We start from the raw sequence: 121,896 nt of genomic DNA, 5'->3' as shown, positions 1-121,896 counted from the left end.
AATGAATCAACGTGGGAAAGGATAAAAAATAAAAATATGAACGATTTCTCAACAAAAAAAAGTATCAGTGAACGCTTGAATAAATGAACGACGAAGTCGCTGGAAGCGAAGCAATAATAGCGAGGAGAGCTCGCAAACATGCTTCAAAAGACACTTGGAAACGAGTGCCGCCGCGTGCCGTCCACTGTTTTTCCCTCTTTCGGCCGCTGAGAGGCATCACTAGGCTACCACTTACCCGTCATCCAACCACGACGGGCCCACTGTAATCACATCATGTTAACATGGGAAGGTCTGAAGTTGCCTCTGAATGTCACATACCAACAATGTGATGGGGACACATATAGCCATATAAATGTAGACGCTGACACACGAGCATTGTGACTAGAAGGTTAAACAGAAGGTTGTCTTCGGGATCTTATAACGCGCAATATGGAGAGGAGGAAAGCCACGGGAGTATACCACGGCATCCCTGTGTCCAAAATGTAGACTACATATTATGGGACGGGCGGCACGTTTATTTCGCTAATTGGGAAAGTTACAAAATATACAATGATTATAAATGGGTCTTATCTGAACAGGTCGTCGCTGGACCCGTACGAGGAAGTGTTGAACCGCCCTCCGTGGGTTACTACAACTTTGGGGTGCTTCCTGATATTCACTATCGTGGTTGATATTTTGGGCAACCTTTTGGTGATATTCTCTGTCTACCGGAATAAGAAACTAAGGAATGCAGGTGAGTAATGTATACTATTGTGCACGAGGTCGGAGTAGCCAAAGTATTGTATTGTGTTTATAAACAAGTTTCAAATTGTTGTATTTGACACCACATTGTTTTGATACATTTGAGTCCGAAATATGACAACAATAAAGGACAGGCGTTTGGGTAAAGCTATATACGCTGTTCGCGCGCACATGTAGAAATTAACAAAACAAGTAGGTTTATTTGTGCAGAATTTGTGATAGACCTACTACCTACATCGATGAAAAGCAATAAAATGCACGGGTCTATCCCAATTAATTTAGTTTGAGCTTAAAGCTACGGTGAAAGTAATGATCCGGTGGCATTTGGAGGTAGCTACCCGCGCGTTATAGAGGATGCCGTGCCAATGTTGGTAGCCTGATCGTATACCCCAGGCAATAACAATAGCCAGAGAGGGTCAATGAAAAATAGACTCGCCGAGATAGATTGACACGCGCCGCCCGCAACTACTCAAGAGAAACTATAGGATGGACCGCAGTGTATTTCAGCAGACATGTGCGCCACAGGCTCCACATGCTTAGTTTGAGTTTGCATTTCACATCTTATCAATCATGTAACTAAACTGGGATGTCTGAATGAGAACTATCCGTTTTATTTTTCAATGGAAAAATTGGATTAAGTGACAGAAGATGCGTCACGTGCGCACTTGGGTTTTATCAATTGGGATCGGAGTGGGGCTGCTGTGTCCTGCCTATTATCACCAGATGGCAGATTGGATATAGAATGTGTTTGATATTATAATGTGGGATAATGTCGTATGTAGGATAATGTTGTATGTTGTACAGTATGTATATTTTAAATGCATTATAGTATTGTACTGTGGAGTGGTTGTTTAACTTATGTTTGGATATTTCATGTCTTAATGATTCTATTCCAAAGTACAGTACTGCTGTAACCCTGTGATAAGACGACATTCTTGAGTGAGAACGCAATAATACACATATCATAAAAATAAAAAAATCTCTTCAGCAATAACATTGTGATTTGATAGGCTACATATAACATGTGCGCCTGATAGAAGTTAAGCTGTTGAGAAAATACATATTTAGTCCTACATTATTACTGACTGGTGAGTTCTCCAAATACCAAATGGACATGCTTTGGGATCCGGTGCCGCTCTGGACATTCAATGACAGATTGGAATTTTAGACGAATCCACATTGTACACAGCTTTGAGAGTTTGTAGTTTACTGGAATGTGAATCTAGATAAATTACTTTTTTTTTTACCCTCCAAATTACTTTTTTTTTCTTTGACGTTTCATGATATTAGTTGCGTTTGATTGACACAGCCTAGACCTAATGTCAAACGCAGAGCATCTTTTAAGTGATTTAAGAAAAATATATTTGTGCCAGTCATATTAAGACCCTCCCCCTAATGTGAAGAATATTATTATTATTATTAAGGCTTCCTGTAATTCCTTGTCCCACCCCCCTCACCATCCTGATTTATCATTATAATCACTTCCGTTTGATATAAACATACACAGAATTGCACAATTGCTTTGTCCTGGATGTGAGTCTTTGAATAGTTTATACAGCAAATAGAATTGAACATAAAAAATCACATCTTTTTAATTTGGTATGACATGTTTGATCATATTTTATGGTGCCCAGTCTGTGGCCAAAAAAACGATACTTATTTAGGGAGCACATCTTTGAGGACGGGAGGGATGATACATTTAAGTGCACAGAGTTCAATTGATTTAACAAGTGCAGTCTCTCTGGGTGCATCTCAATAGTCTGACGTGGCTCCCTCTCCTCCTTCTGCGTCAATAATGGCTGCATCTCAACAGTCTAAAGTGGCGCCCACTCCTTGTCCCATGTGCTTCATTTGCACTGATCTGAAAGTCCTAATGGTAGTCCCGAATTATTAAACTGCTTCACCTGTCCAGTCCAGCCCTTTCACATCAGTGCAGATGAAGGAAAGGAGACAAGTCGAGGAAGCTACTTTAGACTGTTGAGAGGAAGCCGTTGTTGTCAACTTCACAGTAGCTGGTGTCCTATTTTTCCTTGTACTTACTCACCCTAAAGTTATTCTTTGGTTTGTCAGTTATCTCCTTGCATTGTCATTATAGTTGCAAATCCTTGCTACGCCACTGCTGAAAACGAACTATAAATTAAGTATCTAAGATGTGCCAAATCAATTGTTTCCAGCTCAGGGCTCCAGCTAGGTATTTTGGCTCCCGAGTGGTGCAGCGGTCTAAGGCACTGCATCGCAGTGCAAGAGACCACTACAGACCCTGGTTCAAATCCAGGCTGAGTCACATCCGGCTGTGATTGGGACTCCCCTAGGGAGTGGCGAACAATTGTCCCAGGTTTGGCCGGGGTAGGCTGTCATTGAAAATAAGAGTTTGTTCTTAATAGTTAAATAAAATAAAAAAGTGGTTTGTGAGCTAAGTGGCTAACTTGCTAGATCAAGCTTATTGGTTACAGCAGAGACAATTAATCCCCTGCTGGATCAAGATCCCTGCTGCATAAATGCCTTTTCATTTCTTTTCTTTTATTTTTATGTTTGGAAAGAAATAGCGGCCCTGCTGGCAATACCGTATACCCCGGTATGGTACAGGAACGGTATGAAGGTATGAAATACCGCCCAACCCTAGTTAGAATATCTGATTTGAATAAAACCATTTACACTGACATGAATATCCATTCAGTCTTTTGTCAGCTTTCTACACAACAATAATTCATGTCATTAATAATGGACCTATGTGACAGGCTTCAATTGAGCCACGTGAAAAAATGTGGTATCTCTCTAACACTGTTTCCACAACAGCGTTTGGCGAATACTAACATCCCTTAAGCAGGCCAGCCAACCAGTTTCCCTGTATCCTTAGTTTTATGCCTTTCAGGAGCGTTTGCAATTTCCCTGCCCTGTTCCCAAAGATGGTGCATGTCCAACTCAAAGCCCTCACAATTTTCTTTCTATTCAAGCCTCCCAAAAAAGGAAAAAACCCTACATTGGCAAATCGTATGCCTCATGGCAGCTATATTGATTGACACTTTTCCTTAGTATTTTCTAGGTCTATAGGCATGGAGTTGTCTCACCAGGCTACATAATGTTTGACATGGTTGTTATTTATGGGATGGAATGGAATGCATGTGCCGGTTCGTTTTGTCAATGTAAACACGGATTATGACTTGACTCCTCGAGCAGTCTGCGAGCTATGGATAAACCGCAGACAACCAAAGTCTGTTTGTTGATGCTGACCAAAATGGGGTTTTGTGGTATGGGAAAACTCAGGCATGGGAATAAACTGAAATAACAGAATGGCTTTGAATTCCATGCAAGTTTCCATTAACTTGCATCCCAAATGGCACCCTCTCTATGCAGTGCACTACTTTTGACCAGGGCCCATAAGGAGAATAGCGAGCCATTTGGGACACTGATCATGCCTATTTTCTCCTCAGCGGATATTTAAGTATTTTGTAAAGTTCAGACAAAGTGCTAAGTCCCATAGCGTTGCTAAAACAGATTGGTCCAATCGTGGAGTAAGGTTCATTTTGGGCATCCGGGGAACGTGGAAGCCACCACCACCTCTGCCCATGTGGCCTGCCCCTTTGCCAGCGAACAGAATGGCTGTGCCGCAGAAGAGTGTGCGTGTGTGATTGACTGCACATTGAACTTTAATCTGAAGCACTCTCTCTCAACCCAGCGATGTTGCATTGCTTTCCATCCTTTCAGAAGCAGAATGTTGTTTGTGTGCCAAAGTTTTGAATACACGCTACATGCACGCTTGTGTGTGTGTGTGTTTGAGGTACACCAGGCACAACAGCAGTGTTTACTTGTCGTGTTGTGTATGATTTAGGGCAGGTCATTCAATTTCAATTGATCATTCAACTTGTGCCAGACAATAAATCTTGGCAACAGAGAACTTGAAGACATGACATACCTGTACAGCGCATTGGGAGAGTATTTAGACCCCTTAACTTTATCCACATTTTCTTACATTACAGCCTTATTCTAAAATGGCCGAAAAAAAAATTCCTCGTCAATCTACACACAATTTATTTTTATTTTTTTTCTACTGTGTTATTGACTTGTTTATTGTTTACTCCATGTGTTGTCTGTTCACACTGCTATGCTTTATTTTGGCCAGGTCGCAGTTGTAAATGAGAACGTGTTCTCAACTAGCCTACCTGGTTAAATAAAGGTGAAATATATTTTTTTTACAAATAAATAATAATGAATATGTGGAAATTGGTTTTTAGAATTTTTGGCAAATGTGTTAATTAATAAATAACAGAAATACCTTATTTGCATAAGTATACTATTTACTATTAAACACAGGTGCATCCTGTTTCAATTGATCATTCTTGAGATTAAAAAAAACAAAACATTATTTAACAAAGCAAGTCAGTTAAGAACAAATTCTTATTTACAATACCTGCCTAGGAACAGTGGGTTAACTGCCTTGTTCAGGGGCAGAACGACAGCTTGTCATGGATGCGAACTAGCAACCTTTCAGTTACGGGCCCAACACTCTAACAACTAGGCTACCTGCCGCCCCATGTGTCTACCTATAGTAAATTCAACTGATTGGACATGATTTAGAAAGGCAGACACCTGTCTATATAAGGTCCCAGAGTTGGCAGTGCATGTCAGAGCAAAATCCAAGCCGTGAGTTTGAAGGAATTGTCCCGAGAGCTCAGAGACAGGATTGTCTTGAGGCACACATCTGGGGAAGGGTACCAAAACATTTCTGCAGAATTTCAGGTCCCAAAGAATACAGTGACCTCCATCATTCTTTAATGGAAGGTTTGGAACCACGAACACTCTTCCTATAGCTTGGCCAAATTGAGCAATTGGGGGAGAAGGGCCTTGGTCAGGGAAGTGACCAAGAACACTTGGTCACTCTGACAGAGCTCCAGACTTCCTCTGTGGAGATGGGGGAACCTTTCAGAAGGACAACCATCTCTGCAGCACTCCACCAATCAGGCTTTTATGGTAGAGTGGCCAAACGGAAGCCACTCCTCAGTAAAAGGTACATGACAGCCCGCTACGAATTTGCCAAAAAGCACTTGAAGACTCTCAGACCGTGAGAAACAACATGTTTTTCAGTGACAGGGACTCACAGACTAGTCAGGATCAAGGGAAAGACGAACGGAGCAAAGTACAGAGAGATCCTTGATGAAAGCCTGCTCCAGAGCGCTCAAGACCTCAGACTGGGGTGAATGTTCACTTTCCAACAGGACAATGACCCTAAGCACATAGCCAAGACAATGCAGGAGTGGCTTCAGAACCTGTCTCTGAAAGTCCTTGAGTGGCCCAGCCAGAGCCCGGACTTGAACCAAATCGAACATCTCTGGAGAGACCTGAAAATAGGTGTGGAGCGATGCTCCCCATCCAACCTGACAGAGCGTAAGAGGATCTGCAGAGAAGAATTAGAGAAACTTCCCAAATACAGATGTGCCAAACTTGTAGCGTCATACCCAAGAAGACTTATGGATGTAATCTCTGCCAGAGGTGCTTCAACAAAGCAATGAGTAAAGGGTCTGAATACTAATGTAAATGTGATATTTCCGTTTTTTTTTAAAGAATTTCGGTAACATTTCCAAAAACTGTTTTGCTTTTGTCATTGTGGGGTATTAAAGTACCAGTAAAAAGTTTGGACACACCTACTCATTCCTTGGTTTTTCTTAATTTTGACTATTTTCTACATTGTAGAATAATTGTGAGGACATCAGAACTATGAAATAACACACATGGAATCATGTAGTAACCAAAAAAAGTGTTAAACAAATCAACATATATTTTATATTTGAGATTCTTCAAAGTAACCACCCTTTGCCTTGATGACAGCTTTGCACACTCTTGGCATTCTCTCAACCAGATTCAGGAGGTAGTCACCTGGAATGCATTTAAATTAACAGGTATTCCTTGTTAAAAGTTCATTTGTGGAATTTCATTTCTTCTTAATACATTTGAGCCAATCAGTTGTGTTGTGACAAGGTAGGGGTGGTGTACAGAAGACAGCCCTTTTTGGTAAAAAACCAAGTCCAAATAAGCAAATAGAAAAGACAGTCCATCGTTACTTTAAGACATGAAGGTCAGTCAACGAGGAAAATTTCAAGAACTTTGAAAGTTTCTTCAAGTGCAGTCACAAAAACCATCAAGCGCTATGATGAAATGGGCTCTCACGAGGACCGCCACAGGAAAGGAAGACCCAGAGTTAGAGTTAGAGTTACCAGCCTCAGAAATTGCAGCCCAAATAAATGCTTCAAAGAGTTCAAACACGAGCAATGGACATTAGACCGGTGGAAATCTGTCCTTTGGTCTGGTGAATCCAAATTTGAGATGTTTGGTTCCAACCGCCGTGTCTTTGTGAGATGCAGAGTAGTTGAAAGAATAATCTCTGCATGTGTGGTTCCCACCGTGAAGTATGGAAGAGGAGGTGTGATGGTGTGGGCATGCTTTGCTGGGGACAGTGTCTGTGATTTATTTAGAATTCAAGGCACACTTATCCAGCATGGCTACCACAGCATTCTGCGGAGATACGCCATCCCATCTAATTTGCACTCAGTTGGGCTATCATTCATTTTTCAACAGGACAATGACCGAACACACCTCCAGGGTGTGTAAGGGCTATTTGACCAAGAAGGAGAGTGATTGAGTTCTGGGTTAGATTACCTGTCCTCCACAATCATCCAACCTCAACCCAATTGAGATGGTTTTGGATGGGTTGTACCGCAGAGTGAAGGAAAAGCAGCCAACAAGTGCTCAGCATATGTGCGTACTCCTTCAAGACTGTTGGAAAAGTATTCCAGGTGAAGCTGGTTGATAGAATGCAAAGAGTGTGCAAAGATGTCATCAAGGCAACAAATACAAAATATATGTTGATATGTTTAACACTTTTTTGGTTACTCCAATTCCACATGTGTTATTTCATAGTTTTGATGTCTTCACTATTATTCTACAATGTAGAAAATAGTAAAAACAAAGAAAAACCCTTGAATGAGTAGGTGTGTCCAAACCTTCGACTGGTACTGTATGTGTAGATTGGTGAGGAAGAAAAAACGATGTCACCCATTTTATAATAAGGCTGTAACGTAACAAAATGTGGATGAAGCCAAAGGGTCTGAATACTTCCCGAATGCACTGTATGTCTACACTACAGAGTCTGATTATAGAGTCTGGTGTAAAATCTATATATGGTCTACAAGCAATTCGTATACTATCAAATTCATGTATTTTCATGTATACACATTACAAGTTTCAATGATGTTTAGGTAAAGTTCAGATTCAAACTTCAAGTTCCAAAGTTTGCTTTCGTTTCATTAAATGTTATTTTGGATCATCATAGAATCCAAACCCCACTGCCACTCCAGAGTCTGTTATTGTAGCTCCAAGCGTAATACATGATTTCTAAGCATATAATACGGCATTAAGTGCTTTGCGTATGTCTCCATTTATGACAAGCGTTTACGGCCCCTAAATATCCCACTGGCTTTGTTGCTAAACCTCTTTAACGGAAATTGGTACACAGCACAGTGACGTCAAATTAGAGGGCTCAGTGAAAAAACAAAAGACAAATCTTCTTTTTGGAGGGAAATTGATATTTTTAATTGCACTGATTTCCCCCAGCGTCCTGTTTGAATTTCATCTAGAGGGGAAGACATTTTAAATCCCAATTGAACTCTGGGTCAAACTAGATTGAGTTTTGTATTTTTGAGACCATTCTGTTGTACTAGACACACCGAACCAACAGCAACTCTAAAGTATAGAACAGTGTTTACAATATTTTGATTCGAATAGATAGTACTTTATTGTGTGTATTAGGTACAGAATTTGCACTGCGTTCAAAGAGATTCCACAGCAAAAGAGAGACATGATATAGTCATAACATCAGACACACAAATTCATGAATTTATTCATATTTGACACAGGTCTAGTATTCACTAATCATCTGTCAATGGACAGCCTAGAATGTTTGAGTGACAGGGAAATACATAGGGTGTTGTGAACAGAGCTGTTTGTTCACCTCTCTGACAATCTGCTGCCCAATATCTGTCATTGGAGTGTACCAGTGTCACGCCCTGGCCATAGAGAGGCTTTTATTCTCTATTTTAGTTAGGCCAGGGTGTGACTAGGGTGGGCATTCTAGTTTCTTTATTTCTCTGTTTTCTGTTTCTATGTTTTGGCCGGGTATGGTTCTCAATCAGGGACAGCTGTCTATCGTTGTCTCTGATTAGGAATCATACTTAGGCAGCCTGTTTTTCCACCTTAGTTGTGGGTAGTTGTCTTTGTTAGTGGCCTGTATAGCCCTAGGTAGCTGCACTTTAGTTTTTGGTGTTGTTTTGTCTTGTTTTGTTGATGACATTCTTAATAAAGGAAAATGTACGCTTACCACACTGCACCTTGGTCCGGTCATTTACCTGACGACTTTTGTGAGAGAACTACCCACCACAAACGGACCAAGCGGTGTGGCCGGGAGGAGCAGCGTTTTCTGGAGGAATGGACATGGGAGGAGATCTTGGAAGGCAAGGGACCCTGGGCAAAGGCTGGTGAGTATTGGTGTCCAAGGGAGGAGTTAGAGGCGGCGAAAGCAGAGCGGCGACAATACGAGGAGTTGGCACAGCGGAGCAGGCTCGAGAGGCAGCCTCACGAGGAGATTGGAGACCTGAGGTTGGAGACCTGAGCCAACTCCTCGTGCTTACAGTAGGGAGCGTGGTACTGGTCAGGCACCGTGTTATGCGCTGGCGCGCGTTCACAGCCCGGTGCGCTACATTCCAGCTCCCCGCATTGGACGGGCTAGAGTGGGCATCCAGCCAGGACGGATGGTGCCGGCTCAGCGCGCCTGGCCTCCAGTGCATCTCTTCGGCCCAGGATATCCTGTGCCGGCTCTGCGCACTGTGTCTCCGGTGCGTATGCACAGCCCAGTGCCCCGCATTTGCCAGGACGGGTTGTGCAGGCTCTACGCTCGAGACCTCCAGTGTGCCTCCACGGACCAGTGTATCCGGTGCCTGCTCCAAGAACCAAGCCTCCTGTATGTCTCCCCAGCCTGGTAAGCCATGTGGCAGCTCCACGCACTGCCTATACATCTCCTCACTCCAGTGATGATCCATGGCACGAAGCCTCCAGTGATGATCCATGGCACGAAGCCTCCAGTGATGATCCATGGCACGAAGCCTCCAGTGATGATCCATGACACGAAGCCTCCAGTGATGAACCATGGCATGAAGCCTCCAGTGATCATCCATGGCACATCATCCATGGCACAAAGCTTCCAGTGACTAGGGTGGGCATTTTAGTTTATTTATTTCTATGTTTTCTGTTTCTATCTTTTGGCCAGGTATGGTTCTTGATCAGGGACAGCTGTCTATCGTTGTCTCTGATTGGGAATCATATTTAGGCAGCCTGTTTTTCCACCTTAGTTGTGGGTAGTTGTCTTTGTTAGTGGCCTGTATAGCCCTTGGAAGCTGCACGTTCGTTTTTGGTGTTTCATTTTTTTTTTGGCGACGTAAAGGAAAATGTACGCTTACCACACTGCACCTTGGTCCGGTCATTTCCCTGACGACGTTCGTGACAACCAGACAGAAGAAGAGTCCCATTTTAGACCTGTCTTGTAAAGTTCAAGGTTCCTTTTGCTGGATGCACGTGGCAAACATAGTATCGCCAGAATGTAGTGTTTTGTATTTACATCACAAGGATTGGAATGAGTACATGTTGGCACCAGGTCAATTTGTTAGATCTAGTTGCAGCAGTCAACTTCTGTTGCATAGTCAAAACAATATCAAAGTGAGGCCTCCCGGGTGGCGCAGTGGTTAATGGCGCTGTACTACCAGAGACCCTGGGTTCGTACCCAGGCTCTGTCGTAACCGCCCGCGACCGGGAGGTCCGTGGGACGACTCACAATTGGCCTAGCATAATCCGGGTTAGGGAAGGTTTGGCCGGTAGGGATATCCTTGTCTCATTGCGCACCAGCGACCGGGCGACCGGGCCGGGCGTAGTGCATGCTAACCAAGGTTGCCAGGTGCACGGTGTTTCCTCTGACACATTGGTGCGGCTGGCTTCCGGGTTGTGTTGTGTTGTGTTAAGAAGCAGTGCGGCTTGGTTGGGTTGTGTATCGGGGGACGCATGACTTTCAACCTTCGTCTCTCCCAAGCCTGTACGGGAGTTGTAGCGATGAGACAAGATAGTAGCTACTAAAACAATTGGATACCATGAAATTGGGGAGAAAAAGGGGTAAAAAATAAATAAAATGAAAAACTATCAAAGTGAGCTGTCATGCTGTTCCATAAAGACGTCAACACCACCTGTTTTTGGGCAGTATAGGGTATACCGGGGTATTTTGAAATAACAACTGTATGATTTTCAATACCGTAAAAAAGAAAAAGGGGATGCGCCAAATAAATGATCTCCAGTTAATGGCTCCAGCTGCGCATTTGGTTTGCTAACTTGCTAGATCAGTGATTCTTGCAAGCTGATCAAGAGACTTGATCAGCTTTCAAGTTCAAGTCTATTGGTTACAGCAGAGACACGTGCAGCTTCCTAGGGCTATACAGGCCACTAACAAAGACAATCCCCTCCTGAATCAACATCCCTGCTGGCAAAATTAGCATTGTGCGCCCCCCCCCCCCCACCCCCCACAAAAAAAACATTTTACTCCGGTATGGTACAGGAATTGTATGGTATGAAAATCTGAATACTGCCAGACCATAGCACTCAATACCCATTATTTTTTTTATTTGACCTTTATTTAACTAGACAAGTCAGTTAAGAAGAAATTCTTATTTTCAATGACGGCCTAGGAACAGTGGGTTAACAGCCTTGTTCAGGGGCAGAACGACAGCTTTTTACCTTGTCAGCTCAGTGATTCGATCTAGCAACATTTTGGTTACTAGACCATCGCTCTAACCACTAGGCTACCTGGCGCCCCATTACAGGCCCATGCTACAGGCCCATGCTGTGTAGACTCCTTGCTTGGACAACAAATGGTTCAAACATGTTTTTGATATTGGCTGTTGCATCTAATGCAAATCCCAAAAGCTCTCAAACAAAGCAGCAACAGTACCACTCTTTGAAACAGTGTAAAGTTTGCATCTGGGAAGTGGGATGAGATGTCTGTGTCCTTCTTCCCCATCCAGGCTGCAACACATCCAGCCGTGATTGGGAGTCCCATAGGCTGGCGCAGAATTGGCCCAGTGTCGTCCAGGTTTGGCCGGTGTAGGCCGTCATTTTAAATAAGAATTTGTTCTTAACTGTCTTGCCTAGTTATATTTAGTTGCATAGCTTTCTAAGTTGGATATGTGTAACCTTGGTTGATATGCTCAAACTTTTCATGATGTCTCGTCAGTTGGAATTTCTACAAAACCATCCGCCGAGAACCAGTCTGTTACCACAGAGTTTGCCTCGCTACACTACACTGCACTGCACAGCTTGCCTAACAAGGGAATTGGTAACGTTCCCTCAGCATAAGAACATGTTTAAAACAGCACCGCAATGCTTCAAAACGATAACCAGAAAGTCACATTGCGATCGACATCTTTGCCAACTCTTACCAGTGAGCCTTGGCCAAAAAAGCTGCATGCTCCTGTTGATGTCTGTTGCCGCGGCGACTGCCAACACTAGGAGTCAAGCAGTGGTGGGGGGATAGGGCATGTTGTCAGGAGCAAGGAGGATGGTGGGTAAACTCAGGTGAGGGCCGCGGGAGTGTATGACCTGGGGGTGCCTTCGCTGCGTGTATGTGTGCTGGTGGCTTCCCTGTGTGTGTGTGTGTATGTGTTGGCAGCTTCCCATTGTATGCGTGTGTGTCTGTGTTGGTGGCTTCGCTAATGTGTGTGTGTCGGCGGCTTTGCTGTGTGTGCGTGTGTGTCCGAGCTGCATCAATTAATAATTTGTTAGGAAGACGTCGATTAGAGAGCGAGGCCTGCCAAAGCAACGTTCTCCTTAGTTCTCGTCATAACCCACTTAACATCGGCCGTAAATCAGTCTCAACATCACCTCCAGTCAACTAGGGCAATAAAAAAGGGAAAGTCGTCCACACCAAACATGACATAATACAGAACATTAATAGACAAGAACATCTGTCTGTGTGTGTGATGTGTGTCTATCAAGACACCCTGGAGCAGTGAGCAAACTTAATGAAAGGTTTGGATTGTGTTGTGTGGTTCAAATCGAATCAAATTTTATTCGTCACATGTGCCCAATACAACAGGTAGACCTTACAGTGAAATGCTTACTTACAGGCTCTAACCAATAGTGCGGAAAAAAACAAGTGTGTGTGTGTTTGTGTGTGTGTGTGTGTGTGTGTGTGTGTAGGTAAGTAAAGAAATAAAACAACAGTAAAAATACATTTGAAAATAACAGTAGCGAGGCTATATACAGACACCGGTTAGTCAGGCTGATTGAGGTATTATGAACATGTAGGTATGGTTAAAGTGACTATGCATATATGATGAACAGAGAGTAGCAGTAGCGTAAAAAGGGGTTGGCGGGTGGTGGGACACAATGCAGATAGCCCGGTTAGCCAATGTGTGGGAGCACTATTTGGTCGGCCCAATTGAGGTAGTATGTACATGAATGTATAGTTAAAGTGACTATGCATATAAGATAAACAGAGAGTAGCAGCAGCATAAAAGAGGGGTTGGGGGGGGCACACAATGCAAATAGTCTGAGTAACCATTGGTTACCTGTTCAGGAGTCTTATGGCTTGGGGGTAAAATCTGTTGAGAAGCCTTTTCATCCTAGACTTGGCACTCCAGTACCGCTTGCCATGTGGTAGTAGAGAGAACAGTCTATGACTGGGGTGGCTGGGGTCCTTAACAATTTTCAGGGCCTTCCTCTGACACCGCCTGGTGTAGAGGTCCTGGATGGCAGGCAGCTTTGCCCCAGTGATGTACTGGGCCATACGCACTACCCTCTGAAGTGCCTTGCGGTCGGAGGCCGAGCAATTGCCGTACCAGGCAGTGATGCAACCGGTCAGGATGCTCTCGGTTCAGTTATAATTCTTCTGTTATCATCACTCCTTTGGGGATGGACGGAGGGGGGAGAGAGAGAGGTAGAGAGAGACTAATAGAAAGGGAGGGATACAGAGACATTTCATCTGTGGAATTTGTTCCTTAAAGATGAAAATAGAGCACTTTTCTGGGCCCCTATTATTTTGCCTATTCTGTTCCCACTGGGCACAGACGTCAATTCAACGTCTATTCCTTGTTTGTTCAAACATCATTTCATTGAAATGGCGTGGAAGCAACGTTGATTCAACCAGTGTGTGCCCAGTGTGTTGCTATTTATAGGGCTCCCGAGTGGCGCAGCTGTCTAAGGCACTGCATCTCAGTGCTAGAGGCGTCACTACAGACCTGGTTTGATTCCAGGCTGTATCACAACCGGCCGTGATTGGGAGTTGTCACGAATCCCGCTGAAGATGGTGCCTCGCCCTGTTCGGGTGGCGCTCGGTGTTCGTCGTCGCCGGCCTACTAGCTGCCACCGATCCCCTTTTCTGTTTCATTTAGTTTTGTCTGATTAGTTGCACCTGTTTCTTGTTTGGGTTTGGTTTTGGGCTATTTAAACCCGGTAGGCCCGCCGGCTTTTGTGCGGGCTTGTTTTTCTGTTTATGGTGTGTGAATATTTTGTGGATTCCATTTTTCCGAACAGTTTCGTCCTGTTTGTTGGACTGGGTCTTCATGCGCCCTTATGTGTGTGGTGTGACCGTCTCTCTGTTTTTTTGGAAGTAAAAGATCCACATCTTTGAACTACCCTGCTCTCTGCGCCTGACTCCTCCACTCACTACTTCTAGAAGCCGTTACAGGAGTCCCTAGGTCGGTGCACAATTGGTCCTGTGTCAGGGCTTGGCCTGGGTAGGCCTTCATTGTAAATAAGAATTTGTTCTTAACTGACTTGCCTAGTTAAATAAATGAAATATATACAGTTGAAGTCGGAAGTTTGCATACACCTTAGCCAAATACATTTAAAGTTTTTTACAATTCCTGACTTTTAATCCTAGTAAAAATTCCCTGTCTTAGGTCAGTGAGGATCACCAGTTTATTTTAAGAATATAAATTGTCAGAATAAGAGTAGAGCGATTTATTTAAGCTTTTATTTATTTCATCACATTCCCAGTGGGTCAGAAGTTTACACACACTCAATTAGTATTTGGTAGCATTGCCTTTAAATTGTTTAACTTGGGTCAAACATTCTGGGTAGCCTTCCACACGCTTCCCACAAAATAAGTTGGGTGAATTTTGGCCCATTCCTCCTGACAGAGCTGGTGTAACTGAGTCAGTTTTGTAGTCCTCCTTGCTGTCACACGCTTTTTCAGTTCTGGCCACAAATGTTCTATTGGATTGAGGTCAGGGCTTTGTGATGGCCACTCCAATACCTTGACTTTGTTGTCCTTAAACCATTTTGCCACAACTTTGGAAGTATGCTTGGCATCATTGTCCATTTGGAAGACCCATTTGCGACCAAGCTTTAACTGGACTGATGTCTTGAGATGTTGCTTCAATATATCCACATAATTTTCCATCCTAATGATGCCATCTATTTTGTGAAGTGCACCAGTTCCTCTTGCAGCAATGCACCCTTGCAACAGGATGCTGCCACCCCCGTGCTTCACGGTTGGGATGGTGTTCTTCGGCTTGCAAGCCTCCCCCTTTTTCCCTCCAAACATAACAATGGTCATTATAGCCTAAAAGTTATATTTTTGTTTCTTCAGACAAGAGGACATTTCTCAAAAAAGTAAGATTTTTGTCCCCATGTGCAGTTGCAAACCGTAGTCTGGCTTTTTTATGGCGGTTTTGGAGCAGTGGCTTCTTCCTTGCTGAGCACCCTTTCAGGTTATGTCGATATAGGACTCGTTTCATTGTGGATATACAATGGGGAGAACAAGTATTTGATACACTGCCGATTTTGCAGGTTTTCCTACTTACAAAGCACGTAGAGGTGTGTAATTATTATCATATGTACACTTCAACTGTGAGAGACGGAATCTAAAACAAAAATCCAGAAAATCACATTGTATGATTTTTAAGTAATTAAATAGCATTTTATTGCATGACATAAGAATTTGATACATCAGAAAAACAGAACTTAATATTTGGTACAGAAACCTTTGTTTGCAATTACAGAGATCATACGTTTTCTGGATTTTTGTTGTAGATTCCGTCTCTCACAGTTGAAGTGTACCTATAATAAAAATTACAGACCTCTACATGCTTTGTAAGTAGGAAAACCTGCAAAATCGGCAGTGTATCAAATACTTGTTCTCCCCACTGTAGATACTTTTGTACCTGTTTCCTCCAGCATCTTCACAAGGTCCTTTGCTGTTGTTCTGGGATTGATTAGCGCTTTTTGCACCAAAGTACGTTCATCTCTAGGAGACAGAACGTGTCTCCTTCCTGAGCGGTATGACGGCTGCGTGGTCCCATGGTGCTTATACTTGCGTACTATTATTTGTACAGATGGACGCGGTACCTTCAGGCATTTGGAAATTGCTCCCAAGGATGAACAAGACTTGTGGAGATCTACATTTTGTTTTCTGAGGTCTTGGCTGATTTCTTTTGATTTCCCCACGATTTCAAGCAAAGAGGCACTGAGTGTGAATGTAGACCTTGAAATACATCCACAGGTACACCTCCAATTGACTCAAATTATGTAAACTAGCCTAACAGAAGCCATGACATCATTTTCTGGAATTTTCCAAACTGTTTAAAGGCACAGTCAACTTAGTGTATGTTAACTTCTGACCCACTGGAATTGTGATACAGTGAATTATAGGTGAAATAATCTGTCTGTAAACAATTGTTGGAAAAATGACTTGTGTCATGCACAAGTAGATGTCCTGACCAACTTTCCAAAACTATAGTTTGCTAACAAGAATTTTGTGGAGTGGTTGAAAAACAAGTTTTAATTACTCCAAACTAAGTGTATGTACACTTCAGACTTCAACTGTGTATATACAGTATATCACAAAAGTGAGTACACCCCTCACATTTTTGTAAATATTTGAGTAAATCTTTTCATGTGACAACACTGAAGAAATTACACTTTGCTACAATGTAAAGTAGTGTGTACAGCTTGTATAACAGTGTAAATTTGCTTTCCCCTCAAAATAACTCAACACACTGCCATTAAAGTCTAAACCGCTGGCAACAAAAGTGAGTACACCCCTAAGTAAAAATGTCCAAATTGGGCCCAATTAGCCGTTTTCCCTTCCCGGTGTCATGTGACTCGTTAGTGTTACAAGGTCTCAGGTGTGAATGGGGAGCAGGTGTGTTAAATTTGGTGTCATCGCTCTCACACGCCCTCATACTGACTGGTCACTGGAAGTTCAACATGGCACCTCATGGCAAAGAACTCTCTGAGGATCTGAAAATAAATATTGTTGCTCTACATAAAGATGGCCTGGGCTATAAGAAGATTGCCAAGACCCTGAAACTGAGCTGTAGCACGGTGGCCAAGACCATACAGCGGTTTAACTGGACAGGTTCCACTCAGAACAGGCCTCGCCATGGTCGACCAAAAAAGTTGAGTGCACGTGCTCAGCGTCATATCCAGAGGTTGTCTTTGGGAAATAGACGTATGAGTGCTGCCAGCATTGCTGCAGAGGTTGAAGGGGTGGGGGGGTCAGCCTGTCAGTGCTCAGAGTACGCCGTACACTGCATCAAATTGGTCTGCATGGCTGTCGTCCCAGAAGGAAGCCTCTTCTAAAGATGATGCACAAGAAAGCCCGCAAACAGTTTGCTGAAGACAAGCAGACTAAGGACATGGATTACTGGAACCATGTCCTGTGGTCTGATGAGACCAAGATAAACTTATTTGGTTCAGATGGTGTTGAGCGTGTGGCGGCAACCAGGTGAGGAGTACAAAGACAAGTGTGTCTTGCCTACAGTCAAGCATGGTGGTGGGAGTGTCATGGTCTGGGGCTGCATGAGTGCTGCTGGCACTGGGGAGCTCAGTTCATTGAGCGAACCATGAATGCCAACATGTACTGTGACATACTGAAGCCGAGCATGATCCCCCTCCCTTCGGAGACTGGGCCGCAGGGCAGTATTCCAACATGATAACGACCCCAAACACACCCCCAAGACGACCACTGCCTTGCTAAAAAAGCTGAGGGCAAAGGTGATGGACTGGCTAAGCATGTCTCCAGACCTAAACCCTATTGAGTATCTGTGGGGCATCCTCAAACGGAAGGCGGAGGAGTGCAAGGTCTCTAACATCCACCAGCTCCGTGATGTTGTCATGGAGGAGTGGAAGAGGACTCCAGTGGCAACCTGTGAAGCTCTGGTGAACTCCATGCCCAAGAGGGTTAAGGCAGTGCTGGAAAATGATGGTGGCCACACAAAATATTGACACTTTGGGCCCAATTTGGAAATTTTCACTTAGGGGTGTACTCACTTTTGTTGCCAGCGGTTTAGACATTAATGGCTGTGTGTTGAGTTATTTTGAGGGGACAGCAAATGTACACTGTTATACAAGCTCACTACTTTACATTGTAGCAAAGTGTCATTTCTTTAGTGTTGTCACATGAAAATATATACTCAAATATTTACAAAAATGTGAGGGGTGTACTCACTTTTGTGATATACTGTGTATATATATATATATATGTCTCTCTGTCTTCAATACTCTCACAAGTACCCTATAGCCCCTGAGCCGTCCTCTTCTTTATCCCTAACCTTTTCATTTTCTTTATCCCCCATATTTCTTTATTCCTCTTCATTATCCCTGACCTCTTCCTTCCTCTTCTTTATCCACAACCACTTCCTTCCTCTTCTTTATCCCTGACCTCTTCCTTCCTCTTCTTTATCCACAACCACTTCCTTCCTCTTCTTTATCCCTGACCTCTTCCTTCCTCTTCATTATCCCTGACCTCTTCCTTCCTCTTCTTTATCCGCAACCACTTCCTTCCTCTTCTTTATCCCTGACCTCTTCCTTCCTCTTCATTATCCCTGACCTCTTCCTTCCTCTTCTTTATCCCCCACCACTTCCTTCCTCTTCATTATCCATGACCTCTTCCTTCCTCTTCTTTATCCACAACCACTTCCTTCCTCTTCATTATCCCTGACCTCTTCCTTCCTCTTCATTATCCCTGACCTCTTCCTTCCTCTCTTCTTTATCCCCCACCACTTCCTTCCTCTTCATTATCCCTGACCTCTTCCTTCCTCTTCTTTATCACCAACCACTTTCTTCCTCTTCATTATCCCTGACCTCTTCCTTCCTCTTCTTTCTCCTGCTTTTCCTCCCTCTTTCAGGGGCTGTTTTTAATCATTTACAATATAATACAGTGTAAACCTCTTTCTGCTTGAAGTGCACTGGGGATGACGCAATTTGGCGGGCTCAGTATAACCTAATGCTCGTCCGAGGGGAACCGTGCACAACTTATGCATATGGTAGTGTATGCCGGGTTAGAGTATAAGAGATGTTTTGAACACACGCACCCACACTTGCGCCATTGTGCAAAATGGTATGCAGCTTAATCAGAAAATTCAATGTTCAGGTTCTGCTACCATTTATGTCAAGCCTTCTACACATACGATTTGATACAGACGTTTGTTAAATTCAACGTATGCACCACACTGAACGCACTACAACTGCCTCTGACACGCAATGTTGCAAGGCAAACGCAGCGTTCCGTTGGAAATGAATGTACTTCTGGTGTGTCTCCCCTCTGATGCGCCTGTCTGTTTTCCCAAAAGAGCTTGGGCATGATCCACTTATGTTTGATCCCACTCTCTCCCCCTTCCCATCAGACTAAGCCAAATATGAGTGGGCTACCTTACAGGCAAAAGGGGTTGCAATGATGTCATTCTAACATCTTTTGTGACATCATGGGCAGGTTTCATATGCTGATTCTGGAGACCAGAAGACCAGATTACAACCAGGTAAAGATTTATTTATCTGTCAACTCTTACGACCAGGTAACCGATTCACAACCAGAAAATGTCATACATCACGTGACACATTTTGAATTCTGGTTAAACTCAGGAATCTGAAAAAAAGGAGATATTACTACATTAACTTTGGAACTAGTGAACCGATGTATCATAGATGAATGTGAACAAGAGACTACCCCACACGATGTGATGAAACATTACTGTTGTCTTTGTGTGCAGGAGGAAAAGAGCAAGAGAGGAATACAAGACAGGCCAAAATATGAAACAAAAAAAACAAAAGAAAAATCGTGTCTAATGCGCCTCTTTATTTTGGGCAAAAGATTTGTTGAAAATGATCAAGTATCACGATGCTCAAAGTGTAATTACAGAGACAAAACTTTTATCAAATGGGTTTTTGTGCTCGGCAGATTAGAAAGAAAGCCAATTCCACCCCATGGCAAGATGCGTTCCATGTGATAAAACAATTAAACATTTGTTTTTTTCTTCTAGGGGTAGGATCAATTACTGTATCACCAAACATTATTTTGCTAGAGCCACGCTCCTATAACTTGAGCCATAGAGGACCAGCGAAACCACGTAGCTGTGAACTGCCAAGATAAGCCAATTAGCTTACCCGTCCTCGTCACACGATATGCCAATATCACCCTATACGTTTTCAATAGCCACTCCATTGAACTGACCAAGCGCTAATGGCTTGTATTGTTGTGGCACACCTTGCATCCCAAATGGCACCCTGTTCCCTACGTAGTGCACTACTTTTCACCAGGGCCCATAGTAGTTGCACTGTGTAGGGCATAGGGTGACATTTGGGATGCAGGGCATTGTGTCAACGACCACAATTGCACTTCACAGTACTGTATGTGCCACTGTGGTGACAGGGCCATCCATGCGTCAAAGGACATTAGTGTCAGCTTCTCCCGTAGGGCAGTATACATTCCCTTGTATGGATGGATCTTAGGGACAAGTAAGCACACCCTCTGACTTCTCCTCCATTGTCATTGTCACATAGTGAGGAACTTTAGAACAGCTAGTGGCTCCTAGTAACAGCCTATATTTACAGTAAATGCATTAATGAAGCCTTAATTAACGCATACATTTATTTATATTTGTTTTATTAAACCTTTATTTAACTAGGCAAGTCAGTTAAGAACAAATTCTTATTTTCAATGACGTCCTACCGTGGAACAGTGGGTTAACTGCCTTGTTCAAGGGCAAAACGACAGATTTTTACCTTGTCGGCTCGGGGATTCGATCCAGCAACCTTTCAGATACTGGCGCAATGCTCTAACCACTAGGCTACCTGCATAATGAATTGCGCTACATATAGAAAGTGTGTAATAGGAGCAGATTGCGTTGCCAAACTGACAGATTGTGTTACCTCCAGTATGTGTACTGTATGTCACAAACTGCACATCTCTTGTATAATTTTATATATATATATATATTTTTGAATTTACAATTGCCGTGCAAGTTCAGTCCATCAGAGGATGAATACTAACTTTCCATTTGCTAACGCTAACGTGTAAGGGGGTGCAAATTGCTTTCCTTCCAAGCAGTATGTTTTCTTTTAACAGGCCATAAACAAACTCTTTGAAATGCTTCTCAACATGAATTCATCAATTTCATAGACTTTCTAATCCGTTCGTTACAATCTCTCTCCTCATGCCTGGCAGCTCAGCCCTTGTCCAAGCCAGCTAGTCTGAGAACCTCCACCGTCAGGGCCATTTGGGCACAGTCCAAAAAAAAAGTGAAAATGATGCAGTAGGAAATAGGATGATCTCGCCCATAAACTACCCTCACATCCGAAACTCGGCCGAGCCGTATTTTCTCAGAGGCCTTGAGCCCGTCAGAAAGCACCTTTTGGATGTGTTATGAATCCAAAGGAGTGACTTCCGTGTTAATGCGGTGGTGAAGACAGCCTCAGATTTGTCCATGATTGATATCACCTGTGGTATTTTAGGGGAAAATATAACATTGATAAGCAGGACTGCTGAAAGGTTTTGACGCATTTTGTCAGTTGGAAGGTGGGTGCATGGCCTGCTGTGTGTGTGTTTGTCAGAGACTACTCTCTCCCCGGTGGAGCGGACGTGGTTCACAGATAATTTCCCTCCGTCAGAAACCACACCGTTGCTGTGGTTACCTAGTGGGTTACCCCACTTTTCATTCTGCTGCTCGTAACAGAAGGAAAGAGAGAGAGAGTGAAAGAGAGGAAGAGTTGGCTGGACCTCCCAATTTGTTTTCAGCACTTTTATTTCCAAAACTCGTTTTCTCATGGCTCTCTCGTCCCACTGCAGCAGACATATGGTGAGTACTATGTTTGATATATCGGATTGCAATAACATCACAGAATTGAATCGCAAAACATATAGGATCGTGAGAATCGCAATACGTATCAAATCAAATCAAATTTGATTTGCCACATGCTCCAAATAGAACAGGTGACCTTACAGTAAAATGCTTACTTGCAAGCCCTTAACCAACAATGCTGTTTTAAGGAAATACCCCGCAAAAAGTATGAGATTAAAAAATAACAAATAATTAAAGAGCAGCAGTAAAATAACAATAGCGGGGATGGTAGCAGCAACATTATGTACAAGATAACTTACAAACAATGCGAAAAAAGTAACAAAATAGCACAGTTGGTTAAAAGCCAATAAAACAGCAGCCATCCTCTCTGGCGCCATTGGGACTGAAGTATTGAGATAATATCATACCGTGAGGTTCCTGGCAATTCCCTGCCTTAGTTTACAATATATCTAAGCATTACATTGTCATATGCTGTCAACAGTTTCTAATTCCCTGTCCAAACATTCATAACAATATTAATGTATCCAGTATTGTGGGGGCAGAAGGTGTGGGAATAGAGTGAAATCATTTTGACTTGTAATAATGTGCTTTTTTTTGCATAGAATCCCAGTCATTTTACATTGTTGAGTTCTCAAAGTGAGTTTATAGTTCTACTCCTGGTTATTAAAAATCAAAATCAATACAAATCATATTTTATTTGTCACAAGCGCTGAATAAAAGAGGTGTAGACCTAACAGTGAAATTCTTACTTACAAGCCCTTAACCAACAATGCAGTTTAAAAAAAATGCCTAAAAAACTAAGAATAAGAAATAAAAGTAACAAATAATTAAAGAGCAGCAATAATAACAATAGCGAGGCTATATACAGGGGGTACCGGTGCAGAGTCAATGTGCGGTGGCACCGGTTAGTCGAGGTAATTGAGGTAATATGTTCATGTAGGTAGAGTTATTAAAGTGACTATGCATAGATAATAGCAGCAGCGTAAATTTGATAAGACGTTCAGGAGTCTTATGGCTTGGGGGGTAGAAGCTGTTTAGACTTGGCGCACTTTTATTGTGCCTTCTCCACGACTGTCTTGGTGTGCTTGGACCATGTTAGTTTATTGGTGATGTGGACACCAAGGAACTTGAATCCCTCAATCTGCTAGACTGCAGCCCCATCGAAAACTCACATGCCAGGGAAGGAGGGCATTAATCAGAGGCAACAAAGAGACCAAAGATAACTCTGAAGGAGCTGCAAAGCTCCACAGCGGAGTTTGGAGTTTATGTGTAACGGATCTCTTCGTCGTCTGACGACGAGTAAGAAATATCGGACCAATGCGCAGCGTGTTAAGTGTCCATGATAATTTATTAACTGAACACACAAAAACAAAATAACGAAGTGAATGGAAGAAACAAAACAGTTCTGCAAGGTGACAAAAGGCATGGGGGGGACTCTCCAAACATATAGAAGATTGTGCTCTGGTTAGATGAGACTAAAATTGAGCTTTTTGACTATCAAGGAAAACGCTATGTGTGGCGCAAACCCAACACCTCTTATCACCCCAAGAACACCATCCCCACAGTGAAGCATGGTGGTGGCAGCATCATGCTGTGGGTATGTTTTTCATCGGCAGGGACTGGGAAACTGGTAGAATTGAAGGAATGATGGCACTAAATACAGGGAAATTCTTGAGGGAAACCTGTTTCAGTCTTCAAGAGATTTGAGGTTCACCTTCCGGCAGGACATTGACCCTAAGCATACTGCTAAAGCAACACTCAAGTGGTTTAAGGGAAACATTTACATGTATTTGAATGGCCTAGTCAAAGCCCAGACCTCAATCCAATTGAGAATCTGTGGAATGACTTAAAGATTGCTGTACACGAGCGGAACCCATCAAATTTGAAGGGGCTGGAGCAGTTTGGCCTTGAAGAATGGGCAAAAATCCCAGTGACTAGATGTGCCAAGCTTATAGAGACTTGCAGCTGTAGTTGCTGCAAAAGGTGGCTCTGCTAAGTATTGACTTTGGGGGGTGAATAGTTATGCATGCTCAAGTTCTCTTTTTTTTGTCTTATTTCTTTGCTTGTTTCAGAAGAAAAAATATTTTGCATCTTCAAAGTGGTAGGCATGTTGTGTAGTCAAAATAGGAATAATGCCAAGGGAGGTGAATACTTTTCTAAGCCACTGTAAGTGTTCCTTTTGCCCAGGTGTGAAAGTGCAGTGTGGAGTGCAATAGAGATAGCATCATCTGTGGATATGTTGGTGCGGTATGCAAATTGGAGTGGGTCTAGGGTTTCTGGTTTAATGTTGTTGATGTGAACCATGACCAGCCTTTCAAAGCACTTCATGGCTACAGATGTGAGTGCTACAGGTCGTAGTCATTTAGGCAGGTTACCTTAGTGTTCTTGGGCACAGAGACTATGGTGGTCAACTTGAAACATGTTGGTATTACAGACTCAGACAATGAGAGATTGACACTTGCCAGTTGCTCAGCACATGCTCGGAGTACACGTCCTGATAATTCGTCTGGCCCTACGGTCTTGTGAAGGACCTGTTGACCTGTTTAAAGTTCTTACTCACATCGGCTGCGGAGAGCATGATCACACAGTCATCCGGAACAGCTGATGCTCTCATGCATGTTTCAGTGTTACTTGCCTCGAAGCGAGCATAGAAGTTATTTAGCTTGTCTGGTAGGCTCATGCCACTAATCTTTCCAGTCTTTTAGGTAATTTGAAGCAGCAGGTAGTCAGCAGGTTGTCACCGTCAAAAACACTGTCCTTGGAGAGCAATTCTGAGATATACATTTTGCGCAGACTGAGCTGGCGCTTATGAGGCGAAATAGTACTAGAACTGCCCGCTTCCTCCTTCCTTCATGACCTACACGAGGTAAAATAGAGCCAAGCATAGCAACGGACACTTTGGTTTATTACCTAAGTTCTAGCAACAGCCCTAGATCTCACCGAATCCCATTGTGAAGCAGGGGGTGGACACTTTTTGGCAAGGGGACACTATTTGGCATGACAAGCCCTGAGTCTAAACCCCTCCCTGTGCAACTGGGTGTTGGACATCCTCGCAGGCCGACCCCAAGTGGTGAAGGCAGGCAACAACGCCTCCGCCACATTGATCCTCAACACGGGGGCCCCACAGGGGTGCATGCTCAGTCCCCTCCTGTAGCCCCTGTTCACCCATGACTGTGTGGCCACGCAAATCGTCTCCAACTCAATCCTCAAGTTTGCTGACGACACAACGGTGGTAGGCCTGATTACGAACAACTATGAGACAGCCTACAGGTGAAAGCCCAACACATCAACGGGGGCACATGGAGTGTCCTCCAAGACATATATAGCCCCCGATGTCACAGGAAGGCCAAGAAGATCATCAAGGACCTCATCACCCCAGCCACGGCCTGTTCATCACACTACCATCTAGAAGGCAGAGACAGTACAGGTGCATCAAAACCGAGAGACTGATAAACAGCTTCTATCTCCAGGCCTTCAGACTGTTAAACAGTCACCAATAGCCTGCCTTTGCCCAGTACAGTGCCCTGAACCTTATTCACTGTTAATAGCCGGCTGCCACCTGATACCTCTATCCTGCACTTTAGAGACTGCAGCCCTATGTACTTGAATAATGTTTAATAATGTTTACATACTGTTTTACCCACTTTAGATGTATATATTGTATTCTAGTCATGGCTCATCCTATATAACGGCTGATGTACACATCTTTTGTATCTTTATACTGTCCATAATGTCTATAGACACCAGTTTAATAATATCATATATTGTATATTCTGGACGCTGACATTTCTTAATTTATTTCTTTTCACTTTTTGGATTATGTGAATATTAGTGTTGCTATGGTATTATTGCTGCACTGTTGGAGCAAGAAACACAAGCATTTCACTTCACCTGCGATAACAACTGCAAATCTGTGTACGCGACCAATAAACTTTGATTTGTTTTGATTTGACATATATTCCGTGTTCTGGGTCTCAGTGTTCTGAGATGTAAATTCCCATTGCACACTTGTGGCATGAGTTGGAGTGTTAATCTCAATGTCCTGTCTAAATTCCAAACCTGGCCCTCAGCTTCCAATGGGCTCTTTCAACCTCTCTACTCTCTTTCCTGTCGTATTTGTAAATGAGAATGTGCTCTTCATTAACCTAGTAGCTGACTGATTCTACTGAAACTCTTTACTTCAGTCCCGGGCACAGATTCACAAAACACTTCTTACACAAAAACGTAATAAGAAGCTTCTTAAGAAAAATAAGAAGTTCATAAATTAGTTCATAAGTGCAATTCCTCCACAATATCATAAGATTGAATGATTTTCTCAAGAACTTCTCAAATATCTTTTTACAAATCTTAAGATGTTTGTTGCTAGCTATCTAGCTAGCAATAGCAATCATATTAGCATATTTCCTACTGAGATTACAGTTCTAAAACATGTTATTGGGTTTAAATAATCAATACTGAAACTTTCAGATGAAGTTTGTGAATGAATTAAACATGTTCAATTGCTTTCATGAGCTTTTTCTCTCACTGGCCTGAGTTTAAGACAAGGGTTTAGCTATCTGGGAATTATTAATATTTCCAATAACTTAATTTTCAATAATCTAATTTCTTCTTAACTTTTTGCTTAAAGGAGAAACATAAGAAAAAGCACAAGACAATTTCCAAAAACCTTTTGAGGAATAGCAGCGTTGCTTATGTTTCTTCTTAAGTCTATAGTTAAGGAAAACATTGCAGTTAAGAAGACATTTCTTCTTCACCTCTCTGGCGCAGGTGTTCCGCTAGCGACCCACCTCGACAACATCCGGTGAAATTGCAGAGCGCCAAATTTAAAATACAGAAATACTCATAATAAACATTCATAAAGGACACAAGTGTTATACATCGGCTTACAGATGAACTTCTTGTTAATCCAGCCACTGTGTCAGATTTCAAAAAGGCTTTACGGCGAAAACATACCATGCGATTTTCTGAGAACAGCGCCCCACTTACAAAAACATACAAACATTTTACAACCAAGTAAAGGAATTACATAAATCAGAAATAGCGATAAAATTAATCACTTACCTTTGATGATCTTCATATGGTTGCAGTCACAAGGGTCCCTGTTACACAATAAATGTTTGTTTTGTTCGATAAAGTCCCTCTTTATTTCCCAATAACTCTGTTTTGTTGCCGTGTTTTGTTCAGTAATCCACTGGCTCAATAGCGGTCACAACATGCAGACGAATACATCCTAATAGTACCGGTAAAGTTTGTTGAAACATGTCTAACGATGTTTATAATTAATCCTCAGGTTGTCTATTGTCTAAATAATCGATAATATTTCAACCGGACAATAGCATTTTCAAGAGAAAGGAAAATAAACGAAGGGTGCGCAATCAGTCACGAGCGCAAACTAGCTCTGGTTCATTCTACAGTACACTTAGAAAATGGTCTCATTCTTCCTAATTTTTCAGAAAACAAGCCTGAAACAATGTCTAAAGACTGTTGACATCTATTGGAAGCCATAGGAACTGCAATCTGGGTCCTAACCCAACACATACTGTATATTCAATTGAAAACTACACACATCAAAAATATCCCACTTCCTGGATGGATTTTCCTCAGGTTTTTGCCTGCCATATCAGTTATGTTATATTCACAGACATTATTCTAACAGTTTTGGAAACTTTAGAGTGTTTTCTATCCAAATCCAATTATATGCATATCCTAGCTTCTGGGCCTGAGTAACAGGCAGTTGGGCACGCTTTTCATCCAGATGTCAAAATACTGCCCCCAAGCCATAACAAGAAGGTTTTGTGAATCTAGGCCCTGGAACTGTCTAGGCCCTGGACCTCTATACCAGAGTGTGTAGTTGATTACTTGCATCAGGTGTAATAGTACAGTCCTAAAACACGTGTGGTTTCCCCCAAGACCTTGATTGAAAAGCCCTGCTCATTACTCTAGAATCTGGAGGCACCTTTTGACTTCACACCATGTGAAGATTCAAAGGGGGTGGCGCTCCATTAGTACAGGATGTTTGTGTATTCAGCCCAGGCTCAGTTGAGCTGTATCTATAGACTGATAATGACTAATCATAATTTATCTGGTTTAGCTCTCTCTGCACACTCCCAAACTGCAACACCAGTCTCTCCTGGTGGTCCCTTACGAAAAAGCACTATAGGATTACTACAAAAGAGTATTATACAAATATCACTAAAAAACACAATATTCTTGTGGTAAATTTGGACATACTATAGAATAACTATAGTAATCTTATAGTAAAAATATAGCAATAACGATATCAATATTGTAATGATCCTATAAGATTACTATAGAAATATCACAGAAAAACGTTTTCTAAATTCTATAATATTTTATGGTAATTCCTACATACTAGAGAATAACTATAAAATACTCATTTTCCACCATAATTTTAAAATAAATTCATTTAAAAATCCTACAATTTGATTTTCTGGATTTTTTAAAATAATTTTGTCTGTCATAGTTGAAATGAAATATGATGAAAATTACAGGCCTCTCTCATCTTTTTAAGTGGAAGAACTTGCACAATTGGTGGCTGACTAAATACTTTTTTGCCCCACTGTATTTCATCATTCTACATGTTATTGTACAGTATTTATAGTAAAGAAATGACTAAGCAACTTACTGCAGCCACTTTGGTTGGGCACAGCTGTTTCTTTGCCTCCTGGTCCCAGAATGCATTAAAATGTTTTCCTGTCAACGAAGAGACAGCCGTCATCTCTCTGGGAAACAGAACTGTCATGAGCTCAGAAATGCACATTGATGGTTCTTTGCTCAGTCGAGGGATAATGTTTGCCTGGAGTTTAACACCCTCTGCCAGTTCCACCTGTAAGACTTCAATAAACAACAACTTTAATAAAAGACACAAAACATTAAGCCAGTTAAACATGATCTTGGGCCTTTAGAAGCTGTGGTCAAAATGTTATCTTCGTACAGTACTGTAATAGTTATCAACAATGTATTCAAACTGTCCTTTGTGATGGACTGAAACTTTGTTTTTTGCATGATATTAGAATATAAAAAAAAATGATGTCTGAAATCGATACAGTATTTTAATATTAGGATTTGCTCTGACTTCTAGTTTGTGTTCACCTGTTCTAAAAAAAACTTGCCTTGTTAGCGCAATCATCCCCAGTATGTCTTTAATAGGGGTGTGCAGAGTATTTGGACAAAATCATTATTGTTACTAATATGAGCACTTTCAATAGCATTGCATTGGAAGTCAATCTGAGCTCCAAATTTGTTTTCTCCTCAGGTTTTCGCCTGCTATATCAGTTCTGTTATACTCACAGACATTATTGTAACAGTTTTAGAAACGTCAGAGTGGTTTCTATCCAATCCTACCAATTATATGCATATCCTAGCTTCTGGGCCTGAGTAACAGGCAGTTTTCTTTGGGCACGTCAGACAGGCGGTAATTCAGGAAACTAGCCTTTTGCGGAGAGGTTAAAAGTACTTTTTCGATGAACCACCCCTTTAAGTAAGTAAATGTATTTGAATTATAAAGCCATTTCCTTTCTGCCATGACTCAAGTTGTTTGCTTGCTGTCATCAACCTAACAACAAACTATAACACACCATTAAAAACTGTTTTTCCACACAGTATGACAGTTAGAGAAAGTGAATACAGATTAATTAAACCACCTCCTTCCAACTTCTAATAATCTTTCGTACTCTCATTCTCTACTGCTCATATTTTGGTCGTCATGCTTAAACCAAACACACAGACACCCTTTGAAGTTGTGTGTCTCATTCTATCCCTTTTTTAGGTTTTTCACCTCCTGGAGAAAACCTGGCAACTCTGAAAATATTGAACATAATGTGCTATCATTGCACTTGCATGCAGTATTCATTCAACTAATAGATTGGTAGACACTTTACAACTGCACCTACTCACAGATACACCTACAAATGAACCTAATCACTGTATCTATGGGTATATACACAACTAAACCTGTACTTGCATGCAGGGTGAGAATATTCTGTGGGAGCATCCAGAAACAGGAAAGCTTACCTTCAATGAGAGAGATTGTCTGAGTGATGCACGCAGTGGTTATTTGCATTTGCATTCCCTGTTTTGACACTAAGGTGAGATCCTCCTCACTCTCTGTGTCACTTTGAGGTTTAGCTTGGAAGGACAAAGATTCTTTGTACAACTTACACATTTAGACATGAATAGGGGACATATTTTTTTTAAAGACAACATCCACCAATTGACAATATTTGTGATGTTTTTTAGTCTCAATGATTGGAGGTTTCAGACATAATTATTAACCACATAACTATTTTTTTATGTATTTGGTTGTGTTGAGGAGAAATCCGATTTTTATGCACAAAGTGTTCTGCTAATATTAGTGATTAGTACATTAAGTAGGTGAGACAGGGTTACATTCACCTTTAATGCATCAACTTAAATTGCACAACTAATGCTACAAAGTGAAACTTACTTGACGTGATACACTGGTCGTTAGTTCCGCCTGATGCTTTTTCAGACTCGGCCCTCTTCTTTTTCTGTGAAACACTCTGCTAGAGTAACATAGCTACAGTCAGGAAATTACAGGTTTTGCACAAAGATATAGCTCGTCAATTTCACAACTAAGCATACCTTTCGTGTAGTATTTTCCGCTTCTTCCACATAATGCCGGTTCTCTCTTTTCCACCCTCATTCCTCTCCCTTTCTTCTCTTGCACATTCTGACCTGGTCCTTTTTTGGACATTTCTGCGAGTCTCTTGCGATCTTCTAGAAAGTAAAAATGAACATTATTAGCTAGGCAATAGCTAGGAGCGACTCACATCACTCACCATGATGCATACCCCCCCTCAACCCATAATATCATAAGCTGTGTTTGCAACTTAGCTTACTAGCTAGCTATATATTTTATTTTACCTTTCTTTTACCAGGCAAGTCAGTTAAGAACACATTTTTATTTACAACAATGGACAGGCAATCAGCCCAGTTAGTATGTGTTAGCTAGCATTCGTGCTAACCAGAAGCTAGTTAGCTGTTGGATCGGCCTGCCGAACAGCTAACTAGCCAGTGGTTAGCATGCTTCCTACACATACTAGTGAACTTAAGTGATATAACTAGCTCCTTAGCTAGCTAACGTTAGCTACATCAGTTGTTAGTGTTATAGCCAATGTCTTGGCTGTATTACTTTTGTATAACTAAGTTTAACGATTGATGACATTAAACATATATTGTTAGCTAGCTACGTTATACTGTGTCATTAGCTGAATAGCTAGCTAGATAGCTTACCATCCAGAGCCATGACATAGGCGGCATATCTCTTCCCTGTGTGCTGCCAATTAACAATACATTTTTTCAAATTGTCGCATGTCTCACTGGAACAATTTCTGATGTCCCTTCTTCAAAAAGATCCACAAGTGCATACATGGTTGGTGATATTTTGCTTGTGCTGCAAAGTGCAAACTGAGAGTAAACCGTTATTTTCTTTGCTCGTGCCTAGTTTTCTAACCTTCGCCCATGCGCACGATTTAGTTACGTAGAGCTTGGCACCTTTTATGCTTTACCGCAAATGTTTTTTTATTGCTAACTACGCCATCAGTTTCATTAGCAGTTGACATGATGCAAACAGTTTTCATCAATTAGCTAATTTGCTTACCCTTGTAAGAAATGGCTCCAGTCCAAGTGAGGACCATATAAAAAATGGATGCGTGATGGAAACTTCCCTTTTCCTCGACAGACCAGATCAAGCAGAAATATTAAGGTATTGTTGTTGTTAAATTGCCTTATCTAGGTGTGAGCTCTAGAAAACTAGATTTATTTTTGTATGTAGCTACAACCATAATACTGCTTGGGGTGTTCAATTGCTTATGCTATGCTGTTACTGGCATGTATTCACTAGCTGTATATCTGCTAGCTAGATACAGTAGCTAGTTAACTTGCTACCTAGATGGTACATTGTCAGTGTTTGTATTCAGTATCTAGTTTCTAGCTAGCTACTTACAAACCTCAATCAACATCGCTCTGATTTAGAGCTTAATGAGGATTTAGTCGTGTGTCAGGTACACACAGACACCCATCCACACACACACACACACACACACACACACACACACACACACACACACACACACACACACACACACACACACACACACACACACACACACACACACGCACACACACACACACACACCCACCCAGACATTCAGGTTTTTAGCCTCACCCTTGTGAAGTCAGTCATGTATTCTAGCTAATATTTTCATTAGATATTGTTCTGTGTTGGTTTTCTCTGTTCATTTTTTAGGGCCCCCTGAAACACCCCAATCAACCTGGCTCTGATCATTTAGACTATGATGATGCCCCTGAGATGGTAAGTGTCAGGTGCACAAACACACACACATGCACACACACACATATTTGTTTTTCTATCCTTGTGGGGACTTGAGACCTAAACTTTACCCAAAAATGCATGTTCCCTAGCCCTAAACGTAACCTTAAGGTTAGGGTTAAGATGAGGGTTAAGGTTATTGACGTTAAGGTTAAGGCTAAAATTCACCTGGCCCTAATGCCTAACCCCAAACTTAACCCGCAATGCCTAAGCCTAATAGTAACCCCAATTCTAACACTATGCACAATTGTACGTTCCAAAAATTGCAATTCCCCTCATGGGGACTTGCCAAATGTCTCCACGATGTCCAGATGTGTCCGGTTTTTGTATACATGTGGGGACATCAGGTACTCACATGGACACATAAATGTGGTACACATTCAGTTTCTTAGCCTCACCCTTGTGAAGTCAGTGTTATGTATTCTAGCAAATATTTCAGTTAGATAATGTTCTGTGTTGGTTTTCTCCATGTATTCCTAATTTAGGGCTCCCTGACACACCCCAACCAACCTGGATCTGATCATTTAGACTATGATGATGCCCCTGAGATGGTTAGTGTCAGGTGCACAAACACACACAAATCTCAGGCCTTGGCAATCTGTTCTACCTTTACAGATTTATTATACGTTTCCTTCTGGCTTAAACAAATGTTTAAATATACCTTGCATCTAACTCTTTTCAGAACAAAGAAATTATTTACCCTGGGGCATCAGTAACAAAGGGGCAATGTCTTATGGCAAAAATCCTCTTTGTTCTGCATCATGACCTGACTGGAACTGCACTGATAGACCGACTTGCCTTGCTGAATTTGCTTGTCCCCAATTTGGTTCCAGCATCTAAATATCTCTTCAAAAGAATGTTGGGTAACCCAGCCCTGACAGCTGTCTCTCATTTATTTTGTGTTGAATGCCAAAATGACTTAGGAAAGCAATGTGGAACGTCCTTCATCAGAGAAACAAAATGTTTATTTGGGTCAATACCTTTGAGGGACCTTCTGCGAGATACACTGGAGAACCATGGAATAGATATTTTGAGGAAAACAGTGAAGGAAGAAGAATATGAAATTGAGGACGTCATGGATGGAAAGATGTACCAGACATTACTGAAAGAGAAGAGGCTATCTGCTGATGATTTAATGATGATTTAATATGATAATATTATACCCTGATGAAGACCGCTTGGCTGTCGAAACGTTGGTAATTACATTTTTGCATCTGAGCCGCACACCTAGAGTGTGCGGCTCTCTTTTATTTTCAAGTTTTCTACTCCGCTAGCCAGCACCTCGTCTTAATAGGTGTGCGTTTCTTTTTCTTCTAGATGATTTAATATGAACCTGGAACTGTGATGGAGTATCCGTTTTTAACTCCTCAAATTACTCAGTTTGGCCCCTTCCATTTACCATAAATGAACCGCCTTACATACATCGGGAAGAAAATATGATGATTGCAGGACGTTGGTTTGGCCCAGAAAACCCCAGAATGGATAACCTTTTAAAACCTTTTACTGATGAATGTTGCGATTTAGCCCAAAACCCATTACGTTGGAGAGAGAACAGTGGGATTCTGAAGAGAACAAAGGTCTTCTCCTTGATTTGTTCCTCGGATGCAATTGCCAGGCCAATCCTTCGTTACCGTAAGCAATTCAATCGCGGAATATGGTTGTGACTGGTGCTTGCACCCTGGTAAAGTTGTCCCCTGGTAAGATCCTGTCCTTACAGTCAACAACTGCAAATTGAAAGATCACACAATCAATTTAAGGGTAAGCAGCATTTCATGCTGCTCGCACTGACATTCTGTAAAATGGTGTAAAGGGGTTGTCAACACTGTTTTTGCTTCCATTGTTCAACATTGTGTTTGGTTTTGTGCCTAACTACATGCATTCTGTTCTCCTCGGCGTCACTCGACAGCTTCTGTCTCTTCGGTTGGACACGTGCAACTGTTTGAATCCATGGTACATAGGTCGACACATTACAGAATTAGACTCCCGACTGCTAAATCTCAAGCCACCAAAGGAAGTCACAAGAATAGCGCGACCACTGCATATAAGAACATTTTGGAACGCATCGGAGTGTCGTCATTTTCTTCTGTTTTATTCAACCACTGTTCTGCCGGGCATCCTCCATCCGGCTCCATTTCTACAACATTTATTTTCAACTTACATTCTGCATGCATATTTTGCTTCAAGGATCTAGTCCTCTTTCTCAAGAAAATGGAAGAATTATATGGACAAGAAAAGGTTTCTTTTAATTGTCATCAGCTAATCCACCTTACTGATAGTGTACTGATCTGGGGGTCTCTATGGGCAATGCCATCGTTTACATTTGAGGGTAACAATGGAAGTTTGACATCTCTTTTCCATGGGACGCAGTGTGTTCCACAACACATTTTCCAGCTTTTCCTTCTTTGGCGAAATGTTCTCAAACGTCTTAGTGTTTTAGGATTTCACCCAGAGTCAGAGTTCGGTATATTCCGTACATAGCTTGCAGACAGCAAACTGAAAGGAGAAAAAATATCAGGCTCTCTCAAAGCTCTTGGAAAATCTGTACCTCTTCATCTCACAGCTTCTGAAAAACTTGCTGTTGAATAACTAATTACCAGATCTGTCCCGTCACAGCCTGTGGAGTCATACGACCGATTCATTTATGAACAGATTGTTTATTACACAACTAACTACAAAATCTCAGAAAAAAAGGTGTTTTATGTGCACAACTGCTGTTATTTTTCTTTTCTTTAGACTGAATTGCATTTGTCAAACAAACTGCTTATGTCAACCTATTCCCATTGTTGTGGTTCAACAATATTGTCACGTTCTGACCATAGTTATTTTGTGTTTTCTTTGTTTTAGTGTTGGTCAGGACGTGAGCTGAGTGGGCATTCTATGTTGTGTCTAGTTTTCCCGTTTCTATGTTTGGCCTGATATGGTTCTCAATCAGAGGCAGGTGTTAGTCATTGTCTCTGATTGGGAACCATATTTAGGTAGCCTGTTTTGTGTTGGGTTTTTGTGGGTGGTTGTCTTCTGTCTTCGTGTGTCTGCACCAGACAGAACTGTTTCGGTTTTTCACATTTGTTGTTCTGTAGTCATTGAGTGTTCAGTTTATGTTTTTAAATAAACAACCATGGACACTTACCACGCTGCGCATTGGTCCTCCGATCCTTCTCGCTTCTCCCCCCTCAGACCAAGAGGAGGAGGAAAACCCTTACACATATGTCATTGAAGCTGACAGTTTGTTCATCAACCACATTCTAGGCATCTCATCAAAAAGAAATGTACGTGAAAGTTGAGAGGTCGAGACAAAAAAATAACGTTTTCTCTTTGGAAGACATCAAGTGTAAATGTATTTATGTGGATGGCTGGTTTGTCCCTCTGTCAAACACTTATGAGAGAGATTAGTTATGGGTGGTTTTTTTTAGAGAGAGCTGGTTGATGTTATTGTGCTGATTGATAATGAGAGCTGATTCTCATTTGCAATGGTGACCTGGCCAAGAAAAGCATCAACATACAGTACTTTAATTCAGGTCCGTCCAATGTGAAGACGTGTTAGGGACGTGCAGCTTCCAGTTAAAACGCATGCATTTAGTTTCACTGGGACTGAGCAATAGTTGGAGATCACAGAATGTGTGTTGTATGTCAATGAATCTGTGTGATTCTAATCGTATGTTTCATTGATAACTTATCAGCGACATACATCAGTGATGCAAGGGCCATCGCTTATATATAATTGTATTGTACATGTGGTTAACATGTTCAGTGGAATAGATGTTTTTTTAAATAAAAATAAATTATTACATTAATATTACTGGTCTGTTTTCACTAAGATGCAACATGTGTTTGATGGATTTAATTTATTGAAAGTATCCATCCCAAAAATTCACCCTACTTTAAAAGTAACCTGGCTATAATAACCATGTTGGCATATAAAATAAATATTGGTTGGCTTTCTTTTTTTGCTTGCAGAAAATGTTTTTTTTCATCACCTCAAATAGAATACTACTAAAAACCCGACTGGAATAGCCTATAGGAATGCTTTCAATAACTTCAGGGGAATGCTAACGAAAATAATACAGGAACGATGTTTGAATTCCTAAGAATATTATAGAGAGAGTGTATAATATTTGTACTATTCAAAACATATTGGATATTTTGAGGTTATTGTAGTTTAAAAAAAATACATACTATAGAGACTCCTATAATCATTCTATTTTCAGTATTTTCATAGCAAAATAATATATCATAGCATACTATAAGGGTATTATAAAAAAAACATACAGTTTCTTATAGGAATCTTATAGAAACGCTATAGTGCTTTTTCGTAAGGGGTGTGTTTGTGCGCGCTTGCGAGCGCGAGCTAGAACGCATGTGTGTGTGAGTAGTTAACTCTTCACATGGGATGATGTCACTGAAAACAAAAGAAAGGGAATATTGAATGCTCCCCAATGATCAATCACCTCTCCCAAAAACGTTTTCAACATACATCTGTAAAATGATAGTCAAGAAACAAAAGCTGTGGTTGTCTTCCTCTCAGGCTTCCATGTCTTCTACCTGGACCCCCTCAATGTCCACCTCTTGAACATCAGACTCTATAAGGCCTCATCTTCACTGTCACTTTCCAACCTTGTTGAGGATGGCTCGTTGTCAGGCTCAAAAATCCAGAAATTTGCCCGGATGGCCACCAATTTTTCAAGCCTTGTATTGGTCAGCCTGTTGTGTGCTTTGGTGTGTGTGTTCCCAAACAAGGACCAGTTGCGCTCTGAGGCGGCTGATGTTTTTGGGGGATTTGGAGGATGATGGAGGCAACAGGGGAAGGAGCCTCAGATCCACAAAGTCCCTTCCACCAGGTGGCTGATATACAGTCCTATTTTGTTGCATTACAACCTGTAATTTAACTTCTTAGGATAGGAGTCCCATCCCACTAAACATTTATGTACATATAAGTGTCTTATATTGGCTGAAAGCTTAATTTATTGTTAATTTAACTGCACTGTCCGATTTACAGTAGCTTTTATAGCGAAAACATGCCATGCGATTGTTTGAGGACGGCGCCCCACATCAAAATATTTTTCCACCGGCACAGGTTTCATACATTCACAAATAACAATTTAATATTCACTCACTTTTTGAAAATGTTCCTGTGATTTGTCATCCAAAGGGTCCCAGCTATAACATGTATTGTCATTTTGTTGGATAAAATCCTTCTTTATATCCCTAAAAGTCAGTTTAGTTGGCGCCATCGATTTGAATAATCCACTCGTTCAACATGTAGAGAAAGTAATTTGAAAATCTACCCCCTTAACTCTGTTTCAACAAGTAAAAATGCATTTCTATTTACTCCTCAGATACCCTAAAATGTAGACAAACTATATTATTTCTAACGGAAAGAAGTATGTTCAATAGGAAACCGATTTTAGCAGGTGCGTAATGTCTTCATGGCGCGCACAAACACAAATTTCCAAGACTGTGTCCTTCTGCTAAACCTGATATTTCTTATTCGATTTTGAAGTTACAAGCCTGAAACCTTGAACATAGACTGCTGACACCCTAGTGGAAGCCATAGGAGTTGCATCGCGGGAGCTAATTTTCAATTTGATCTTACTCTTGCATTTCTAAGAGGATGGTCTCTAAAAAAAGAAAATTCCGGTTCGTTTTTCTTTGGATTTTCTCCTACCATATCTATCGTGTTATATTCTCCTACATTATTTGATTATTTCTACAAACTTCAACGTGTTTTCTTTCCAATGGTACCAGTTATATGCATATCCTGGCTTCAGGGCCTGAGTTACAGGCAGTTTACTTTGGGCACGAGAAAAAAGGGGCCGGTATATGCATGTCTGTTCACCCCTTTTGCTATGAAGCCCCTAAACAAGATCTGATGCAACCAATTACCTTAAAAATGTGAGTCGTTATGCACGCTCAAGTTTTCTGTTTCTTTGTATTATTTCTTGCTTGTCTCACAAGAAAACAACATTTTTTACATCTTCAAAGTGGTAGGCATGTTGTGTAAATCAAATGCTACAAATCCTCTAAATAAGGCAACAAAATAGGAAAAATGCCAAGGGGGGTGAATACTTTCACATGCCACTGTATGTTGGCACGAGTGCCATATTGCATCTCCATCCCAAAGCCTTTGCTTGGAAGTCTACTTCGCCAGACTGCCAAGAACCGTGCCCTCTTCCAGGCCAAGGTGGCGAGACACGGTAGTGATGACACCATAGGCCTTGTTGATCTCTGCACCCGACAGGATGCTCTTGCCAGCATACTTGGGGTCCAACGTGTACGCTGCAGCGTATGGGCTTCAGGCAGAAGTCTTGAAGTTTCCGACCCTTTGCAACCCTATGTGTGAGAGAGAGCGTGTGTGTGTACGCTCATGCTCATATGTGTTTGTGTAGATGTGCATAGCCTGTAGTTGTTTATGTGGACTCAAGTCGGAGCAGCTAGGGTGGACCAGGTAGGGAAGGAAAATCAGAGGGCTGCAAAGCGAGCTGCTGTTTCTCTGGAACATTCTGCCCAATCCTGTTTGTTAAGTTTCTGCCTGCTGGTATGTATCTAATCATCACCCAAGAGTTGTCAGTGTTTTCAAACGTTGAACTCTCTAAGGCCTGAAGACTTGCGCTATAGGTACCTGAGGTAAGCCTGGCTAAAACAGTATTGTGGCGTGGAAGATATTCGTGTTCGAACCCAGTCAGTCGTTGACATATCGGAGATCAACGAATCGAAAAATGTTCATGGTGCAAAGACACTTTTTTTTGTCACCAGAATATGTAAAAAAAATAATAATATGTTTTTCAAAGTAAGAGTCTCTTCTCGATGAACCAGTATGAATGCCACAATAATTGTAGAATTGTGTTGCACATGACACACAAAGTAGTCCTTAATTGTATGTAGAAAACAAAGGTATTATCAAGGTACTGAGGTGATATGTTTACACTGACTCAGACATATACTGTACTGATGCATACATGTAGAAGGAGACTGTGAACCGTGTGGGTGCTCAAAACAACAACACCAGCTGCAGCAGATGGAAAATAAAGACGTATGCATTACCTTTACATGGGTCACTGAGTCTTTTTCTCCGGCACACTTTCTCTCTGTAGACTGTGTGTGTGTGTGTGGGGGGGGTGGTGAGTGTATGTGTGTGAGTCAGTGTGTGTATCTGTCTCCTGTGTGTGTGTGTGTGTGTGTATATCTCTCTCTCCAGTGTGTGTCCTAGCACTATTCAATGTTTCATATCTACACATCTGAGTGTGATCCCCCCCCCCCCCCCCCCCAAAACCCACAGTAGGCGAGATCACAATGCAATATAGAAATGGAAAGTGCCGTCAAATGGGCCGCCTTTTTGTGGTACATTGTGGGCCATGGGCTTCCAATTGCAGATGGCGTGCCGCCGAATCTGGCAAATGTGTTTAAAAAATAGATATGGAACTGATACCAGGAGCCTGGATCCCATAGAATAACCCCACGTTTAGGCTTGGAGCTAGTATTTCTCTGTCTCCTGAGAGGCAGCTCTGCAGGGTGGGAGGGGAGGGGGGTCTTATTAGGGGTGTCTTATTCTCGGAAGTATCGTGGCAAGGAAACAAAACATTTCTTGAGAAAAACAGTCCTATTATGTATCACCTAGAGGCACATTTGTTTATTTTGCAAGCTATAACACCCACCATTTGACATAAAGTCGTTTTTAATAGGATCATTCGTGTGTTTTTTTTTACCATGGAAAATCTGGTGCCTGTAGTAATGCAATACTGGTATCGTGACAACCCTAGCAATGTGTGTACGGGAGGTGGAAATTAATTCTGGTAATTAGAGCTTATCATTCCTGCATGAGGTGTGTGAGAGAGAGAGAGAGAGAGAGAGAGAGAGAGAGAGAGAGAGAGAGCGAGAGAGAGAGAGAGAGAGAGAGAGAGAGAGAGAGAGAGAGAGAGAGAGAGAGAGAGAGAGAGAGAGAGAGAGAGAGAGTTAGGGATGTAACAATTCACTGATACACATTGGTTCTGGTTCAAATGTTTAAGATAAGAGTGCATCATTCTGCCTGAACCGATCCAAATTAAGCATGCATTGGTAGGAAACCCGATTGAAACGTTAAGAATCGCCAGTTCACTAATGTTTTTTACTCCTATTGTTTTGTTCCAAAAATCTTCTCATCAGTTGTGTCTGAATTTATGAATCCTCTCCTTCAGGTCAGTAGACCATCGAACTTTGTCGTAGCAGAATCAGAATTAGTTAGGTAACATTGATAAACAAGATGTTTTATCTACTTTCATAAATAGGCTTATGTGGGTAAAGTCACTTGGGGCCCAGAGAGGGGAGAGGTCAGGACTGTCTTCATATGTGAGGGTATCTGTTAAACCATGTGAAGGGCTCCACAATGTCTGTACACCAGTCACTCCCTCCTTTTCCCATTGGGGGAGGAGTATGGCAGTGTCTGGAACCATTGTATGTCCCCTCTGATGTCGAAACTTGTCTTGATTTAGTATATGACCTCACTACTCTCTGTGAGCTTGTCCAGGAGGGTTGTATTTGAGATGGGAGTATCTAGATTTGACAATTGATATATGCCATTAGATGAGGTACTGTTTTGGTAATATCAAAAACGAGAAGTAGAACCTTGTCTTAGAGAGCAAACTGAACGATAATTTGTAGCTAATGCTGTCTGGCTATGGGATACTCCTCTCTCAAGTAAAAGTCTTCCTTTGTGCAGTTTTCCTAAGACCTGTGGTTCGTCATTGTGAGTTGAGAGAGGTGGATCTTTGCTATAAAAGATCTCAGTTGCCATTATGTTGACACTCTCAGAATTCATTTATAGACACTGAATTGATCCGAGAGTCAAAGGGCTATGATAAAGCTGTCACGACTTCTACCGAAGGTAACTCCTCTCCCTGTTCGGGCGGCGCTCGGCGTCGCCGGTCTACTAGCCACTACCGATCCCTTTTTCTTTTTCTGGTTGTTTTGTCTGTTCCTTTTCACACCTGGTTTTCAATTGCTTTGATTTCTGTCGGTATATAGGGCACCTGTTACCTGCCGTAATTCGTGCAGGATTATACTTGTGTGTATTGCGTTCGATGGTATTTGATATTTGTTGTTTTTTCGCTATTACGCATGTGTATGTAAAGTGTCGGAACTGTGTTTGTTCCTCCGTGTGTTTGCACGATTATTCGAGAGCGTAGTTTGGGGATTTTGTTCTGTGCCGTTTGCATTGGTGGACTATATTATTAAACACGCTTCTCAGACATCCCTGCTCTCCTGCGCCTGACTCCTACACCTCTCACCAAGACGCGTGTTATCACAGAAGCTCATATTATTAAAAGATGAAGTTTAAAGTATAACTCTGACTTGTGTGTGGTTTGTAAACTCTCCTTTCACTTAGTAATACAGGAAATTACCACAACAACTTTTATACATGTAACTGTGTATGCCTGTCAGATAACAACAGTGCAGCAGACACTGATGCTCACGCCAACGAGCGGTAGACCTATCCTAGCCCAAATGCCGACAGATGCCGATATTGAGTCGTGTCATTTTACTATCTAAATGCATTGTATGCAGCCGGCAATACATTGGTATCCCTAGTGGACCGGTTCGTACCTAAAACATTCTCCATCAGACTGCGTAGGCTTTGATTTCCTCCTTAACCTTATTTAATGGCGAGAAGGTGGGGGGGGAAAAAACTGGGGAAATATGTACTTTTATTATGAAACACCATTTTCCACCATCATGCTAGAAGTGTCTAAATGCTAATCCTGGATGTTGTGTAAGGAAAGTACGCATATTCCCCTGTTTTTTTCCCCTCCATATCTCCATCATATAAAGTTAAGGAGGAAATCGAAGCCTGTGCAGCCTGAATGGAGAATGTTTTAGGTATGAACCGATCCGCGAGGGATACCAATGTATTGTCGGCTGCATATAATGCATTTGGATGGTAAAATGACACAAATCAAAATCGCTGTCTGCCGGCCTTTTGGGCTTTTTGGTATCCAAAGCTGCATTATATTAATTCTCAAAATACCATGCTCATTTCTAAATAAAGATATTGACATAGTACTAGCTCAAAACATTTTTAATCTGCAAAAATGCGAAGTTAATCAGTGGGTGATGGTGATTTCAGAAAACAAGTGGTGGGAATAAATACCTACATTTCCCCCACCTCTAATTTGACAGTGGGGAGGTACATGCTCAATCTGTCCAATGGCTCAGCTCAGGCGCCCACACACCATTGACTTTGGAACGCACGCACGCATGCAAGTATGCACGCACGCACGCACACACACAAGCCCAACTCCTGAGCTCACATCAGCAGCAGATATTCATTTAAAATGGAATATTAATGTGTTCATGCAACAAAAAAAAATCATCGTATCATATCGAACCGAATCGCATTGATTCGTTATCCTAATCAAACTGAATCGCACCGAATCATTTCAAACTAAAACATTGTTCCTGTATCATATCGGATCCCATGCATCTAGGTCCGTATTGAATCATTCATGAGAGGAGAGATGCACAACCCTAGAGTGTGTAAGTGCAATTGTGTTACTATCTGTGTGTGTTGCTATGATTTAATCTGTTTTGGTGTGTGTTTATGTGTGGGTGTGAGAGAGAGAGAGAGAGAGAGAGAGAGAGAGAGAGAAAGAGAGAGAGAGTGATGCACATAAAGAGAAAGAGAGAGTTAGTGTGTGTGTGTTCTGTCAACCCCAATGTGTGGCTTATTTATTTTGTGTATTTTTGGGGTCACTTGCCGAGCTGTCAGAAAAGTAATTACAGGAGTGTCTGAGCTGTCTGGGATGGAGGGAGAGAGTGGTGGGAGGCAGGCGAACGGATGGGATCTACTCACTGTCGTGGAAAATAGGATTCATTTTAATGATGAATTGAAGATAGTGGGTTTTTTAATATAGGGATTAATAAATGTGACGAAATGCTCAGAATTCCGGATAAGGTATTGGCACAACTTTGATGGTGAACACGTTGCATAAACAGAAAATTGGTGGGCTGGGTGACAGCTTATGCATTGACAGGTCCCTTACTAACCAGGGTGGTGTTCAGTTGGGTACACCATACCAAAACGTTTTGAAATGGAAAACAAAACAAATCTGTTTTTCCGATTGGACAGGTTCAGGTAGTACATCCCCATTTCGAAACATTTCAAAATGTTGTTTTACCTACTGAACATGACCCAGAAGGCTTGGCTGCTTGTCATCCTATAGGGCCACATTATTCACGTTGGAGGGATAAACAACATGGTTTATCTTCTCATCAAGGGGGGTTGGTTTCATTAGAAAAGACACACGACAGCAAAGTCATAGAATGTCACTGGAAAATGGGAAGATATGAGATTGACATATTATGCAACGCATTCCCATTCAAAGTTTAAGGAGATTAAATTTGAGGTCTTTTAAGTCAGCCGGGGCTAGGTCATCTGCTTAATAAATGGGTGATAAGACTAACAACCGTCACGCCAGCCAATCGGAATTTAGAGGCTCAGCAGGCAGATGTTAAACCATTGGCTAGGCACCGGTTGTCCAACATATTTTCATCAAAACACTGAACTGTCACTTACGGTAGCAATGGATAAACCACACACTCCGGGGTGTAGTTTACCCTAGGTACAGATCTGGGATCAGCTTCCCCTCCCCCAATCCTAACCTTAACCAATAGTGAGGTTTAATGAGGCAAAAAAGATCAGCATCCAGGGGCAAATTCAACCTACACCGATAAACAACATATTTATTCCTTAAAGGAATATTAATTATGTATGTTTTACCAGATGTGTATTGGTACTGTGTAGGTGTGTAGTATTCAGCTACTGTAGGCCACAAACTAAACATGGTCATTTCAAACTCACAGTATGTCGAGGTGTTTCCATTTGGGAGGAATACAATTAAGAGGTAGGTGTGGGAATAATGTGAGATATTGCAGCCCGGTAAATATATTTTCTTATAGAAGGCTTCATGGTTTCCATACTAATGAGTTTGGCCAATGTACCAAGCTCATATTCATTTAGTTCAGATTTAAAGGGTACAACATTTAAACGTTTAACCCATCATTCTTTGGAAAATGACACACTATCTAGTCCATCTTAATATTCTATTGTAATTATGGGGATATTCAGTACCATACAAACAAGCGAACACTCACCCTACTGTAATGCACCCAGTCTTCCTTTCCAAAGATAATCATCCTTTACATTTTTTTTGCGTTAATCGTACTGTATATAACGTTGTAATTAATAACTTAATCAAGAAAAAAACACCCACACCCTTCCCCCAATCTCCCGCCATTTGTCAAACAGACAGCATAGTGCCATGCTACCAAAAAGTCTTTGTCTACCTATCGGTAGCATTTTTAATGGGTCGACCTGTTTATCATTTTAAAGACCGCGAGTAGCTCATCATTAAATGGTGTCTTTATGAGGACTTCAAAAGCTACAAGGCATAATGCATTCAATCCATAGAGATAAATAGAGATCGCTACTTGGAAATAACAAATGTTTGCATGGACATTGCCAATGAGGACTTTCACCATTTTAAAGTAGTCAACTGGGTGGGACTCCTCATGGTTTAAGGAAGGATCACATAATTCTATCGCGATCATCAGGAGGGATCAGCCAATTAATTAGACTCATGAAACAACATTCCATAACTTCAGGTGGCAGTAAATCGCCAACCTTGCCTTTATACCTGTTCAAACAACACACTCCAGGTGGCGGTATTCACCCTTTTAGTTTGTTTACCAACTAATAGAAGAGGTAGAAGAAGATTTACTACTTCAAAATGGAGATGGCCCATAGAGATAGATAGAGGACTCATTTTTGTATCTGAGCCATTATAGCGTCTGTGACAGCACGGCTGCGCCATGGAGGCTATCTCCATTTTAACATTGGACCAGAGCTAGCTAGCTAGCTAACAAGCTTGTGAAATGCAGAGTGGCACCTGAATTCAAATAAAAACACTTCTTACCCTTTTGTAGCTAATACATCCAAAGTGAAACTTGATAACTGTAGTAACCTTAACTAGCATTGAAAAAGTGAATCCATTCTTCTCAAATAAAAAAATGTCTCCTTCATTTCTGAATCATGCTTTTAACATCAGTAGGCTACAGTAGCCTGTGCTTTGGAGGGTCAGGAGTAGGTAGCCTACACACGCACGCAGACACACTGGAATAGATTTTCAGCTGGCAGGCAGACACTGGAATACATTTCTGAGTGACAAGAGTGTCCGTTTTTTGTGAGACTGGAAAAAAATGCCCAGAACATAAAATAACATTATTAACTGGCTCCCATGCTTTTAAAATAACTGAACTGTTCCGGAACATTATAGATCACTTTCGTTCCTGGTTCTGATTCTGTTCCTCGAAAAATTACATTTTCAGGTTTTCGGTTCTGTTTCCTGATCCGGTTACAACCCCTGCTGATAACTGCAAAATGGAGCCCAAACCCTTCATAATTGGTTTCCTATATGCAGGATACCCACTGGGCACAGACGTCAGTTCAACATCTAGTTTTGATTTACATTTGGTTGAGTTGTCAACTAATGTGAATTCAAAGTGAAATCAGCAAAACATTTCACCGTTGCATTGGATTTAGGTTAAAAGTTGGATGAAAAAAATAGAAAATTCTCTTACATTGATGACTTTTGAGAAAATCCAATCATTTTTCCACGTTGATTCAACTTCATCGGTTGAAATGACGTGAAAACAACGTTTATTCAACCAGTTTATATGAGAAGGTAGAAAAAAGGAGGGGGAAACCTCCTCTCTGTATATCATGACGCTATGAGTTTTCTCTCCAGTTTTCTTAATTAGCGTTCGCATTCCAACACCTAATGGAATTCGACTGCACTATATGGTTTGTTAGCCTGTTAGCCACTTAGTATTCCTTGAGGAAAATCATTGAGAATAGCCCTGGAATCACTTCCAACTAAGACCTCTCTCACGCTCGTATAGGACACAGAGAGCGTACATGCAGACACTTCGACCGTGTCCTGTAATCCTTGTGTCCTGGCAGAACTTTCAGTCTGTTTCCCCCCTATCTGGGTCACCTCATCAGTTCCCTACTGTGTGGTGCACAGGCTTGTCTCTCCAAAACAAAATCACCTGGGGGTCTAATTGGAGGTGGAGGGAAGATGATAATCCCCACACATGCCCTCCCCAAATTTGTGGAACTGTGTGTTTGCTATGGACAACACTTGGAATCCTGCTGCTAGGCCATCCCTGGCTTGTATCCTTATGCCCCAAAGCTCAAAATCAAAAGGCCCCTTTCGAAAATAATGGAGTTGGCACCTGGGGCTTGCCCAAAGCACCCCGGCAGGCTCCAACAACCCTTTGATACTCCTGAAGTGGTGGCCATCATTACAGTGGACCTCTGGTGGGACACTGAATTCACTTTGAACCTTAGATAATTACCGGCACAGAAAAAGGTTTGATGGGATTGGAACTTAGGACCAAATGGATTTATTTGCAAACCCGCTCAGTATGGATCCGGAAATGGACAGCCTGGCGCTTTGACATCCTTTTCTCTAGCGCACAGTCCAGAACAGTGCAACACAGTGCCAGTGTAGGGTCCTAGTTTTGCATTCAAAGTGCCCAGGAAGTGGATCAGGGACAGCAGCTGTCGTGCATTGGGGGCTTTTTGTCTGTCCAAGTGGTTCTGTGAATATATTTTTCTCTTTCTACAATATCTGATGGTGGATTCTGGTGAGCAGCTGAAGTAAGGTGCAGTGGTGCCCGGGGCTACAACAAGCCGTAACCCACATGGTTTACCCAACCCACACCCCCCTCAGGGCCTTAAGTACAGTAGTCCGTACACAACAGGCCAGGGCCCCATGTGAAGAAAGTAGTGCTGAGCGATTAAACAAAATTTGTTTATTTTATTTTTTTACCCACTTTCATGGTATCCAATTGTTAATAGTTACTCTCTTGTCTTGTCGCTACAACTCCCGTACGGGCTCGGGAGAGACAAAGGTCAGGAGTCATGCATCCTCCGAAACACAACCCAACCAAGCCGCACTGCTTCTTAACACAGCACGCATCCAACCCGGAAGCCAGCCGCACCAATGTGTCGGAGGAAACACCGTACACCTAGCGAACTGGTTAGCGTGCACTGAGCCTGGCCCGCCACAGGAGTCACTAGTGTGCGATAAGACAAGGATATTCCTTGAACCGACATCGGTTCAATGATTTGAATTCCATTTGTTTTCTTTTCTGTAAGCTTATTAATGTGCACAGTTTTTCTAGAGATAAATCAGACCAGCCTGAACTGTGTGATGTAGTAGGGAGTTGTAGTTTCCAACAGGCAAATATTCTACATCGTTTAGCACATAAAATGTGGTAATTAACTACAATGATCATAATCCATTGCACATCTACTTGTCCGGTCTGAGGGGATATAGAGAGCAGCTGTTGCTTCGCCAGGTACCAATACCTGAAAATAAATGATCCAGTCATAAAAGTATGTCTTATTTACTTTGAAGAACTGCAAAATAGTAATTTTGTCAGACAACATACTGTATGCAGTCGCTCTATAGAAATTTGTTGACTTGGAATGAAAAAAATAAGTCAAATGAAACACATGTATGATACACAACAACTGAAATATTTTTTTAAAGTAAAGTAATGTGAATTAAATGATGGTTAAGAAGTGATCAGCAGTCACGAACAGTCACTACCATCATGGGACTTTAATTCGTTATTTTATTCTGTGTTGTTACAGTATTCAACCCAAATAATCGAAACTGAAAACCGCGATTGTTTTTTTGAATAATCGAACAGAGACTTAACCCGACCTCGAAAAGCACTAATTGCTCAGAACTAGAAGCAAGAGGAGTGTTTGGGAAAATTACGCAGCTAATGTGTTATTGTGTAGCAGTGACTCTACATGCTAACAGCTAGCTAGCCTAAAACACAGCTTTTCAGATCCTCGTGTTGGACCGAATCGTAGTTTCTCGGTCATAATGACACATTGAAGATGTTATCTGTTTTGTTTTTTTTAAACCTGCAGGTTTGTGCCACATCTAGAACGGTGATGCAAACAGCTTTTGTCACTCAGTTGAGGCATGAACAAATACGATACGATACCTTAACTAGCGCCTCGTTCACAGGTTTGATGTTTTCCGTCAATGTTTTTTGGAGGAGAAGTTGCAACTAACATTGGAGACGGCGAAACTTCACAAATGAAGGATGGCGTAATCGGATTGACAACATGACAGCGAACAACTCCGCCTTGGGGGGGTTCTGTCTGGCTCCACGACCACCGTGGCTGGTCCTGTCATCTCTCTTCATGCCACCAGCTGTGTGGGCCGTGTTGACATCCCATTGTGACAACACCCATGGTGTTTTGTCATCGCGGCTTCCTCAGCTTCCCGAGGAGAGACTGTGAGTGCACCGGACAGGTACATGCACAGCGCAGGGTCCTCAAAGCTGCGACACGCAATGGTATAGCGGTCCGTAAAAATTGACTAGCAGCCCGGCAAATTGAGATTGAGACCGTAAACTAGGGAGGATGAGCAACTTTGGTGGATTTGTTTTGTGGCATGTTCCGTGAGTAGGTGGGATGTACGATTCATGTCTATCTGAGTACTGTTAAACCACAGCGCTATCACACCCTAGGATTCGTCTTATTGTGCCCAACACTAAGATAAATAAATAGGGAATTGGAAGAACTTGACAATTGTTTTCCGTTTCCATGAATATAACAGTGAAAGTCCTTTCCTGAGGTCACGCAAGAAGAGCCCACGCAAGTAATTTGTCGCAGTTAGAAAAATGTCAATGTGCACAGAACTAAAATCTCACCCTTGTCTGAAGAGTTCTGTCTGAATACAGACACAGAGAAGCACCCTGACCTGACAGTCTGTCTGCAAGGCCAAAACCTGCACTGAGAGAAAAAGAGACAGAGTCCCAGAAGATGGAACAAGTTAAAAGCACTTTCTGAAATGTCAAGAGTTAGGTAAGTGCCTTGAAATACCTGTGGTAATGTGAATCTCTTCGGTCTGCATTTGGGTTCTTTCTTCTCTTCTCTGGCACTGGTCCGCCTCGTATGATAGCTTTGACTCCTGTGATTTATTAACTAGTGACAATGACAGTTCACGAGGGGCAGCTTACTGCAGAATCAGCTTTCACTTATACTGCTTCCAACTGTAGGTTTTGTTTTGTCTAGTTAGTCTTTTGTGGTCGTCTTCTGTATTCCGTTGTTGCTTTGCATTATTATGTCTGCTGGTGTGAATTGGTCGAATGCCAGATGTTTACATATTACATTTAGGATAACATATTGCTTTTATATTAGAGGTCGACCGATTAATCGGTATGGCCGACTAGTTAGTGCCGATTTCATAACAATCGGTATCTGCATTTTTGGACACCGGTTATGGCCGATTACATTGCACTCCACGAGGAGACTGCGTGGCAGGCTGACTACCTGTTACGCGAGTGCAGCAAGGAGCCAAGGTAAGGTGCTAGCTAGCATTAAAATTATCTTATAAAAACAATCAATCTTAAAATAATTACTAGTTAACTACACATGGTAGCTTGTCCTATGTTGCATATAATCAATGCGGTGCCTGTTAATTTATCATCAAATCACAGCCTACTTCGCCAAACGAGTGATGATTTAACGAGCGCATTCGCGAAAAAAAAGTACTGTCATTGCACCAATGTGTACCTAACCATAAACATCAATTCCTTTCTTAAAATCAGTACACAATTATATATTTTTAAACCTGCATATTTAGTAAATATTGCCTGCTAACATGAATTTCTTTTAACTAGGGAAATTGTGTCACTTCTCTTGCGTTCCGTGCAAGCAGTCAGGGTATATGCAGCAGTTTGGGCTGCCTGGCTCGTTGCGAACTGTGTGTTCCATTTCTTCCTAACAAAGACCGTAATTATTTTGCCAGAATTGTACATAATTATGACATAACATTGAAGGTTGTGCAATGTAACAGCAATATTATGGAACGGTTCCGTATTTCACTGAAAGAATAAACGTTTTGACCTTATTAATGGCTCATATTTCTGTGTGTTCTTATATTATAATTAAGTCTATGATTTGATAGAGCAGTCTGACTGAGCCGTGGTAGGCAGCAGCAGGTTCGTAAGCATTCATTCAAACAGCACTTTCCTGCATTTGCCAGCAGCTCTTCGCTGTGCTTCAAGCATTCCGCTGTTTATGACTTCAAGCCTATCAACTCCCGAGATTAGGCTGGCAATACTAAAGTGCCTATAAGAACATCCAATCGTCAAAGGTATATGAAATACAAATGGCATAGAGAGAAATAGTCCTATAATTCCTACAATAACTACAACCTAAAACTTCTTACCTGGGAATATTGAAGACTCATGTTCAAAGGAACCACCAGCTTTCATATGTTCTCATGTTCTGATTAAGGAACTGAAACGTTAGCTGTTTTGCATGGCAAATATTGCACTTTTACTTTCTTCTCCAACACTTTGTTTTTGCATTATTTAAACCAGATTGAACATGTTTCATTATTTATTTAAGACTAAATTGATTTTAGTGATGTATTATATTAAGTTAAAATAAAAGTGTTCATTCAGTATTGTTGTAATAGTCATTATTTCAAATATATATATAAAAATCGTCCAATTAATCGGTACCGGCTTTTTTTTGGTCCTCCAATAATCGGTATTGGTATCGGCGCTAAACAATCATAATCGGTCGACCTCTAGTTCATATGTTACTAGATGGTAATACGTGCTCACGTTGCCTCTAGTGGATGGTATTGAAGGCATCTCCCTACTAGATGGTAATACGTGCTCACGTTGCCTCTAGTGGATGGTATTGAAGGCATCTCCCTACTAGATGGTAATGCGTGCTCACGTTGCCTCTAGTGGATGGTATTGAAGGCATCTCCCTACTAGATGGTAATACGTGCTCACGTTGCCTCTAGTGGATGGTATTGAAGGCATCTCCCTACTAGATGGTAATACGTGCTCACGTTGCCTCTAGTGGGTGGTATTGAAGGCATCTCCCTACTAGATGGTAATACGTGCTCACGTTGCCTCTAGTGGATGGTATTGAATGCAGCTCCTGACATCCTGGGGACCTGAATAGAATATTGAAGTAATATCTGGTGTGATCTCGCTGATACTCTACACTGCCTGCATTAACATATTGTTTCAGCATGCTTTCCAAATGCTGTCCATTTTCCTGTCTAAGCCATTTGTTTTATGGTCCGCTCTTGAAATAGCCTTAGTAGAGAGGAGAGAACAGATTAACTCTGGAGAGGCATGCCTCATCATCCACGCCTGTCACCAGCCCTCATTCACAAACACTATATCTGCAAATCCAATAATGTCACGAGGGACATCGCTCATGTTTCTCTCCTATCTCGCCCCCTCTCTCTTTCTCTCTCTCCCTCTCTCTTTCTCCCTGTCCATCTCTCTCTCTTTCTCTCTCTCTCTCTCTCTCTCCCTTTTGCTCTCTCTCTCTCTTTCTGTCTCTCTCCCTCTCTTATATGAAGGACCCAGATTACAGTGAGTGCCATAGAGAGACGACACACTCATTTTTTTTTGGCGTCCACATTTGTCTCAGTACAGTAGCTCCATCTCACCGTTATGTGTTTGACTCTGATCTGTCACATTGGTGCTGTGAGGGAGTTGGAGCCATCGTAATCCAATTTGATCATTGTTGTGCTGGTGGCAGCGGTGGGATATTTTGGGTGAATTCCAACTAGCCCTTGTTAAATGCCCGCCATGCCCAATCTGTGACACTTGCCAATTCTATAACACCATCATTGACTTAAATAAGCCAGTGTTTCCACATTGCCTTTGTGAAAGAAACACTTGAATTATTAACCATTCTATCGATGCCTAAGTACAGAAGGTGAACGTTACATGTGAAGTTACAATTCATGAACGTCAGATATGCATTCTCCAACGTCTTTTTCTATGGGCACAAGCACTGTTCATGACACAAACTGTTCACACCCCTCTTGTTTTGCATATTCAATGCTTATTTCCTGAATTTGTACATGCTCGCTGCAAACATATACATTTTGCCATAGGGTGGAGGATTTATGTGCTGTTTTAAAGCTAATTCCCTGCAATGTATGTCTTATGTGATTTCATCTGATATCTGAGTGACTCAAACTTTACAACAAAATCAAAACATTAGATGACATGGGCTAAATAAATAGATAGCTCTCTCTACAATGACTGACTGAACAAGAGAAAAACCTCTGATGCACTACCCAATTTTGAAATTGCACCTTTTACTATTACAACATTCAAGAGTACTGTAAGTTGAATGTTCCTTTTTCATTTGGTCATCTCCCCTAGTTTGGGAACCACTGGCATACATTATCATAGATTAGCTATCTAGCCTATGCATAATAATCTGCCAGGGGCAATAGAGTTAGGGCCCTTGGGACCTTCTCCCACTTGCTGACACTTCGACCTTGGTGCCTCGCTGACCCTCAAGTTGTGGAGTTTACACTTTGACCCTAGGCGTTGAAATTCACACCTCATTAGCGGAGCATAACCGTGAGGCTACAGTTGGCCGGCGCCGACGTGCTTGGACTCACTCTGACTCGCTCTACCTGCTGTCCTTCAAAAAGGGCACGCCGCTCGAGATATTCAAGTTATCTTTCCATGCTGCTCCATTGAAAACATTTATCTCCACTGCCTGCCACAGAAAAAGACCAGAGGTTATTCCCTCATGCCTAAATCCTTATCGAAGTCAGTGGCAAGTGAGTGAAAAATTAAAACTTGGAAGAGCTGGGCTGTATCTCCCCTTAAGCCAAATTAATACTTTGAGTGGTGTGTCAATCAGTGGGTCTAGCCTCCACGGTGACAAGAGCCGATAGAAGCCAGGCCTCAGGGCACTTGAATGCCAGCCGAGCTGGCTGTAGGGCTCTGTCTCACAACCTTGTCAAGGTCTAGGCTCTGTATGAACACTCCAAGCAGCTCAAATAGTCTAAACCCTTGCCCAGGCTTTGCTTTAGCGAGTCTCACGTTTAGGGGTAGTGCAATCTTGGTCTTAGAGGTCTTAAAGGTAAACTCCTCGACCCTTGCTGTTTCCACCCTTAAGCTCTCACGCCATAGCTTGAGAAACATCTCTTTGTTTTAGCCGCCAGACCTTCTGTTAAGTCTCCTCGTCCAGCTACAATAGCAGGTGCACAACGCAGGTGCACATAATCCTCTTACAGAGGGCTCCTGGATGACAGATCCAGGAGGACAAAGCTTCATTTATTGCAGGAAAGGTCTTCGGCCATGAAAGAATTTCTGGTATGCTACGAGGGAGAGGGGAGAAAGAAAGAGAGGGAAGGCACCGGGCAGACCTGGGTTTTGTTGTGCTTGCGTGTCTGTGCCACCGGCGTCCCGGAGAGAGTGACACATTTCCCAGAAGCGTCTGGCGACTGATCTGTGTGATAGATCGTGGCTGGAAGTCAAGGAGTGATGGGTGTGGAAAGACGATACTTCAGCGCTACTGCAATGTTGCTGAGTCGTTGTAGCGATGTTGTCGAAACGTAGTACTTGCTGCCTTTATGTTTAGCTCACATCTGACACAAGAGGAACTCCTCACTAACAGGACCAGGTTTATGACACACATACAGTACTGTAGGCACTGTAGGGGAAAGCTGTTAACTGCCTGATTGAGTAAATTCAATCTTTGCCTTTACGCATACAATTTCACTCTTCAGAAGATCTGTCGGGCAAACGCGGGGAAAAACACTGACTTTGCATAATTAAAGCAAACTTGGAACTAACTAGCGTGTGTTTGCGTGTGCGAGCCTGAGCGTGGTCCTGTCAGAATATAATGAGAGATTTGTTGTCATCCTCCTTCTCTGTGAAGTGGCATGTCATGCACTCACTTCACTTGCTGGTGAGTCAATGACCAAAAGCCCCCTCTTTTGCCTCACCTGTGGAATGTTTTTGGATAATGAATAAAGATTATAAAAAATAAACAAATGATGTTTCTATGTCAAACGGTTTTTGTTATATTTCAATCTTCTGTGATGTATATGAAGTGTAATGTTGGGATGCAAACTCAAAATTGAAAACATTTCAACTGTATATCTGCCATGGTATGGGTGCCTTCTTTTTTGTTGTTGTAGCCCATAACCATGTGTGTGAGGAGTATACTTGTGTTTCAAAGTAGATTTGTTTAAGACTACCAAGAAACAGTCTAAAAACCAACTTCTCATTTAGAAAACACCCTATGTGGCATCAATATGAATCAGAAACATTTATTCTACTGTGTCGTGACATGACTATCGATTAATGTGATGACGGTTATTTTATCAAATCAATTAACTATGTTTAATTATTATGTGAATAAATTAATCATCATAACACCAACTCATTAGCAATCTTGGGGCACCATGGAAAAAGTTTGTTTAATGAGTTACCGTTTCACGAATGAACTCAATAATATATTGTTATAAATCGTTATCATACCATCATCCATTAATAATTATTACCTCATATCAGTCTCATTCTGAACGTCGTTGACTTCAAATCTGCACGAACCCTAGTCTAAGTTATGATTATTCAGGGTACACCGATTTACACACCCGGCATGTTTTGGTCTAATGTAAATGTTGTTAGCGGTCCTTTTATGCACTTGCCTTGGAGGGCGGATACTTCACGTTGCCACAATGTCTGTGCTCACGTGGGCGTAGTTACTGACTTGGCAAATGTTTCTTAGGAAAAACAATTATCTCATTTAGAAGGCTAGGATCACATTTCATCTTCTCACAAATAGTCTCATATTTAATCATATAAAGTCCACAACATTTAGGTGTAAATCTGATAACTGGGACGTACGTATACATTGGTAAAGTTACTGTTATTTAGTTATACCGTCCTTAATGATATCACAAAACAACAACTGATTTGACATGATTATTGTTTGGAGTCCCACCAACCATTTCCAACACTATTTATGATGTAAATATTGTTTCAATGTCCAACCTTCTGTTGTTAAAGTACTGCAAAGTATCTCTCTGTTTTAATACCCAGACATTCCATTCTCCATACTGCAAAGGGCCAGAGAGAGAAAGTTTACGACTGGTCGTTAAAGTCATCAACCGGCCCAATTTCCACCCCTTCCTCTCTGGTGGAGGGGGGGGGGGGGGGGGGGGTGCACTCTTTGATCCTCACCCAGAAGGGAAAGTCATGACAACTGTCAAAACTGACTACCAAGTGTAAATAGGATAATTTTGGTCATATAGTCAGTCTTGTCCAAAATGTATTTTCGTGAGACTTGTGGTAGTCATGACTGCATCACAATGTAAATGAAGGTTGGGTTGGTTTCAAAATTTCAATCCTGTCCACAAGCCCAGAGCTGGCAGCACACAAGTAATTATGAATTCAGAGTGCAGATGCACGCCGGAGATGGAAGATGAAGCGAGACACCACACTTGCCGATTATTTTGTAAAATGTTATGGTTAAATGAAAGTTAATAAATGAAGTTGACCAGACCCAGCTGCTATTACACTGGTGTCTATGGGAGACTGGAACGTAACACATTTTTGTTCAATAGCTAATGGCCTGAGTGAACTATCTTCATTTATCCACCATCTTTGCTGCATGCGACCCAATCGTAATGTCTGTGGTAAATTTGGGTTGACTTTGGATATCCGTATGGGGCTAGTTAGGGACCATCATTAAATTACACAATGTACATGGGAGAATATGCTAAACTTTCAATAGCTCCAAATGTCAATGACTTTAAAACCTAAAAACAACTATAAATTGTAGAAATTCATACACAAATAAACTAAAAGGTGTGCAACATGAAAATATTGTCGAATTTACATTGTGTAATTGATTGATGGTCCTTAACTAAGAAACAAACAAAGAAACATACACACACACACTGACATTGACACACTGACATGCACACACTGACATACACACTTACACAAGCATATGCAGATTCAAAGGCATTGTTTTTCTCTCACCATAAGCACCTAGTTGTCAAAGTAGTAGCCTTGAAGCAGATTGCTGTGTTGTGAGGTATGCAAAATGGTATATGTAAATAAATTAGTCAAGCCTTTCTGTCTGAAAGAATGGAAACACAATTACCTGTCCGTCCATTCAGCCGCTTATTCAGTGACATTAACATAGTGTTTGTCTTGATGACTTTGATTGTGCTCATTGTGATAGGATAGAATAGTTTCTAATTTCCATGATCTTTGTTCTCTCTCTCTCTCTCTCTCTCTCGCTCTAGGAAACATCTTTGTGGTGAGCCTGGCCGTGGCCGACCTGGTGGTGGCCATCTACCCCTACCCTCTGGTCCTCACCTCCATCTTCCACAAAGGCTGGAACCTGGGCTATGTCCACTGCCAGATCAGCGGTTTTCTCATGGGCGTCAGCGTCATCGGCTCCATCTTCAACATCACCGGCATTGCCATCAACCGCTACTGTTATATATGTCACAGCCTTAAGTACGACAAGCTGTACAGCGACAAGAACTCAGTGTGTTATGTCCTACTCATCTGGGCGTTGACCATTGTGGCCATCGTGCCGAATCTCTTTGTGGGTTCGTTGCAGTATGACCCCAGGGTGTATTCGTGTACGTTCGAGCAGTCTGCGAGTTCGGCGTACACCATCGCCGTGGTCTTCTTCCACTTCATCCTACCGATCATGATCGTCACTTACTGCTACCTGAGGATCTGGATCCTGGTCATTCAGGTTAGGCGACGTGTCAAACCGGACAATAGACCGAAACTGACGCCACACGACGTGAGGAACTTCGTGACTATGTTCGTGGTGTTTGTGCTGTTCGCCGTGTGCTGGGCACCGCTCAACTTCATTGGGCTGGCAGTGGCCATCAACCCAGAGGTGGTGGTGCCTCTCATCCCCGAGTGGCTCTTCGTGGCGAGCTACTTCATGGCCTACTTCAACAGCTGCCTTAATGCCATCGTATACGGGGTGCTCAACCAGAACTTCCGGCGCGAGTACAAGCGCATTGTGGTGTCGGTCTGCACGGCGCGAATCTTCTTCCACGGCAGCTCCAACGACGCGGCCGAGCGGCTCAAGAGCAAGCCGTCGCCGCTCATCACCAACAACAACCAGGTCAAGTTGGAGTTGGTGTGAGAGGACCAGCTGGTCCCAGTGAGCTCCCTACCCCTCCCCCATGGTGCGAACCCATCGATGTCTATACATCTGTAAGGTGGAAGGAAGTAATATGGCGGAAGCTCAAGCTGCCCCATTTCGCTTCTTGTACCTATCCAGTACACTGCAGATCTACAAACATTGGAGGAGTTAAGGAGCCCAGGGGAAGGGGTAGGGAACGATTTGGGACCGGGTGATACTAACACACACGCATGAACAAAGGGGGAGGGAGGCTTAAGGGAACCAACGTGACATAAAATAGCAAGATTAGTTTAAGAAATCCAAGTGAACGGAGAACAATTACCAAATACAAAAACAAAACTTTCTGAACCGTCCGTGATTTGTGCTATCTTCACCTCTATACAGTCAAAGCGAAACGGGGAAAATGTATCTTTTGTCTTTTGCAAAAACCACTTTTGTTCGTTTTTTTGGTACTTAAAAAAGTGATAATGTACTTTTGTTTTCATGTTTACAGTGATGATAACAGTGACTCTATGTATGACATATTATATGTTTTTATTTTATATGAAGTATTTGTTCTATAGATGTACGAGAATATATATCAGGTTCATTTCACCAACATCAATAATCTGATGAAATAAAATGACTAGGGTTGCAAAATTCCTGTAACTTCTCAAAATGTACAGGTTTTTCAGAAATCCCAGTTGGAATATTCCCAGAATCAGGAGGGAATAAGCAGCATTCAAAATTAATAGAAAATCTGCATTTTGCAAACCTACAAATGACAAATATATCATACCGTGAAAGCCAGAAAAATTCTGCAATGTCTGATCACAAACATTACCAAAAGCATTTGTTAAAGATTTGACCGATGTTAATGATCCGTTTTGTTGGGGTGTGACACTGTTACACTCCTTCCTTTGGAGGAGGAAGCAACATGTTTGGATTGCTGCTGTTTCGCGATGCCCTGCAAAACTGTTCCCATCATTCGGTGGAATATGTTTGTAAGTATGGGATTTCTCTCTCTCTCCCTCTCTCTCTCTCTGAGCTCCTTGTATGCATGGATCTGAAGAATCTTTAATATGCAAAATAAAGGATCAGATGCAGATGTGTGCAACTATTTCAGTACAGCACAACAACACACAAGCACACACATATTGCAGTCCGGTTTGTTCAAATCCAATGTCATCTTTTTGTTGTTGTTGATATTTTCTTGGAAATTTCATGCATGTTATATCGATGCATAATGAAGTATACTTAGTAAAGACATTTGGGTAAAATGGATTACCTTGCTATTAGCCAGTAGATTTTCACAGCTCAGCAGGTTCCTTAGGACTTATTTGAAGAAAGCGTTTGTCCAACTGCACTCGCTAAGACAAATACACTTTCAAACCCACTGATTACACTTTAATTGCCTTTAGAAAACAAACCAATCTGTCTCAGGCTGGGGCCGTATCGATGCGCAACGTTAATTGATGTCCCCCAACTTGGCTGAGGTCCTGGCTCCACAACCCTATTCTTTGGCCCAGAAACCAGAGATCAACAATGACGGCGGTGCTACAAATCTGCCCAGGTAATATGTGATTCGACCTGGCCCATGCTAAGGTTCAATCACTAACAGTAGCTGTAAACCAACTAAATATCTATCCTAGCTGGAATTGTAAAAATTATTATGGTGAAATGGACTATATCAGTTTGGATTCCAGGCTACTAGAAACCAGTACTGAAAGAAGACTGTATTCGTTATCTCTCATGGCAAAAGTAAATTCGTTTAACACTGTCAATGATATAGTTTGCTAGCTTTCAGGTATTCTAGCTCTAACAAACCCGATTTTCCATCAAACATTTGAACATACTTCCTGGGAATGGGACTCTAGAACATTCTAGAACACAAATTCACAAATGCTATAAAGCTATAGAAACCTCTGATTATTCACAGTTAAGGGTACATACACATTTTTCACGACGTCTCCATTACTTTTAACCACATTTCCATAACTTATTATAGCCTTCATTAAAAAGTAAAGCATTATTGACACTGGAAAGCTGCTGTGTCTGATCCCATGCAGGTCTACCATCTCCTGCCATTGTTCCCTTGATCAAGGCACGTAAAACCCTCCACAAAGTAGAACTGCACTGTTAGTCACATGCTGTCAATATGTGGTCAACCCTCCTTCTGGAGAGCTCGCTTTTGGCTTTTGATCCAGTCCTGAAACACCGGAGGCTGCTTAGCAAGGTCATGTTGAGCAGCTGATGTTTAGGCTACAATTCGGTTAGACCAGTGCTGGAACAAAAGCCTGTACACCCAGTAGCTATCCTGGAGGATGGTTGCCACCCTTGATATAAAATATTGCAACATTGCAATCAACTACTTTTGTCTTTCTAAAATAATCCCCTCATTCAATGAATCAGAGATCAAATGGACAAGGCAGGTTACTTTAAAAGCGAGGTATCTAGCTAGACATGTTTAAATATCAGTCTCAAATATTCGTGTTTGAGGGGAGATCTATGCGCAGCAAGGTATTTGTCAATTAGGCTATTCTCAGAATATTTTTGGACGTTGTCGCAATTACATGGCTGCTGTTTAATAGAGTGGAATCCCAGCGTTCCAACGGACCCCGATTTTATTAAGGCTGTCTACAGTGCCGGTGGAAAAGAAACAACGACATGAATGTTTAGTTAGCGATTGTTAACTAGAGCGAGAGCTACTGCAAGTTATGTTTTGAATTGGCTATCTAGTTAGTCTGTTGTCTGTCATTATGTTTTACCTGCCGCTAAAATGTTGCGTTCTCTCTCCTGGGGCAACGGGCCATTCGCACTAGCACACACAGACACACACTGAAGGGTCATTATTTTATACCTGCCGCTAAAATGTTGCACTCTCTCTCCTGGGGCAACGGGCCATTCGCACTAGCACACACAGACACACACTGAAGGGTCATTATGTTAATGGTATGACGTGTCATTTTGTTGTGATTGATCATCTTTAAAAGTGTGCCTTCATGAATTACATTAACAAAAATGATTAAACAAATGTTCCATTACTTTTCATGACCTTACACACCCTCGTTGGCAACTTGGAACAGCGCACCATGTGCATTCAGGATGGTGCATTTTCAGTCTGTGCAATCTCGAACATCCTGCTGTCACGCACAGATTTATAGACGAGGAGCAAATAAACTTGAATAAAGCGGATTCGTGAAATCAATGCCCACTTTCAGTATTCAATGCAGATCCCATCCTCATTCCGCTTTGATCAATCTTTTCTGCATGTCAATCTGGGCCGGCTATGGGCTACTTTGTTTCATAGTGAGCAGTATTGCCTTTGTTTAAGGACCAATGTCATAGGCGGCTCGATTGTGTGCGACGCTGCTCACCCCCCTTGTCCTTGTTGTTGCCTGACGTGTGTGGGCAGCGGTGGTTCGTGGGCCACAGACAAAAGCAGCATAAACCGCCACAATTGCACTGGTTGCAAAAGGCTGAACTGAGCATTTGACATCCACTTGACGGACTCTGACCATCCAACACCATCCTCCACCCACTGAACCAACCAACTCCGAAAGAGCCAGGTCATCGTTCTCCCTACCTCTTCCCCACTTCCCTGTACAATCCCCCTGCTAATCCTGTGAGCTGTGTGTTGTAGGGAATTAATGAGCAGGACAGAGACTGGAGCAAATATACAAATCCCAGGGATATATGCCCTCCTCAAACAGATTTATACAGTGATCTGGTCCCCCTAGGGGACTTTTATAACCTCCCCTTGGCCCCAGGATCTACAACACACACACACACACACACACACACACACACACACACACACACAGAGGTCTGGGAGGTGATGAGGGGGAAAACACAGTGTTACATGTTTTCCTCCCTCTGTGTGTGTGTGTTTGTGTGTGTGTTGTAGATCCTAGTGCCAAAGGAGGTTATAAAAGTCTGCAGGAAGGGACCAGATTACTGTATAATTCTGTTTGAGCAGGGCGTAAATCCCTGGGATTTTTATATTTGCTCCAGTCTCTGTCCTGCCTATTTTTTTCCCTGAGCGTCTGTCCTCCTCGGGAGGCCAGGGAGAAGGGGGTGAAGTGAACCGTAGGTGACTGACCATGGTGACTTGATTGTGGGATGACTGCTGGGAGGCTTGGCCCTGGCTCTGGATCAAATATTCCCCTGGCTGGTGTTCATCAGGCACAGAATGGAAGAAAGCAGACTGAAATAGGAAGGGACTAGCTGGTCTAATAGGAAATGCGCATCTTCATTTTCCGTTGCAAAATGTGTTTACAATTTTCTGTTGCGTGCCCAAATGAACATGACCCTGGTCGGATCTGGGTGGGTGGAGTGTTCATCAGGGTGAAACGAGACAAAATAAATGTGTGATGATCTCACCACCAACCTGGGCTTCATTTCCCAGTGTTTCAAAGATAACCCTGAAGGAGCTGCAAAGTTCCACAGCAGAGATTGAAGTATCTGTCGACAGGACCACTTTAAGCTGTAAACTCCACAGAGTTGGGCTTTACGGAAGAGTGGCCAGAAAAAAAACATTGCTTAAAGAAAAAATGTTAGCAAACACATTTGGTGTACGCAAAAGGCATGTGGGACTCCCCAAACATATAGTAGGTACTCTGGTCAGATGAGACTAAAATTGAACTTTTTGGCCATCAAGAAAAACCTGGTGCAAACCCAACACCTCTCACCACCCCGAGAACACCATCCCCACAGTGAAGCATGGTGGTGGCAGCATCATGCTGTTGGCATGTTTTTCATCGGCAGAGACTGGGAAACTGGTCAGAATTGAAGGAATGATGGATGGCTCTAAATTCAGGGAAGGTCTTGAAGGAAACCTGTTTCAGTTTTCCAGAGATTTGAGACTGGGGCGAAGTTTCACCTTCCAGCAGGACAATGACCCTAAGCATATTGCTAAAATTACACTTGAGTGGTTTAAGGGGAAACACCTAAATGTCTTGGAATGGCCTAGTCAAAGCCCAGACCTCAATCCATTTGAGAATCTGTGGTACGACTTAAAAATTGCTGTACACCAGCGGAACCCATCCAACTTGAAGGAGCTGGAGCAGTTTTGCCTTGAAGAATGGGCAAAAATCCCAGTGGCTAGATGTGCCAAGCTTATAGAGATATTTTGCATCTTCAAAGTGGTCGGCATGTTGTGTAAATCAAATGATACAAACCCCCACAAAATCTATTTTAATTCCAGGTTGTAAGGCAACAAAAAAATGAGAAATATATTTTTGATACTAAAAAGTCTACATAGATACTTCCATACATTTTTTCAACTGGTCCTGGGGACCTTCAGACGAGTCTTGTGGGGCCACTAACATGTACGTGTTTGTGAGAATCTCACCTTTCCACAGAGGGGTCATATTTTTGTGTGGCCCAAACTTTTCGGATGCTGCAGACAGAAGTTGGCAAATCGGCTGTAACAACTTCAGACGAGTCTCCTTACATTTTTGGAGGGTGTAGAGCAAAACGGAGAACGCCATCGTGTTCATGAGAGTCTCATCGTTCCACAGAGGGGCTGAACCGCTGGGACGCTACAGATCATTTTGTGAGAAGACCGATTTTCGGGAGTTCTCATGGTCTGACAAACACCGCTCTAGCTGTGTCACCTTTCACCGCAAATGCGGAAGTACGACAGGCGGATGCGGTGGATTGAGACACATCCAATGCAAAAAATGCAGATATAGTCTACACATTAAATAATTGACATTCACATGTTGGATTCACATATCAATTTCCACAAAATATCAAAGTTTGGACTAAATCAAAGGACTAAATAGACATTATCCTGACCAACTTGCCCTCCAAATACGCCTCTGCTGTTTTCAATCAGGATCTCAGCGATCACTGTCTCATTGCCTGTATCTGCTATGGGTCCTCGGTCAAACGACCACCCCTCATCACTGTCAAATGCTCCCTAAAACACTTCTGCGAGCTAGCCTTTCTAATCGATCTGGCCCGGGTATCCTGGAAGGATATTGACCTCATCCCGTCAGTCGGGGATGCCTGGTCGTTCTTTAAAAGTAATATTCTCACCATCTTAGATAAGCATGTCCCATTAAAAAAATGCAGAACTAAGAACAGATATAGCCCTTGGTTCACTCCAGACCTGACTGCCATTGACCAGCACAAAACATCCTGTGGTGGACAGCAATAGCATCGAATAGTCCCCGCGATATGCAACTGATCAGGGAAGTCAGGAACCAATACACACAGTCAGTCAAGAAAGCAAAGGCTAGATTTTTCAATCAGAAATTTGCATCCTGTAGCTCTAACTTCAAGAAGTTTTGGGACACTGTAAAGTCCACGGAGAACAAGAGCACCTCCTCCCAACTGCCCACTGCACTGAGGCTAGGTAACACGGACACCACCGATAAATCCATGATAATCGAAAATTTCAATAAGCATTTCTCTATGGCTGGCCATGCCTCCTGGCTACTCCAACCCCGGCCAACAGCTACTCACCTGAGCCTCCCCAGATTATCCTTCACCCAAATCCAGAAAGCAGATGTTCTGAAAGAGCTGCAAAACCTGGTCCCGTGCAAATCAGCTGATCTAGACAATCTGGACCCTCTCTTTCTAAAACTATCCGCCGCCATTGTTGCAACCCCTATTACCAGCCTGTTCAACCTCTCTTTCGTATCGTTCAAGATCCCTAAAGATTGGAAAGCTGCCGCGGTCATCCCCCTCTTCAAATGGGGTGACACTCTAGACCCAAACTGCTATAGACCTATATCTATCCTGCCCTGCCTCTCTTCGAAAGCCAAGTTAATAAACAGATCCCTGACCATATCGAATCCCACCGTATCTTCTCCGCTGTGCAATCCGGTTTCCGAGCCGGTCACGGGTGCACCTCAGCCACGCTCAAAGTACTAAACGATATCATAACCGCCATCGATAAAAGACAGAACTGTGCAGCCGTCTTCATCGACCTGGCCAAGGCTTTCGACTCTGTCAATCACCGTATTCTTAACGGCAGACTCAATAGCCTTTGTTTCTCTAATGACTCGCCTGGTTCACCAACTAATTTGCAGACATAGTTCAGTGTGTCAAATCGAAGAGCCTGTTGTCCAGGACCTCTGGCAGTCTCTATGGGGGTACCACAGGGTTCAATTCTCGGGCCGACACTTTTCTCTGTATATATCAATGATGTCGCTCTTGCTGCGGGTGATCCCCTGATCCACCTCTACGCAGACAACATCATTCTGTATACTTCTGGCCCTTCCTTGGACACTGTGTAAACTAACCTCCAAACGAGCTTCAATGCCATACAACAGTCCTTCTGTGGCCTCCAACTGCTCTTTAACGCTAGTAAAACCAAATGCATGCTTTTCAACCGTTCGCTACCCGCACTCGCCAATCCAACTAGCATCACCACCCTGGACGGTTCTGACCTCGAATATGTGGACAACTATAAATACCTAGGTGTCTGGCTAGACTGTAAACTCTCCTTCCAGACTCATACTAAACATCTCCGATCCAAAATCAAATCTAGAATCGGCTTTCTATTTAGCAACAAAGCCTCCTTCACTCACGCCGCCAAACTTACCCTAGTAAAACTGACTTTCCTACCGATCCTCGACTTTGGCCATGTCATCCACAAAATAGCTTCCAATACTAGGCTCAGCAAATTGGATGCAGTCTATCATGGTGCCTTCCGTTTTGTTCCCAAATCACCTTATACCACCCACCACTGCGACCTGTATGCTCTAGTCGGCTGGCCCTCACTACATATTCGTCGCCAGACCCACTGGCTCCAGGTCATCTATAAGTCTATGCTAGGTAAAGCTCCGCCTTATCTCAGTTCACTGGTCTCGATAACAACACCCACCCGTAGCACACGTTCCAGCAGGTATATCTCTCTGATCATCCCCAAAGCCAACACCTCATTTGGCCACCTTTCCTTCCAGTTCTCTGCTGCCAGTGACTGGAATGAATTGCAAAAATCGCTGAAGCTGGAGACTTATATTTCCCTCACCAACTTTAAACATCAGCTATTTGAGCAGCAAACCGATCGCTGCAGCTGTACATAGTCCATCTGTAAATAGCCCACCCAATCTCCTCCCCATACTGTTTTTATTTACTTTTCTGCTCTTTTGCACACCAGTATCTCTACTTGCACATCAGCATCTGCTCATTTATCACTCCAGTGTTAATCTGCTAAATTGTAAATCTTCGCTACTACACCTTTTTATTGCCTACCTCCTCATGCCTTTTGCACACACTGTATATAGACTTTCTTTTTTTCTACTGTGTCATTGACTTGTTTATTGTGTTATTGGCTTGTTTATGATTTATTCCATGTTATTTCATGTGTAACTCTGTGTTGTTGTTTGTGTCACACTGCTTTGCTTTATCTTGGCCAGGTCGCAGTTGTAAATGAGAACTTGTTCTCAACTAGCTTACCAGGTTAAATAAAGGTGAAATAAAAAAAATGTATTTTTCAAAAAATCTATTCAAACATTAAATAGACTTTAAATAAGGTTTGATTTGATCTTGATATTTGGTTGAGATATTTTGTTGAGATGGAGACGTGAATCCAACACATCAATTATTAATTAGTAGACAAACTGGAATTCAATTCAATATCACTTTTGAAATACAATAAATAGCCTATTAATTTGTCGCCAAGTTAACAAATGATTCACATCTCTAATTTAACCAAAAAGAAAAGTTTAAGAATGAGATGAAGCCAGTGTCTCAGACCATCCAAGCATTAGATACATCTCCTTTAAATCTTGATATCTGGTTGCATTGCATTTTACTACTTTTTGTAAAACAAGAAATAGCTAACTTACAAAATAATCGAACATTCAACCTTAAAATGAGTAACACATCCATGGGAAAAAAAAGTTTTGGTGACTTCTAACGTAAACTAATGTAATCATATAAAGCGTGCATGTTCAAGAGAGCATGCATGGGTTGTCGCAGGTCTGTGGAGATCTTCCCAATTGCTGTGATAATCTACCTTTGGCTGTCTTTTTGAGTGGGTGAATATAGGTTGTGGCTGGGCTGAGTCGTAATCTCGTTGATCGACGTCTCAACCAAATATTACCCAATTATCCATGTTGAAATGATCATTTGGTTGTGTGTTTCTTTCTCTCTTTACACGATTCCTCCCATCCTATCTCACCTCTTTCCCTCACCCCTCTGACCTTCTTTAAGGGGTTTTATGAAGGATGTGTGGAGAGAGGATGCGAGAAATCATGAGAAAAGTTATTGAGAAAGACCCTCCCTGTCGACCCCATATCCCATGATGATACACGTCTATTCCCCGTCTTCTGAATGGACCATGTCAACTCGGGGTGTTGCCCAACCAATCAGGGCAATGAGGACAGATAGGGCCCCACATAGTGCATCCATGAAGAAGGGTAGAGACAGAATGAGACAAGAAGAGAGGGAGCGAGTGTTAAGGTTTTCTTCCTCCTCCTCTGAAGAGGAGGTGTAGCAGGGATCGGACCTTCTTTAATAAAGACGATACAATACAAATAAACGTGAAAAACCTAAACAGCCTTATCTGGTGCAAACAAACACAGAGACAGGAACAATCACCCACGGAACACTCAAAGAATATGGCTGCCTAAATATGGTTCCCAATCAGAGACAACGATAAACACCTGCCTCTGATTGAGAACCACTCCAGGCAACCATAGACTTACCTAGACAACTATACTACACCACAATCCCATAACCTACAAAACCCCCAAGACAAAACACACCACATAAATAACCCATGTCACACCCTGGCCTGACCAAAATAATAAAGAAAACACAAAATACTAAGACCAGGGCGTGACAGAGAGAGAGAGAGAGAGATGGGTTCAACATTGAATGACAAGGACACTCCTTTTTCAACAGTTGTCTCTGTTGAGAATGTTTTATTTTTTTTAAACAATAAAAAAAACATTCAGCCATTGACACGTTCTCATTAAACACACTCGGAATAGTCCGGCTTCCAAAATACACAATTAGAAATAATTGGTCAAACAAACTAGTAAATAAGCAAAAGCTACAGTACATGGATGAACAACTTATTTATTACACATGTTATTTATTATCAGTGAATGTTTTCCTCTTACTCCTTTCCTAACCCTCGGTTAGAATCACATGATTGAGTGTGTGTGTGTGTGTGTGTGTGTGTGTGACAACGTTCCTCTCCTCATAATGTTTCACCTAAGCCCTGCTGAGCTACTGGACAGAAGTGTGTCTGCCAGCATAATATTATGCTACTCGCTACATGCTACATCCAGCCAGCCAGTGAGCACTGACAGTTGAGATAATGTGGTCTCAATGCAGAGGATGTCCAGGACACACACACACGCACACAGCGTTGTACAACACACACACACACACACACACACACACACACATCCCAAGCATCCCATAACCACCCATCAGCGGGCCAGACCGAATAGCCAGACAACTCATTCTGAATTTAATTCCTTTGCTCTATCGATTGCTACATGTATTCAGTCTGACACTGCCATCCTAGAAGTTGTTTGTGTGAATTTGTACAAAACAAATTCATCAGCATTTGGATGGTCTCTAAAAAAAATGGAACCAATCAGAGTTTCAAGGTTTATACCGTCATCATGTATGCCAGCTCTGGCCCAACCTATTGGTTTCTGGGACCAATCAGAACAGTCAGAATGTGTTACATTTCTAGAAATTGTCTTGAGGGAGGCAAATCGTGGAGAAGAAATGTAATTTGGCCGGAGCGATGTTGATGGATAGCCAGGCAAGAAGCCCATGATTTGGGAAAGGTGTTCTGTCCATTTAGGAGGAGACCAACAACCATCAAATATTGTTCATTCACTCACGTCCGAAGATCAAGGTCCTATTCATTTGTGCATGGCCATATTCATGAACGCAACATAATTTTTTTTGCAACATTCAGGTCCCACTGGACACAAAATGGGTGAATAAACATTGAAAAGTGATTTGAAAGAGTCATAAAGGAACCTCAGCAATTGTTGTCTTCTTCTCCACCCAACCTCTGATCTAAATCCAATGACATGGTTACATTTGAACTTTATTTCATTTTGAATGAATGTTAGTTAATGAAATTTATATCATTGAGCTGACCTCTGTGCCCAGTGGGGTCTCTCATATTGGCCATTTTTCATTTGCGTAAGAAGGCATAAACAAGTATTTAATTTCGTTTTTTAAATTTGATTTATTAGGATCTCCATTAGCCGACGCCAGTGGAGACAGCTAGTCTTATTGGGGTCCGACACACAGTGAATTATTACATTTTATTTACATATAATTTACATACATTTAAAAACATTAACATGTAGAGTGTGTGTGTGCGAGTGTGCATCTATCAGTTACACATACATGTCAGTACATGTACACAACAAGTAGATCACATGGAGGAGATACATTGTGCCGTGAGGTGTTAGTATATTTGTTTTTTGAAACCAGGTTTGCTGTTCACTTGCGCTATATAAGATGGAAGGGAGTTCCGTGCCCTCATGTCTCTGTATAATACTCTATGTTTCCTTGATTTTGTTCTGGACCTGGGGACTGTGAAAAGACCTGGAGACTGTGAATTAGCCATCTGTTTACAATTAAGAGCAAGAGATATGGCTCTGTTCTGGGTCCGCTGCATCTTAACTAGGTCTTTCTTTGCAACACTTGACCATACGACTGAACAATAATCAAGATAAGATAAAACTAGAGCCTGCAGGACTTGCTTTGTGGAGTGTGGTGTCAAAAAAGCCGAGCATCTCTTTATTACGGGCAGACCTCTCCCCATCTTTACAACCATTGAATCTATCTGTTTTGACCATGACAGTTTACAATCTAAGGTAACACCAAGTAACTTAGTCTCCTCAACTTGTTCAACAGCCACACCATTCATTACCAGATTCAGCTGAGGTCTAGAATTTAGGGAACGATTTGTACCAAATACAATGCTCTTAGTTTTAGAGGTGTTCAGGTCCAGTTATTTATTGGCCACCCATTCCAAAACAGACTGCAACTCTTTGTTAAAGGTTTCAGTGACTTCATTAGCTCTGGTTGCTGATGCGTATATGGTTGAATCATCAGCAAGAGCTGGCAGCAAGGTGATAGATCTGCTGCTAGGCTAACTGCTACACTAAGCAGGCTCCTCAGACCCGGCCTTGGTCGTCAGGATCCCTGGACAGATAGTAGAGGTCCCAGAAGGTGATGCCAACCGCGACACGGGAGCCGAACTCAATAGACTTTCAAAACGTTCCAAAACAACAAACTTTCTAAAACAAAAAAAAAACGAGCTCTCCCTCGTTCTGCCTTCAACAGGAAGTGACGTGGACGCTCATCCAAAGTGATCGGGAAGCTCATCCAACACTCTGGAAAATCGAATCAGGGGGGGGCTGGGTGATGCTGGATGATGCTCTATCCTGCATATAGATTAGGATTAATCCTGGGCTCAGCTAAGTGCCACATTAATCATGGGGTGAGTCCCAAATGGCAGCAACCTATATCGTGTACTATCTTTGACCAGAGCCCTACAGATGTAGGTTCTTAATTTGAGGCCGTTTGCTGCAACAGGAAAATAATCCTGCAGCAACAGGAAATGTGAATTATTATGTGGATTATGATTAAAGGGACTTTTTTTGTAGGGATGATACATTTTTAGTTAGGGCAAATCAAGTCTGACATTTTAGCTTTAGAAGCCTTTTAAACCTTGGATATACCACAAGTTTGCATTTCCTGCTGTGCAGGACATTCTGAGCAGCAAAAGAGTGATCAAATAAAGATCCTACATCTATATGGGCCCTGGTTATAAGTATGTAGTGCACTACGTGTGCCATTCGGGACAAGTCCATAGAAGATGTGTGCAATGCCCTCTGCGATGTGTGTCTTGTGTTAAATGTATGTCTTTTCAGGAACAGAGAAGTAATCTTGGTTGTGTGATATACACAGAGTATACCACTCATTAGGAACACCTTCCTAATATTGAGTTGCACCCCCCCCCCCCCCCCCCCCTTTTGCCCTCAGAACAGCCTCAATTCATCGGGGCATGGACTCCACAAGGTGTCGAAAGAATTCCACAGGGATGCTGGCCCATGTCGACTCCAATGCTTCCCACAGTTGTGTCATGTTGCCTGGACCGTTCTTGATACATAGGAAACTGTTGAGCGATAAACACCCGGCAGCGTTGCAGTTCTTGACACAAACCGGTGTGCCTTGCACCTACTACCATACCCCGTTCAAAGGGGCTTAAATATTTTGTATACACACAACCCCCAAGCCTGTGTACTTCACACACGCACGCACACACGCACGCACACACACATACACGCGCACACACACACGTATGCGCATACACACACACATGCATGCACACACACACACACACACACACACACACACACACACACACACACACACACACACACACACTTCACAAAGTACAGGGAGGGGGTGGCCACAACGTCAGCTGAAAGCAGAGAGGGGATACAGGAGTGTGATGCTAAAGGATGTTACAAGAGCTATACCCCCCGGGGAAACAGAGTTCATCAACCTCCAAACATTCACCATGCTGTGGAAGGTGAACCACGCTAAAATACCCCCATCACCAAGAGAAATTACATATAAATATGTCACATGAAACAAGTCTGTCACACAAGTGTGTGTTCTGGCCACCTTTGATATTGACCTTAATGGCAGCAATGGTCTAGACCGATGTCCAGGGATAAGCTGGGGTTAAGTTTCCTCTAGGTACAGATCTAAGATCAGCTTTCCCTCTTCCAATCCTAACCATTAGCGGGGAAAATGCTAAACTAGCAAGATCAGTGTCTATGGGCCACTTCACCCTACTCCCCAGTGATAGCCCATTCATTTACAGATTAAACAAAACCTGGCGGTGCTAGTCTTACGATTTCTCTTGTGACAGTTTGGAGACTGGCCCTCGCCGCCGACAAAGCCGTGGATGTGATCCTCTGGATCAGAAAATGATTAAATATATTTTAATGTCTCATTGGGCGTCAGCACTTGGTATTGAAAGGTAGGTGTTATGTTCCAATACAATTGCCTATAATTTTGACTTGCTTCCCTGGACTGGTTGGAGCATCCTAGTCACTCCAACCAAGGCTCTCCTTTGTGTTATTGTACAACGAGGTAAGTTGGAACAGGTGATGGCCAAACAGTTGTTCAAGTGTCATGACAATATAATGTCATGACAATATAATAACATATCTAGAGAAAACATATCTAAATAGACACATTAACCTAAAGTCAATGTCCGCGCCCCCCACAGAAATCGATTTAGGACAATAAATAAAAAAAAACTCTGGTGCAACTCTGATATCTGGTGCATCTCAACCCACCAACGTCACACTTCCACATTTTAACAGACCCTCTTATCCAGAGCGACTTACAGTTTTGAGTGCATACATTTTCATACTGGTCCCCTTTGGGAATCAAACACACAACCCTGGCGTTGCAAGCACCATGCTCTACCATGCTCTACCAACTGAGCCACGCAGGACCATCTGTGGTGAAAGGTGACAGCGCTAGAGTGGCGTGTGTCAGACCATCAGACATCCCCGGAAATCGGTCTTCTCACAAAATCGTCTTTAGCCTATGAATGGTTTGGCCGCTCTATGGAATGAAAAGATACTTTGAACCATGACCCCCACAAGCGTTGTGGGACGTGTCTGAGGTCGGTACAGCTGATCTGCCCACTTCTGTCTGTAGGGTCTGAACAGCTTGGCCTACACACTAATAACCCCTCTGTGGAAAGGCGAGACTCTCACGAACACTTACATGTCGAATGGTTTGCTTTAGTACGGCCACAGGCCTCACAAGACTCGCCTGTAGGTCACCCGGTACCAGTTGAATGGAAGTGCAGTATATTATGGAGACTGTTTAGAGCCAAAAAAGTAAGTGGACAGACACTTTAGAGCAAACTTCCTTTCGATTTTTTGGGGACTACCTCTTGTTCCGTGTAGTGAGTCTGTTATTCAATGCGTTTGTATGGGCTAGTAGAAGTAGGGCCGAATATAATGCTTCATCAAACAATTTTGTATTATATTTTTGGGATACTTCAAGGCGTCTTAAAATTCTAAATCAAATAGAAAAATGATCCTTGGTATGACCTTATCAAAACAATTCCATACAGCTTAGTAGAACCCCCCCCCCCCCCCCTCAATTTAAACTGTAATGGGTTAACCATTCATATACATTTTCATCTCTATCACTGTTAGCCCAATACCTCTTTAGAATAATTGAATTTGAGAGATGTTCTTTTCTGTCTCTATTGTCCAGCCGTATATTTCCAGTGTCAGACGAGGACATTGGTCAGCTCGTGCAGAGCTGGGTGCTTGAATCCATTGTCTGTGTAAAGGCCTAAACCTGCAGTCTAAACCAGCCTCTCTGCATTATCCATTCTGGTAATATTTTTGGCTATTTTCGTCGGGCAGACTTGTGCGTCACAAGCCCCGGAACAGTAATGTAATTTTTGAGATCCAAATCAATATATGTGTTGGCATTCAAAAGTCTCTCACAGCCACCTCCTCTTCCTCCACTCTCTGCTCTCCCATCTCTACATCCCACCTTTCTTTTTTTCAAAATAGCATCTCAGTAGGGGGAAGGAATCAACTGACGCCATTTGTAATTCATACCAATATCAACGGTACCTGATACGTTTTTCGTAGACATCTTCCCCCCTCCTGATGATATCTGTGCCCCAGTTACAGAGTGGGATGAGTGCCTAAAAGAGCCACGCAAGTGGCTGTGAATGGGGTTTGAAAAGTGATCTGCCTGCCCCGTCCTTGCTTACAGTGCCTGGTTCATGTTCATTAGTGCACTCAACGAATAACATTTTACGACATTTCACAATGAAAGTGAATGTTTGCTATTGGTCAAGTACAGGTGGGCCCTCCATGTTTCAGACCTTTTTCTTTCGCCTAGTGCCCAATGAACACAGCCCAGGACTTGGCCATGTCAGACACACACCTGAACATCCCACAAGTAAAGACTACTGTGTCATGGTTGACTTAGATCTAAATCTTTGGAAAATGTATTTCTACCAACCACCGTTAAAGTTCTGGAACTTTCATTCCACATAGAGGCAGAATAATGAATCCTGACCGTGGATCAAAATGAGTTCAAAAACAATTACCACCCAATCTTCTATGACTAATACAGCCGGTTTGATAATTAACTAGTTAAACCAACTCAAGTGATTAAACATAGTGTTTAATTAAACATGTCTTCTTTTAAAAGTGCCGCTAGAAGTGGCACCGGACGGCAATGAGCTTTGATTTACATCAAATGAACGCTGAGTTATTTTCATCCCACCGCAAACCCCAATCTGGCGGCCATTTTGACCTTCAGCATAGCAGCAGATGAAGGGACATGAAGCACAAAAACACAGAAGCGTAATAAGGGGCTCCTGCTATTGCTATTCACCCACCAACATTACCTTTGAGAGCTTAGGATCATCCACTGGAGATTAGAAGTAATTAGTAGTATTACTGCCATCATTAAGCAGTGGCTCCTTATCTAAGCTGGCTTAGATGTATTCGCCTAGGCGTAAGTAGTGTGAGAGGAAATGGGAGGAAGGAATAAGGTGATTTGTATAGACCTGGGGAATTTCACAATGGAAGTGCTTCTCCCCACTCCGTCTGGGCCGAATGTGTCACTCCTTAGCCGCCATGAAAAAGAGGACAGGAGGAGATGTCCCTATAAACCACTCACACTTGTAACAGGAGAAACATAGACTTCAGGAATCAGTTGATATAAATCACGAGTGAGGATGGATCATCTGGAAACACTCCAGATTTTGGAAGAGAGTGTCTGCCGCTGATGACTCACCCAACAATCATCCTCTGGAGAGCCATAGACTTTGTAACACACACTACCATCAAAGCATAAAATGACAATGTAATAAAACACAAGTACTTAAAGAAATTAATTTATGAAATTATGAAAATAACAACGACTCAGCCGCGAAGTGGTAGGCCCCTCGAGCTCACAGAATGGGACCGCTGAGTGCTGAAGTGCGTAGCGCATAAAAATCGTCTGTCCTCGGTTGCCACACTCACTACTGAGTTCAAAATTGCCTCTGGAAGCAATGTCAGCACAAGGACAGTTCGTTGCGAGCTTGATGAATTTGTTTGCATGGCCGAGAAGCTGCACACAAGCCTAAGATCACCATGCGCAATAGCAAGTGTCAGCTGGAGTTGTGTAAAGCTCGCCGCCATTGGATTCTGGAGCAGTGGAAACTCGATCTCTGGAGTGATGAATCACGCTTCACCATCTGGCAGTCTGAAGGATGAATATGGGTTTGGCGGATGCCAGGAGTTCGCTACCTGTCCCAATGCTTAGTGCCAACTGCAAAGCTTGGTGGAAGAGGAATAATGGTCTGGGACTTGACTGGCCTGCACACAGCCTTGCCCTCAACCCCATTGAACACCTTTGGTATGAATTGGGACGCAGACTGATCCTGAATCAATAGCCAGGCCTAATCATGCCCAACCTCACTAATCCTCTTGTGACTGAATGGAAGCAAATCCCCACAGCAATGTTCAATCAACCAGTGGAAAGCCTTCCCAGAAGAGTGGAGGCTGTTATAGCAGAAAATGGGGGACCAACTCCATATTACTGCCTGTGATTTTGGAATGTAGTGTATGTAGTCAGCAAGGACCACGTTAAAATCAAATAACATTTTATTGGTCACACACACATATTTAACAGATGTTAATTCAGGTGTAGCGAAATGCTTGTGTTCCTAGCTCCAACAGTGCAGTAGTATCTAAAAAACAATTCACAACAATACACACAAATCTAAAATAAAAAATAATAAAATTAAGAAATACGTAAATATTAGTTTGAACATTGTCGGCATTGACTAAAATAATCAATACTAAAATTCAGTAGAATAGAATACAGAATATACACTACCGTTCAAAAGTTTGGGGTCATTTAGAAATGTCCTTGTTTTTGAAAGAAAATCACATTCAAAATTCTGGGGTCATTTAGAAATGTCCTTGTTTTTGAAAGAAAATCACATTCAAAATTCTGGGGTCATTTAGAAATGTCCTTGTTTTTGAAAGAAAATCACATTCAAAATTCTGGGGTCATTTAGAAATGTCCTTGTTTTTGAAAGAAAATCACATTCAAAATTCTGGGGTCATTTAGAAATGTCCTTGTTTTTTTAAATCACATTCAAAATTCTGGGGTCATTTAGAAATGTCCTTGTTTTTGAAAGAAAATCACATTCAAAATTCTGGGGTCATTTAGAAATGTCCTTGTTTTTTTAAATCACATTCAAAATTCTGGGGTCATTTAGAAATGTCCTTGTTTTTTTAAATCACATTCAAAATTCTGGGGTCATTTAGAAATGTCCTTGTTTTTGAAAGAAAATCAAATGTTTTGTCCATTAAAATAACATCAAATTGATTAGAAATATATTGTAGACATTGTTAATGTTGTAAATGACTATTGTTTGGAAATGACTGAATTTGAATGGATTATCTACATAGACGTACAGAGGCCCATTATCAGCAACCATCACTCCTGTGTTCCAATGGAACGTTGTGTTAGCTAATCCAAGTTTATCATTTTAAAAGTCTAATTGATCATTAGAAAACCCTTTTGCAATTATGTTAGCATAGCTGAAATCTGTTGTTCTGATTAAAGAAGGAATAAAACTGGCCTTCTTTAGACTAGTTGAGTATCTGGAGCATCAGCATTTGTGGGACCAATTACAGGCTCAAAATATCCAGAAACTTTCTTCTGAAACTCGCCAGTCTATTCTAGTTCTGAGAAATGAGGGCTATTCCATGCGAGAAACTGAAGATAGAGAAACTGGCCCTAACCAGAATAGGAAGAGGAGTGGGAGGCCCCGGTGCATAACTGAGCAAGAGGACAAGTACATTAGAGTGTCTAGTTTGAGAAACAGATGCCTCACAAGTCCTCAACTGGCAGCTTCATTAAATAGTACCAGCAAAACATCAGTCTCAACGTCAACAGTGAAGAGGCGACTCCGGGATGCTGGCCTTCTTATTACCTTTGTGGCCTTCCTGTGACCATTGCGACACACGTTTCGAAAAAGTACCCGAGTTCAATGAAGCTTACCACAGGGCACAGACATCAGTTTAACGTATAGTTTTGATTTAAATTTGTTTGAGTTGTCAACTTATGTGAGTTCAGTGTGACATCAACAAAAAAATCACCATGTCATTGGATTTAGATTAAAATTCCCTACCGTTGATGTAACATTTATTTAACTAGGCAAGTCAGTTAAGAACAAATTCTTTTTTACAATGACAGCCTACCCCGGCCAAACCCAGACGATCCTGGGCCAATTGTGCGCTTCCCTATCGGACACCCAATCCCAGCCAGATGTGATGCAGCCTGGATTCAAACCAGGTACTGCAGTGACGCCTCTTGTAATTGAGATGCAGTGTCTTAGACCAGAAGTCCTTCTGCAAATCCAATCAGTTGGACACGTTGATTCAACGTCATCACATGACATTTTTTGTTGTTGAAATGACGTCGAAACAACGTTGATTCCACGAGTTTTTGTCCGATCGGTTTGGAAGTCATTGATCACATGATAACTGAAATTTGATTCAAGCATCGATCATTTTGCATCAGACAGCGTTGACATTTTGACGCAATTGAAAGCACACGGCACACAGAACGCACCGCAGCCTACTGCGGCACCCCCAACGTAGAGTTGCGGACTGCTCCATTGACAATGAATGACTTCCGCTGGAAAGCAAAGCGTTTGAAGCATCTGGTGGACATGAGGTGTTGGCCAGGGCTGTGAATGTGCCGCCTACGATATTCCAGACGTCTACCTCTTTACCCAGCCCTTTATATTATTTAGACTGAAGTGCAGTCATATTTCATTGAGCATGTGTGGATATTTTTAGAACCTCTGGCAGGAGAAAAGAAAGAGTGTGCTTGCACATGAGTGGTTAATTAGGTCACGACCAATTGCAAGCCTGCATTGGAGCTGCACCGTGGGTGTGTGTGTGTTTGTGCATGCGTGTGTGTGTGTGTGTGTGTGGTCATGTGCGTGTCTGTGTGAGAGCATGCGTGCATATGCACGAGTGTGTGTATCAATGCATGAGAGTATGCGCGCATGTGCACGTGTGTGTGTGTGTGTGCATGTTTTGCATTCAACTGAATTTAGCCAACGCTGATTCACACACATTGCATTTTAATACCACATGTTCTACTGACAGATTTGGAGATGTGGTTTTAATGAACAAAAAGCCATAATCTGCCCAAAACGTGATTGACTGCTCAGTGAGCAAGCAGGGAAATGTGACAGATCAGTGAGAAATGTGAAGAAAAAAAGGCTACTTTTGCTTCTTGGTCATTTCCAATAACATACTAGACTGTTCAGCATTTTTATTTTTTATATATATTTTGTGTAGTTTTCATTTGCAATTCAGTTCAGCTCAGCTCACTAGTTTGAAAAGGGTACTAGTTAATTAACACAAATGTCACATAACTGTCGCTCCACCATCTCTTCAATGTAGACTCAATGTCTCCCTCCCAAAGCAGATCCAACAGAACTCCCAGAAACACATTTTTCCCTTCAAAAGTGTCATTGGGACGCAAATCTAGGCTGTCTGTGGCGGACCTTTCGCTAAATAGCTGTGCACTTTGCGTTGACATCTCAAAGCGTAAAAGACCAAAGATCCCACTGAAGGGGTTTTTAGTTCCAAATAGCAGCCTATTCCCTACATTGTCCACTACTTTTGACTAGAGCCCTATGGGCCCTGGTTCAAAAGTAGTGCACTAGGGAATAGGGCACCATTTAGGACACAGGCCAGGGTTTTCAAAATGGCTAAAGCACTCCATTAAGAGATGAGGCTGCCAGCTCCGGTTTATTTTTAGAGCTTTTCATTATAAAGTGGCATATTCAGACTGCCCAATCTATTCCGGCGACATCACGGATGATGTCGTCTGAACACGGAATTAGCGTGTGCCGTGGCGTCCTCTTTGTGAGCTTTCTACATTTAATGACTGCCATAAAAAGCACCAAAAGGCCAGGATGAAATGAAAGTGGGGAAGGGAGAAATGATGGGTGGAAACTCACAAGGAAAGATGGAGGGAGCCAGAGGGATGCCCCTAGCTGGAGCAAGGTCCAAGGTGGCCATTCATGCCTCGGTGGGGTTTTCGTATACGTGTGTGCGGGTTTTTTACCCTAACGAGGCAAGAGGAGCATGTGGCTCACTGGGTAGGGAGTAATAATGTTAGAGGACAGCGTGGTCTTACACACACACACACACACACACACACACACACACACACACACACACACACACACACACACACACACACACACACACACACACACACACACACACACACACACACACACACACACACGCTCGCTGCAACAAGCTCTCGCAGACCCACTGCAGACTCTGAAGCTTGTCCATAAAGGTCCAATTTCAAAGGTTAAGTTTAGGCATTTTTCTGAATGGTTAAGTCAAGGGTTGGGATATGGTTGAAAGTAAACATAGATCCGAGCCTAGCACTGGGATTGAGCACACAACCCTAGGTGCCAGAGCATTCACCATTGCCCCTAGTGGCAGGTTTTCAAGTCATCTCCCGACATCCAGGACAGACGTTGAATTTCTAAGTGGATCTTGAGCTCTACACACACTGTCCTTGTCCCTACAGTAGGTTGTGTTAGACATTTTACATGTACAGTCATTCTTACCCAGAGAGACTTACACGACCAATTACGTTAAGTTCCTTCCTCAATGCGCGTCAATGCCTAGTCCCTGAGTCGACTAGGTGAAACTAGGTGTTGATGCGACTAGGTGTTGACAGGGGACACCTAGTTTCACCTAGTTGACTCAGGGATTAAAACCAGCAACCTATCAGCTACTATCCCAAGCCCTTATCCTCTTAACCTACCACACTTGCCCAGGAGTGTGGCTAGATAGCCAGATGGAGAAACATGGAGGTTATTTCAGGAAGGAAGGGAAGTAAAACCCATATGCTGGGTACAGTAGAGTTCAATTCCCACATATGCTACCATCAGCGCGAATCGGTAATGTATGATCGGCTGGTGTGTGAAGCGTGCCTCTCATCCTAAAGGCATAGCGCTTCATGTTGGCACAACCCCAATGCTATGTCCTAATATCACATGGAAGGTCTGTGGATCGAAATGGTTTGTGGGAGGTCTGTTCAATACATTATGAAGAGATAGAAGGGTAGCGCTGTGCTGGAGTTTCTCCCTCTATGCAGCTAAGTTGGCTGTATAAGGCATGCAAAGAAACCTAATTTACAGGGATAGGATGTTCATCAAGAGATAAATATATTTGAAAAAAACAACAAACCCTTTAACCCTGTTGTTTTTGCTCCGTGTTAAATTAATTCTGTGTTCCCGGTCCAAAACGACCGCCCCGTTATAGCTGATTATAAATCCATAGTAATACATATATTATCACCTAATGTTGTACTGTTGTGTAAGATCTTTTTATCAACTTAAGTTATTGTGAACATTACACGTTTTGAACTTCTATTGGCTATTTATGGCCTGTAGGCCTCATTAACCCGAGTTACAACTCGTTTTTGAGTAAAAAAAAAAAGCATAATGCATGGATTATTTTGACTATAACAAATACTCAGATGAAACATATTGTGCTATTTATCACAGACTACTTTGTGTCAAAGTTTAAAGAGAACATTTGTTTTGAAACCATTTCACATTTTTAAATATTTGCAGGACTTTAAGTCATCAACCCCCGGATATGGCGTATCTCGTTGGCCCCGGGGTCATCCTGATAACATTTTCAGCCGACAGCCTACCTCTCCTCTCAGGTGGGGAGGAAGACCAGGACAAATTCCCATTCTTTGACCGGAATCTAACAGCAACCTCAGCAGGGCCCTCTTCCTCATCACTGGAATGTAACAGCAACCTCAGCAGGGCCCTCTTCCTCATCACTGGAATGTAACAGCAACCTCAGCAGGGCCCTCTTCCTCATCAATGGAATGTAACAACAACCTCAGCAGGGCCCTCTTCCTCATCAATGGAATGTAACAACAACCTCAGCAGGGCCCTCTTCCTCATCACTGGAATGTAACAGCAACCTCAGCAGGGCCCTCTTCCTCATCACTGGAATGTAACAGCAACCTCAGCAGGGCCCTCTTCCTCATCACTGGAATGTAACAGCAACCTCAGCAGGGCCCTCTTCCTCATCACTGGAATGTAACAACAACCTCAGCAGGGCCCTCTTCCTCATCAATGGAATGTAACAACAACCTCAGCAGGGCCCTCTTCCTCATCACTGGAATGTAACAGCAACCTCAGCAGGGCCCTCTTCCTCATCACTGGAATGTAACAGCAACCTCAGCAGGGCCCTCTTCCTCATCACTGGAATGTAACAGCAACCTCAGCAGGGCCCTCTTCCTCATCACTGGAATGTAACAACAACCTCAGCAGGGCCCTCTTCCTCATCAATGGAATGTAACAACAACCTCAGCAGGGCCCTCTTCCTCATCACTGGAATGTAACAGCAACCTCAGCAGGGCCCTCTTCCTCATCACTGGAATGTAACAGCAACCTCAGCAGGGCCCTCTTCCTCATCACTGGAATGTAACAGCAACCTCAGCAGGGCCCTCTTCCTCATCACTGGAATGTAACAACAACCTCAGCAGGGCCCTCTTCCTCATCAATGGAATGTAACAACAACCTCAGCAGGGCCCTCTTCCTCATCACTGGATTGTTCCACATCGTTTGTCTCTTGGTCTGGATCATATTCTGTGTTGTCTTCAACTCCTGACACTTCCTCCTCTAATGCATCTTCACTGTCAGGTTCCTGGCCTCTGACCTCCTCACCAGTGTCATGATCAAAGATATGATCAAGAGCCTCACATACAATATATTGTTTGGTCATTGTGCTGCTGCAGAATGAATTGTGAGCGAGAGGCCTCAAAAAAGCTTTATATACCAGAGCTGCGAGAAAAGCTCAATATATTATTGAAATAATGTTGCGATTGTTTGTGAGAATGAAAAAAGGTGTGGCTCCCGTGGGGAAAAGATTCTACTGGGGAAAGGTTTTTGTGGGGGTTGCCATGGAAGCCGAGAAGGGGAGTGAGGTGTGTGCATGTGGCTCAAACACACATGCATGTGGGGGTCTGGGAGAGAAAGTGGGTCCATCTGATGAATTGGCATTTGCTTGAACTCAATTTTATACACTAATTGTAGTCTCACCCATTCATTTCTAATGACCGGTCATTTTTGACTGGGAACACCACTGGTGGACAAAAGTTAAATAAAACACCCAAAATGTCATGAAAATCATCAAACATTTTTATTTATTTATTTATTTAAAAAAAATTTTTTTTACATTTTTTATTTTTTTATTTCACCTTTATTTAACCAGGTAGGCTAGTTGAGAACAAGTTCTAATTTGCAACTGCGACCTGGCCAAGATAAAGCAAAGCAGTGAGACACATACAACAACACATTGAATAAACAAAACATACAGTCAATAATATAGTAGAACAGAAGAAAACAAAAAGTCTATATACAGTGAGTGCAAATGAGGTAAGTTAAGGAAATAAATAGGCCATGTTGGCGAAGTAATTACAATATAGCAATTAAACACTGGAATGGTAGATTGGCAGAAGATGAATGTGCAAGTAGAGATATTGGTGTGCAAAGGAGCAAAATAAATAAATAAATACCAGTATGGGGATGAGGTAGGTAGATAGATGGGCTGTTTACAGATAGGCTATGTACAGGTGCAGTGATCTGTGAGCTGCTCTGACAACTGGTGCTTAAAGCTAGTGAGGGAGATGTGAGTCTCCAGCTTCAGAGATTTTTGCAATTCGTTCCAGTCATGGGCAGCAGAGAACTGGAAGGAAAGACGACCAAAGGAGGAATTGGCTTTGGTGGGTGACCAGTGAGATATACCTGCTGAAGCGCGTGCTATGAGTGGGTGCTGCTATGGTGACCAGTGAGCTGAGATAAGGCGGGGCTTTACCTAGCAGAGAATTGGAGATAATCTGTAGCCAGTGGGTTTGGCGACGAGAATGAAGCGAGGGCCAACCAACGAGAGCGTACAGGTCGCAATGGTGGGTAGTGTATGGGGCTTTGGTGACAAAACGGATGGCACTGTGATAGACTGCATCCAGCTTGTTGAGTAGAGTGTTGGAGGCTATTTTATAGATGACATCACCGAAGTCGAGGATCGGCAGAATGTATTTGGTGTGCTCAGATGCCCTGTGTGGACAAAGTCACGGAACCTTATGACAGTCAGATTAAATTAACTGCATTTTTCAGAGAGAAAACTTGTAAATCGGTCCAATTCAACCCGGAACACAGCAGGAGGGTTAATACGTCGATATTAATGAATAATTATTTCCCATAACGCCTCCTTGCGAAAAACAATACGAAGAACACCACTCAAGAAAATATAAGACACCTTTCCACAAAATCCCCCAATCCTTAAAAAAAAGCAATTAAATTGGATTGCTGAACGTAAACTCTCTTCTCTTTTGACAACAGTCCTCTGACAACTCCAGACTTTGACGATTTTAGGACTTACACCGTGTGCATATTTGCCCATTCCCTGATTCCGCTAAAAGTCTAATATATCCATTGGGATTAATGTCAGAATATGGGTAAGGGATTGGGAGGCTTAGGGAGGGATAGAGGAGGGCTAGAGGAGCTAATTTTCCCTTTGATTTGACAGATGGTGGTTGGAGCCATGGATTTAGGCGCCTCAGAACTCAAGGTGCTTCAAATGTCTATTTCTTATTAAAGACTGGGTCATTCGAGCCCTGAATGCTGATTGGCTGACAGCCGTGGTATACGGTCTGATATACCACAAAACATGTATTTTTACTGCTCTAATCACGTTGGTAACCAGTTTATAATAGCAATAAGGCACCTCAGGGGTTTGTGATATATAACCAATATACCACGGCTAAGGGTTGTGTCCAGGCACTCCACTCCACATTGCGTTGTGCCTAAGAACAGCCCTTAGCCGTCGTATATTAGCCATTTACCAAACCTCCTCGGGCCTTATTGCTTAATTAATCACTGGCCAATGCGACCTATTCAATGCTACATTTAAACAAGGTGACTTTGAGTTGTCAGTGTGTGTGCGTCTTTCTGTGGACATGAACATTCATACTGGATACTGCCAATAGGCTGACAGTCTCTTCTTAGTGTGTGTGTGTATGTGTGTGTGGGTGCATACCCACACATTTATTCCTGTAGTTGTTGACACACCCCCAACCTCTGCCCAGGCCCCATTTCATAGAAGACAAGCATCGATTATGTAAAGTTTTGTCCCCTTAACAGCAGTGGGCATATAGGGCCCTGGGGCTTTCATTACAGATACAGACAGACACAGAGGTCAGAAGGCAGTAACCGCTGCAGACGACCAGATCAGACCATACTGTAGCTGCAGTAGCCTGTGTGTGTGTGTGTGTGTGTGTGTGTGTGTGTGTGTGTGTGTGTGTGTGTGTGTGTGTGTGTGTGTGTGTGTGTGTGTGTGTGTGTGTGTGTGTGAGAGTAGGGTTGTTATGGTGACCGTATTACCGCCACGTCAGCTGTCATGAGTGATGACTGCATTCAAATTCCACGTGACCTTTTTGCCACGGTAACTTTGTCATGGTACTAATGACCATCAAAACAAACTCTGAACCAACTACATTAATTTGGGGACAGGTTGAAAAGCATTAAACATTTATGGCAATTTAGCTAGCTAGCTTCCTCTTGCTAGCTAATTTGTCCTGGGATATAAAATTGGGTTGTTGTTTTACCTGAAATGCACAAGGTCCTCTACTCCGAAAAGGTATCTACAGATAAAAGAGTAAAAGTTTTTTTCTAGTAATCTCTCCTCCTTCAGACTTCTTCTTCTTCTTTGGACTTTATATGGCGGTTGGCAACCAACTTTAAGGTGCATTACCACCACTAACTGGACTGGAGTGTGGGACCTCAGTTCGTCTTTCAATCACCCACGTGGGTATATGCTCCTAAAAACCAATGAGGAGATGGGAGAGGCGGGACGTCAAGCGTCACAAATAGAACCAAGTTCTATTTTTGTCAATGGTGTGCGTACTGGTAGCGGAGTCAGGAGAACATGCAGAAGAACATAGAGTTGTGAACAGGCGCACATTTTATTGAGGCAGAGGAAACCAACAGACGGACGCCACTGCGTCAAACTTCCAGCCAATTGGCAAAAGTGCAAAACGCGCAGTCACGATAATTATGTTCAAACAAATAAACATACCTCGTGACAAAAAAACACGGAATATACGAACACCAGTCTGGCGCGTCAAACATAACACGTAACACAAACAATATCACACAAAGACATGAGGGGGAACAGAGGAATAAACAGAGGAATAAACAGAGAAATGAACAGAGGGATAAATACATGCAGTCTGATTGGGAAATGTAAACCAGGTGTGCAAAACAAGACAAAACAAATGGATCAATGAAAAATGGAGCGGCGATGGCTAGAAATCCGGTACCGTCGACCGCTGCCCGATCAAGGAGAGGAGCCGACTTCGGCGAAAGTCATGACAATCTTAACGCCTGGCTACGCAGACGCTCGTTGACAGTGAGCAGTGTGGGTGCAATGATTGAATAACATGTATGTGTGGTCAGCATGTAACTGGCATACATAGGCGGCGCATGACTTTCATGTTTGGGGAAGATCATTATCACCATCAAAATACACCATAAAGCATTAAATACGTTATTTGCATTTGCGGCCGTATTTGTGGTCGCTTTTGAGAATCGCTAATTGATTACATTTTAGAACATTCACACTTATGGCCTACTGCCGTGTGCACATTGCTGCGCTTATAATGTGAAGAAAAAGCTTAGTTTATCAACATTTTAAGCTAATTCTTATCTGTTGCATCAGACTCATTGTTTTCAGATTTTTTTTTGGTGCTAATGGTTGTGTTCATTTGGAATCTATCACATCCCACAACTATCCAAGACTATATTTGGAATATTAATTTCTCGCACAAAATAGAATAGATCAAAATTTTACTATGGGGGATAGTAGATTGACGTAGGCTAGTGCTTTTGATGTTCGTTAGGCCTACTAATCTTGTTGGCTGTCAAAAAGTACATGTGGACAGTTCTTCTGACATACTCACCATGTGCCGTAGAATTCGATAAGGACGCGAGCCGTTGCATCCCTGATGTGTCTGTCTTCACTTGTAGCCTGTGAGAAGGACCCAAGATGCCTGTGAGAAGGACCCGATCATGTGAAGGGCATTGGCTAATAATAGTTGATATATCTTGGAGACATATAGCCCAACATTTATATCACAACTAAAGTTGCATAAATAACTATACATTAAGCATATACAGTGCCTTCAGAAAGTATTCAGACCCCTTTACTTTTTCAACATTTTGTTAGCCTTATTTTCACAATGGATTATAAAAAAAATAAGCAATCTACACACAATACCCAATAATGACAAAGTAAAAACAGATTTTTAGAAATGTTTGCAAATGTATTTAAAAAAAACAATATAAATACCTTATTTACAAAATTATTCAGACCCTTTTCTACGAGACTCGAAATTGAGCTCATGTGCAGCTTTTTTCCATTGATCATCATTGAGATGTTTCTTCAACTTGATTGGAGTCCACCTGTGGTAAATGCAATTGATTGGACATGATTTGGAAAGGCACATACCTGTCTATATAAGGTCCCACAGTTAACAGTGCATGAAAGAGCATAAATCGAGCAATGAGGTCGAAGGAATTGGCCGTAGAGCTCCGAGACAGGATTGTGTTGAGGCACAGATCTGGGGAAGGGTACCAAAACATTTCTACAGCATTGAAGGTCCCCAAGAACACAGTGGCCTCCATCGTTCTTAAATGGCAGAAGTTTGGAACCACCAAGACTGTTCCTAGAGCTGGCCGCCTGGCCAAACGGAGCAATCGGGGGAGAAGGGCCTTGTCCAGGTCACACACGTCACATAATGTTAGCTAACAAGCCAGCCTAGAAACATTAGCTAGTTAAACAACAATGAACATAGCGCCAAATCATGTCGTTACTAGGAGATGCTACATTTGTTAATGTTAATTAAAGGTAAATTACCATGAGACAGGCAGTTATCCGCTTGACAATCACTGGCTGACAAAGTGTAATGACCGCCACAGCCCTATGTGTGTGTGTGTGTGTGTGTGTGTGTGTGTGTGTGTGTGTGTGTGTGTGTGTGTGTGTGTGTGTGTGTGTGTGTTGTGTGTGTGTGTGACCCGACGAGACAGGCCACAACAACATAGCTACAAAAGCCTGAAGGATGGGACTGGCCCGCTCCACTGTCTGCACACTACTCGGGCCCTAGAGGGCTCGGCTAGGTCTTGCTTTAGCCCTTCACACCCAAATAACTGTCATTCACTTGGTAGCTCTTTACAGTCCTCTGTCCTCTACTGAAGGAGAGAGATGATGAAAGAGAGGGGAAGATAAAGTGAGGGAGAGAGAGAGAGAAATGAGGTTAGAGAGATAGGGAGAGAGAAAGAGCAAGGGAGAAAGAGACAGGGAGAGATTGCAGAGACATAAAAGAAGAGTGAGAGAGTATGAGTGTAGGGAGAGAGAGGGTATGAGATGAGGGAGACAGAGGGTATGAGGTGGAGAGAGAGAGTAAGAAATGTAGGGAGAGGGGGTATGAGATGGAGGGAGAGAGAGGATGTGAGGTGGAAGGAGAGAAAGGGTATGAGATGGAGGGAGAGAGAGACTATGAGATGGAGGGAGAGAGACTATGAGATGTAGGAAGAGAGAATGTATGAGATGGAGGGAGAGAGAGGTTATGAGATGGAGGGAGAGAGGGTATGAGATGGAGAGAGAGAGAAGGTATGAGTTGAATGGAGAGAGAGAAGGAGATGGAAGGAGAGAGAAGGTTTGACATTGAGGAAGAGAGAGGGTATGAGGTAGAGGGAGAGAGAGAGGGTATGATATGGTTGGAGAGAGAGAGAGAAGGAAATGGAGGGAGAGTGAGGGTAGGATATGGAGGGAGGGAGAGAGGGGATGAAATGGAGGGAGAGAGAGGGTATGAGATTGAGGGAGAGAGACTATGAGATGGAGGAAGAGAGAACGTATGAGATGGAGGGAGAGAGAGAGGGTAAGAGATGGAGGGAGAGAGGGTATGAGATGGAGTGAGAGAGGGTATGAGTGGAGGGAGAGAGAAAGGGTATGAGATGAGGGAGAGAGGATATGAGATGGAGAGAGAGAGAGGGTATGAGATGGAAGGAGGGAGAGGGTACGAGCTGGAGGGAGAGAAAGGGTATGAGATGGAGGGAGGGAGAGGGTAGGAGATGGAGGGAGGGAGAGAGGGTATGAAATGGAGGGAGAGAGAGGGCATGATATGGATGGAGAGAGAGAGGGTAGGAGATGGAGAGAGAGAGAATGAGAGAGGGTACGAGCTGGAGGGAGAGAGAGGGTATGAGATGGAGAGAGAGAGGATATGAGTGGAGGGAGAGAGAGAGGTTATGAGATGGATTGAGTGAGGGCATGAGATGAAGGTGGAGAGAGGTTATGAGATGGAGGGAGAGAGGTCAAGAGAAGGAAGAGAGAAAGGGTATGAAATGGAAGGATAGAGAGGGTACGAGCTGGAGGGATTGAAATAGGGTATGGGATGGAGGGAGAAAGAGAAGGTATGAGTTGATTGGAGAGAGAGGGTATGAGATGGAGAGAGAGAGGGTTTGAGTGGAGCGAGAAAGAGAGGGTATTAAACGGAGGGAGAGATTAAATGAGATGGAAGGAGTGACAGGGTTTGAGATGGAGGGTATGAGATGGAGGGAGAGAGAGGGTATGATATGGTTGGAAAGAAAGAGTGTATGAGATAGAGAGAGATAGAGGGAGTACGAGATGGAGGGAGAGAGAGGATATGAGGTGGAGGTAGAGAGAGAGAGTATAAGATGGAGGGAGAGAGAGGTATGAGATGGAGGGAGAGAAAGGTCATGAGATGGAGGGAGAGAGAGGGTATGAGATGGGATTGAGAGAGAGAAGGTATGAGTTGATTGGAGAGAGAGAAGGAGCTGGAAAGAGAGAGAGGGTACGACATGCAGGGAGAGAGAGGATATGAGATGGAGGGAGAGAGACAACGAGATGGAGGACAAGAGAGTGTAAGAGATAGAGGGTGAGAGGGTATGAGATGAGGGAGAGAGAGAGGGTATGAGTTGAGAGAGGGAATGAGATGGAGAGAGAGAGGGTTTGAGATGGAGCGAGAGAGGGTATGAGATGGAGGGAGAGAGAGAGGGAATGAGATGGAGGGAGAGATTGGTATGAGATTAAGGGAGAGAAAGGTCATGAGATAGAGGGAGAGAGAGGGTATGAGATGGGATTGAGAGAGAGAAGGTATGAGTTGATTGGAGAGAGAGAGAAGGAGATGGAAAGAGAGAGAGTACAACATGCTGGGAGAGAGAGGATATGAGATGGAGGGAGAGAGGGTATGAGATGAGAGAGAGAGGTATGAGATGGATGGAGAGAGAGAGGGTATGATATGGAGGGAGAGAGGGTATGATTTGAGAGAGGGAATGAGATGGAGAGAGAAGGTATGAGGGGATTGGAGAGAGAGAAGGTATGAGTTGATTGGAGAGAGAGAGAAAGGGAAAGAAAGAGATTGTACAACATGCAGGGAGAGAGAGGATATGAGATGGAGGGAAAGAGACAATGAGATGGAGGATGAGAGAGTGTATGAGATGGAGGGAGAGAGACAGAGATGGAGGATGAGAGATTGTATGAGATGGAGGGAGAGAGACAATGAGATGGAGGGTGAGAGAGTGTATAAGATGGAGGGAGAGAGAGGATGAGATGAAGGGAGAGAGAGGGTATGAGATGGAGGGAGAGAGACAATGAGATGGAGGATGAGAGAGTGTATGAGATGGAGGGAGAGAAAGGTCATGAGATAAAGAGAGGTCATGAGATAGAGGGAGAGAGAGGGTATGATGTAGAGGGAGAGAGAGAGGGTATGGTATGGTTGGAAAGAAAGAGTGTATGAGATGGAGAGAGATCAAGGGAGTACGAGATGGAGGGTGAGAGAGGATATGAGGTGGAGGTAGAGAGAGAGAGTATAAGATGGAGAGAGAGAGAGTATGACATGCAGGGAGAGAGAGAGATAGAGGGAGAGAGACAATGAGATGGAGGACAAGAGAGTGTATGAGATAGAGGGAGAGAGGTTATGAGATGGAGGGTGAGAGGGTATGAGATGGAGGGAGAAAGAGGTCATGAGTTAGAGAGTGGTCATGAGATGGAGGGAGAGAGAGGGTGTGAGATGGGATTGAGCGAGAGAGAAGGTATGAGTTGATTGGAGAGAGAGAGAAGGAGCTGGAAAGAGAGAGAGGGTACGACATGCAGGGAGAGAGAGGATATGAGATGGAGGGAGAAAGACAATGAGATGGAGGACAAGAGAGTGTAAGAGATAGAGGGAGAGAGGGTATGAGATGGAGGGAGAGAGAGAGGGTATGAGTTGAGAGAGGGAAGGAGATGGAGAGAGAGAGGGTTTGAGATGGAGGGAGAGAGGGTATGAGATGGAGGGTGAGAGGGTATGAGATGAGAGAGAGACACAATGAGATGGCGGGAGAGAGAGGATGAGATGGAGAGATAGAGAGAGGGTTTGAGATGGAGGGAGAGAGAGAGGGTATGAGATGGAGGGAGAGAGAGAGAGGGAATGAGATGGAGGGAGAGAGAGAGGGAATGAGATGGAGGGAGAGAGATGGTATGAGATGGAGAGAGAGGTTATGAGTGGAGCGAGAGAGAGAGGATGAGATGGAGGGAGAGAGAGGATTTGAGATGGGAGGGTATGAGACGGATTGAGAGAGAGGGTATGAGAATGATGGAGAGAGAGGGTATGAGATGGAGCGGGAGAGAGAGGGTATGAGATGGAGGGCGAGAAAGGGTATGGGATGGAGGGAGAGAGAGGGTATGAGATGGAGGGAGAGAGAAAATGAGGTGGCAGGAGAGAGAGAGGGAATGAGATGGAGGGAGAGAGATGGTATGAGATGGAGAGAGAGGGAGGGTATGCAATGGAGAGGGTATGAGACGGATTGAGAGAGAGGGTATGAGATGGAGCGGGAGAGAGAGGGTATGAGATGGAGGGCGAGAAAGGGTATGGGAGAGAGAGAGAGAGAGAGAGGGTTTGAGATGGAGGGAGAGAGAGAGGGTATGAGATGGAGGGGGAGAGAGAGGGAATGAGATGGAGGGAGAGAGAGAGGGAATGAGATGGAGGGAGAGAGATGGTATGAGATGGAGAGAGAGAGGGTATGAGTGGAGCGAGAAAGAGAGGGTATTAGACGGAGGGAGAGATTGAATGAGATGGAAGGAGAGACAGGGTTTGAGATAGAGGGAGAGAGAGGGTATGAGATGGAGGGAGAGAGACTATGAGATGGAGGAAGAGAGAGGGTATGAGAATGAGGGAGAGAGAGAGAGAGGATGTGAGATAGAGGGATGGTATGGGATGAAGAGAGAGAGAGGGTATGAGATGAAGAGAGAGAGAGAAGGTATGAGATGGAGGGAGAGAGAAGGTATGAGATGGAGGGCAATATAGGGTTTGAGATGGAGGGAGAGAGAAGGTATGAGATGGAGGGCAATATAGGGTTTGAGATGGAGGGAGAGAAAGGGTATGAGATGGAGGGAGAGAGTGAGGGAGAGAGAGAGGGTATGAGGTGGAGGGAGAGAGAGGGTATGATATGGAGAGAGAGAGAGAGATTTTGAGTGCAGGGAGATGGAGAGAGAGAGTGTGTGGGTATGAGATGGAGAGAGAGAGGGTATGAGTGGAACGAGAATGAGAGGGTATTAGACGGAGGGAGAGATTGAATGAGATGGAAGGAGAGACAGGGTTTGTGATAGAGGGAGAGAGAGGGTATGAGATGGATGGAGAGAGAAGGTATGAGATGGAGGGAAGGTAAGAGGGTATGAGCTGGAGGGATAAAGAGGATGAGATGGAGGAAGAGAAAGGGTACGAGATGGAGGGAGAGAGAGAGGGAGAGAGAGAGGGTATGAGGTGGAGGGAGAGAGAGGGTATGAGATGGAGAGAGAGAGAGAGATTTTGAGTGCAGGGAGGGAGAGAGAGTACAAGATGGAGGGAAGGAGAAAGGGTATGAGATTGAGGGAGAGAGAGGGTATGAGATGGAGATGGAGAAAGAGGGTATGAGTGGAGGAAGAGATAGAGGTTATGAAATGAAGGGAGAGGGAAGGTGTATGAAATGGAAGGAGAGAGGGAATGAGCTGGTGTGAGTGAGTGGGTATGAGATGGTGTGAGAGAGAATGTATCAGATAGAGGGAGAGAGAGGTTATGAGATGTGTGAGAGAGTGGGTTTGAGCTGGAGGGAGAAAGGGTATGACATGGAGGGAGCGAAAGGGTATGAGATGGAGTTTGAGAGAGGGTATGAGATGGAGTGAAGGAGAGAGAGCATTAGGTAGAGGGAGAGAGAGGATGAGATGGGGGGAGAGAGAGATGGTATGATATGGAGGGAGTGAGAGGGTATGCGATGGCTTGAGAGAGTGGGTATGAGATGGAGGGAGAGAGAGGGTATCAGATGGAGGGAGAGAGAGGGTATCAGATGGAGGGAGAGAGAATGTGACATGGTGTGAGAGAGTGGGTATGAGCTGGAGGGAGAGAGATGGTATGTGATGGAGTGAAGGAGAGATGGTATGAAATGGAGGGAGAGAGAGGATGAGATTGAGGGAGAGAGGTTTATGACATGGTGGGAGTGAGAAGGTATGAGATGGAGGCTGAGAGAGGGTATGATATGGCGTGAGAGAGTGGGTATGAGATGGAGGGAGAGAGAGGGTATCAGATGGAGGGAGAGAGATGATGAGCTGGAGGGAGAGAGAGAGGGTATGACATGGAGGGAGAGAGAGGGTATGAGATGGCATGAAAGAGTGGGTATGAGATGGAGGGAGAAAGATGGTATGAGATGGAGGGAGAAAGAGGGCATGAGATGGACGGAGAGAGAGAGGGTATGAGATGGAGGGAGTGAGAGGGTATGAGTGGGAGGGAGGGAGAAAGGGTGTGAGGTGGAGGGACAGAGAGGGTATGAGATGGAGGGAGAGGGAGGGTATGACAGCATAGGGATTGCCTGGAGAGAGTTGGTAATAGAGAGAAAGAATGTGAAGAAGAGTGATTGGGAGAGGAGAAAAGAGAGGAAGAGATACAGAAAATAGTGAGTGGGAGATATAGAAAGGAGTTGCCACACTCACACACCACCACCCTCTAAAGGCAACTGATTCTCACAAGGGTACGGTCTTGAAACATTGGCATCATTATTACAATCATTATCATCATGAAACTGCATTAAGATGCGCAATTATCTCTGTGAGTAGTGATACTGTAGCAATTGAGGAAAATGCTCTTCTATTAGTGAGGCTTCTGTAACGTTTTGGCACACAGCTTAAAGCTGTCAATCCAACACACACCTGTGCACAGTTGAAGTCAGAAGTTTACATGCACCTTAGCCAAATACATTTAAAATCAGTTTTTCACATTTCCTGACTTTTAATCCGAATAAAAATAAATGATATATTTCAGCTTGTATTTCCTTCATAACATTCTCAGTGGGTAAGAAGTTTACATTCACTCAATTAGTATTTAGTAGCATTGCCTTTAATTTATTTAAACTTGGGTCAAACATTTCGGGTAGCCTTCCACAAGCTTCCCACAATAAGTTGGGTGAATTTTGGCCCATTCCTCCTGACAGAGCTGGTGTAACTGAGTCAGTTTTGTATCCCTCGTTGCTCACACATACTTTTTCAGTTCTGCCCACAAATTTTCTATAGGATTGAGGTCAGGGCTTTGTGATGGCCACTCCAATACCTTGACTTTGTTGTTGTTAAAACCATTTTGCCACAACTTTGGAAGTATGCTTGGGGTCATTGTGCATTTGGAAGACCCATTTGTGACCATGCTTTAACTTCCTGACTGATGTCTTGAGATGTTGCTTCAATATATCCACATTATTTTCCTTCCTCATGACGCCATCTATTTTGTGAAGTGCACCAGTCCCTCCAGCTGCAAAGCAACCCCACAACATGATGCTGCCAACCCCGTGCTTCACGGTTGGGATGGTGTTCTTTGGCTTGCAAGCCTCCCCCTTTTTCCTCCAAACATAATGGGCATTATGGCCAAACAGTTCTATCAAACCAGAGGACATTTCTCCAAAAAGTACGATCTTTGTCCCCCATGTGCAGTTGCAAACCGTAGTCTGGCTTTTTTATGGCAGTTTTGGAGCAGTGGGTTCTTCCTTGCTGAGTGTCCATTCAGATTATGTCGAAATAGGACACATTTTACTGTGGATGTAGATACTTTTGTACCTGTTTCCTTTGCTGTTCTGGGATTGATTTGCACTTTTTGCACCAAAGTATGTTCATCTCTAGGAGACAGAACGTGTCTCCTTCTTGAGCGGTATGACGGCTGCATGGTCCCATGGTGTTTATACTCGCGTACTATTGTTTGTACAGATCAATGTGTTACCTTCAGGCGTTTGGAAATGCTCAATGGATGAACCAGACTTGTGGAGGTATACAATTTATTGGCTGATTTCTTTAGATTTTCCCATCATGTCAAGCAAAGAGGCACTGAGTTTGAAGGTAGGCCTTGAAATACATCCACAGTTACACCTTCAATTGACTCAAATGATGTCAATTAGCCTATCAGAAGCTTCTAAAGCCATGACATCATTTTCTGGAATTTTCCAAGCTGTTTAAAGGCACAGTCAACTTATGTCACGTTGTTTGTAATAATGATGGTCGGACCAAGGCGCAGCATGAGTATAGTTCCACATCTTTTAATAATGAATTAGTGAAACTGAACACAAAATAACAAAACTTACAAAGACCCGTGACTACGTAGTGCTCAAACACACTATACATAAACAATATCCCATAACCCACAGGTGAAAAAAATGCAACTTAAGTATGATCACCAATTAGACACAACAATTACCAGTTGCCTCTAATTGGGAATCATACACAAACACCAACATAGAAAAATAAACATTGAACCCCACTTAGAAATAATAAACTAGACTAAACACCCCTAGTCACACCCTGACCTACTCTACCATAGAAAATACAGGCTTTCTATGGTCAGGACGTGTCAGTACCCCCCCAAAGGTGCGGACCCCGACAGCAAAACCTGAAACAAAAAGGGAGGGTCTAGTGACGGTGTTGGCTCTGGTGCGAGGCGAAGTACCCGCTCATCCGCCAGCATCTGGGACGGCTCTGGTGCGGGACGAAATACCCCCTCATCCTGTGGATCCAGCCATGGACCCAGGCTGAACACTTTGTCTGGACTGGGCATCGGCGCAGGGGAAGGCTCCCGCCATGGAGCGGGACTGGATGCTGTGCCTGGACTGGGCACCAATGCAGAAGAAGACTCTGGCCTTGGAGCTGGACTGGACGCCGTGATTAGAATGGGCATCGGCGCACGGGAAGGCTCTGACCATGGAGCTGGAGGTTTCGAACCATTGACCGTCGCAGGAGGTTCCAGACTGTGGACTGTCATTGGAGGTTCCGGACTGTGAAACGTCGCCGGAAGCTCTGGACTGGGCACTGTCGTCGGAAGCTCTGGACTGGGCACTGTAGCCGGAAGCTCTGGGCTGGGGCTCGTCGCAGGAACCTCTGGACTGGGGCTCGTCGCAGGCAGCGTTCTGGACTGGGGAGGTGCACTGGAGGCCTGATGCCACGCACTTCAGGGCGAGTGCGGGGAGGAGGCACAGGACGTACTGGACTGGGGACACACACTCCAAGGAGAGTGCGAGGAGCAGGAACAGGACGCACCTGATTGGGGACACGTACTTGAGGGAGAGTGCGAGGAGCAGGAACAGGAAGCACCTGACTGGGTAGACGCACTTGAGGGAGAGTGCAAGGAGCAGGCACAGGACATACCGGGCTGTGGAGACGTACTGGAGACCTGGTGCGTATAGCCGGCATCAATGGTACCGGAACTTTAACACACTTTGCACGGCAAGTGTGAGGAGTTGGCATAGGACGTACTGGGCTGTGAAGTTGCATTGGAGACCTGGTGCGTATAGCCGGCATCAATTGTTCATCAACTTGTTCCGGAACCCCAACATTTTCTTGGGGTTTCTGTGGCCTTCCTCCCCAACTTCGCTGCTGTCCCTCCTTCACTGCTTCCTCCTGCTTCCATGCCAGGCTCTTCTCTCCCGCCATTATGTCGTCCCAAGTCCAGGATGTTCTCTCCCTAATCTCCTCCAAAGACCAGGATGCCATTACCTCCCGGGCACGCTGCTTGGTCCTTTGTAGATGGGATATTCTGTCACGCTCGTTAGAATAAGTGGACCAAAGCGCAGCGTGATCTGGGTTCCACATCTTCTTTATTACTAGGTGAAACTCACAGCAAAACAAAAACAATAAATCTCAAACTGAAAAGTGAAGCTAACAATAGACAAGATCCCACCAAGCACAAAGGGGAAATGGCTGCCTAAATATAATCCCCAATCAGAGACAACGACAAACAGCTGCTTCTTATTGGGAACCATACCTGGCCAACATAGAAACATAAATCACCTAACTGACCCACCCTAGTCACACCCCGACCTAACCAACATAGAGAATAAAAATCTTTCTATGGTCAGGGCGTGACAACTTAGTATATGGTAACTTCTGACCCACTGGAATTGTGATACAGTGAATTATAAGTGAAATAATCTGTCTGTAAAACATTGTTGGAAAAATGACTTATGTCATGCACAAAGTAGATGTTCTAAATGACTTGCCAAAACTATAGTTTGTTAACAGGAAGTTTGTGGAGTGGTTGAAAAAACGAGTTTTAATGATTCCAACCTAAGTGTATGTAAACTTCCGACTTCAACTGTACATACAGTGGGGCAAAAAAGTATTTAGTCAGCAAGCAATTGTGCAAGTTCTCCCACTTAAAAAGATGAGAGAGACCTGTAATTTTCATCATAGGTGCTCTTCAACTATGATAGACAAAATGAGAAAATGAATTTATTTGCAAATTATGGTGGAAAATAAGTATTTGGTCAATGACAAAAGTTTATCTCAATACTTTGTTATATACTCTTTGTTGGCAATGACAGAGGTCAAAAGTTTTCACACACTGTTGCTGGTATTTTGGCCCATTCCTCCATGCAGATCTCCTCTAGTTATGTATTGGGGCTGTTGCTGGGCAACACGGACTTTCAACTCCCCCCAAAGATTTTCTATGGGGTTGAGATCTGGAGACTGGCTAGGCCACTCCAGGACCTTGCCTGGGCGGTGTGTTTGGGATCATTGTCGTTCTGAAAGGCCCAGCCACGTTTCATCTTCAATACCCTTGCTGATGGTAGGCTTTCATTCACTAGGTCCCCCTGTGTGGTTCTGGGATTTTTGCTCACCGTTCATGTGATCATTTTGACCCCACGGGGTGAGATCTTGCGTGGAGCCCCAGATTGAGGGAGATTATCAGTGGTCTTGTATGTCTTCTATTTCCTAATAATTGCTCCCACAGTTGATTTCTTCAATCCAAGCTGCTTACCTATTGCAGATTCAGTCTTCCCAGCCTGGTGCAGGTCTACAATTTTGTTTCTGGTGTCCTTTGACAGCTCTTTGGTCCTGGCCATAGTGGAGTTTGGAGTGTGACTGTTTGAGGTTGTGGACAGGTATATTTTATACTGATAACAAGTTCAAACAGGTGCCATTAATACAGGTAACAAGTGGAGGACAGAGGAGCCTCTTAAAGAAGAAGTTACAGGTCTGTGAGAGCCAGAAATCTTGCTTGTTTGTAGGTGACCAAATACTCATTTTCCACCATAATTTGCAAATAAATTCATTAAAAATCCTACAATGTGATTTTCTGGATTTTTTCTTCTTTTTTTGTCTGTCATAGTTGAAGTGTACCGATGATGAAAATTACAGGCCCCTCTCATCTTTTTAAGTGGGAGAACTTGCACAATTGGTGGCTGATTAAATACTTTTTTGCCCCATTGTATGTGTGCTCGCACACACCAGAACAGACACACGTGTCACACACAGTAACAAACACAGTTTAACACACAGTCACACACACCAAGACTCACAATTTCACTCATACATACGTATAACACGACAGAGCATTTTTCTGATTAATCAATTTCCACATTGATTCCAACGTTTGCATTAACTTAATGAAGTGGTGGTGTGTGTGGTTGCCATGCTGGAACATGTTTACCCTAAACAAGGGTGAGAGGACAGCAGGCCGATAGGGAGGTTAGCGAAGTTAAGACGTAAACCAAAACAGACAAACTTGGCAATTCGACTAAACCAACTTTAACTCAAAATGGAACATTCAGTCGGCGCCATTATCCATGCTATGTTTTGTTTAGCGTTAGCGCTACTTAAATGTTCTGTCGGGTAAAATGAGAATGTTCAGAGTAAAATAACATCCTTGTTGTTGAGATTTCGGCTGTTAAAAAGAGGTGGGGGGGTTGGGGGTGGGGTAAATAGATCTTCTCGATTGTCTCCTGCCATCTGTATAAGCTTTCTCCCATGCTAGCAATGTTATGATAGCTAGCTCTAAGACCTAAGATGGCCGTGCTGTTTCAGTGGCATTACCCACGGATTAAAATCGAGGCACAGCAAAGCCATTGATCAGGCCTGTTTGTTTTCACAGGCGTTCACACGTCACCACACTAATCCCAGGAAGCAATGGAGCCGGTGACCCCAGAATGGCGCCATTTAGGGGTGTGACGAGTGGCAGTTTCTCCTTGACACATGCGATTTACCATTGATGGGTGACTTCTGCTCGTGTAGCTCAGCTGTATAGTACACAGTATGGCTTCACACATGGAAAATCTGTGGTACTGGTCCTGTGGATTCAATCTTGCAGTGTTATTAATAGAGAGACAGAGAACAAGAGATAGAAAGAGAGAGAGGAATGAGAGAGGGAGAGGGAGATAAAGCAACAAAGGGAAAGCGGGAGAGAATCAAAAATATATAAATGCATTGCACATTGCTGAGATCCGTGAGAAATAGAGATTTGACAACCACACATAGTAGGATTTGATTATCTGCCAGATTCCATTCCATTGCAATTCTCATCCCAGTGTCTTCTGTGGAGGTGACAGGCGTGTTAACCGAACATGTTTGTTCAATGCATGAGAGGAATCGCATGAATTCGTGTCAGGGCAATCAAGCAGAAAACCTACTGTAGGTTTTCCATGTTATTTATTTGGATGGAGGCAGAGAGAACATGGTTAGTACAGAAGGAGGTGTAGTGGTCGGATATAATTAGAAATAATAGAGATGAGAGAGAGCAATAGAGTGTGTGTGTGTGCGCGCGCGCGCGTGTACGTAGCGTGCGTGTGTGTCCGTGCGTGTGTGTATGCTTGCGTGTTTGTTACGGTGTGTGTCTCTGTCTGTGTCAGAGAGCGGGAGAACCAGAGGCTGGAGCTAAGAATAAAATGTCTGATGCCCTGTTGGTTTACTTGCTGCTTGCCTGGCATATTCTCTGCTGGATGAAATGACATTTCTGTGATGTCAGCACGTATTAAAACCTGTTTACGATATTGGTTCCCAATTGGGAATCAACCCTCCCACGTGCAGCTGAAACGGTGGCGCATGGAACGCAAAAATATTCTTAAAAATATTTAACCTCCACACATTAACAAGTCCAATAGCTCAAATGAAAGATAAACATCTTGTTCATTTAGCCAGCAAGTCAGATTTCTAAAATGTTTTACGGCGAAAACATAGCACATATATATGTAAAACCACCACGAGACACAGCTCATTTCAATAGCCAAAACATGCAATCAACAAACGCAGGATTAAAAAATAAATCGCTCACTAACCTTTTGAAAATCTTCATCAGATGACAGTAATATGACATATTACACAGTACATATTTTTTTTTTTCAATAATATGCCATTTATATCCATAAATGTCCATTTACAGTGAGTTCACCTTCAGAAATTACTCAAAAATGCCCGCAGGAAATCTATGTAGCGCGGCAAGATAACGTAAATAGACATCATAAACTTTGACTAAATATACATGTTCTACATATAGTTAGAAAGATACACTGCTTCTTTATGCAACCGCTGTGTTAGATTTATTTTTAACGTTACAGAAATCGCACACTATTCCATATTGTGAGACAGCGCTCAGTTCCAAGCTACATTTCCACGAAATGTTGGAGTCAACAGAAACACAGATTTAAGCATAAATATTCCCTTACCTTCGATGGTCTTCGTTCAGAATGTTCTGGAAGGCTTCATACTTACCCAATACATCGTTTGGTTTCAAGTCTTGCGTCTTTGTATTAGCTACTGCTAATAACATCAGCTGAAATGCACCCAAAACGTCCTCTGGTCCGGATAAGTTGCGCATCAAAACTTCAAAATTACACATTATATGTCGACTAAACAGGTCAAACTAAGTGCAGAAGCAAGCTTTATGATGTTTTAGACGTGCAAAACAAACTTCAATTCAATCGGCCATCGTCTGCCCTTCTCTTCAGTGCTGGAAACAAAGGAATGGCTGTGACCAATTCGCGCCCATACGCACAGCCTATTCTCTCGTGGCACGCACTAATTTCACTCCCATAGGGTCAATTCTCGCGCGATTTGAACGGTTTGAAGCTCTAATGAAAGAGGACATCTAGCGGAAGAGACAGAAAGTGTCCGCAGAATCATAGCTGGTTGGGAAGGGTGGGGGCCATGACGTCAAAGTTGCTCCAACTTTCATGGCCACAAAAACTAGTTTGGAAGAATGCCTGCCCTGTGAGTTCTGCTATACTTACAGACATAATTCCAACGGTTTTAGAATCTTTAGAGTGTTTTCTATCCAATAATAATTTTTATTTGCATATATTAACAATTTTTGACAGATTTTTTTTCCAGTTTACTAGGGGTACCCAATCTCTCCAAAGGGGGCGTATGTCTGCCATATCCTCAACAGGTTTTAACCTCCCCAAAACACAACACAACTAACTGGGCGACACTCACACTAGGTTGTGGGAAGGGAAGCTGATCCTAGATCTGTCCTACCCCACCAGACCTAAGTAGCATATCTAGCAGAGTACAGGGCCTGAGCCATGATAGAAAACATGCCACAAGTTCCAAAAGAAACGAAAACAGGAATCTTCATGGGGACTCCTTCTATCTTGGGGGCAAGTTTGGGGATCCAAACCACATACTATAAGAACCTTATCAAGAGGTTCAATACACTTGGCATAACAGCTAAGGTGCTGGATTGACAATCACAGGACTTGGGTTTGTATCTTAGTTGAGGCTACCCCTCAAATACACTGCAGTACATTACAATCAAGGTATTCACTTTATCCACAAGGAGTTCTAACATTTAAACAACAAAAAATGCTACTTCAGATGACAGATATTTTTGGACAGTTTTTTGATGTTATAGGAAAATACCACTCAAAAACTGTCCTTTGATATTTGTTTCATTAGTGCACTGTTGATACAGCAAATCAAGTTATCAAGATACAGAACATTCAAAATAGAGAACGTGTCACCGGAATAAAGCACAATGTTTTTGAGTGGTGTTTTCCTTTAAGCATACTGGGTTAAATTATATATTTCTCATTGGTCGAAAAATAACAACTGTAATTGGAAACTTTCTGCTGTACAGCCCTAGGCCTAATTCTTTATTTCACTGACATGTACCGCTAATAACATGAATAACATATGCATATATCAGTGCTTATTTGAATATGCATATTTGGAAAGCTAGGCTCATTGAATTGACTGACGTGTGCACTTGCACTATTTTGATTTATTGAGTTGAGTGAAGGGCTGTTCTAGTGAAGGGCTGTTCCAGTGAAGGGCTGTTCCAGTGAAGAGCTGTTCCAGTGAAGGGCTGTTCCAGTGAAGAGCTGTTCCAGTGAAGGGCTGTTCCAGTGAAGAGCTGTTCCAGTGAAGGGCTGTTCCAGTGAAGGGCTGTTCCAGTGAAGGGCTGTTCCAGTGAAGGGCTGTTCCAGTGAAGAGCTGTTCCAGTGAAGGGCTGTTCCAGTGAAGAGCTGTTCCATTGAAGGGCTGTTCCAGTGAAGGGCTGTTCCAGTGAAGAGCTGTTCCAGTGAAGGGCTGTTCCAGTGAAGAGCTGTTCCAGTGAAGAGCTGTTCCAGTGAAGGGCTGTTCCAGTGAGGAGGTATATATGCCGTATTAATTGTGTCTTTTTTGGGGGGTTAATTGAAAGAGGTGTAGGTGTGTGTGACTGTGTGTGTGTACATGTACACATGGATGAGTCTGTGTGCGTCTGAGTTGTCTCTGCATTTCCTCAATCAACACAGCCACTAAGTGTCCAACATCTTAGAGAACAGCTTGGAGAGGCCGTCCCAAATGGCACCCTATTCATTATTGCGCGTGCTACTTCTTTATGGCTCTGTTCAAAAGTTGTGTATTACATACGGAATAGGTTGCCATCTGAGATGCAACCTCTGTCTTCTTTACTACAGACAGTTCTGTGTTTCCCCACAATCCCCAGCGGTTCCCATGTGGGTCGGCATGCTAATTTGAAGGGGTCTCTGGACCCAGACTAAAGCCTCGCTAGGGACTTCTTCCAAAGCGTTTTAGCACTTAAAAGGGACATTTCTGTTCTATTTATACTTCATATTCATCATCTCTAGCACCACTCCAACATCAACATATGTGAAAGTGGTGCATTTCCATGTTTTGTAGTAAAACAAATATTTTCAACCAATCATCAATTGGTTGATGATGTCATTGGAAACACTTATCTTCCTCTATCTTGTTTACTACAAAAACCTAGAAACACAACATTTTCACATTATGTTGATGTTGGGTTGGTGCTGGAGATGATGAATATGAAGTTAAAAATGGTTTCAATTTCACTTTAATACCCCTCCTTGTTCTCCAGCCATCTGCAAAACGAGAGAGCTGTTTTTAGAAGACACAAACTGCGCCGGGAGACGCAGTTGTGTAATCAGGTAGCTTCGGTGGAGCCAAAAATAGACGAGGAGGGCGAGTGAGGCGAGGGGGCGAGGCGTCAGCGCTTGTCAATTGTTAATGCCCCCGATGGTGATTCGTTTTGAGAAGCCCACGCACAACAAGTTCAGCGACAGAGGGCGAGCAGTAAAAACATGGGGAGATACAGGCAGACTAAAATTAGATTTGGTCCTGGCCTCACCTTCCCAAGAGTCCCTTAAGTATGTGTGTGTTTGTGTGTGTGTGCATGTTGTGTGTGGGTGGGTGGGAGGGGAGAGATAAATACAATTTTTAAAAAAAGTGTATTTGTCACATGTGCCAAATACAACAGGTGTAGGCTTTACTGGGAAATGCTTGCTTTACAAGCCCTTTCCAATGATGTAGAATAAAAAATTAAAAAACATAAAATATAATAATAATTTGTAACACAAGATGAATAACAAACACAAAATGGAGCTATACACAGGGAGTACCAGTACCAGATCAATGTGCAGGGCTACAACGTATTTGAGTGGAAAACCCGATTGGATTTGAAAAAAGTAATCCATGTAAGGCCATTTCATCTCTTAACTCTTAAAGTCCAGTGACATGGGGAATTGTTTTGTGGATTTCACGTTGAATTCACGTTAGTTGACAACTCAACCGAACGTAAATAAAAACTAGACATTGAACTGACGTCTGTGCCCAGTGAGTAGGCATCGGGACAGATAATAATACGAGTAAAATAAAGAACAGAGGAGCAGCAGCATATGATGAGTGTAAAAGTGAGTGTGTACGTGAGTGTGTGTATGTGTGTGTGTGTGCATATATAGTGTATGTGAATATGTGTGGGTTTTGTGTAAGTGTGTCAGTGTAGTTTGTGTGAGTGGGGGTTTATATAGTGTGCATACAATGCATTCGGAAGGTATTCAGACCCCTTGACTTTTGTTACGTTACAGCCTTATTCTAAAATGGATTAAATGACTTTTTTTCCTCATCAATCTACACACAATGCCCCATAAAGACAAAGCGAAAACAGGTTGTTCGGAATTGTAGTATTTTTTGTGTGCCTAACCCCCCTGAAATACCACATTTACATAAGTATTCAGAACCTTCTCTCAGTAGTTTTTTGAAGCACCTTCAGCAGCGATTACAGCCTCGAGTCTTCTTGAGTATGATGCTACAAGCTTGGCACACCTATATTTGGTGAGTTTCTCCCATTCTTCTCTGCAGATCCTCTCAGACTCTGTTAGGTTGGATGGGATGGTAGGTGCACAGCTATTTTCAGGTATCTCCAAAGATGTTCGATCAGGTTCAATCCGGGCTTTGGCTAGGCCACTCAAGGATATTCAGAGAATTGTCCCGAAGCCACTCCTGGCTGCATGTTTAGGGTCGTTGTCCTGTTGGAAGGTGAACCGTCACCCTAGTCTGAGGTCCTAAGCGTTCTGGGGCAAGTTTTTATCAATGATCTCTCTGTTCTTTGCTCCATTCATCTTTCCCTCAATCCGGACTAGTCTCCCAGTCACTACAGTTTATAAACATCCCCACAGCATGATGCTGCCACCACCATGCTTCACCATACGGATGGTGCCAGGTTCCCTCCAGACGGTACGCTTGGCATTCAGTCCAAAGAGTTCAATCTTGGTTTCATCAGACCAGAGAATCTTGTTTCTCAGGTCATTTAGGAGCCTTTTGGCTAACTCCAAGCGGGCTGTCATGTGCCTTTTACTGAGGAGTGGCGTTCGTCTGGCCACTCTACCATAAAGGCCTGATTGTTAGAGTGCTGCAGAGATGGTTGTCCTTCTGGAAGGTTCTTCCATCTCCACAGAGGGACTCTGGAGCTCTTTCAGAGTGACTATCAGGTTCTTGGTCACCTCCCTGACCAAGGCCCTTCTCTCCCGATTGCTCAGTTTGGCCGGGCGGCCAGCTCGTCAAAGAGTCTTGGTGCTTCCAAACTTAAATAAAATAATGGTGGACGCCACTGTGTTCTTAGGGAACTTCAATGCTGCAGAATTGTTTTGGTGCCCTTCTCCATATCTGGGCCTCAACACAATCCTGTCTCGGAGCTCTACAGACAATTCCTTTGACTTCATTGCTTGGATTTTGCTCTGACATGCACTGTCAACTGTGGGACCTTATATAGACAGGTGTGTGCCTTTCCAAATCATGTCCGATCAATGAATATATCACATATGGACTCCGATCAAGTTGTAGAAACATTTCAAGGATGATCAATGGAAACAGGATGCACCTGAGCTAAATGTTGAGTCTCATAAGCAAAGGGTCTGAATACTTACTCTACCGGTCAAAGGTTTTAGAAAACATACACATTTTTATTATTTTCTACATTGTAGAATAATAGTGAAGACATCAAAACTACTAAGAGACTTGCTTGGGCGAAGAAACACAAGCAATGGACATTAGACCAGTGGAAATATGTCCTTTAGTCTGGAGTCCAAATTGGAGGTTTTTGGTGTCTTTGTGAGACCCATGTGTATTTCCCACCGTAAAGCATGGAGGAGGAGGTGTTATGGTGTGGTGGTGTTTTTCTGGTGACACTGTCTGTGATTTATTTAGAATTAGAGGCACACTTAACCAGCATGACTACCATAGCATTCTGCAGCGACACGTCACCCCATCTGGTTTGGGCTTAGTGGGACTATCATTTCATTTTCAACAGGACAATGACCCAACACACCTCCAGGCTGTGTAAGGTATATTTGACCAAGAAGGAGAGTGATGGAGTGCTGCATCAGATGACTTGGCCTCCACAATCCCCCGACCTCAAGCAAATTGAGATGGTTTGGGATGAGTCAGACTGCAGAATGAAGGAAAATCAGCCAAGAAGTTCTCAGCATATGGTGGAACTCCTTCAAGACTGTTGGAAATGAATTCCAGGTGAAGCTGGTTGAGAGAGTGCCAAGAATGTGCAAAGCTGGCATCAAGGCAAAGGCGGGCTATTTGAAGAATCTCAAATATATAATATATTTTGATTTGTTTAACACTTTTCTGGATACTACATAATACCATATGTGTTATTTCATAGTTTTGATGTCTTCACTATTAATCTACAATGTAGAAAATAGTCAAAATAAAGAAAAACCCTTGAATGAGTAGGTGTTCTACAACCTTTGACCGGTAGTGTATGTAAATAAGGTATTTCTGTTTATATTTTGAATAGATTTGCATACAGTTCTATAAACATGTTTTCTCTTTGTCATTATGGGGTATTGTGTGTAGATTGATGAGGAAAATGTTTTATTTCATCCATTTTAGAATAAGGATGTAACGTAACAAAATGTGAAAAAAGTTAAGGGATCTGAATAATTTCCGAATGCGCTGTATGTAATGTTGTGAGTGTGAATGTAGTCAGTGCAAGATAGGGTCAGTGCAGATAGTCCGGGTAACCATTTAATTAACTATTTGGCACTCTTTTGGCTATTTAGGAGACTTTTGGCTTGGGGATAGATGCTGTCTCTGAGCCTGTTGGTTCGAGAACCGGTGCTCCGGTACTGTTTGCCCGATAGTAGCAGAGTAAACAGTCTATGGTTTGGTGGCCGGAGTCTTTGGCAATATTTTCTGGCCTTCCTCTGACACAGCATGATGTGAAGGTCCTGGATGGCAGGGAGCTCGGCCCACGGGATGTACTGGGCTGTCCGCACAACCCTCTGTAGCGTTAATACACATGTATGATCAGGATAATACCATTTCACTAATACCAGAACACAATGCCGATGTCAATCCACTTCATACCAATAGTGATATAACCTACCATCCACCACAACCAAAAACACCTGGGTTCAAATACTATTCAAAATCATTTCAAATACTTAAGCTGCTCTTGATTGGACTTGCCAGTTTCAATGGGACCATTGAATGCACCGAGCTGTCTGTTTAAACAGCTAGCACACAGCTCAGACAACCATGCATACCCCACAAGACATGCCACGAGAGGTCTCTTCACAGTCCCCAAGTCCAGAACAGACTATCCCTAACCCTAACCATGCATACCCCACAAGACATGCCACCAGAGGTCTCTTCACAGTCCCCAAGTCCAGAACAGACTATCCCTAACCCTAACCATGCATACCCCACAAGACATGCCCCCAGAGGTCTCTTCACAGTCCCCAAGTCCAGAACAGACTATCCCTAACCCTAACCCTGCTGGACATCTGTTGTATTTTATCCCAGGTTTGTAGACAAATACGACTCTCAGAAACAATCAACTCACAGAAATCACTTGGAACATGGGCTAGAGTGGGGACCATTGCACCACAATTGACATCGATTCGTTTGGAGGCAGTAATCAGCATAGAAAAGCAAGAAGACCCTTGATTATCTAACAAAGGTGGAACCGTGTGCAAATAGATGACCCCAACTTTTGTCGCCATCGCTCCTTTGTTTGCACCATCGGTTAGTGCAAACATCGGCAGAATAGAGAGAAGAAGAAAGAAAGCAAGAGACAATGAGAGGAAAAGTGAAAGAGGGGACAGGATGAGAGATCGTGAAAGGGAAATAGATTGAGGGAGAGAATGAGAAAGAGAACGAGAAAGAACGAGAGAATAAATGAATGGGAAGTAAACAGCAATCTTGGAGCAGGAGCGGAGTTGTAGCGGGTGGAGGGATTTTTATAAAATAATGCGTCCTCACTTGATAAATAGCGGAGGGCCGGAGGACCTAATCTCATTAATAATGAATGAGGGAGATATTAAAAACATGCTCACTCATATCGGGCACCAGGGAGTTGGGGGGCTGTGCACTTTGCCGAGTTGTTGTTAGCTCCTACTGTTTCGGCAGGAACGCGAAGCGTCAGTAATTTCAACAGAACGTCTGGGCTGATAACAAGATGGAAAACAGGAAATGCCAAAGATGACAGAAGAGCTTCACTGCCCAAGTATCAGTCCTTTTTTAAAAACGTCCCCGCAAGCGTCGCCGCACTTAGCATCAGACGGCTTAGAGCAGAGACATTTCCCTCCCTTCTTCGCGGTTCGATACCGATGGTGTAGTTTGTCTTGTTTGTGTTTGTTTCTCTCGAGAGAAAGAGAGGAGGAGATAAAGAGGGGTATTTTCATGGAGCAGGCATGAAAGTCAGTTGGCTAATTAGAGAACGAGAGATGGAGAGATCAAGAGAGAACAAGTGAAAGAAAAGAGAGAGCGAGTGGAGGAGAGAGAGCACGTTGACATGAACAGAAATTCTTCCATTTCCCCTGCCTAGACCCCCTGACTCCCGTTTTGTTATTGCTCTTTAATGCCTCTGTGCTTCATTTTGCTACATCAAACTAGCTCCAGGGAGGTTGGGAGAGGCCCTCAGGAGCGATAAGGGCCCCGAAATAAAGCCTAATCAAAGAAAACACAGCTGTGTCGCTTTAACGCGGTTATTTAAAGTAGTGTATATCAGACCTGGCTTCAAAAACTATATAAAAAAAACAAAAACAAAAATTATCTGTACTTGATTGCGCTTGTCTGGCTTAATGAACCAATAGAACAGTCCTAAAACTGTAAAACTTGCCCATCTGGCACTCTAGATAGGGTATAACATACGTAAAGGTAGTTTAAAGATTTCAAATAGGATTTGAACCCAGGTCTGCTTTATCGTAGAGTATATATAGTCTGGTGTTGGTCTACGGCCACAGAATGTCCACCTACAGTATCTCTCTCTGAATGGGTTCTTCAACCCAGGAAGAACAAACAGGAGCAGGCAGGGAGGAGGCAGGGAGTGTTTGGTCAACCCCTGGTTGTCTAGGCCAACATGTCTTTGAAAGAATGAGAGATTTATTGGTTTAATATGGAATTGGCAAAAATGCTTGCGTTTTAACCAAGTTAACATTATTCTACAAATCACATACAAATGTAGCTGATTATTTATGCATCTGTAAATTGGAGGGTGCCCTCATTGATCGTGTTCCCGCTTATAAATATCTGGGCATCTGGATTGACGAAAAGCTATCTTTAAAAAAACATTTTGATGTGTTAGCTAATAAATGAATAATCATGAATTAATTCAGTAGCAGAAAACAAATCATTCAGTCAAAATGCATACCGGTTATAGACTATGGGGATATTGTCTGTATGAATGCAGCTGCCACTGTATTAAAACCATTGGACACAGTTTATCATAGCACACTAAGATTTATCACAGGAGATTGCATACTGTATCAGAAATTGATGCATTCTGTATCCGAAATTAAGCTGGCCCTCTTTGAAGTCTCCTGGATTGATGCATTGCACTATTTTTGTTTATAAAGCCCTCCTGCATAAACTTCCACTGTACCTTGCTTCCGTCTTAACTTATAGACGTACGGGATACCAGACCTGGTCTCAGGGATGGCTAACTCTGGAGATTCCTTCAATCTCAACTGAGTTGGGTAGATCTGCTTTTAGTTTTTTTCTTCAGATGGTTGTTATAGAGGACCTTTTTACTGAAGTATTTTAATGTGTGTATGGATGTGTAATTTAAGGTGTTTGTTGTATTTGGATGTGAATTGTGGTGTTACACGTCTGGAAAAGAAAGCTTGGTCTCAATAAACGTTGGTCTTTTTTAGACTTCCTGTCAACAACAACAAAAAAGAACACAAAAAAGAACACAACCAACCACGTTGGTTCATTAGGAACTCACAGCACAATTATAACTTGCATTCACAAATGAATTACCTTTCAGTCAAATGCAAAGTGCTTGACTCCTGCTCTTTGTATAAATCAGTGGTGGCTGGTGGACAAATATGTAGGAGGATTGGCTCATTGTGAAAACCAATGGTTTGATGTGTTTGGTACCTTTCCATTCATTCAATTCCTACCATTATAATGAACCCTCCCTCCAATATCGTCGCCTACCAGCCTACTCTGATGGAAATTGAAATTTTCAATTTCTGGCTGATTTGATTTGTAATTTTTGCAGTAGTTACAGTGGTCACAGCTATGCCATAGCATTTTGAAAATTGGCCTTTTAGTGTGTTCGTACAATGTAGGATATACCAAATTGCGAGGTAAATTCCTTTCGTGTTTCTCACCTCCCAAATCATCCCTGCTTGATGTGAAATGAAACCGGGCTGAGCGATGATGTCGTCTCGGTTAGAGTGTGAAAATTGGCCACAGCTGTCACTCATCTCATCGTTGCGGCAACCATCAAAGCACCCAGACACATTAAAGCCAGGGGCATAGCAGAGCGATTAGACAAATCGAGAAAGACAGAAAGAGATAGCGGAAAGAGAGAGAGTGAGGGCGAAACCAAAATACATACGGGAAAGAGAACAAGTGGGGAAAAAATGAGAAAGGGGGGGGATGAGAGAGAGCGGGGACGATAGAGAGATTGTGAAATAATTTGAGAATAGAGAGGGTAAGTGATTAAAGGAGAGAAATGGGATTAGAGAGTGATGAGAAAGTGAAGGAAGTTAGGGGGTAGAGAGAACGGGAGATAAAGAAATCAGATGACAGAGAGAATGAGAAAGAAGTTAGTGTATGGGGATGTGGGAGATAAAACAGAGTAATATAAAGACATCTAGGCAATGAGAGAAAGATGATGTGACAGATACAAGGGACCGAGAGAGACAGAGAGAGAGAGAGAGAGAGACAGAGAGAGAGAGAGAGAGAGACAGAGAGACAGAGACAGAGACAGAGAGAGAGAGAGAGAGAGAGACAGAGAGACAGAGAGACAGAGAGACAGAGAGAGAGAGAGGGAGGAAATTACAATATGCAGAACTTTGTGGGGTTTGGCGGAACTCGCACAATCAAGCATGGGGCTCATAATCTGATCCCCAAGTGGCACCCAAATCCAGTCATCGTTATTCATCTGCGCACTCTCCAAATACGGACCATCGAACACTCACAGGAATCTTTAGCCGTCTGGATCATTCACTTAAGCCCATTCTGTAGGCCAAAAACATAGCATGCCTGTCATTGGAAAAATACTGAAGGACAGAGAGAAAGACACAAAATTACTGTTGAGTTGTCTCATAAATGCTAAGATCCTTTGACATCCATTCTCTCTCCATTTCCGATGTGAGTCATTCCATTCAGGTAGGGTGGTCAACACATTAAAGAGAGAGTGTGTGTAAGTGATAAGATGGGGTATAATGATAAGCATTCCCTACAATTTACCTGGCCCATAAAGCAGCAGTACGAGAGGCCTCACAAGCTATGCGATTGGTCAATTTGCCATAGTTATGCAGGGATGTAGTGGTAAATAAAATTATGGTAAAAGCTAAATAGAGATGGAAGAACTGTCACACCCTGATCTGTTTCACCTGTCTTTGTGATTGTCTCCACCCTCCTCCAGGTGTCGCCCATCTTCCCCATTATCATCTGTGTATTTATACCTCTGGTCTCTGTTTGTCTCTTACCAGTTCGTCTCGTTTGTTCAATTCAACCAGCGTTTAGTGTCTCAGCTCCTGCTTTTTCCAGTCTCTCTTTTCTCGCAGTCCTGGTTTTGACCCTTGCCTGTCTTGACTCCGAGCCCGCTTGCCTGACCACTCTGCCTGAACCTGCCTATCGACCTCTGCCTTACCCTGACCTTGTCTGCCACCCGGTACCATTACTGACCCCTGCCTGCCTTGACCTGTCTATTGCCTGCCCCTGTTGGAATATTAAACTAGTGTTTATTCAACGTGGTCTGCATCTGGGTTTTACCTTCATACCTGATAGTACAAAATGGCATTGACTGACCCAGCAGACCTAGACCAGCTGCACAATGCAATCTCCTCCCAAGGAGCCTCCATTGGTAGGCATGAGGAATTGCTTTGTGGGCTGATGGAGGGGGTCCAAACGTTGGCTGAGCGCCATGACCAACTGTTGAACATGCTGCTGGAGCAATTCCGTGGGTTGTCTTGGGGGTAGCCTGCCACGGTGGTTACCCCACCGCCCCTGAGCTACTCGGCGGTCAGCTGCGCCGCCTCTCCACTTTCGGAATGCTTTAATGGAGAGCCGAGCACCTGTCGGGCATTTTTAGCTCAGTGTGCCCTCATTTTTGAGCTTCAGCCCTCCTCCTTCCCCTTGGATCGCTCCAAAATAGCCTACCTCATCATGCTGATGTCTGGAAGGGCTCTCACCTGGGCTACCACCATATGGGTACAGCAGCCGGCCATATGCGCGAGCCTTGAGGGGTTAGTGGGAGAGGTGAGGAAGGTCTTTGATGGCCAGTTCTCCGGGAGAGAAGCTGCCCGGAAGCTAATCCAGCTCTGGCAGGACGCCAGCAATATGGCCGATCATGCGGTGGATTTCCGTATGTTGGCTGAGGAGATTGTGTGGACCCAGGAAGCACTGTTCTACATGTTCCTGCACGGCATCTCGGAGGAGGATAAGGAAGAGCTTGCGTCTCGGGAGTTCCCTACAGATTTGGACTCCCTCATCGCTTTGACCATCCACATCAATGGACAATTGCGGGAACGACGGATGGAGTGGAAATTCGATTTCACTCACACGTCCAGGGATTCCACCTCGCCTCCGAGTCATCCCTGAAGTAACCGACCTGCCAGTGGCTGAGAGCACCCGAGATTTCCCGACCTCCCTCAAGAATCACCGTGGAAAGCCGAGCCCATGCAACTAGGCAGGGCTGGGCTGTCACCAGTGGAATGGCAACACCGGATCAGCACAAGGAGCTGTCTGTATTGTGGGACTTTTGGTCATTTTGTGTCCTCGTGCCCGGTAAAAGACTGGTAGGAGCGAATTCTCTGGTGGGCCATATAGGGAACTTTTGTGTTTCCCTTACTCGCACCCCTTTTCATGTAATTCTGCTGTGGGGAAACCAGTCCAAGTCCTCATTGACCCTGGGACCGATGAGAGCTTTTTGGACACCACACTGGCTTCCGAGCTGAACATCCCACCTCTGCCCCTCTCCATTCCCGTAGATGTTAGAGCATTGGACAGGCGCTCTATAGGTCAGGTCACCCATAACACCACTCCCATCAACCTATGGGTGTCAGGGAATCACAGCGAGACTATTCAGTTCCTGGTCAACAAGTTCCCCCAGATCTCAATGGTTTGGGATTCTGCTGGCTCTAGAGCCACAACCCACTCATCAACTGGTCTATGGGTGCCATCATGGGCTAGAGGCCATTCTGCTATGTCCATTGTCTGAATGGGATGTCTTCCTGGGTCCTCGGAGGTTGTTACGGATCTCTCCGCCATTCCCGCAGAGTACCTGGTTCTCCGGGAGGTGTTCAACAAGTCCCGGGCCACTTCCCTTCTGCCACACCGCCCCTATGACTGTGGGATTGCCCTTCTCCAGAGCACCACGCCGCATCTGTACTTGCTGTCGTGACCTGAAACTAAGACTATGGAGGACTACATTGTGGACTCCCTAGCTACTGGATTTATCCGTCCCTCTTCCTCTCCCACTGGAGCAGGGTTCTTCGTCATGGAGAAGAATGACAAGACCCTGCGCCCGTGCACTGACTACCAATAACCTCACTGTTAAGAACCATTATCCTCTACCACTCATTTCCTCTACCTTCAAGCCAGTCCAGGGGGCCACTGTGTTCTCCAAGCTGGATCTACATAACGCCTACCACCTGGTGCAGATAAGAGAGGGAGATGAGTGGAAGACTGCCTAAAACATGGCCAGCGGCCACTATGAATATCTGGTCATGCCCTTTGGCCTCACCAACACCCTTGCCATGTTCCAGGCTCTGGTGAATGACGTTCTCCGTGACATGCTGAACCGGTTCGTCTTCATCTACATTGATGACATCCTCGTCTTCTCCCGCTTCCCCCAAGAACAAGTGCTCCATGTCCGACAGGTTCTCCAGCACCTTCTGGAGAACCAGTTGCTCGTTAAGGTGAAAAAGTGCAAGTTCCATCACTCCACCATTCCCTTTCTGGGCTACATCATCTCTGCTGGGAGCATCAAGATAGATCCCGAGAAGGTGAAAGCAGTGCTGGATTGGCCTCAGCCTATATCCAGGGTGCAGCTGCAACGCTTCTATGAAAGACAGTGTCCTGAAAAAGGACGTTTCTATTTTTGCTGAGTTTAGATATCTTAGACTTGACTGAGGCAGGTTAGCATGGCCTTGAACGGCGAGGCAGTAAGGGTTAAGCTTACTGTATTGTACTTTACTGTTCTGTACTGTACTGTACTTTCCAAACATGTGAAACATAGACATCTATGATTGGTTCAGATTTCATCATTCATAAACAAACTTGATATTAACGAATACAAACGTCAGGCTTTATTGTAACAAACCTAACGTAATGGTAAATCTATTTGCAGGCTGTAGTGCTATAGGTTCAGGGGATTGTCCGAAATATTTTCACTGTCACAATTATTGGCGCACTTGTTGGCATTGACACGAAATGGCTGAGTTTTGATGAATTAACAAGTTGTGGGCATGTTGAGGCTTGGACCCTCACTGGCCAATCAGAATGTGTGATTGCTTCCAGTTCTGTATTGATCATATTGTATGTATTTCCTTGGAATCAATTCCAATTCCAATGTTAATCCGTTATAGTTACAGAAACGAAATATCAAAATGTAGTCCTATCTTTACTTAATACCTTAACTTGAACCCATTTGCAGCCTACACTGTTTCAAGTAATTGCATGGCGTCAAAGCATTGACATTGATATAGGGGCTAGGCCTACTGTAAATGGCATTATGGCTGAGCATGGACATGCCAAACATTGTCAAGAAGCAAGAGTAAATGAATTATTAGCAAGGCCTAATAAGAGGGCAAATAAATCAAATTCCATTCTAAACAAAAACGTGTTTTTTAAAGGCTATGTCACATTTGTAGGCACCATACCTTCTCCCTGTGGTCATATAATGTTAAAATAACACAGACTATGAAGCGTTTTACGCTCATCCAAACTTTTCACAGTAGCTGGACAAAGACCCAATAGAAATAGAAAGGGAGAATGTCCACTCACCGTTATACTGCTCCCAAATAGGCCTATGTTTTATGAACATAATTGGAATCATTTTACAGATCAGACGGCATTCACAGATATCCCGAAGTTTCATTGCAAGTGCACCACGGACGTCGTCACCATAAAACCAGGAAGGTGAATCATTCTAATAAGTTTGTTTGTAATAGAATGTAACAAAAAACTATCAATCAGTGTTTTTTAAAACAACACCAACAATATATACATGTAAAATGTAATGAGATCATAAAATCGGCAGAATAAAAAAAAACACGCATTGCTTTTTACACCAGCCTTCGTTATATTAGGGCCAAGGGAGGGCTTGGGTTTTGAAAATACTGTATTTAAAAAGAAAACAAGCTATTTTTACAGGTTACAGATAACTTCTAAATACGAGGTTCTCATCTCTAGTTTCATGATGTACATGGACACGTAGCCTACATCATGGAGGTGGTTTTACGCACGTCCAAGATGGGATATCCATGGCTAAAGTAATGTGGGCCTGCCTACAATACATAGATAAAAAGGGAATGTCAGCTCACTGTTTTATTCACAAAATGTTTATTTCCAAGCAGTCTCAGGAGCCAAACCCTTTATCGACAGTCTTGACTACTTTGCGTTTGCATTGGGCAGTGTGATTACATACTTACCTGATTTGTTTGATATTAATAGGAAACTATTATGTAATGAACTAATAGTAAGACTGGCCTGCTAAGGCTGAGCTTTATAGTGTCCACTCTTGCTTCCTGCAGCTAGTCTGGGCGTCGAGGACATGGGTTTTACTAGAGATCGCTTGAAGCTGACAATTGATTGATGTCTCAGTGATAAAAAAAAAACAATCAGCCACATTCCAGTCTATCATTAGTGGTGCATGTGAGACATATGTCTCTGGTCTAACTGGGCCTGCATTCTATAGATGAGATTATGTGTGTCACCGAGATAGAGGTACCCTGAAGGAATAGAACAAACATTTCCTTGTTTGTTCTCATCCTTGCATTTGGGAAACTTAGCCTGGAGGAGTTGAATTACACCCGTTGACCGCTCCTGAAGATCTGGGTAAACTGTGCACAGGGGATCTTAAATTGGGATCTCAGGGTAAACCACGCTTATTATTGAGCATCTGGACCCACCTATGATCTGAGAGGCACGGGTGGATACCAGATCTTGGATATAGTACTGATAGAGGTAGGCTTGGACAATCTATCAATAAGTGATGAAATTATAAAGAAAAAAAATTAAAACAATAAAATCCCCTGTTGAGGGTACACTCAGAGCGAGGTCTTCCTTAAGAGGGCCACAGTGCAGTATCCTTGGGCATAATTGTTTATTAGCCAGTTGCGGGCAACCAAAACTCCAGATCGACGGTACTGACTTGATCACAGTAGGATTGGTGAGGTTAATGTAGAGTGAAGGACTAGAGCGTGGGTAATCTTGCGAGACAACTCGGCTTGGTGAAGCTCATTGAATGAGGGACTATAATGCAGGCGACGCCTTGCGAGGGCATGTAACTTGAAGATCAAATCTTCATGTGAACGTAATTGATCAAATGCTTTGCTAAATGAGGTACAGTGGGGGGAAAAAGTATTTAGTCAGCCACCAATTGTGCAAGTTCTCCCACTTAAAAAGATGAGAGAGGCCTGTAATTTTCATCATAGGTACACTTCAACCATGACAGACAAAATGAGAAGAAAAAAATCCAGAAAATCACATTGTAGGATTTTTTATGAATTTATTTGCAAATTATGGTGGAAAATAAGTATTTGGTCACCTACACTGTAAACAGGTATGCCCTGGGTTACTGTAGTTCGGTGTTATTGTAATTGTTTTGTTATTCCTGATATTAGAAAATATGAGGTAAGGTTGGATTTTCTGGGACCGTGTTACATAGATAGGAGAAATGGGTACTCTGTTGGTAGTTTTGCACATTTGGATAGACATAAGATAATCTATACCATAGTAATCTCAGTAGGTGAAATCCCAGTGTGGAAGCAATACCCTGTTGTGGGACCACTAACTAGGCAATATTTTGATAATGGTACGCGTTTCCCCGTTTAAATAGACAGGGTTTTGAAATCGGGGAAAAAAATGTGCTAACCGGGTTTTCCTTGTCTGTCTCATTCCCCTCTGTGCTTTTTGTTTGTATTTTATGTAAATGAGAGTGTGCGAGGCAAGTTTGTTTTGGGAACAGTACTGTGTGAATGTGATTGAGAGTTTTTTGAGTCTAGAGAAAAGAGTTCATCTTACGTTTGGATAATAAGATATGGGGTTCGTTCAACACTGCCCATCATAGAATATCACAGAGTGGTATTATTAAGTGCGAGATGTTATTCTATAGTTTCTGGAAGACTGGAGAACCGTTGAGCATTATTCCCATAGGGCATCGAAACGAACGTTTTTGGGTTCCGCTGGGAGTGTATGCTTCAGGAGTTGTTGGAAACGCACATGGAGTGAATAATTAATGTGAGATTTCCTACGTTATATATTGATTCTGTGAAGACATGAAAAAAAATATATGATAAATTGTATGTGTGTATAATCGATTACTGATAGGCAATTTAACCAACCTACATGTAGACGTACACTACCGGTCAAAAGTTTTAGAACACCTGCTCATTCTTCTTTATTTTTACTATTTTCTATATTGTAGAATAATACTGAAGACATCAAAACCATGAAATAACACATATGGAATCATGTACAGTTGTAACCAAAAAAGTGTTAAACAAGTAAAAATATATTTTATATTTGAGATTCTTTAAACAGCCGCCCTTTGCCTTGATGACAGCTTTGCACACTCTTGGAATTCTCTCAACCAGCTTCACCTGGAATGTTTTTCCAACAGTCTTGAAGGAGTTCCCACATATGCTGAGCATTTGTTGGCTGCTTTTCGACTTATCCCTGCAGTCCGACTCATCCCAAACCATCTCAATTGGTTGAGGTTAGGGGATTGTGGAGGTCAGGTCATCTGATTCAGCACTCCATCACTCTCCTTCTTGGTAAAATAGCCCTTACACAGCCTGGAGGAGTTTTTACACACCTTGAGTGATATAGGAAGGAGTGTATTGTTGTGCTGTTGTGTTAGTTTTGTTTTGATAAATCTCACCAGATTGGGTCTGCTGGATGATCGGGATCATTTCCAAAATAATTTGTCAAAAGTAGATAATTTGTTTGGATTTCATGAATGCCTGTCTGGATTTCCTGAATCAGAGATGCACTGAACTGAAAAGTTGCTCTGATCTGTCCTTTCTCAAGGTTATGGTGGAGATGGTATCTAAATGCATGGGAAAATATATATACAGTGCCTTGCGAAATTATTCGGCCCCCTTGAACTTTGCGACCTTTTGCCACATTTCAGGCTTCGAACATAAAGATATAAAACTGTATTTTTTTGTGAAGAATCAACAACAAGTGGGACACAATCATGAAGTGGAACGACATTTTTGGGATATTTCAAACTTTTTTAACAAATCAAAAACAAATCAAAAACTGAAAAATTTCAGTGCAGCCAGAAGTTCAGTGAGGATCTCTGAATGATCCAATGTTGACCTAAATGACTAATGATGATAAATACAATCCACCTGTGTGTAATCAAGTCTCCGTATAAATGCACCTGCACTGTGATAGACTCAGAGGTCCACTAAAAGCGCAGAGAGCATCATGAAGAACAAGGAACACACCAGGCAGGTCCGAGATACTGTTGTGAAGAAGTTTAAAGCCGGATTTGGATACAAAAAGATTTCCCAAGCTTTAAACATCCCAAGGAGCACTGTGCAAGCAATAATATTGAAATGGAAGGAGTACCAGACCACTGCAAATCTACCAAGACCTGGCCGTCCCTCTAAACTTTCAGCTCATACAAGGAGAAGACTGATCAGAGATGCAGCCAAGAGGCCCATGATCACTCTGGATGAACTGCAGAGATCTACAGCTGAGGTGGGAGACTCTGTCCATAGGACAACAATCAGTCGTATATTGCACAAATCTGGCCTTTATGGAAGAGTGGCAAGAAGAAAGCCATTTCATAAAGATATCCATAAAAAGTGTTGTTTAAAGTTTGCCACAAGCCACCTGGGAGACACACCAAACATGTGGAAGAAGGTGCTCTGGTCAGATGAAACCAAAATTGAACTTTTTGGCAACAATGCAAAACGTTATGTTTGGCGTAAAAGCAACACAGCTGAACACACCATCCCCACTGTCAAACATGGTGGTGGCAGCATCATGGTTTGGGCCTGCTTTTCTTCAGCAGGGACAGGGAAGATGGTTAAAATTGATGGGAAGATGGATGGAGCTTAATACAGGACCATTCTGGAAGAAAACCTGATGGAGTCTGCAAAAGACCTGAGACTGGGACGGAGATTTGTCTTCCAACAAGACAATGATCCAAAACATAAAGCAAAATCTACAATGGAATGGTTAAAAAATAAACATATCCAGGTGTTAGAATGGCCAAGTCAAAGTCCAGACCTGAATCCAATCGAGAATCTGTGGAAAGAACTGAAAACTGCTGTTCACAAATGCTCTCCATCCAACCTCACTGAGCTCGAGCTGTTTTGCAAGGAGGAATGGGAAAAAATGTCAGTCTCTCGATGTGCAAAACTGATAGAGACATACCCCAAACGACTTACAGCTGTAATCGCAGAAAAAGGTGGCGCTACAAAGTATTAACTTAAGGGGGCTGAATAATTTTGCACGCCCAATTTTTCAGTTTTTGATTTGTTAAAAAAGTTTGAAATATCCAATAAATGTCGTTCCACTTCATGATTGTGTCCCACTTGTTGTTGATTCTTCACAAAAAAATACAGTTTTATATCTTTATGTTTGAAGCCTGAAATGTGGCAAAAGGTTGCAAAGTTCAAGGGGGCCGAATACTTTCGCAAGGCACTGTATTTTTTGTATGTTTCTAAATAGGTAGTAAACAGGCATCAAAAGCACATTAGGCTATTCTTGTTCCATACACACACTGTATGGGCAGGGTGCCTCACAGCTGGATAGGCTGTCTAAATTCATTCCATAACCAACTGCGTTACCTCTAAAACCAGCTTTTGGTCGGTCTTAAAGATCATTAGCACTTTGGATCATGTTTTTAAGGACACACCTCAAATATTTCCACCCCTCCCATCAGAGCTCAAGGAGCTGATATAACACATGTAAATGGACGAATCTGGCAAAGAGGGCTGGAAAATCCCAGTGCAGCAGTTTTTCCCTGACAGAATTGCAAACTAATGTGCTTTTGACACTAGCACCGCCTTAACGCCAATCTGAAAATAGAGCCCTTGGGGTCTCATCACAGTGGTCTATGACTTGTGGTCAGACTCATTCAGGCAGAACAAAGTTAAACATGCACATTTTTTCAATGCTGATTTGAATGTCATTGAGAAAACAGAATGTTGTCAACAACAAAAAAGTCCTACACATCCTTTCTGAATTTAAAAGTAATCCTAGATGTAATAATCTAGTAATCTAGGAAATGTAATCTGATTGCAATATTTTTAGCTGGTAAAGTAATGGATTACAATTACATTTTTTTTTGTAACCAGTTACTCCCCCACCCTACACATATAATCTAGTTAAAATCCCCCAAATCATTGTCCTTTTTAGTCTGGGTTTCCCGAGGAATCCCTCTATTCTGACAATAGCCAGGAGACCTTTATAAGACCAGTGTGTCTGCAGCATTGTTAAAATCAAGACCGCTAGCAGTTCAGGTGGAATCAGACGCTGATGCGTCAACTACATGTGTCAGCCGTCAAAAGCCTAATGGTGTAGAAACGGATTGTTGTGACTACCAGTTTCCAAAAATTGCATAACAACTCTGAAGAGAAGTACCAGGTGAAAGCTGACGAGGTCAAGCTTTGATGCGTGAACTGCAGACACACATACATTTACTCACACACACACTCTCTCTATCTCTCTCTCTCTCAAATACACACTGGTTTGCTTTCCCTCTTCCTGTGTTGTGAGGAAGGGAAAATTTGCTTCAAAATGTGACAGACACACAATCCGAGGAATCCTCACCACCGATTGTTCATAGACATACATACACACAGGCAATTTTGATTTTTCGCCCTTTCTCTGAAGAAAACATCACACTACACCACATATGAGGTAGTCCAAGACCTCCAGCGTTATAAGGTAAGTGTAAAACATGACATTTGACTCTTGAGGTCTTTCCACTTCAAATAAAGTTGGAGAGCAGGCCATTTATTTTGTTAAAGAAGTTGAATGGAATTGAAACTGGTAAGACTTGGAATAAATACATCAAACTTGGTAATATATTCTTTAAAATAGGAAGAGTTCTCCATCTCTGAATTGCTATGTTCTAATACCACATCTGGTATCAAACCTATCTAAGGCAGAATTAATAATACTGGTTGGAGGAAAGCTTAACAGTCAGTCAATGTTAAAATAATGTAAGGCTCGTAAGGTGGTTGGTACACAAGGTTGCTGGTTCAAATCATACCTCTACCCAATCTTATCCAAACACTTCTTATTGCCTAAACTTAACCCAACCTATAAAACTAACATTTTTAGGAATTACTTGCCTAAACTTACCCACAACACTTCTTGCCTGGTATATCCACACAAATCATTGGTTGGTCTACTCTGCAGACTAAAAGCTCCAATGGCCTTCCTCTTAATAACCTGAGCAAGAAATTCATTAAACCATATTAACGGAAAAAACACTCCCAAAAAGACAAATCGCTGGAAGCTAACAACTTGGCCAATTTTACAGCTGCTGTTCAAATCAAATACACATATTTAGCAGATGTTATTGCGGGTGTAGTGAAATGCTTGTGTTCCTAGCTCCCACAGTGCAGTAGTATCTAACAATTCACAACAAACACATATTGTAAAGTAAAATAATGGAATTAAGCAATATATAAATATTAGGACGAGTAATGTCGGCGTGGCACTGACTAATATAAAGTAGAATAGAATACAGTATATCTATATGAATGAGTAAAGCAGTACGTAAACATTATTCAAGTGACTAGTGTTCCATTACTAAAGTGACCAGTGATTCCGTGTCTATGTATATAGGTGCAGGGTTGAGAAAGGTGCAGGGTTGAGGGACCGGGTGGTAGTCTGGCTAGTGATGGCTATTTAACAGTCTGAAGGCCTTGAGATAAAAGCTGTTTTTCAGTCTCTCGATCCCAGCTTTGATGCACCTGTACTGACCTCGCCTTCTGGATGATAACGGGGTGAACAGGCCGTGGCTCGGGTGGTTGATGTCCTTGATGATCTTTTTGGTCTTACTGTGACATCGGGTGCTGTTGGTGTCCTGGAGGGTAGGCAGTGTGCCCCCGGTGATGCGTTGGGCAGACCACACCACCTTCTCGAGAGCCCTGCGGATGCGGGCGGTGCAGTTGCCGTACCAGGTGGTGATACAGCCCGACAGGATGCTCTCAATTGTGCAGCTGTAAAACTTTGTGAGGATCTTAGGGGCCAAGCCAAACTTCTTCAGCCTCCTGAGGTTGAAGAGGCACAGTTTTGCCTTCTTCACCACATTGTCTGTATGGTTGGACCATTTCAGATTGTCAGTGATGTGTATGCCGAGGAACTAAACGCCTTTTAAAATGTATTTTCCTGGCACCGCTCCACCAGGCTCCTTCCCTTCCTCCCTGTAGGCTGATTTTAACAAGGCTAATCTGAAAACAAGACTCCCTAAATTGTATCAGCATATCAATTGCAAAACCAGGGCTGGTAAAACCTTGGATCATTGCTATTCTAACTTCCGCGACGCATATAAGGCCCTCCCCCGCCCTCCTTTCGAAAAAGCTGACCACGACTCCATTTTGTTGCTCCCTGCCTACAGACAGAAGCTAAAACAAGAAGCTCCCACGCTGAGTTCTGTTCAACGCTGGTCCGACCAATCTGATTTCACGCTCC

The 121,896-nt window shown here is 42.9% G+C and overlaps 1 protein-coding gene across 2 annotated transcripts; it reads left to right on the top strand.

Annotated features, from left to right (window-relative positions):
• Positions 1-243: 243 nt before the first annotated feature.
• mtnr1aa (melatonin receptor Mel1a) lies at positions 244-58,467 on the top strand. Of its 2 annotated transcripts, NM_001124262.1 has the most exon segments (3): positions 430-482; positions 579-733; positions 56,457-57,400. In NM_001124262.1, coding segments are annotated over 3 exon segments (1,152 nt in total).
• The last annotated feature ends 63,429 nt before the right edge of the window (positions 58,468-121,896 follow it).

The sequence above is a fragment of the Oncorhynchus mykiss genome, chromosome 10 (genome assembly GCF_013265735.2).
Source record: "Oncorhynchus mykiss isolate Arlee chromosome 10, USDA_OmykA_1.1, whole genome shotgun sequence".
NCBI classification, from domain to species: Eukaryota; Metazoa; Chordata; class Actinopteri; order Salmoniformes; family Salmonidae; genus Oncorhynchus; species Oncorhynchus mykiss.
The sequence above is the reverse complement of the archived record's forward strand: the minus strand, read 5'-3'. Positions and strand labels throughout refer to the sequence as shown.

Bases quoted from the DNA above. Each gene is read 5' to 3' on its own strand.
- mtnr1aa (XM_036989312.1), top strand. From the start codon at position 550: ATGATTATAAATGGGTCTTATCTGAACAGGTCGTCGCTGGACCCGTAC. The intron at 734-56,456 runs GTGAGTAATGTA...CTCTCGCTCTAG, and splicing joins TAAGAAACTAAGGAATGCAG to GAAACATCTTTGTGGTGAGC.